Source organism: Cricetulus griseus, chromosome 3, assembly GCF_003668045.3.
Source record: "Cricetulus griseus strain 17A/GY chromosome 3, alternate assembly CriGri-PICRH-1.0, whole genome shotgun sequence".
In the NCBI taxonomy this organism is placed as follows: Eukaryota; Metazoa; Chordata; class Mammalia; order Rodentia; family Cricetidae; genus Cricetulus; species Cricetulus griseus.
In genome coordinates, this window is record NC_048596.1 from 214,194,207 (window position 1) to 214,338,385 (window position 144,179).

The following is a 144,179-nucleotide window of genomic DNA, read 5'->3' on the forward strand; positions in this document are numbered from 1 at the left end:
TTTCTTTAAAGAAAGGACAATGGTAGAAATGCACCCGGGAAAGTTATCTGTGTACCCTGACTCCAGAACATGAGGAGTCATGTGTACTCAGTCCTTCTGTCACCATACCCTTCCTAATCAGTTGTCTATGCCCAAACTCTGGGGGAAATGTGCATATTAGGTAGGGCATTAATTTTTTTAGTGGTCAAATGAAAAAACTGGGGAAAAATTCATCAAAAAAAAAAAAAAAAGTAAAGGAAAAAACACTGCTGGATGTGATGGAACACACCCATAATCCCAGCACCTGAGAAACTGAAGCAGGAGGATTATCACAAGTTCAAGGGCAGGTTAGTTTGTATACTGAGATCTTATCTTAAAAAAAATTTAAAAAAACAAAAAGAGAGACACAGTGACAGAGACATACATAAACAAACACACAAAAGTAATTTTTTGAAAACGCTAATCATCACATATCACAGATGGTCCCTCCTGAACCCAAGTCTGTCTCAGGTCTGTCTCTAGTACTTTTTATGTCTTTTCCTGGGGTGGAGGGGGGTGGGGTTGGATAAGGAGAGGATAGCTGGGACCAAGCCTAGGGCCTTGTATACACTCAATGAGTTTATGCTAAACTAAAATTACATCTCTTCTAATCCCTCTTGATTTTTATTATTACTTTATTTGACAGGACAAAATAATGGCCACAGGAAGCAAACCATCTCATGTCTTTGAGTGGTTAACCTTTGCATCCCTTCCTGCTCCTCGATGGAAGCATCCACACTCAGCTCTCTGTTCCCTAAGCATCTAAGGGACCAGGTTCCTTATTTCTCCATCTCTCTCTCTCTCTCTGTCTCTCTCTCTGTCTCTCTCTGTCTGTCTGTCTGTCTCTCTCTCTCTCCTACAATAATAAAACGAGACTTAACAAAAAAATACATTTTCTGGCTAGCTAAATAAATGAAGTCACAGGGCTAGAAAATCATGTATGCAGACGATGACTATCATCAATGAGTGAGCAGATGAGTGGCTTGATAATGCCAATATAAATGCATTTGCCTGGGCTCTTTGGAGTTTTTCTGACAGTAAAGACCAGAATCAAAAGGGAAGATAGACATCGGCTCCGAGTCTTCAGAGAAAGGATATATAAATAAACTAATTGGTCTATCGCTCGATCTGTGTGCAGGGTACATAAGTGTGGAGAGAGAGAGAGCCCTGCTCGCTTCAGCTGCTTTCAGCGTGATTAGTGTGATTCTTAGTGCTTGATTCCATTCGTGCACCAGCTGTTCTCGTGAAAAACAAATGGGGGCTTTCTCGAGATAATCATAGCCTGGCTGTCTGCAGGGCTTCGGGGCTCTACTTCTGGACTGTGTCATGCTGTGGATCTGAAGTTGCCCCAAAGGCCCATGTGTGAGGCTTGGTCTCCAGCCTGTGGTCCACTGGTGGAACCTTAAGCAGTAAGGCTAGTGGAAGGCCGGTCACTGGGGGTTTGGATGGGGTGCCTTTGATGTGGCTATTGGGGATCAGGAGCACGTCCTTTCTCTCTTTGCTTCTGGGACACCATGAGCTGGGCAGCTTTGCACTGTCACAGGCTTCCTATGGCACCACAGGCCCATATCAGTAGAACCAACCAACTATAGATCAAGATTTCCAATCTTGAAGTTAATTGAACATTTATTGCACTTTGAGCTAAAGACACATCATCATCACAGCCTCTGAATATTTATTTAAATTTAAAAAAATCCAGTACTTCTAATGTTAAAAGAATCCAAATGGTAAACCCAAATACACTTCTTCCTTAAGAGTTGATCATGGGTGTTTTTGCCCCAGCAACAAAAGGTTGGCAAGCACATGCTAGAAAAGCAAAGGATGAGACTGAGCTCATCGTTCTGAGGTGAGACCCAGACACTGCCCCCCTGCTATACACTGATTACTGGGGATCAGGAAGCGTGTTCCTTGCCTAACCAACATGGAGTCTTACACACTGTTGAATAACACAAGCCCAGGTTACCTTAAGCTCCAGAATAGTACTTAAAAGGTAGATGTGCAGGGTGAGTCATTCAAATCAAGACACACTGTCCAGGAGCAAAACTAAACCTATAACAATTTGAAACAATCCTTCCTTCCTCACCCCTGCCCTTTCTTCCTCAGCTAGAGACTGAACTCAAGGCCTTGAACATGCTAAGTACAAACTATACCACTGATGTGCATGTCTGACCTCCAATCTTTCCCCCTCTTCCTCTATTCCCTCCTCCTCCCCTTTTCTTTCTTGACAAGGTCTACATGTGCTAATACTGGCTTTGAACTCGTAGTCCTCTAGCCTCAGCTCCTAACACTGGGATTACAAATGTGCACACCCATGCCTAGCTTCCAAAATCTTAAAGCAACCACAGGTCAGATGTGGGAAGTAGTGATATTGATCGTGTAAGGATGAGCACTGAAGAATGGAGAATAATATACAGAGTTCCCCAAACACTAGGACATTTTTGCGTTTTTACACTGGCTAACACGAGCTCAAAAGTGGGTTCTGCCCTCATCATGCCTTCCATACTGAACAGCCCAAGGAAACAGCGCCCAGCTGAGATGATTTTCTTTCCCACCCAAGTACTTCCAATGGCATCCAATGAAAATGAAACTGCTTAAAAATCCCATTATAATTCTTGGGTTATTTTGTTTTTGGTTTTATTTTATTTTATTTTTGGTTTTTCGAGACAGGGTTTCTCTGTGTAGCTTTGGAGCCTATCCTGGCACTCCCTCTGGAGACCAGGCTGGCCTCGAACTCACAGAGATCCACCAGCCTCTGCCTCCCGAGTGCTGGGATTAAAGGCGTGCGCCACCAACGCCAGGCTCCCATTGTAATTCTTAAGGTCCAGCTGTGTAAGGCATACAGTCAACAGAGACCGTCCATGTTTCTCTGTGCTGGTAACTGACAATCTGGTTACTGTGTGAACTTTCCTGGGGGGATGTAGATAAATGTCTTTTCTCCTAACCTCAGCTAAAATACCAAGGGCACACCAAAGAAGTCATTCCGCTCACGTCTAGCTTGGTGAACCAATGAGTTTGTGGGTGAGGGGTCTTTTATAAGAGCATGGCTTGCTTATAGGCAGCTACACCACAGAAGAAGAGGCCCCTCCAGCAATCCACCCCTAGCTACCTACCCTCTGGGAGTCGTGGGACCCAGTGAAGCCCCTTGTGAGGCTGCTTCCGAGTTGTGTCCTGTGCCACCTTGGGAACCCCTTGCATACTGCTTTGTCAGCCCTCCTGGCCTCCTGGAGTGAATGTGAATAAGCCTAATCCTGTGCTGTTCTCATGCTGGTTAGTCACAGCTCTTGTGATTTCATGACTTCGATGCAGTGTCAAGCACAGTGGACAGAGTCCCATCACCAGACTGGAAATGCTTCCCATCTCACTGGGGGAGACTAAAGCATAGTATCTATCAGTCACCAAATGCTGACCAAGAAAATCAAAATGGGGGCCACAGTGGAAATTACACAGAGTCCAACTGCCCATCGACAGTCAGCTACAGAAAGCTGAAGTCATGCCAACTTCCTAAAAACAGGAACCCTAACCATAAACACAGCACAAGCACCGTTATCCTCAGTGCCGCTGTTAGAGAGAGTTGATTGACACGGTGAAGCACTGCCAGGAAGGCTTGACTCTGGAGCTTTGGGATGAGTTTTTGCTGCTTAGGGAGGGTGTGCAGCGGGGAAGGAGAAGGGCAGCACCAGTCACAGGTGCACTCGGGCAGGTTGTAGCTCAACAGGAGGTTGAGGGCAGCTGATGGAAAGTTGGTGAGGTAGGGATGCTAGAGCACAGGGACCCTGATCACTTCCCGAGGATGTCAGATACTGAGGATGGCGGGGGTGGGGGTGGGGGATGAGGAGTGGGGCAGGGTGTGGGGGTGTCTTGTCAAAGTGACTTAGTAGGCGCTTTGTTGAATGTGAAATGTCCCTGAAGTCCCAAGTTTGAATACTGGGTCCCAGCTGGTGGTGCTGGTTTAGAAAGCTGGGGGCTGTTTGGGACTTTAGTAAGTGGGGCACTGTGGGGTGAGCCTTGAAGTATCACAGCTTGGCCCTGCTTCCTGTCTGTTTTCTGTGTCCTGGCTATGGTTGAAATATGACCAGCAACCTCATACCCTTGACACCACGCCTTGCTCAGCTCACACCCCTGACACTATGCCTTCCTCAGCTCACACCCCTGACACCATGCCTTCCTCAGCTCACACCCCTGACACCATGCCTTCCTCAGCTCACACCCGTGATACCATGCCTTATTCCCCATGATGGAGTGAACCCTTTTAAAACTCTGAACCAAGCTCTCCCTTCCTTGAGTTACCATCAAGTATTTTGTCACAGCAATGAAAACAAGTAAGTAGGACAGCAGGGTCCTTTGCAGAAACTGGATTTGTACAAGAAAGAACACAGATGACCCTGGCGGGAGGGCTCAGGAGGCTGACTAAAGTCTGGCTAAGCTGACATGCATTGGTGACACAATTTAATGAAGTTAAACCAATCAGCTACCAGGTAAATAAGCTTGTGACAGATGTTTGCTTAAAAAAAAAAAAGAATGTAAAACAGCCAATCATGAGAAAGATAAAAATACTTCCTCTATAAACCACAGTGTGCCAGCTGTGAAACTGAGACTGTGGCCTCCCCATTTGGAACTCAGGCTTGAGCATGCTAAGTCACACCCTGCCACTGAGCTGCACCCCAACCCTTGAGCTGTTCTTTTTTAGATACGACAAATTCTACTCATCTGTTTATTATTTGTTTCTGAATACTTTTTTCTTTTTGTTGACAATAGGTTTTTTTTCCTCATGTAATATATCCTGATTATGGCTTTACTACTCAGTCTCCTCCACATCCCCCTCATCCAGGGGCATCACCTTTCTTCCTCTTATTAGAAAACAAATAGGCTTCTAAGGGATAATAATAACATAGTAAGATAACAAAAACTAACACTTTAGAGTTGGACAAAACAAACAAAGAGAAGGAAAAGAGCTCAGGAAAAGGCACAAGAAATAGTGAAACACTTGTTCGCATACTCAGGAATCCTAGAAAACAATAACTGGAAGCCATAATGTATATGAAAAGGACCTAAGGGTAAAAAGAGAGAAGGAAAGAGAAGAAGAAGAGAAGGAAGAACAAGGTAAAATATGAAAAGAGGAGAAGCCCTGACATGATATTATAAGACAAAGACTCTAAAGGCAGGAGCCCTTTGAGTTCATTTCCTGTTGGCCATCTACTGCTAGGCACGCTGCCTACCGGAGAGTAGTTTGTTTCCTCAGTGAGATAAGCGTGGAGGGAACTAAGTTTCCCTTTAAAAGTGGTATGTGCACTTGAATTTATTTATGTGCACCATATGCATGTGTGCCCAAGGAGGCCAGAAGAAGGCATCGTAACTCTGGAACTTGAGTTACAGGTGTTTGGGAGCTGCCTCATGCCAGTGTTGGGAGTCAAACCTGGACCTTTGCAAAAATAGCAAGTTCTCCTAACCACTTATCCATCTTTCCAGCTCCCAATAAACTCTTTTAAAATTCTAAGTGGACCTGAATTTTATTTGGGGTTCTGCATTTAGCCATAGACATGCACTGTCTCGTTTACTCCCAATAATATGCCCCAGAGTGACTTCTGTTATTATATCCCTACTGTTCAAGTTTGATTGGGAAATGTCCTTACACCTTGGGCATTTGAACACTTGACCTCCAGTATGTCTTAGGGATTAGAGCCCAGCCATGCTTCCTGTTCTCCATCCTCCACCCCGGCCTCCACAAACTCAGCTACACCTTCCCTGCCATGACAGACTGGATCCTCTCAAGCCAGGACCCAAAAGAAACCTTTCTTCTCTTAAGTTTCTTCTTACTAGGCATGTGGTTACACTGATGAGAAAAATAAAACAACCCTATTTTAGAGATGAAGAAACCAAAGCACTCATGTATATAAATATTAAATTTAAGGCTAGCATGCACTCATGTAACCATGCATCACCCAGGTCTGGTGTGTAGATGAGAAATTTCTCAAAGCTTGCCCATTGTCAGAGCTGACAGCTGCAGACAGCTCTCTGAGGCTATCCATTATTTCTTGGTTGCAAACTTTAATTTCCAATCTCGTTAGTAATTAGTCTCAGAAAATGGAGATAGCATCACCTTTGCTGTCTGTTACGAATCCTTTTGAATTTAGGCACAGGCTGCTCTCTTCTAGACCTCCACCTGGGCCCTAGAGCAACAGGGAGCAAAGAATTGGGACAAAACGGGGGACTCTGACCCCAACACCAGAGGGAGAAGACAGAGGAGGCCTTGAAGAGGGAGGCTTCCTTTGTGCTCGTTTCTGCAGAGGGTGCCATCCAGGATTATTTGGTACTGTGTTTGGATGCGACATCATGGCAGAGGAGATTGCCAACACCTGGTGGACAGAAGGGAAAGGGAGAGAGGCCAAGAACAAGAAAGCCTAAAGACCTGTCTTCAGTAACCTACTTCCTCCAGTCAGGTCCACATCCTAAAGTTTCTACAGCCCCTCCAAATGGTGGCTGTAGTTGGGGACATAGGCTCCAACACTTGGCCTGTGAGACATTTCTTACTGAAGCCTAATTCAATAGCTTGGTTTTGCCATTATGGAGTCCTCTGTTTCAGACTCAGGTATACTGTGTCTTTGAGTAGCAGCTGTGAACTGTGACAGCTTGTTTGTAAGTTCTGCAAGTATGCCCCTCAGCCTCTGGCAGGACCAGCAGACACAGCAGTCCCAAATGTCCTCAATCTTTGTGACAGGTAGGGGGTTGCCAGGCACATCCACTGAGTGGGTCCAGCTTACAGCCCAGAGACACCAGGGATGTCCCTGATGCTTAGCTATAGTTTCACTATGGTTAATTTTGCTCTGCAAAGCCTGAAACCCTAAGTTACTATCTGGCCCCATACAGGAGTCAAAAGGAAAATAACACACAGAAAACAAAATCCCCATAAACAGGTTAATTGCACAGGTGTGCGCACATGCGCAAACACACACACACACACACACACACACACACACACACACACAAAAAAAAAAAATACTTATTAGACTCATGTGTGTGTGTTTTGCAACCCAGGGCCCACCTCATGTTATTTCTATGCTCCATTGTGCCTTGTCCTCCAGCAGCATAATGACACATACGGTTCAGAGCATTACCTCTGAAGCCAAATGATGTCCAAGTCTAAAGCTCTGCCTGTTACTAACAGAGCAACCATGGTCAATTACTTAACATCTCTGTGTCATTTTATATTGAGCTAACTGAATTACAGCTTAGGTATTTAAGTTTCATAGGATAATAGCTTCTGGCATGTTCATGTACAATATGCAAATTTTTCTATTGTCATTTGTAATTTTGTCATAATTGTTGTTGTTTGTTATTTCTCAGAAGCCAAAGCAGGGACTAAGTAATTTTTCCACTGTAACATGGCTCAGGAATGAAATGTCTGTTCTGGCTCCAGTGTCATCACATACAAGCAGTGTCTCCGTGTTACCTCTCATTAGAAATGGCCCATTCAGCCGGGTGTTGGTGGCGCACACCTTTAATCCCAGCACTCGGGAGGCAGAGGCAAGCGGATCTCTGTGAGTTCGAGACCAGCCTGGTCTACAAGAGCTAGTTCCAGGACAGCCTCCAAAAGCCACAGAGAAACCCTGTCTCAGAAAATAAAAAGAAAAAAAGAAAAAAAAAAAACAAAAACGGCCCATTCCATTTATTAACAAAGTCACTAGAACAGAACATTCTTGCTTCCTCTGATGGTGCATTTATTGTTAGAAGTGTGATTCGTGGTGTGCTTTTGGTGTTTCTCTGTACTGTATTAGCCCCGGGGGAGTTTAATTAGCATCTACTTTATTAAGAGTATCTCACCTGACACTTTGGTGACTGTCCTCAAAAGTCAAGTTCACAAGATGACAAGCCCATTATAGCCCAGCTTTGAGAAGTAAAAGCTTAAGAAAAGGTTTTGGTAGTGATCTGTACAACACTCAAGAGATTTTAAATGAAGAACTCTGCCTTTAAATAAACCCTGATTCTGGCATCATAGTGCACAGTATTCAAGAGGTGAAGAAGGGTTTTGAATTTGAGGCTAGCCTGGGCTCCAAAAATCAAGTAATCAATCAATCAATCAAAGAAACAAACAGGTCAATCCATCTAAACCCTAGACAGGTGACTGAACAGTATCCTACTGCTGCTGTCAGAATATACCTCAAATAGCAACCATTTTCACAGAGTCCGTGGTCAGGTTTCCACTGAAGTTAAAAATCAATCAGTGTGTAGATTGCTCTTTCTCTGAGTGGCTCTGAGTGCATTGTCTCTGAAGCCCCATGACTCATCTCCAGTTGGCTGGCTTAGGCAGAGGAATACTGTATGATGTCATGCTGAGAAGCAAGTGATGATTTTTAAGGGTTCTGCCTCAATAACAAGAAAAGGTCAACATCCATTTGACTTTCTATACCACTCTGTGTCACAAGAAAAGCATTTCTTATAGATGACAACATGCCCTCCCCTTACCAAGGAAATTACACACCTGAAAATGATGTGTTATTAGAAAGCAGTATCTGCTCTGAGCCTCCTATGGCACCTGTTCAGGGGTGGGAAGCCCATGCAGAGGATTCTGTTAACTCTCCCTCCCTCCCCACTGCCCTCTCCCTCCCTCCTTCCCTCTCTTCCTCTCTCCCTCCCTTCCTTGCCCTTCTCTCTCCCCAACTTCCCTCAGTTCTTTTAAATGTATTTTTATTTTATGTGTAGGTGTGTTTGGCCTATGTGTATATGTTTTGTACCATATGCACGCAGTGCCCTCAGAGACCAGAAGATGGTGCCATATCCCCTGCAACTGATGTTACAAAGGATTGTGAGCCACTGTGTAGGTACTGGGAATTGAACTCAGGTCCTCTGCAAGACCAGAACCACCAAGCCAGCCATCTCTCTAGCCCCGTTTTCTACTAGTTTTGCGACAAGGTATCCCTTTGTAGTCCCAGATGGCCTTGAATCCTGGCAAGGCTCCAGAGTAGTGCTAGGGTTCTAGCCTTTTAACTGTACATCTCTCCTCTTCATGAAGATGTTTCTAAAGGTAGATGTGAATTTTAATGGGATGTTTTGAACCCTAAAAGTTTAACTCTAATTTTGAAATAACAACTACACGTCACAATGCATGGAGTGTTTCAGAGTCTTCCAGTCTCACCAATTGCTTGATTTGGGTCTGTAAGGCACTAACCAGAAATCCCACAGAAAGTAAATCAAGAAAAGAAGTATGCCTTAACTCTCTTAACACCAAGGACCCCATCCAGGTGTGCAGCTCAAACTGAGCCACAGGCTGTGTCCAACCAAAGCAGTAACTCAGCAAAGCTTTCCTCTCCCACTGCAGTGATGGGGAGAGCCTGTGTCCTGGGAGGCGTAGCTGCACAGTGGGAGCTTTGCAGCAGTTCACTCGTCAGAAATACATGATACCAGGTAATGTTTATATGGGGTGATGGAAGGAGGTTCTTGCTGCTCATGGTTTCGGTGGCAGGAAAGTCTAAGAGAGACAGGATATGTCAGGACACAGTAGATGGCATCACATGGCCAAAGCATGAGTGTGAGGGGAGGTGGGAGACACACTTGGTTCTTTTACAGCAACCTCGTCTTGATGAAGCTGACACTCCTGGAAGCCTTAACCCACTGCATTAGTATCGATCCCTTTCTGATTTCACAACCCAATCAGCTCCCTCTAGTCCCCACATCTCAAAGAGCCCACTACTTCTTAGTACCAGAGAATTGGAGGACGAGCTTCCAGCACATGAATATTTTGGAGTTCAGCCACATCCAGCAGGCATCTATCAGCATGGGGCTTTGCACAGGTGTGCAGGAAACCCCTATCTGTTGATTCGTGTTTGACCTGCACACCACAATTTTTAAATAAGTGATTGAGATTAGGTTACTTGTTGCTGTGGTAGAAACATGTGCTTGTTTTTGTCTGTTTTCCAAATGGACTATTTTTTCCTTAGTGATTTATAGAAAACTTTTGCTTATTAAGGATATTAACATTTTTGTCTGTTACATATGCTACATTTTCCCCTCCTTGTCTGTAATTTTCAGTGTATTTTATTTACAAGTTTGGTGTAGCATGTAGAATTTATATATGTTCTTCAGTGGCTCCTTCCTTCTTCTGTTACATACAGTGGAGGTCTTCCATGCTAAGGCTACAATACTGTTTATTGAATAGGCTGCCACTTTCCTGATGAACAAATGAACTACTTTTGTAATAACAAATTCGAGGGGCTGGAGAGATGGCTCAGAGGTTAAGAGCACTGGCTGCCCTTCCAGAGGTTCTGAGTTCAATTCTTAGCAACCCCATGGTGGGTCATAACCATCTATAGTAATAAATTCAAGCTACTACCTAGTTGTTTTCACCTGTTCATTCTTCTGTTTTTATATTTATGCCATACCAGTTTAATATGTGATGGAAGCCAATCCCTCGGTATTACTCCATTTTAAAGTAGTGTGGATATTCATGCATTCTTCTAGATGGATTTTGCTACCAAGTTCAGAGAGGGTACATTGGGATTCTAATGGAAATAAAACTGCTCGAGTGTTAATGTGGGAAGTGCTGATAACATATTGCAGAGTCTCCCAGAAGAAACCACAGTCTGTCTTGTCATGTAGTCATGGAAATTTTATTTCTATCTCATATTGCCTCTGAAGTTCATTTACAGGCATTCCATAACCTTTATTGCCATTGCAAATTATTTCATGGACTTGGCTGGTTCTTAAACTGCATGGTTCTTGAACTTCAAAAACCTGCCTGAAACAAGAATTAAAACTATGTCTGTTCAATAAATACCTAGAACCTAAGAGGGGCATTGCATGGAATTGCTTCAAAGATGCAAGAAACAAACCAACAAAATATGTTTTGGTCAGCAGCAGATTAAGAGCCCATATCCACCACTGTTAGCTCATTCTGCTCTGATATCTGGCCACTGGCCTAGGAAATTATTTTTAGAATGTAGGGCACTGCTTTCTTCCTGTTATGTTTGCTCATCTCAGTGAAGCTTCAGAAGGGGAAACCCCATCTCTGTTCCTCTGAGAAGGTTCCCTGTGCTGGTAGCTGGTGGACCCCAATCTCATGACCTAACGGACAGCATTACCCCTTCAGCAGCTGCCTGGAATGGAGTCAGGTTCTCTATCAGTGTCTCCATGGATGCATTTCCCATGCTCAGCTCGTTCCTGGCTTTTCATGGGCTCTCCTGTGCATCTGACCTTCATTCATTTTCATCTTGTTACACTTTGTCAGTCTTCACGATCCACCTTAGGTGTTTGTTGAATCAAAACAGGCTTGAAAAATGCTGAGAAGGGCTCATGCCCTGTAATCCATACTCTAATTCATTAAGTCATGTGATAAATATAATTTACCATGCTAGTGGAAAAAAATACAGGCGCTTATTCTGACATAAAGAATTATATGCTTTAAAATTACAGATTTGTGTCTCTGTATGTGTGTGTACTCAGGCACGCGCTATGATGTGTGTGCACAAGTGCGCAGGTGCATACATGCCCGTGTGTGTCCATTCAGAAGCCAGAGAAGGATATTTGGTGTCATCCTTTGTCACTGGCAGGGTCTCTCACTGAACCCAAGGCTGACTGTTTTGGGTAGGCTGCCTGGCCAGTGAGTTCTAAGCTTGTCTCCAGCCTCCCTGCTTCTTCCCTGAGTACCGGAGATTCAAACTCAGGTCCTCATGCTAGCAAAGCAAGGACACTTACTCACTGAGCTGTGTCCTCATCCCTTTTGAAAAACAAGCTTACCCATAGTTTCTAAAGTCAATCCCATTTTAAAACACATAGGGAAAATGGTTATACAGATAAACTTCAGGCTTAAATCACTCACTAGAAAATATATACCTCATGAGAGTCATTGTGTTAATAATTCTCATCTGTATTACCAGATGAGAGTGGTAAGGAACAGGCTGATGTGAATGGCCTGTTTGCCACCTGAGACCAAAGTGATCTGGGCCTGGGCTATTGCTAAGAGCCAGGTCTTGGTCCAAGACCCTGAAGAAGCCACTAAGGGCTGTGCAAAAGCCTGTAGTCCCAGCTGCCACCTGGGGCCATGCTATCAAAGGATCATGTTGCAATGGGGGCCATACCAATCTGAGTAACCTGTGCTGCCACCTGGGGCCATGTGACATCCTGGCCCAGGCTGCTGCCGAGGACCATGTTTGGGACCATGGTCCTATCACAGCTGTGGTCTATGTTGATGTTCCTGGCCCATGTTGCCACCAAAGGCCACACAGATGCCCAGGATGTAGAATGCAACCCGTGGCCATGAGGGTGTCGGAGGACCATGCCACCACCAGGGTCATGCTGACCAAGTGGCCTGCACTGTCACCTGAGGCCATGGAGTCACCTGATCCAGGGCTGCCAAGGGGTTATGTCTAGGTCCATGGTCCTACAGCAGCCAGGGTCTAAGTTGATGTCCTTGGCTCCTTGTTAACCCAAGGGCTGTGTGGATGTGCCGGTTCTGGTCAGCCACCTGAGATCATGTTGGTGTCTGAGGGCCATGCTGCTGCTGAGGCCATACTCCATCTGGGTAGCCTGTGCTGCCACCAGAGTCCTGGTGATGTCAGAGCTGGAGTTGGTTTTATGGTCCTGCTGCAGCTGCGATCTGTGATGATGTCCCTGACCAGTGTTAGCATAGTGGTCATTGGAACCATGCTGTGCTGAGACAGCTCTGCCTTTCACTAGACCTGGGATAGATGGCCCTCTGCCTTGCTGGAGACTGCAGCAGGAGAACTGGTCCTTCCCCTCAGCAGCTACAGCACATAGGAGAGCAGGCCCTGCACCCCTCTTGGGAAGCACACTAGAGCTGACCCTGATGTTGGGGACATTGGTGAGCCAGCCCTGAAGGGGTGGGAGCAGGAGAGTTGACCCTGTCTGCTCCACCCTCTATGTACCCCCTACAGCAACTGGGAGAGAGGGCCCTGAGCCTCACCTGGGTAAAACAGTAGAGCTGGCCTGGTGACGTGAGTGTGATTGTTGTTAGGGGTTTTACTCTTTTTGGGAGGCTGCCACCTGAAAGACCCCCGCCCTTAGCTTTCTCTTTTAAGTTTTCCCGCATGCAGCTGGCGAATACATCCTCCCCTGCATCCCCACAGCTGCCGGCACTTCCCCGCCNCCGCGCAAGCGGCCCCCGCCGGACCGCTCCGTCCCAAGGTCTCCGCCCCCAAGGTCAGCCACCTGGGCGCGGAGGGAGGAATCAAGTCTGTTGTACCAGACACCAGACCTTGAGAATATGCTGATCTGGAATGGCTCTGTGCCTCATTTGAACCATCAAATAGAATCCCTGCTCCTAGCTTGCGCCTTTTTCCCTATATAAGGACGCCTTTCCCTTGGGGCGGGCGCGCTTGGCCTCAGAAAAGCTAAGTCGCCCCGGGTACCTGCGTCTCCAATAAAGCCTCTTGTTTTTTTACATCCAGTTCGTGGCCTCGCTGGTTCCTGGGTGTGTGGGTCTCCCTCTACGAAAGTGCCTCTTCGGGGTCTTTCACACCAGCTCCCAAACAAATCACATGGAGGCTTATTGTGTCTTATGAATGCTAAGCCTTAGCTTGGCTTCTTTCTAGCCAGCTTTTCTTAACTTAAAATTATTTCATCTATCTTTTGCCTCTGGGCTTTTATCTTTCTCTATTCTACATACCTTTCTTTACTTCTTACTCCGTGGCTGGCTGTGTAGCTGGGTGACTGGCCCCTGACGTTCTCCTCTCCTTCTCTTCTTGCTCCTTCTTCTTGATTTCTCCTCCTATTTGTTCTGTCTGCCTGCCAGCCCTGCCTACTTCTCTCTCCTGTCCAGCTATTGGCTGTTCAGTTCTTTATTAGACCAATCAGGTGTTCTAGACAGGCAAAGCAACACAGCTTTATAAAGTCAAACAAATGCAACATAAAAGAATGCAACACATCTTTGCACCATTAAAACAAATGTAACACATCTTAAAATAATATTCCACAACAGTGGGTGACCCAGGTAGGAATCCTAGAGCAGGAGAACTGGTCCCACTGCATTGGGTGAGCTAGCCATGGCAGTGCTGGAGAGCTCACCTGGGCGGTGACAATGAGGGAGGACTGGTGGGCTGAGCAACCCAGGTACTACCCAGGCCCAGCACCAGGGATGTGGGTTGACCCACCATAACATCCAACTCGTCTGTGAACATGTTGGACATGTGAAGGAGACAAACCTGCAGATCCAGAACAGCAGAATCTCCATGACACAGAATAACAACAGGAGGTCCAGGAAGAGCCCCATTAAGAGCCGGTTATTGGTAGCACAGAAGAAGCCAGGGGCCTCAAGCTAGACCAATCACTCATAGCAATGAACACTTGCAAATAAAGATGAATGGATTAAAGGGTAAACTATGTAACTCAACGGGCCACACTCCAGCTTTCAAGACAAGATTCTTCTTTTTTGTGTGTTGGGTTTGGTTTGGTTTTGTTCCTTTGTTTAGTTTAGTTTTTTTGGTTTTTCTTTAGAATTTGGTTTTGTTTTGGAAGGGAGGTTGCAGGGGAGAGGGTGAAGGCAAGGGGATAGGAAGATGGGTGGGATGGGAATTCGTGATGTGAAATCACAAAGAATCAATGGAAGTCAAATGACAAATAAACAAACATGAACAATGAAGCTAAGTACTTTGAAATACTAGAGTCTCAAATCTTAAAGACGGACATGTGACTGAGACAGTACAAATCGACTGAGTTTATTTAAAGTATTACCTGACCCATTCTGGATACCAAGGGGTCAGTGACAAGCCTACTCCATCACAGGAAGCAATTGCTGAGCGCCTTCATTGATGATTCCTAACAGGGCTGACCCGTTTTACCCAAAGTAGCCTTGTGTGAGGATGGGAAGCATCTGAGGCTCTGACTGAACCCGAACTCCACAGCCTGGAATCCGGAAAAACGCACAGTCACACCCACAGCTTATTTCGACACACAAACCATTTCTAATACCTTTATTTGAACTTATCAAATCATCTAGCGCCCTTCTAAGAAAGCATGTGGAGACAGTTTCCGGTTTGAGTGCTCCTAAAGAAAGCGGTAGAGGTCGGCCTCTTTGCTGCGGAGCTTCAGCAGGGCCCCTGGGTGGAACATGAGGTCCACGATGTACTCTTCGGGTGGGGGCAGGCGCCCGATGATGCCCTTCCGAGCCTCATTCAGCAGCTTCACTTCGTTCCACGCTCGGCTGTATTCACCACGCACCAGGCAGCTGCCCACACCGATTTTATCAGCCAGTACCTGAGAGAGGAACAAGACATCTGAGGCTCAGGGCCATAATAAAGCAAGTGGGAAGAGATCCTTAGTGGGAGACCTACTTGGGAGAGAGTTAAACACAGGCATGCAAAGAAACTGTTGGACTGGAAGCTGGAAAATGGAGAATGGTGTGGTAGGAGCCAAGCATTGCCTGCCCCTGATGGCTTGCCATCTGTAGACTCAATGCGTGTCAGAGTGTTCTGGGAAAGGGCACTTTTCTGGCAGTTAATGCAGTGGAGTACAAGATGGATAGGGTGCTTGGAGGTGAGCTATCCCAGGGCTCCAGCCCATGTACCCATCAGTCTGTTCACAGCCCAGGCTGCTCTTTGGCTGTAATAGGCAGTGAGATTGAAGTAAGTCCCATTTCCAGCCAGTCTGCTGTGTGATGCGGAATGCACCATGGGAAGGAGACCCCAATTGCACCTGTCTCTCTGGCTTTCTGCAGCTACCTCAATGCCGGTATCTCTCTGGAGTCCCCTGATTGCCCCTGACTTTCAGGGTTTTTTCCGTTTTGTTTCTCTTTTAAGTATCTTAAAAATAATTTACAATTTTTTTCAGCCATACTATAATTAATAGTAGACCTTGGTTAGAGTGCCTTGCTTTGCATTTCAATTTAACCCAGAGTCTTACCAACTAGTGACTATAAGACAAGGGGTTTGCAAGTCCAGGTTTCCATTTATTCCTTTGTGAGTTGGGAAGAATCATGGTATCTTTATGGTTGTGTGATGAATTAATGGGTGCCAAGTCCCAAGAGTAAGTACTCAACAAAAGCTAAATAGCCCTAGGGGTACAGAATTGTTTTTTATAGTGGATATATTCATATTTTAATTAAATGTATTTGTCACAAGTACTGACTACACCAAACTGCATAGTTTGGAATAAGCCAAAATGATGATGACTTGGTGGTCATTTCCAGGACTTTTAGGTTTTGATCTTGATACTCTTTGTCCTGTAGCTGGAGATGGCTTAGAAAGCAGTGACTACACAACAAACGACATCAAAATCTATTACCCTTGGAGTCCAGTGGGATGCAAAGATTGTGTGTGTGATGTTTTCCAAGGAAATATTTGCTGGTATGTCTCTTATTTCCAGTTAAAGCACTTTAAATCACTTTAACAGATTACTATCCCCCATTTTCTAGAGTGAAGCTGAGGTTAGGTGTTTTGGAATATTGTTTACAGTATGTGAAGATGTATCACAGTAATTGGTTTAAAAAAGAAAGAGCTGATGGCCAATAGCTAGGCAGAATAGATAAGAGGGATTTGGGGGGGGGAGGAATAGGAATCTAGACCCGAAGATTATGCCAAGACGCTGGTAAGACTCAGAGGGAGTTGGACATACAGACTGAAAGGTAAAAAGCCACATGACAAAACAAAGGTTAATAGAAGAAGGTTAATTTAAGTTATAAGAGCTAGTGGGACGCTGGGCATTGGTGGCACACGCCTTTAATCCCAGCACTCGGGAGGCAGAGGCAGGAGGATCTCTGTGAGTTTGAGGCCAGCCTGGTCTCCAGAGCGAGTGTCAGGATAGGCTCCAAAGCTACACAGAGAAACCCTGTCTCAAAAAACAAAAAAAAAAAAAAAAAAAAAAAAAAGCTAGTGGAACAAGCCTAAGCTAAGGCCAAACTTTCATAATTAATATCTCCATGTCCTTATTTGTGGGCTGTCAGTCAGGATGAAAAAGTGCTATTACAGTCAGGTGCTTTCCCAAGGTCACTGCCAATAGTGACCTAAAGGAAGAACCAAGTATCTTCCTCCAGTGTGCAGTGAACTTGTGAGCTAGAGTGAGTGAACACAGCCTTGTGAGTTAGTGAGTGAGTGAACACAGCCTTGTGAGTTAGTGAGTGAGTGAACACAGCCTTGTGAGTTAGTGAGTGAGTGAACACAGCCTTGTGGGTTAGTGAGTGAGTGAACACAGCCTTGTGAGTTAGTGAGTTAGTGAGTGAGTGAGTGCACCCTATGAATGCTGAGTAATGAACCTGAATTCATTGCCCTCAAATGTTACCTGGGTCATTCAATGAATTCAGGTCAGCATGAGGTGTTATGGACTGAATATTTGTGTGCCCTCCCAAAGCTGTATGCTGAAGCCCTAAGTTCTAATGTATTTGGAGGTGAATCTTTGGGGAGGTGACTAGGTTTAGAGACACTCATAGGGTCAGGCCTCCCTCCACCGAAATTACTGCCCTTATAAAAACAGGAACTGATAGGTGTGTGTGATGGCACACACCTTTAATCCCAGCTCTTGGGAGGCAGAGGCAGGCAGATCTCCTGAGTTTAAAGCCATCTTAGTCTACAGAGTGAGTTCCAGGACAGACAGAGCTATGTATAGAGACCCTGTCTCAAACAAACAAACAAACAAACAAACAGGAAGAAATAAAATCTCTTGCCTTGTGAGGAAGCAAAGCAGCTGACTGCAAACAGGAAGAAGGAATTTGTAATATTGTGAATCTTAGGCATTTAGGCACTATGTAAAGGCAAGTGAAGATCCTACCCTGGGAAGTTCATGAAGCAAAAACAGAAGAGACTTGGACAATGTGTTGGCAGTTTTATTCTAAAATCATCTGAGAAGAGGGAGCTTCAATTGAGGAAATGCATCCATAAGACCAGGCTGTAGGCAAGCCTGGAGAGCATTTTCTTAATTAGTGATTGACAGGGGGAGGACCCAGCTCATTGTAGGTGGAGCCAACCCTGGGTTGGTGGTCCTGGGTTCTATAAGAAAGCAGGTTGAGCAAGCCATGTTGAACAAGCCAGTAAACAACACTTCTCCATGGCCTCTGCATCAGCTCCTGCCTCCAGATCCCTGCCCTGTTTGAGTTCTTTATTTCCTTTAATGAGATTATATACATCAATTTTTGTTTGTTTCATTTTCTTTTTAAGATTTATTTATTTATTCTGTATACAGTGTTCTGTCTGCATATATGCCTGCACACCAGAAGAGGGCATCAAATCTCATTATGGATGGTTGAGAGCCACCATGTGGTTTCTGGGAATTGAACTCAGGACCTCTGGAGCCATCTCTCCAGCCCCCTGCTTGAGTTCTTGTCCTGGCTTCCTTCAGTGGACTATGATGTGGAAGTGTAAACCAAATAAATCCTTTCTTCCCCAACTTGCTTTTTGTCATGGTGTTTCATCTAACTAGGACAGATGACCACTGGAAGATCCAATTTTTAGTAGCAAGAGAGGACAAAGGTAACCAGAGAGTGGTTTCCAGAAAAATGGTTGGTCAGTAACAAATAAAATTCTTTGTTGTTTTAAGCAAGACAATGAGGTGGTCACTGTAGTCCTTACTGAGAGACTAGTGGACAGGGAGTTAGGGAAAATAAGGTATGTGCTAAAAAAATGTCACGATCAATATGACTCAGAATTTTAATCAGAAGTGAGATTACATTTGGGTAGAATCAATGTGGGAGGTTTATAAAAGTCCATATTAAAACATGTTTAGATCTAGTTCCACTTCTGGTTGATCTTGGGTAAACTCTTTTTTTCCCAAGTATTAAGCTTTGTTTTAATCTTTTAAATTATATGAGCAAGTATCTGGCAAATAACACAAAATGATAAGTGTCCTGAGGGTGGGAAATCATAACTATGGTTGTAGACATTGTGAGAACAAATTTAGATTTTCTCTGTATATAATGCTGACTTCAGCATGTCTAGATTCTAAATGGAGGAACAGTTAATAAACAGGAAGGGCTCTAAGACAGGAAAGAAAAAAGAGCTCACAGAGCAAGAATTCCAAGGATATAAGAAAGGCATTTAGATGATGGAGAGGATTGCTGTGAAATAGGAGTGAGATATGAATGGATGTGATGAGATTTTGGTGGCTGTGCTAGCTAGTTATATTTCAACTTGACACAAGCTAGAGTCATCAGAGAGGAGGGAGCTTCAATTGAGAAAATGCCTCCATAAGATTGGGCAATAGGGAAGCCAATAGGGCATCTTCCTAATTAGTGATTCTCGATGTCGCTACCCCAGGTCCTAAGTTCTATAAGGAAACAGGCTGAGCAAACCATGAGGAGCAAGCCAATAAGTAGAACCCTTCCATGGTCTCTTCATCATTTCCTGATTCCAGGTTCCTGCCCTGTTTGAGTTCCTGTCGTGAGTTGCTTCAGTGATGAACTACAACAAGCCAAATAAACCCTTCCTCCCCAGTTATCTTTTGGTTGTAGTGTTTCATAATAGTAATAGTAACCCTAGCTAAGACAATGGACAACAGTATTTGTTTACTTGTGACACACCCTTGGCATATCTCTGAGGACATTTCCAGACAGGTTTAACTGAAGAAGGAAGACTCGTTGAATCATGCCATGTGGGAAGCTGTAAAGATGAACCCTGAGCTACAGTGGTGTCTTAGTTAGGGTTTTATTACTGTGAAGAGATACCACGACCATGGAAACTCTTATAAGGAAACAATTAACTGTGACTGGCTTATAGTTCAGAGGTTTAGTCCATTATCATGTCAGAAAGTATGGCGGCGGCATGCAGGCAGACATGGTGCAGGAGAGGTAGCTGAGAGTTCTACACCCAGATTCTTAAGCAACAGAAAGAGAGAGAGACCTCGGGCACGGCTTGAGCATCTGAGTCCTCAAAGTCCACCCCCTGTGACACACTTTCTCTAACAAAGCCATATCTACTCCAACTAGATGACACCTCCTAATAGTGCCACTTTCTATGGTCCTATGGGGGACATTTTCATTCAAGCCAACACAAGTGGAGACCCTAGGATTTTGGAAATGTTAAGACCATGGGTCATTGGCCAAAGAAAGGTGCAGATATAGAACACAGCTTGTCCAAGGGAGTGGGTCAGTCATGTGCTATAGTTGACAGAGATGGAGGAGCAGGGCTTCAGAAGCCTAGTTGGTTCTATTACAAGCCCTGGATGCTGAACATGGTGATGTAGGATTGTGGTTTTCCCTGTTGAGGTTTTTGCTTTTGTTTTTCAAGACAAGGTTTCTCTGCATAGTCCTACCTGTCACTCTGTAGACCCAACTTGCCTTGAATTCAGATATTTGCCTGCCTGGGCCTCCCAAGTGCTGAGAGCCACAACACTCAGCTCCCTGCTGAGATTTGGTCTTACTTTGACCAAATCTTCTCTTTCTATGTTCCTGTTCCTCCCTCTTGGGATAGCAATGATTATTCTATGACATTATATGGTAGAATTATGTAACTTGAAAAAATGTTTTTACAGACATCGCAGTTAAGAAATTGTTTTAACTCTTAGAATAGACTTTGGACTTTGGGCTTTTGAACAATGATAGGACTGTTAAGATTTGGGAGACTTTTACAGATAACTAAGTACAGTTTGCATCATGAGATGCCCATGAGGCTTTCAGAATGAGACATGGATTATTTTCACTTAAAATGATGCATTTAGTTGTCAAATTGATAAATGGTAGATTGGTAGTAGTTCATTGTCAGCTAGATTGGCTTTAGAATCCTCTAGTGGATATGCCTCAGGGTATTTTGTAAGGAAATTTCCAAAGCGGTTTAACTGAAGAAGGACAAGAGAAGACCCACTCTGAATGTGGGCAGCATCATCCCATGAGCTGGGGATCCCAGACACCATAACAGGGAGAGAAGAACAAAGAGAGCTTCACATCAGCATTTTTCTCTGCTCCCTGACTGTGGGTGCCAGGGTACCAGCTGCTGCTGCCATACCTCCCATGCCCTGATGAACCCTCTCAAGCCCTTCTTCCCTTAAATTGCTTCTTGTCCAGTAGTTGTCCATACAAAGGAGAAAAGTAACTAAGACAGAAGTATATATGTGCTTGGGAGATGGACAGAATTTAATCATTCAGTCTAGAGGTTCAGGAAGTGTTTTCTCAGTTCCTACACAGTGGATCAAAGACCATACTCTCTTAAGCCTCACCTTCCCAGGACCTGGAGTCATTCTGCTCACCAGGCATTCTTCCCCACCATGTTCAGTCAACTACCAAGTCCTTCTTGTTGTTACATCCAAAGTCTCCTCAGCTTTATTCTCCTTCCACACTGAGTAATGCATCCATAGTATGAATCACTTATACTTGTTGTCCAGACATCTTTTAATAGGTCATCCTGTCTCTAGTTTGTGTCTGTTCTAATTCATTACTCCCTCCATTTACAGCCTAAATGGTCTTTCAAAATCACATTCTTTTTACCCCCGTGCTTGACAATTTGTAGTGGTTACTAAAATTTCTGGATAAAGGGCCAACTTATCTGATGCTTCATATCAGGCCTTCAACTTTATACACCCCCTTCCTCTCCCTCTATCTAGATGATATCCTCTGCATTCCCTAAAAGGACCACCGATTTGCTTGCCAGTATTTAATGTGTAGATAGTTACATAATTTAGAAAGTTGTTGTTTTTCAACCTAATGTAAATTTTATATTATTTATCCTCCATGTATTATACATATGTACATAGATAATCACAAATATTTAAAGCTAAATAGGTATAAATGCAAAGATTAACATTATCCAGTTAAATGCTAGCAACTGACTCGGTCTGATGACATAAGGACAAAACTTTTTAACCTAATAGAAACGAGACAAAAATACTTTAAATACCTTGAAAAGCAAAGCTCGATGATAAAAGATTCCTTTCTTGATATGTCCAATGGGTATAACATTGGATTTCAGTTGAAATTTCAGCTCACTTATGTGAAGTTCCCAGCTGAAATCAGACATCTTCTCTTTTGGAATTTTACCGCCCATTTTATCTGCCACAAACCTGTGCCCATTACATTGAGATGAAAAACTGTCAGTTTTAATCACTTACTTTGGATGTTTTATGTATGATTATATATACAATTACACATTAAAAACTACATTTCCTCTGGTTATTTGCTTTACTTTAAAGAATGTAAAGGAAGGAAAAACCACCATGATTACTGTACTGAGACCATCACAAATTCATATATAAACTGAAATCATGCCGATTTACTTCAGTGCAAAGAAGAGAATGATGCTAACATCCCAATGGGTATAACACAAGCCAAATGATTATCACACTAAATATAAATGTAACTTTAAGAACAGTGTGAAAGCCAGGCATTGGTTAGTGGCACACTCCTTTAATCCCAGCACTCAGAAGGCAGAGGCAGGCAGATCTCTGTGAGTTCGAGGCCAGCCTGCTCTACAGAGCGAGTGCCAGGATAGGCTCCATAGCTACACAGAGAAACCCTGTCTGGAAAAACAAACAAACAAAAAGAACAGTGTGAAGTGTTCTGGTCTGAAAGTGAAGGCATTTACTAACTGGTGGGCTTTCTTCTTTCAAGCCATTTAAACTCAAAAGCAAGAGGAACTCAGTCAAATTTCCCACTGGACTCATAGACATTTTCAAGTAGGGAGTGGGGGTGGGGGGCACCGCCTCTTTTGAGACAAGGTCTCAGCATGTGGCTCAGGCTGGCCTTGCCCTGCTGAGGCTCCTCCTGCCTCTGCCTACTAAAGACTGGGCTTATAAGCAGTAAATTTCGTATTTTTTAATTTAAAATTTTGTCATTTAAGATGTATCTTTTTAATGAAGAAAGATGAGGTATTATGTAATCCTGCTATCAAAGGAGAGAGTAAGAAGAGGAGGAAGAAAAGATATATTGGACGTGTTATCAGATGTGTGGGAGATGGTGAAACTGGGATACTTTGTTTCAGAGGGTTTTTACCACATAGTAGGATCTCATGGGATAATGTTAACAAATACATGTCTAAAAATTCTCTGTAACTAAGGGCACATTCAGGGGAAAAATTGAAAATTTAAAGGAAAGATTGGCCTTTGGCTCTACTAGGAGAAATAATGTCTAAAAACCTCAAAACACAGCAAGACAAAACAAAACAAACCAGAGCAACTAAACCAAAACAAAGGAAAACCCCAAAGCTAAACAAAACTTAAGTAAGCAATGGGGCAGTGAGGTGGAGCAGAGCTGTCAATCCACCTCCTGACAGCCTATCATGTGGTGGAACAGAAGTCTGCCCCGTCCTGCTTGTTATCATACTAACGTTTGAAAACCTGGTGAGGAGAGCCTCTGCTAGGAATATGGTGCTGGGAAGTACTGGACAAATGTTCACCGGACTCGAGTCAGAGTTCCGCCCGAGTCACCACGTCTCAAGGACACAGAAATCCTTCCATAGCCAAATGCCCTCATTCTCCCTGAGTCTTGGCTGACAGAAGTCAGTGATCTGGCAGCTGTGCGGTTTGCAGTTGTCACTTCCAGGTTTGAGGACTGCTACTTGACTCCCACCTGGAGTGGACAGAGCTCCCACAGAGACTGCAGCTGTTGCTGGAGCCAGAAGCCCCCCCACCCCCGCTGGTTGTGTCAATCATGGAGCCCATCCCCCATTTCTAGTCTTTCCTGCTCCCTCAGTCCTGCTACAGGCCTCAGCCTCTTTTATGGAATGAGCCCAAAACACAGCACAAATGAGGAGGGCAACTTGGTCTGCCCTGCAGCAAGCTCTCAGAATGCCCACAGCCCACACGAGAGAAATAGCAAACAAACTAGCAGACAGCCATCAGAAAAACAGGCGCTTACTTGTGTTTAAAGAAAAAAAAAAACAAAAAACAAAAAACAAAAAAACAATGAGTGAGTTTATAGAGAATACCCAACAGGATGCCTTGATTTAATTTTTAAACACAAATTCACTCACAACCTCTCTACGAGCATACCAAAAACGCTATTTAACAGCTAAGCTAGGAAAAACAAAACAAACAAAACAAAACAAAACAAAACAAAAAAAAAAAAAAAACCAGGCATTTGTCTCTAAGCAACTTGAGCTCTGATTCTTCACAGAAATGCAGCCTAATAGAAATGAAGAGCACCTTTACTTCATTCATTTCTGCTTCGAAGTTGGCGCTCAGGCGGTTTATTTTGTTGGTTTTATTCTAACTTAAAAAAAAAAAAAAGGAAACCACTGAAGCTTTTCAAAACTCAGAAATAAGTATACATGGAGAGAGAAGAGAGAAGGGGGGGGAGACTCACTTGGCAAGCGCCTCAATCTGATCCTTAATGTTGACGATGGGCAGTATGGACTTGGTCACCTCGTACACATACACACATAACTCGGGGTCAGGAGGAGGGTACCATTCTTTTTCGGAGCTGCCTTCTGTCAGTTTGGGCACTGCCAGGATTTCTTCTTCCTCTTTTACTTTCTCTTCTTCTTTTTTCCCCCTCCCTTTCCTTTGAGAGTAAACAATAATAAAATCCCATAGCTAGTCAATCAAATAACCAAACACTAACTGTGCTCTGAATTAACCCCAAAAGCATAAAGGAATATGGAGAGGCCAGTGGGGAGGGAAATGAATTAGAACAAAATGCAGTGACACATATGTATGAAAATGCCATGACAAAGCTTATTGTTTTGTATGCTATATTAAAAGTTAATTAAAAATTAAAAAAAAAAAAACTAGAGACAATTCAAATGTCCTTTGATAAAAGATGAGTATATAGTAGTAAGTCCTTACAATGAAATACTGGTCAAGAATAAAAAGGAATAAACTACTAACACACAACATAATTTGGAACCATTTCAAAGACATGCTGGGTGGAAAACATCAGTATCAGATGTAACATACCAGTGATCCCATAAAAGTCATCCTTGCCTGGACCTGGTGGTGCACACCTTATTGGCAGAACGCAAGAGGCAGAGATAGGCAGATTGCTGTGGGTTCAAGGCCCGTCTGGTCTACATAAGTGAGTTCCGGGTAAACCAGGTCTATATGGTGAGAGATTAGAAAGAGAAAAACCACAGGAAAACACCACCACTGAGTCCTGTCAACTTCAAAGACTCAGGGACTAGATGGAGAATGTCAGGGTTAGGATTCTGGGATGTTTGAACTGTTATCTAGTCTGTGGTGACGGTTATACAAATTCCCTCTCTAAAATTCCATTAAGGTCTTAAACAAGAGGCAATTGTGTGTCATGTTAATTAAAAGCTGTAGTTGTTTGGGGTATAGTACTCTACTTACATCCATGTGAGGGTTATGACTCACTTTTACACCAGTTATTCCTAGCATGCTAGATTGAAAGGGTTGCTCTTCATACATTCCAAGTGGTTACACTAGGCACTGAAGGTGTAACTCTTGAATCCGTTTCCATCTCGGCATCTTTCCTCCCAACAGCTTGTCCTAATCCTGCAGCCCCACCCCATATGCTACCATTGCTTTATCGATATCTCCAGCTAGTATGCAATGTCTTTTCTGTCATTTGTACCCCAGGGTATTACTTTGCCAGCCTTTTACGATGGATAGCACCAGCTGAGAGGAACTGACGGAGAGCAAGTGACCCTCCGTCCTACTTAGTGGTTTTCATTTCTGTAAGAAACATCAGGACCAAAAGCAACTTTTGGTTGGGGAGGAGAGGGTTTATTTCAGCTTACATCTCTCAGGTCATACTTCACCATGGAGGGAAAAAGTCAGGGCAGGAACTGGAGGCAGGAACTGAAGCAGAGGCCGTGGAGGAATGCTGCTGACTGGCTTGCTCCTCATGGCTTGCTCAGCCTGCTTTATTATACACCCCAGGACTACCTACCCAGGAATGGCACTACCCACAGTAGGCTGGGTCCTTCAGCATCAACCACTAATAATAATAATAATAATAATAATAATAATAATAATAATAACAATACCCACAGACTTGCTTACAGGCGAACCTGCTTGGGGCATTTTCTCAGCTGAGGTCCCTTCTTCCCAGGTGATTCAAGCTGACAGATAACCAACTAGTGCATCCCCTAAGAGGAAGGGGAAGATCTCCCTAGATGGTCACCACAGCCCCTTTGCAAGGAATTCACAGAAACATAAGTGTGCAAGAGTCTCACCTAAGACTCAACCTTCCCACTTCAAAGATGACCCAGACTCCAACAGTCACTCTTTTTACTTTTCAGCTTTAGTAATTTTCCCCCCTTAACAAATGCCAAGGACAAATTCAATAAATGACACTCTTTTTTCTTTCTTTTCTTTTGTTTTTTGATTTTTTTCGAGACAGAGTTTCTCTGAGTAACAGCCCTGGCTGTCCTGGAACTCACACTGTAGACCAGGCTGGCCTCAAACTCACAATGATCGGCCTCTGCCTCCCAAGTGCTGGGGTTAAAGGTGTGTAACACCATGCCCAACTCTTAAGGCAGGCAAGTCTTTAGTGAACCCATACTCATGTGGGGGCAGATCAAGGTGTCTGTCCAAACGTGCTTGGATGGGGGTGGGTGGGGTGTCTCAGAAAGAATGCAAAGACCAAGTCCCAGGGTCCAGGCAGGTCAGAGCAGGCAGTGTGGGCTGACTAGTATCACTCAATCCAACCACATACCTGCTTCCTAACTGTGGACTTCCTAAGCACTGAGATTTCAGGTGTGAACCACCATGCCATATTTACTTCCTACTGGGGATTAAACCCAGGTATTTGTGCAAACTAGTCAAATACTATCCCCATATGGAGCCATATCCCCAGGCCCTAGTAGGAGTTTTGAATACATAAACTACAGAAGCACAAAGTATGCTGCAATTGTTCCAATTGAAAGGGCTAGCTCTTCCTCCCTGTCTTTGAACTGCTTCTGTCCTGAAGGGTAAGGGATGAAGCCAGGAAATGATGGAGAGAGTGTCATTAGGAAAGGACACAGGTATGTGGCCTACTGGTAGCAGATAACCCCCCTCCCATCCTCGATGCTGCAGAGTGGGGGGCATCAGTAGCTGAGGACAACTGCTACTTCCACTGTCCTTTTTAAATGGAAGCCACTGTAGTACTTGATGGTGGTGGTTACCAAGATAGCCTGACTTCTCCAGAGACAAGAGAAATTCTGGGCACCTCTTTCAAAGACAGCACAGAACAAAAGAGACACAAGTTACATCTCAGGGTTTTTACCTCATTCAATGCATAGGTTTCAAAAGTCAAACTCCTTTTGTGGTGCTGGGGCCCAAACCAGGTTATGACACTTGCAGGCAAACTCTGGCACTAAGCTGCTGAAGACCTGAGGAGTGGCTACTAAACAGGAACTTTTAGGTGCTAGGTTGTGGCTCAGTGTGAGCCCTTGCCCAACTTGGGGATGCAGGGGTTCCATGCCCAACACAGAATAAACAAGACCTACAGCTCCCTTTCTGACCCTTGCTGCATAATTACTAGTTGTCATGATTGAAACTGGGAGAAGAAAACAACGAATTTCCTACCTTGATCCTTTCTCTTTGGCAGCACCTCTGCTAAGGGCAGTGTTCCGTCCTGATGTGGGCTCTGATTTTTCTTCTGTGGGTGATCCAAATCCAGCGCTAAAATGAAAACTTTTTTCTTTTGTGTCATTTGAAAAGGATATATCGTATTCCGGTCGAGCTAACTATGGCAAAAGGTTACATTAACAAGGTAATTTAACTATTAGAATATCGTTTCTCTTCCATTGCGACTGGGTTTGATCACCATTGCAACAGTTAGGGTCTATTCCACCCACAGTTCAGTGCAACTCAACCTCAATTACAGGTCCCCCACACCTAATTCCCCTCCCAAAGGTCTTTACCACAGCAGTTTACAACAATTATGCAGCTATATCACCATAAGAAGCAAAAGAACTGAGTTGCCAAAAATCTAAAAATCTAATTTAAAACAAAACAAAACAAAAACCCTCAATCTTTCACCTCTGGTGAGGGAGGTTAGTTGAGTGTTAATAAGTTATGTCCTTACGTGGCTTTCTCTCTGCTTGCCCTTCTTAAGGAAGATGAAGAAGAAATGCTTCGTCCGTAGCCAACATCTGACGATTTATCCTCCATAGATGGCGGTGGAGAACTAAAATGTCATACATTTCAAGTTAGCTACAAACTAAAATGTGTCAGCACTAACTTTGTCCTATAAGACAGATTTCTTGGGAAAGCCATATTTGCAGAAGACTCTCAATGGCACCATACTATTTTTAAAAGCATAAAAGAGAGGTTAAGGCAAATATAAAGTCAAAACTTTTCACAAGCCAAAGCAGGAAATACTTGTATGAAATATATGTCATGTTGGTAATATATAGATATACAGGCTCACAGGGTCTTTTTTTTTAATATTTAGCTGGGACTGGGGCTGGGGCTGGGGCTGGGGCTGGGCTGGGGCTGGGGCTGGGGCTGGGGCTGGGGCTGGAGCCCAGCTGGCAGAATGCTTGTCCAGCATGCACACAGTCTTGGGTTTGATCTTCTTCACCACATACACCAAGCCTGGTGGTGCACTCCTATAAACCACTTGGGGATGGAGGCAGAAGCTCAAGGCCATTCTCAGCTACAAGAGGATTTTGAAGCCAACTTGTGCTATGAGCAACCCAGTTTTAAAAGTCAACAGTTGGTAAGCCAGGTGTGGTGATACACACCTTCAATCCCAGCACTTTGGAGGTAGAGGCAGGTAGATCTCTGTGACTTCAAGGCCAGCTTGGACTACATAGGGAGACCCTGTATTTTTTTTTTTTTTATGATGCTTTAGTTTTTAGCTCTACCATTTATTTATTTTAAAGAAAAACAATGGGTGGTAATTACATATTTCTGGAGACTTATCAATATTTTCTACATCTTATATTCTTGTGGTTGTTTTCCCAAATCCACTGGAAATTGCTAACATGGAATCAGTGGAAAATACAAGTTATTCCATGTCAGGCTGAGTTCACGGACCAGCCCTTGTTTTCACAGTGTTAGATACAGCTGGGAAGATACCATACTGGGAACTTTCACATACTTGTATACTGACAAACAGAAACTGTGTGCTTCTCTCCCTAAAACACCCCTGCCCTCAAAGACTCACATGTCGGATTTACAGTTGACTAATAGAATAGCACGTTGATCGTTCACCTCCTGTAAGCTGAGTTCCTTCAGCGGCAAAAGTTTGGTGCCAGGATTTATCTGTAAGATAGTGTGAACACCAAAGTGGGTTCTGCACGTGCTATGGTTTAAACATGAGTGCTGATAGAAAGGGTTCTTGACATTTGAAGAGTCTAATTTATTCATGTGCACACACAGAGATAACCGAAAGACAGACCAGATGATAGAAGATAGATAGATAGATGATAGATAGATAGATGATAGATAGATAGATAGATAGATAGATAGATAGATAGATAGATAGATAGATAGGCTGGCAGATAGATGATAGATAGATGATAATCTCTATGCATAATCAGAGCTGGAAGCCAGAAGCTTGCAGACACACTCTCGTTTGCACCCACATTCTTTGCTGTTTTGCCCTCAGTTATTCCATACTATAGCTGTTATCATAGTCCCTGAAAGTATTTGTGTCCAAAATTTATCTGCACACTCCAGGGAGGACTTTACCAGTAAAAGTAACAATGAACTGAAACTGATTCCTCAAAAATTGTGGGTTTATCTAAAGAGAAACTGGAGCTGGAGCTCTTTTCTCTTGAAGAGGATCCAGGTACAGTTCCCAGAACCTTCGTGGCAGTTTACAAGTGTCCACAACTCCAGTCTTGGGAGATCTGATGCTCTCTGTTGGCCTCCTCAGGCACCAGGTGCACAACACACGTGGTATACATACATACATGCAGGCAAAACACTCATGGACACATTAACACAGTGGGGAGAATATTTCATGGAGTCCTACCTCTAGACAAAGAACCACAGGCAATTAATGACTGCTGGGAGAAGGGGAACTAACCTCTCCTAAGAATGAGACCCCTAAGTGTTTATCCAATGCGGAGTGGTCAGCACTGAAGCCATGTACACGCAAGCAATAAAAATGGACTCAGCAGGTTCTCTCTGTCCATCCATCCATCCATCCATCCAGCCAGCCAGCCAGCCAGCCACACACACTATATCATAATAATAATCAAAGAAAAGGGGGTTGCTTGAGAGTGGGAGGGCATAGAAGTGATTCCAGGATAATTTTGTCATCCTGAGAAAAGAGGTCAGACTAGATAAACTTCTGGATCTTCTTGATCAAGCAATAGTTTTCATTCCCATCTAAGATAGTTCTCATAATCTTCAAAACAATGCAAAGCAATCCTCTAAAACTAAAACAGATCCTATTGTTCTACAGGGGGGATCCTGCCCTATTTCCCATTTCTGATTGAGGTCCTGCTCTTGTAGAGGTCTTTGAGAATCGTGTGATCTGGGTTCCTTTATCCATCTGAAGTAATCTCTATTCTCCCACTTTATCAGCTCTGTTCCTTCACTGTCTCCCATCATGATATTCCTTAGACATTCCAGGCACATTTGCCCCTATTCCTCTACCCAGAAAGTTCTTTCCCTAGATAGCTGCCAAGCTAACTTTCCTACTGTCTCCAAGTTTTTATTCAGATATCACACTCAATGAGGACTGCCTCACCACCATTTTGAAATGACAACTATCTGCTTTATTACCTCATAGTTTGTAGATGCCCTCATCCTGACTCTGCTTTACTCTCCCTTACCTCCCACCCAACTCTAGCCCATTTGCTGTTTTCTGTGTCCTCCTATGGGTCCCATGGGAGCAGAGGTCTTTTATCTATTTTGTTCTGTTGGCATAGTGAGAGCCCGCAATATCAAGAACACAGTACTTTCAGAAGTCTCTTTCATATAGGACAGTTTTATTGAATGTTTCAAAGACTCATGCACTCCTCTCTGCCAGCATTTCCCTGTGTGTCAGTGTTCTGTGTTGGATTTCCAACTCTTGTCCTCTGCTCTCCTGAAGCATCTTTGTATTGTTGTTATAGTAGTTCTTTCAAAACTACTTATGGTTGAATAAAATGAGTGTTTGTGGAGCAATTTCTCGGTGTTCTGTATGTGTCCTGGGTGTTACCGGACTTGAATTAATAAGCTGACTCAAATTACTAGTAAAACAGAACCTGGTTAAAACTGTATGAGAAGGCAAAATCTTATAGCCAGAAGCAGTCCAGGCTAAAGTGCTGATTTTCGCATTTCTATCTGTAAAATTATAAAGTATGTTTGGAGCTTATAAAATAGCAATGTAAGGGCATCATGATTAAAGGGAAAATCGTAGTAAAAATGAAAATAAGTGCTATCACTTACCCGACCGCAATCATAGAATCCATCACTAATCAAGTTGCTTGATGACAAATAGCCAGTCTGGCTATATTTCAGGGAAAGATTGTTGTTAAGCAATTTGTTATAGGCTGCCTCACTGAATTTATTTTTCCGACTTACGGATAGATTAATTTCTCCAAGGATATCTAGAGCCCTGTCAACAAAATTTTAAAAAAAGTAAACAACAAAAATACCTCATGTTTGTTTTCTACAAGCCAGCCGACATTAAGTTCCCATTTATAATCTTTAAACTCCTGAGTGAAGAATTGAGACGGAAAGGTTAGTGCCTCCCTGACTTTTTAAACGAAGTAAAAATGACAGAATTATGAAGACAAATCAGTGCTTTCTGAGAATACAAATGCCATGCAATAACTCAAACAGTTGTTGGGACATAGCCTGGATAAATGTCTACATGAAAAGCTTGGTTGAATGCCCGTGACACAGTTGGGATGTGATGGAAACATTGAGGCGGGGGCTAGTAGGAGGGAGATAAGTCATTGGTATGTGTCCTTAAAAGGGTTATTAGGAACTATCTCCTCCCCTCTTTATTTCCTAGTGCCATAGGTAAGCTGCCCTATTGGCTCTATGCTTTCACTGTGATTTGCTGCCTCACCACAGGTCCAGACACAATGAGACTAAGCAACCACAGACTAAAACCTCTGAAACCATGAGCCAAAATAAATCCTTCCTCTTCCTAAGTTTTTTCCTCAGGCATTGTCACATCCACAGAAAACAGAAGAATGGGTATTTTTAAGGAAAAAATTGTTTGTTTGTTTTTTTTTGTCATTTCTTAGATTTTTTTTAGCTTGTCATATAAACTAATGAGTTCTATTATTTCCATACATATGTGCCACTGTACTTCATTCTAATTTGCACACTCACTGGCCTTCCTCGTCCTCCTTGCCCCTCTATTGCTGGCTCCCTTCCACCTTTAGAGAGTCCCTACTTTCTGTAATAGAACATATGTCACATGTCACATGTGTTCTAGTATCCTCTCTATCCCCCTCCATCACTCCTTTGAGGTTTCTTCCTCCCCTTCTCAGGGCCTCTTTAAACACACACATGTAGGTACACATATCCATATAATTTAAATCTAGGTTCTACATAGGAGAAAATTGTGCATGTCTTTCTGAGACTAGATTGAATTTCACTCAGTGATCTCCAGTTCTAGCCACCTTTCTTCAGATGTCACAACTGAAGCTTTCTTATTGGTTGGATAAAATTCCACATTTTCTTTATTAGTTTGTTAATGGACATCTAGGCAGGTTCTGTTTCTCAACCATTTTGGATGAGCATTTGGATGGTCTCTGTGGTATGTTTACCTTCAGTCCTTTGGATGCAGTTTGCATTCCTTCTAGCTATGTATAAGGGTTCATCAATCCTTACAGCCTCATCATCATTTATTGTCATTTGTTTCCTTAGTATCAACTTCTCTGACTGGCTAAAACAGTATTAAAATTTACATTTCTCTGATGGCTAAGGATGCTGAGCAGTTTTTCGGATATGTGTTAGTCATTTGTATTTCTTTTTTTTTTTGAGGATTATCTATTCAGTTCATTAGCCTATTTATTGACTGGATGATTCTTCTGATGTATAATCTTTACAGTTTTTATATGTTCTAGTTATTAATCCTTATAATCTGTTAAGTAGTTATTGAAGATGATGTTTTCCCCTAAAGGCTGTCTGCCCGTGCCTGTAAGCACATTCTGCTGTGCATAAATGAGAATTTCTATCTCATTTGTGAATTCCTGAGACCTTGGAGTCCCTTTCAGAAAGTCCTTGCCTGGGCCTATACTTAGAAGTATTTCAGTTTTGTTTTCTTCTATCAGTCTCAGGGCTTCAGGTCTTACATTAAGGTCTTCAACCTCTGAATCGTTTTTTCTGCAGCATAAGAAATGTGAATCTATTTATTCTTCTACATGTGGGTAGCCATTTTCCCCTGTGTCATTTGTCAAATATGCTATATTTTCTCCAATGTGTATTTTCGGCATCTTTGTCAAAAAATCATGGGACTATGGCTATGAATGTTAATATTTGGAACCTCTATTGCATTCCATTGGTCTGTTTGGGTGCCATGCAGGTTTTGTTACTATGGCTCTATATTATAATTTAAGATCAACTATTGTGGTATCTCCAGAATTGCTCTTTTTGATTAGTGCTGCTTTGGCTCTTATGAGTTTTTTATGTTTTCATATGAATTTCAGGATTTTTTTTTCTAGTTCTGCGAAGAACGTCCTTGGAGCTTTGATGGATGTTGTACTCAATATGCAAATTGCTTTTGAAGTACAGATGTTTTCACATTTTTATGCCAAACCAAGCGCATAGAATGTCTTCCCATCTTATAGTGTCTTCTTCAACTTCATTCTTCAGTGTCCTAAATTTTCATTTTAGAGGTCTTTTACTTCACTGGCTATGTGAATTTTTTTATGATTGCAAATAGGATTTGTTTCACTCCTATTTCTTTCTTAGCAAGTTTAATGTTGGCACATAGAAAAGCTACTAATTTCTGGAGGTTGATTTTAGATCCTACTACTTGATGGAAGTATTTGTCAGTTCTAAGAGTTTTTCTGTGAAGTTTTAGCATCTTTTAAATAAAAGATTAAGCTGTCCACAAACAGGGAGAATTTGACTTTTCCTATATGTGCCTTGTTCCTTCCTTTCTCTTGTTGCACTAGCTAAGACTCTGCACTGTGGAATCTCAGCAGTCCCTGTAGCTGCCTGTGTCTTATTCCTGATTACAGAGACACTGATTTTAGTTTTTCTCCACTTAGAGATGTTGGCTGTAGGTTTGTTATGTGTTCCCTTAATTCTGTTGAGGCACTGTTGTAGAATATTATTTTAATGGTGTAAATGTGTGTTACATTTGTTTGTGCTGCATTTGTGTAAGCATGGGTGCTTAAATATGTAAAGATATGTTGCATCTCTTTCAACTTGTCTGCCTAAGGCACCCGATTGGTCTAATAAAGTGCTGAATGGCCAATAGTGAGGCAGAGAAGGGATAGGCAGGGCTGTCAGGCAGAGAGAATAAATAGGAGGAGAAATCTAGGTTCAAAAAAGAAGAAAGGAGGAACACGAGGAAGGAGGAGGAGGAGAGAACAAGGGAGACACCCAGGCCAAAAAGCCAGGCAGACACCAGTCAGCCATACATAGAGAAGCAGTGAAAATAAGATATTCAGAGGTAAGAAAGGCAAGGAACTCCAAGGCAAAAGGTAGATAAAGAGAAACAGGTTAATTTAAGTTAAAAGGGCTAGCTAGAAATGTGCCTAAATTAGGCTAAGCATTCAAAACTAATAAGAAGTCTCCATGTCATGACTGGATAACTGGTTGTCAAAAAGAAAAAGCCTGGTACAAGGTATGGTCCTCCCTCCCCCGTAATTTCTTCAGAACTTTAACCATGAAGGGATGTTAAGCTTTGCCAGATGCCTTTTCTCCAATGACTGAAATGGTCATGCGACTTCTGGTTTTGGTCCACTTATTTACTCTGTGTCTATTATTCTATTGTCATGAAGAAACATCATGACAACAACAACTCTTACAAAGGAAAATATTTAAATGGCGCTGGCTCAGAGTTCAGAAGTTTAGTTCATTATCATCATGGTGGGAAGCATGGTGCTGGCCAGGTAGCTGAGAGTTCTACATCTGTACTTGCAGGCAGCAGGAAATGAATGCCACACTGACTTGGGCCTGACTTGAGCACCTGAGACCTCAAAGCTCATTCCAGTGACACACTTTCTCCAACAAAGCCTATCCCAGCAAGGCCATACCTCCTAGTAGTGCCACTCCCTGTGAGCCTATGGGGCCATTTTCATTCAAACTACCACACTCCATTACACTGCAACCCCACCCGGTGTCTAATCTTCTTGTGCTGTCGAAATCGGGTCAGAAGAACTTTTGTGTCTGTTTATCAGGGAGATTGGTCTACTGTTTTCATTTATGGTTACATCCTTATCCAGTTTTGAGTTGGGATGATTCTGGCTTCATAGAGTGAATTTGGTAGTGTTCTTTCTGTTTCACAGAACAGTTTGAGGAGCATTGGTATTAGCTGTTCTCTAAAGAGTCAGTAGAATTCATGGGTGAGCCTGTCTGGCCCTGGCTTTTCCTTTCATTGTTCATGTAATGCAAAAAAGAGTATGAGAGCCTAGATTTTATTACCAAAGTTATGTATTAAGAACAAATGCTTGAGAATCTGCAGAACCCTTCCAACCTCTTTTGCTGCTATGATAAAGACTTATCTGCAGCTTGTGGAAAGAGCGAACTGGGAGGAGGATGCTAATTAAATACAGATGTCGGGAGAAAGAGTTTGGTGTTGTGTGTGTGTGTGGGAGGGTTAGATAGAGATGATAGTAGTGGCCCACCCAGTTTATTTCAGTCTTGAGTCTGAGAGATAAACAGGATTGTGTTTGGCAAAGGTGACAGAGAACCATTTGTGAGGATGCAGTAGAAAAGGAAACATAGAAAACGAATGTGGAACTCTAGAGGAGGGCACTATCAGGGGGACAGGAAAGCAAAGATGTCTTGCCCCCAGGTGATTCCTCCTGAGTGCTAGGCTAAATGACAGTGCAGCCTCTCCTTGATGTTTCTCGGGCCTGATGGCCTGCTTCTTTCTTTCGTGTTCTGCACCTGGGCTGGAGGAAAGGGACATCCACTCACCCGAGCTTGCATAGCTCAACGGCCGTCACCTCATCACTGGCACAGACCATCACAGCCCAGCTCGCGTGCCTTCGTACTTCATCATTTTTAGAGTGCAGGAGCTCAACCAGGGGCTCCAGACCACCACAGTTCCTCAGCTACAATCAGAAACCGAAATTTACGTGTTAAGGGTATAGAAATGGGCCTGGCAGTCCACGCCTATAATCTCAGTACTCAGAGGTTAGGGTAGGAGGCTTCTGATTTCAAAGCCAGCCTGTATTACAGAGCAAGACCCTATCCCCAAATCCCAGGGCTGTCCTGTCAATGTGGGTCATGGGTAGAGCACTGCCTGCCCTGACTAGATCCCTGGGTTCCATCCTCAACAGGCTATGAGGAATAGAAATCAACATTCATACTTTAGAAAAATCTCATTATTTGACTATGCAAAGGTTTCCACTGTGCAAAGGCAATTTTAGAATGTATCAATTTAGAGTTATTAAATTCAAGAGGAAGTCTGCCAGTCTTTACAAGAATCCATATTTCTATCCTAAGAAGCCCAAGGAAAGTCATTCCAGAATTCTTCAGAATTTCCCTGGGATGGTGGGGGGAGCCCATCTCTTCCCTGCAGTATGGGGGGATACTCTGCTTACTTACCATGCACCTTAATACTGAGGGTTCATTTGGTCCCAACAGACATAAACGTGTCCCTTTACCCCTGAAAATGACTTTGTACATGTGATAAAGATGGTGAGACTGGGAGATGACACTGTACTCTCAAGTAGTCTCAGTGCCATTGCCAAGATCAACAAGAGGAAGATAGGAGTGCCAGAAGCAGGAAGAATATGGCGGGATACGATGCTGGTGTGATAATCTCTGAAGGTGGAAGAAGGGACCATAAGCCAAAGAATGCAGGTATCTTTAGAACAGTGGTTCTCAACTTTCCTGATGCTGCAACCCTTTAATACAGTTCCTCATGTTGTGCTGACCCCAACCATAAAATTATTTTGGTTGCTACTTCATAACTGTAATTTTGATATTGTTTTGAATCATAATGTAAATGTCTGATATGCAGGCTATCTGATGTGTGATCCCCGTGAAAGGGTTGTTCAGTCCCCCAAATGGTCATGAACCACTGATTGAGAACCACTGCTCTAGAAGCTGGAATGGTCAATGGAACTGAGTATCCCCTCCCCCTTCAAAAAAAAAAAAAGAAAAGAAAAGAAAAGAAAGCCTTCAGAGAGAGCAAGGCACTTGAGACTTCTTGGTTTTAGCTTCTAAGACCCATTTGGTGGTATCTGACCTCTGTTTCTATAACGTAATAGATTTTCTTTTTTTAACCTGTGCAACACTTGTGATTCATTATAGCAGCACTAGGAAAGTAACACACACACACACACACACACACACACACACACACACACACACACACACACAGACACATGCAGGTACACATGCACAAACATACACACATGCAGGTACACATGCACAAACACATAAACACACACAGACACACAAAAACACACAGATATATGCAGGTACACATGCACAAGCACACACATAGACACACAGACACACAGACACACACAGACACACACACACACACACACACACAGAGGCACACATGGACACAAACTCATACAGACACACACACACAGCCAGAGCTCACTGTTTCTCTCAGCAAGCAACCACTACCCACAACACAACACACCCCAAGTCAGCAGCATTGCCAATGCTTCGCTGGAACAGTTCTGTAGAAACAGCTCATGTTTTGTTATTTTTAACATAGAAATGTTGTCTCTTTGGAGTAGAGAAGGAAAAGAGAGTAAGAAAGAAGCTGGATGGAGCTATGTTATTTATGTCATTAAATAACTTCTAGGTATGAAATCCCAAGTAGGAACTGTAAGAAGTAAATGTGTGCTTTATTGTGGAGTATTATTTTAAGATGTGTTACATTTATTTGTGCTGTGGAATATTTATTTTAGTGATACAAAGATGTGTTGTATTCTTTAATGTTGCATTTAACTGTGAAGTTGTGTTACTTTGCCTGTCTAAAATGCCTTATTGGTCTAATAAAGAGTTAAATGGCCAACAGCAAGGCAGGAGAAAGGATAGGTGGGGCTGACAGGCAGAGAGAGTAAAAAGGAGGAGAAATCTAGGAAGAGAAATTCAAGGAGGTAGAGGAGGAGAAGGAGAGGAGGATGTCAGGGGCCAGTCACCCAGCTACACAGCAAGCCATGGAGTAAGAAGTAAAAAAGGGTATAGAGAATAGAGAAAGATAAAAGCCTGGAGGTGAAAGGTAGATGGGATAATTAAATTAAGAAAAGCTGACTAGAAACAAGCCAAACTAAGGCCAGGTGTTCATAGGTAAGAATAAGGCTCTGTGTATTTATTTGGGAGCTGGGTGGCGGGGCCCCCAAAGAGTCAAGAGTTAAAACTAACAACAGTACTTGTCTTGTGTCTGTGATGCAATACTACACTCTCTCAGTCTAGAGAATGAAAAGAACATTCCAGAAAATAGTGTCAAAGGCAGTGTTTAAAGTCAAGAGCCCATGTGAGCAATGATCCACTTTCAAGCATTCTCAAGTCAAACAAACACAGGGACATCCATGCATCATCATCACAGAAAACCACTGGTTCATCTGAAGCATGGGATGCTTAGGAAGCCAGTTTTCTGGCCACAGTTATTTCTGGGTATAAAACAAGATAGAAATCTAATGACTTGTGTTCTTTTGGCAGAGAGCTAACTTATTAATTCTGCTATCCATTCATTTTCTCATTCATTTAGCAGCTATTCATCAAATAGGCATTATGAAAGTCAGGTGTGGATGCCCACATCTGTAATCCCAGCTCTCAGAGCAGAGGGAGAAGGATGGTGAGACCCAGGCCAGAGGCTAGCCGTGAATGCAGTGAGACCTTGTAGGTAAATAATGCATAAGCGAACATTATGGACCAGATATATAGTTAATAATAGACATTGGGCAGGATTTTCCATTCCTTTCCCCAAAGCTTGAAATAGTTTATAATTTTTCCTTCAAGAACCATAAAATGTGGAAAGGAAGACAAGGAAAGACATGGGGAGTAACAGGAGCGGACAAGGGTTGGTCCAGCCAAGCTGGAGGGCCGGAGAAAGGCCAGTGGAGGAGGTGGTAGAGTTGGCTTTGAATGGGAAAAGGAATTTACCAGGTGGATAAAAGAGGAGACTACCTTTCCATTCAGAGAAACGGAGGAGGTAAAATAAGAGGGCACATTGACATGGACAGCGGGTGTTTCTGTGTTGTGGTGTTCTAGGAAATCCTGTAGCTTGGGCTGTTGGGCAGCAGGTGCAGGTCATGCAGGAATTTTGTATATAAAGCCTACCAGCTTCCCTCTTAACCCAAAAGGACCTTGCAATGATGTAAGGAGGGTCACAAGCTAAAGGGTTAGTATGGGGAGGAGGGAAGGCAGGAAAGAATCTTTGGCAGTGCCCCAGGCTAGGCAGACCCCTCTGCAAGCACACGATAGCATGGTTACAGCACTGTCTCTGCTTATCACATTTCCAACTTCCCGCACAGCATAATAGTAGGTTAAAAAAAAAATACCCAGTGGCTAGCTGGACGCCTCGTAGACGGGTAGGAAGAAACCGTGCCCACAGGAATGAGGACAGGTAGAGAAGATTGGGATATCTATCTGAGCAGACGGAATGACTATAAATCGTGTAACAGTCCAGCCTCACCTGGTTGCGGGCCTCCACGTCGCAGGCGGTGGAAGCCACGGTGAGTGCTGCGGTGCTCTGCACCACTGTGTTGGTGGAGTGCAGCGGGGCCAGTAGCGCCTGCATCACGTCGTGACCCTGGATGATGGAGCGAAGAGGCTCCTGTATGGCCATGTTGGTCAGCACAGTGGCAGCGTTGGCGATGGCTCCATCCCGCTTGCTCGACAGGATGTTGATCAGTGGATCAATAGCGTCAGCTTCTGCAGCTGCACTGTGCACAGCAGGGAGAAAGGAATGCTATTCTCTCAGTTCAAGGCAGTACCGGAGGAGTGTGTAACTGAGTTCACTCTAATGAGCACAGAGACAACGATTTTAGAAACAGGTTGGTTTGTCGTGCAATGGACTCAGAATGGGATGCTAGTGACCTAAGTGCCATCAGGGGGAAATGAATGAAATCCAAGCGATCCTTTTTCGGGGTTACAGAAAAATACATGACCAAAACCTTTTAGGTCTCTTAAGTCCTGAGTGTTTATTTGGTTAATTTCCTCAGTGAGGATGGGTGCTAATTGTCAACTTGACACACCTGGAGTCACCTGGGAAGAGTCCAGTAAGGAGTTATCCCGATTTGGTTGCATGTCTTTGGGGGGTTGATTCTGCTAACTGATCACACCGTGGGTGGCACCATTCCCTGGGCATGACTGTATGAGTCGGGTAAGCCACCGAGCACTAACATTCATGTCTAAATTCATAGCTGTCTGCTCTTGACTGGTTCTTGCTGCCTTAGCTCCCTCACAGTTGATGAACTGCAACCCTCAGTATTTGAAAAAGGAGTTGTGTATTTTGGACAATGCATGCTTGTGATGGTTAAAGATTTAAATCATCGGATGGGAGGGGATACATGTGTTAAGTGCCTGAAAAATAACACTATGTAATAAGATATGTGGAGCACATTGGTCCTAAAGGACCCACAGGGGTCGGACCTGCCAGGGCTGTCATCTCAGTTGTGGGGACAGCAAAGGTGTTCAAGGCCTGTCTGGACTGTGAAGTGAGTTCAAGTTTAGCCCTGGCTATTTGGTGAGACAGTCTCAAAAAGCAAAACAGACAATGGGCCCAGGAAATGTAGCTTCATAGTAGAACACTTACTTAGCACATATGTGGCTCTAGGTTCAATCCCCAGTGATACAAAATTCCATTAATAATACTAACAACAACAACAACAACTATTTACCTAAATCATATTAATAGAAGTGATTAAGACAATAAACATTTTTGAGGCTTCAATAACACAAACACCTCAAATTTGAACATCTCAAATTTATATTGGGTGTATTCTTTTTCATTTAGGATAGTATCATAAAAACAGGAAAAAAGAAGAAGGAGATGAGGAGGAGGAGAGGAGAAGAAGAAGAGGAGGAGGAGGAGGAAGAGAAGGAGGAGAAGGAGAAGGAGGAAGAAGAAGAAGAAAAAGAAGAAGAAGAAGAAGAAGAAGAAGAAGAAGAAGAAGAAGAAGAAGAAGAAGAAGAAGAAGAAGGCGGTAGTAAATCTGTCTGGTTTAGCTGCCGGAGGCTGCCAGAGTCCCAGTGCATTTAATTTGGTAACATCATCTAAATCTGTTTACTATGAGGGCTGACCTGTGTCCTCAAAGACAAAAGTTAGGACAATTGTCCTGTCCATCACAGAGCAGAGGACAAGTGAAATCTGGGTAGGGAGAGTCATGGTCCTCAGGGATAGTGGGCTGTGATGATCATATAAAGGGGCCAGAGGGAAAGAGAACAAAGCCCAGGGTTAATGACAGCCTGGCAGGTTTGACCCACAGGCCCACCTGCCTGCATCCTTGGCTTATTAGGCCAGTCCTTTCAATATACTTGCTTCCTTCAAGGTGAACATTTCATTTCCATGCTTCTTCTTATTCTTAGGATACAATTAACCCTTCCTGTGACATCTTTCTTTCTTTAGGAAAATGGAACCAAAATTGACTTGTATAAACATGTTGGAAGTCCCTACATCTGAGTATAGTAGCTGGGGGTCAGTGTCAGCTTCCTCTCCTTGGGATAAAATACTCTTAAGTGGTCATTTGGTTTTATAAATAAGGAAGATTTTACATTTAATTTTAGTCAAAGAGCTGAACAACAATGAATAAGAATAACCTAGAGCGTATGGTTTTATTAGGAACTTCTCATATTTTACTTATGTAATTTAAAGTTCAAATACTGAATTAAAAAAATTCTATAGCATCTATACATGTGTGCGCATGCTTGTGTGTTCAAGCATGTGTGTGTGTGTGTGTGTGTGTGTGTGTGTTTGTATGCATGCACACACACATGCTCACGTGCATGCACTTATGCTCATGTATACACGCCAGGAATAGAACCCAGGGCTTTCTTTATACATGCTTTCCCATGAAACTGCCTGCCAACCCCCAGAAATTCAAGTTCAATGTATTTTTCTAGTTTACACACACTGAAATCTTTTGACTAATTTTTTTTTTGGGTACAATGCAGCCCAGCTCCTCGTGTCACATGCTTCGAATCTTTAACCACTACAAGCATACCTTGCCCATGATACACTATTCCTTTGTCAAGTATTTGGTATTTTTATTCTTGGAAAATTGAAAGTGCACACCTCATTTTATTTTTTCAGTTTCTCATGAAAACAAATTTAAGAATCGGGGGGAGGTGGTGGAGAGATAGCTTAGCACTTAATTAGGAACACTTATTACTCTACAAAGGACTTGGTTCAATGGCTCAAAGCCACCTGTACCTCCAGTCCCAGGAGACTGAATGTCCTCTTCTAGTATCCCTGAGAACCAGGCATTCAAGGGGTACACAGATACACATGCAGGCAAAACATCATACACAAAAATAAAATGAAATAAAAACAATAAAAGACTCAGCTTACATTTAAAAAAGAAAACGGAGGAGAACGAGGAAGAGGAGGCAGAACAGCAGCAGCAGCAGCAGCAGCAGCAGCAATGACTTCTAAGAAACAATGGCTCAAGACTAGGTATTTCCACAAAGAATTCCTGAGTTCTGGGCCCTTGTGCTCAGCATTGGCACTGTATGGTAAAGACATGCCTTGCCTTGGTCTATGGATGGCTCCTTTCATTGCTCTTTATAATGGCCATAAAAGAAAGTACGAACAAACTAGCTGCTTAAAAAGCCCAAGTTCAGACATACATGGTCCCCCTGAAAGGGACAAGATCTCCTGAGCAAATTGGGAGCAAGGGGGAGGGGAGAGGGAGCTAGGATAATGAGAAGGGAAGAAGAGGAGGGGTGAGGAGGACAGGAGGGAGCAGGAAGGTTGAGTTGGGGGAAGAATAGAGGAGAGCAAGATAAGAGACACCATAATAGAGGGAGACGTTATAGGTTTAAAGAGAAATCAGGCACTAGGGAAATGTCTGGAGATCTACAAAGATGACACCAACTAACAATCTAAGCAACAGAGGGGCTACCTTAAATGCCCTTTCCTGATAATGAGATTGATGATTGACTTATATGCCATCCGATAGCCCTCATCCAGCAGCTGGTAGAAGTAGAAGCAGACACCCACAATTAAACACTGAACTGAACTGGAATCCAGTTGCAGAGGAGGAGGAGTGATGAGCAGAGGGGTCAAGACCAGGCTGGTGAAACCCACAGAAACAGCTGACCTGAACAAGGGAGAGCTCTTGGTCCCCAGACTGATAGCTGGGAAACCAGCATGGAACTGATCCAGACCCCATGAATGTGGGTGTCAGGGAGGAGACCTTCAAAATCTATGGAGCCCCTTGTTGTAGAACAGTACTTATCCCTAGCATAGGAATGGACTTTGGGAGCCCATCCCACATAGGGGGACTAGGTCCTATCCCAAAGGATATGACAGACTCTGAAGACCCCCTACGGAAGGCGTCACCCTCTCTGGGGAGCAGAAAGGGGATGGGATAGGTAGGGTTTTAGTTGAGGGGGGGTGGTAGGAGAGGATGGGAGGGAGAGGGAACTGGGATTGACATGTAAAACAATCTTGTTTCTAATTCAAATAATAATAAAAAAAAAGTCCCAAGTTCCCGGTGCACAGTGGAAGATAACTGTTACTGCCCTGAGCAGAATAGCCTCCCAGAGATAAACCAAGCTTTCAGGTCTGGTTAGAAAGGCATTCATTGGACCTCCACTCTCTGCCTCTAGTTTACATTCTAAAACCAATTACCAAAATGAACTTGTGGCAGGAAACCAAACTCTTGTTGCCTAAAAACAAACTACAGTGATAGAAATAGAATATAAAATTTGTATATTAAAAATTTGCATTCATAATGTTTCTTTCAAACCCATGATAATTTTGCTTTACTTTTTCCTGTTTCTAATGTGGACATCCAGAAACCAAAGGCTGTGACATTTTAAAAACATGTTTCAGTTTCCTTAACAGTACAGCCTTATCCAAGCAAGTGAGACAGAAGTCAAACTGCTGTACTATGAAATCCAGAATTATGGGGCCATATGTCACCACAATAGTTGGAAAATATTTTCTGATATTTACTATACTTGTTGCCATCCAGTTGGAGTTTACTTAAATGAGCTTAAGTGTAAATTTTAAAAAAACAAGTTAACAACAAATATGGGGTTGAATAAAAACATCTGAGTGTACGTGTGAAGAGCAGAGGTGCAGTCTAGCAGTTCAGTGTATCCAGCCTCATCATCAGGTCCTGCCTATACCTCCCTCTACCACTATTTCTCCTCTCTCTCTCTCTCTCTCTCTCTCTCTCTCTCTCTCTCTCTCTCATCCTCCAACTGAATCCAAACTGACTCCCTCTCATGTGGATTAGCATCAGTATAGAAGATCACACATACAAATGGCCCTTGACTTAGAGTTTGAGTTGGTATTTTTCAAAAGTGACAGCCGTTCAACAGAAATCATACTACAGATTTTGTTGGCAATATCTCAATATATGCCACAATCCATTCCTTCTCACTCCCTGTGCTCTTTGCTTCCTGCTTCCACCTCTCCCCTCCCTGCTACCCTACAGGGTGCTGGGTCATAAGGCTGTGATGTCGGGTAGGTTAGATGTAGTAACTGCATTTGGATTCAATTTCAGTTTTCAATGGATCTGTGGGAGTATAAGCCCATCATGAAGTAAGGAGCATAACCAGGAAGTCCTAATATGTCCCATGCTCCTTCAACCCCCTACCTCTCTTACTGATAATGCAAAAATTTTAAATTATAATCGCATTGCTTACTCCAAACTTTCACAGTTTCCCATTGTCGGGGTAAAGTCGGGACCACCCACACAGCTTCCAAAGTCCTGCATGCCTGCCTCCCTCTGTCACCCCACACTAACTCCTCTCCTGTCCCTGCTTCCATGTCCCGCCTCCGGACATCCATACATATTCTTCTGGACAATCTCTTTCCAGTTTGGTAAAATAGCTTTTCCTCAAGAAAAGGTTTCTAGATCCCCAAACTCAAGTTTTTGTTTGTTTGTTTGTTTTGTTTTTTGTTTCTTTTTAAACCTGCACTTAAACCTTTATTAAATATACACATTTCTTTTTGTTTTGGCACAAACATTCACAACCAAACATAGCAAAATATAATTATTTCACAGCATTTGTCATAGAGTTCAGCACTTTTACACTGGAGTTCGAAAAGCCTACAATCAATTAAACAAACAAACAAAAAAATCAAAACAAAAACAGCAAACCAAAAAATGGATACCAGATTTCACTAAGGAAAAAAATTCCATGACGCTCATAGCATAAACTGATAGCTATTTCACATGTATGTATTTGTACTGATGTTCCCTTTGCCCTAAACACCCTTCCCCATGCCTCCTGTATTTCTTCCTGAAGAACTACATCCCATTCAACAGCTGTTCAACTGCTCTGGGCTGCCTTGGTGTGACCCCCTTGTCAATCACCCTCACCTCTGCTGTGCCTACTGCTCACTACAGGCTTCGTAGAAACATTGTTTGCCCCTTATTTGGTTTGTGTCTCCAGTTTTGAGGAGACCAAAATATTTTTAATGCCTTGGATTAACTCAAGGTAGTGAAGAAAACTTTTGGGTGGGTTGAGAAGGGACAAGGAGGGAGCTGACACACTGGGATGTCCATTTTCTTTGTCTAGGCTGACCTCGATTGCATTTAGACCATCCAATCCTCACCACGGTGCTCTAGTTACATTGAGACAGCTTTTAGATGAGGTTAAGTAAAGAAATTTTACACTTTAAACAAAAAATATCTTAGGAACCTGCTCATGTCTTATACTGGGGGAGTTGCTGCCTTTGCAAACAGTGGTTCTGAGTGTGTCACAAATTGGATCTTCCTCCTGGTTTGAGAGTCATGTTCAACAGATCTGTAATGGCTGATTACATGAATCAAGGGTGACCTTGGGCACTCTGGAAATCTGTTTAACAGAGCCCACATACAGGGTAATATGTGGAACCCGGTGGAACAGATGGTAGTGTTGGCAGTAAGAACCTTGTTTGTTAACAGTGATTACAACCATTTCCACCAGCGTGACTTTTCATATGTCTCCGAGTTTTGTCACACCAAGGAAGACATATTGGCACAGCCAGGCTTCAGTGGTTGAGAGAGGCACACAGCAAGGCTGATGATGGCACCTGTAGCCGTGCCAGCTGACAGGAGGCCTGTGCAGGTAAAGCGCTGCACCCACTGACAGGCAGGCCATGGGACATCTCCTGGTTACCACAGCCAGAGCTAGAATGCAGAGAGCAGGAGTTCTGACTCTCTTCCTGTTCCTGCCAGTTTTTAATGATCCAAAAAAGTGTGGTGTTGGGCTGGAGAGATGGCTCAGCCGTTAAAGGTGAGGCTCGCAACCCAAAAGACAAAACGTGTGGTACTCCGGAGTTGAAAACAGGGATCACCTTGCATCCACTCTTAGCTTCAGAATGGTGGTACATTCCTCCTCTCCTGCCCCCCAGAATACAGCAGCACACCAGGACTGACAAAACTAGCCAAGAAGACATCTTCCCTTAAATAGTGTTTAAAGAACCTTTGCCTCTAAAGAGGGGAAACTGCAATTGCAGGAATATGCTTTAAATGAAAGATATTAAATAGAAGATAGTTATTATGAAGTAAACATTAGCCAAAGACACAGAAAAAAAATAAAGATGCAATAAAATACTCAGAGATATGTAAAAGCAGATTGTATCATAATTATTTGTCTTGGGTGTTGCTCTGGGGCGTCAAGAATGTTCTTTTCTTACAGCATCTCTGACATTGTGGTTTCCGTGCAATCTATGAAGAACTATGTTCACCTGTTCTTTGCATAATTCCATGAAGAATTACGAAATCATAGGTTCAAGCGTGCTAGCCCAGCACTTCCACAGACAGCCCAAGTTGTTTTTGTTACATATTTGGAGGCAGTCAATCAAAGTCCAAGGGAATCAGATGTAATTTTCTTACTCAGAATGACGAGGGGTCTTTATTGACTTATCTATTCCATCACCCTTCTTCACTTCCCTACGTGTTCACCAGCCTTGGTTTCAAAAGCCAGGCTGCTCTGCCAGTAATTAACTACCTGCCATGGGGAGAGAACAACTCTCTTCATTTTACATGGTTGCCTTGTCTCCTAATAAAATAGGAATGATGGCCAAGGTGCTTGGCTGCTCAGAATAAATGGCTTTTGCAGTTATCAAATGTCTCTGTTTCCCCTGGAAATTAGTCTGTGATATCTGTAAACGACACAGAACAGCATACCATGGTAATTAAAGATATCATTTTATTTTCTTAATAAGGACACTGAATGCTCTAGTGTGACTGAAAAAAAATGTAAATCTCCAGCACTGAGCTATGTTCCTCTTCCTCTATTAGCTCCATACAAGTCCCCGGGGCCCATCTTAAGACCCCAGGAGGGTTTGTCTCTTTATGACATTGTGATATTTTGTTTCACCCACACCTCTGTCACTTTTGAAATTAATATTTAAAGATGACTGGTGTGCTGATGCTTGCTTGTAATCCTGGCACTTGGGAAGCTATCACAGGAGCATTGGGATGACCTGGGCTACTATCCATGTGCTGTTTCAAAATGATAGTTGTGAGTTGATATCAAGCTGGAGGAGTGCAGGTCCCCAGGGCCTTTTTCTCTGTCACCACTGCTTCTCTACAGCTAGAGCAGCACCCTACACAGAAAGTACTGGGAGAAAGTGGTGATGTTATTAGAGTAGGATCCTAAGCCCAAAGATGCATTTTTGGATAAAGGACAAAATGTCAGAGACAGGCAGGCCCCTCAAGCCCCTATTGGAATTAATTTCTGAAGAGAAGGAGATGACTGGAAGAACCAAGACACCTGCCAAACTACAAGTGGCTCAGAGGTCCAAGCCAGTGGGCAATCTACAGTCCGGCTATTATTTCCTGGCTGAGAAACAATTCAGGCAGACAGAAAGTGTTTGTGAAGGGGTTAACAATATGCACAGGATTAAAATCCCAACAGTGTGGCTTTTAACCTGTTCTTTCTTCACATTTATCATTAAAGTATTTGTTTTATCTGTTTGTTTTCTGGAAGCCTTGTTTCCTATAGCCTAGGCAAGCCTCCAACTCACTACATAGTCAAAGATGACCTCACACTCCTGATAACCCTGTCCCCACCTCCCAGGTGCTGGGATTACAGCCATGCACCATCATGTCCAGATATCATTATTTCATGCGTTACCATATTTTCAGAAAACAATATTTTCTGGGACTGCCCTCCCTCTCCAAGAAAAGCAAATGTAGGGTCTGTTTGCTTCACTTTGTTGTTCAAGGAATGAGAGATGAGGAGAGGCAGAGAAGATGGATGGGAAGAAGAGAGGAGTTGGGGGGGGAGGGGAGATGGAGGGGAGAAGCAAAGAAAAAGGAAAGGAAGGGGTTAGAGTTACAGACTAAGTTCTGCATGGAGAACAAGAGCCTCCCACATTTGCTGAGCAACAGATGTGTGGGAGACAAGCTGCAAGGGTGGGGGAGAAGAGCTCCAGATCCACAGAGATGCAGGCCAGGGACAGGATGTTGTGTCAGTGTGAGTGTCCTGCCTACCTCTGATAACCTGGGGAAGGACCATGCCTCTGTTTGCTCATGAACAATTGCCCATGACAATGACAAGGACAGTCCTTCACACAGAAGACGGGGGTGGAATCCAAAGATATAATCCACTGGGGTGCTTAGCTAAACCCCTGCCCATTACAGCTGGTTACCAACAGCAACAGAATCTCCCATCTATTAGACACGAGCAGGAGGATTTTTGTGGGTCACAGGAAAATAAGACCATATTTCACCATTTGCATGTGAGGTTGACCCCTTCACTTTCAGACAACTTTTCAGCCAGATAGCCAAAATGAACCTGTGGGACTACAATAGAAACCGCTTCTCCACAATGGGGTCTGAGCCTTTTTCATGGAGGTACAATTAATCGGCAGTAGGGGCCTATTCCCAAGTGAAGAAAAACCTCGGGGAATGATTAATATGAAAAGTCAAGGGTGAATACAAACTAACGTATAGGTTTAAATAGACTTCAAATTAAAAGAGAAATAATCCAAGGATATCCAATCTGTTTGATAATTTCCTGTGGAAATCAGTAATGCCGGAAACCAGAGAGTACCAGCAACTTTAAAATGTTATGCAAATATCAGCCCTGCTCTGTAGGTAATAAAAGCCACGCAGATAATTTTCTAATTGAACATTTTATGAGATTCACTGAGCCTCACAAAACTCGTAGCTAATCAAATTCAAACTGTTTGTCAAGGTCTGGCAAGCATCCGATGACACAAAGTAGGCCCAGGGAATCAAGCAGTTTTATTGAAAACTCAGGTTTTCATTCAAGGTGCCTTTTAACTACTGTATGATTTTTTCTTTCCCAGCCAATATAAACGAAGTGATGACAAGATTCTACCACCAACGTGGACAGGAATAGAGGAGCTAAGGGTGGACGCAAGAAACAGCCACTCAGTAAATTTGGAAGGAAGGAATACAGGAATAATTCATAAACCTATCATGAAGATACTTACTATTTTATCACTTAAATACAAAGAAATTTTCTTACTTACTTATTGCAAACCTGTGTCTGCACCATGGTATGCATGTACAGGTCAGAGGGAAACCCCTGAAAGTCATATCTCTCCTACTGCTAGGTAGGACCTGGGCATCCAGCTCAGGACATCGGGCTTACTGACATGTGCCTGTACCTACTGAACAATCTCAGGGCCTCTTAGAGGACTTCTAAAGTACCAAGCTCTTTGAAATATCATCCTTAGTTTTTAAAAAAGGATCATTTCTTCAAACAAAACCAGCCCTACTAACCAGCTCAATTTATGTTGCCTGTCACTTCTATTGGGAGACTGCCAAGCTTCTAGAATTTTACAACAAATTTACACAAAAATTTTAAAATAATCTTTTCTATTACAATGGGATTCATTAGTGTCTATTGCTCAAACGTGCTGCGTTTGTCCCTGTGATAACACAGCACGGCAGATATTCAGCCACTGCTAGGAAAAAAAAAAAAAAAGGTGTCAAAACATTTTGAAATGACTACACCTCAGAAAAGGACAAAGACAGACACAAACATCTGCTAGTCGTGCACTTAGCAGTAAAATACTATCACAATGAAATGCATTCCAGATCACAATCTTTTAATAATGTTCCAAAAATATTATTTTAGGCTCACCAGAGTGTTTCAAATTAAATTAGTGTGTGTTTCATTAAAACAGAGCATGCCGTCCATTTTTGCCCCTCCCCCAACTCTCTCCTGAGCCGCCACTAGGGGGCAGTGGGAAGACGTGGTTCCTGCCGCCCTGGGTGAAGGGAAATCACTCGGAAAACCAATTTCTTAAGAAAAACCCTACCCGACAAAGACAATAACGGCGAAGCTTGGGCTTTAGGTCCGACCCATACATCAAACCTATGCGCTGAGTTTGCATCTTTCGTGGGTCATTTCGATGGCCAATGTTTCTTTAAGTGTTTTGAGTCCCGAGATTATTTATCCTAAGTGAATCAGAGTGTTGCTGAGAAGTGGGTCTGGCCGTAATTCTCAAAGGACCATAGCACACAACTGCAGCCATCTCGGAAGGGTGTGTGGCGTCCCTCCCTGAAAGAGATGCCGAGGGAGAAGGGAAGGCGTGGCGTATGGCCACTTTTAACAGACGTGTTTTGTTGTATTCTTGTCTTCAAAATAACCAGTCATCCCTTACTCTGTTACAGCCATTATTCTACAATAAAATATCGGCGACTCTAGGGATAATCAGTCCCACATCTGCAAGTTAAGACATACAAAGAAATGATAAAACAAATAAACACACCATATTATATTATCAGCCCCATCCCCAGCTTTATTTAATTGGGTGGTGATATTTTTTAACCTTAAACACATTCTCTCTCTCTCTCTCTCTCTCTCTCTCTCTCTCTCTCTCTCTCTCTCTCTCTCTCTCTCTCTCTCTCTCTCTGCACGGGCCAGAGATAATCCCCACTTCAGCTCCGACCATCCCTGACTATGTATGTAACAGGACTGTCACATAGCACGGTCACTAAGTGAGTCCTTGGCTTGTTCTTGAGTGAGACATGCCTGTGGTACAGATTTTTGCAATAGTACATAAAAATCTACACTGGGAATGCATTTAAAAATTTTCTCCACAAATTTTATGGTTTTCTTAGACATGATACTTTTATTTTCATGGACATTAAGGTATGACCTGCCTTTGCCCAGCTTTATTTAATGGGTAAGGATTATTTTCTTTGTTTCTATATTAGTCAAGAGAAATTTTACCAATACTACAAAATGACCTGTCATTCATATTGACACAGATATACAGTTGGAGCTATTTGAAAATTAACAAAGCACTCAGGCACACATGTAACCTGGGGCACGCTCTCTCTGTGTGGAGCCCCGTGGGTCTGCCTCTTACTCATCTTCAGCTCTTGTGGTCTTGGCCAGAGGTCACAAAAGTAGAGCAGTCCCTAGAGACCTGTCTCTACTATTGTGAAGGCCTGAGGTGGCCCAACAATTAATCAATTTATTATTATTTTTAAGTGACCAATTTATATGCTACAATTCAAAATTTTCTTAGGTTGCTGCTCTTGTGGGTAATGGAGAAGCCATACAGAAAGCTGAAAATTTCACAGGGAGGAAGGGGTCTTTAAAACCCTAGGGTCTTTAGAACTATCTTCAAGGAGGAAAGGTGGGGTGGCTACCAGGAATCAAGGTCAGCATGGTTGAACACACTGTTATCTGTGAAGAGTTGAGCCTTAGTTACCAGTTTTCACTTTCCTTTAGGTACTAAAGTCTATATTTATTCACTGCTATTTGCTAAACTTGTATCTTTTTTTAAAAAGTGTATTGTTTTTAAAATGCCCAACCAATATTTATACTTACTTTCAAATCTTGCCATGGTTTATCAATATGTACATTTAGTTAGCAGTGTGAATGGAAATAAAGGATGCTGAATCCTTTCTCGGGGACAATTTCAAAAACTAATTCTGATCAGATCCAACAGATGGCAGTGACGTTATAAATTGTTTAAAATATTCTTATCACATATAGGACCAGCTACTAAGAAGGACATCAACCGCAAATCATTCTCTCTGCAATGGCATACATTATTTAATAATTTGAAATGATTAATTGGGTAGAAAAGTACAGAGTAAATAAAACATGAAATTCAACTGAAGTTATTTCCTACGTCCAAAAATTAATAGCTTCTCATTTCCAAAAATCATTACACACAGAGGACTGTCAACTTGATTAGCAGCATACCGAGAAAGGGGAGCTGTGCCAAGTTAACCAGGGGCTACCTATTCACATGCCTTCTCTACTGCTTCTTCATCTCCGTTTTCATCCACTCTTCTAACTGGGCTTGTTTTCACCTCTCCCATTTTATTTCTGCATTTAAAGCAACTTCTTTCTCCTTTCACTTCTAACAGGTGACCCTGGCACTCCTTGCCTTCACCACCCTCCAAATAAGTACTCTGATTCCTGTCCTTTGCTTCTTATTCCTTAACCTTTATTCTGCAGAAAAGAAAGGATGGAAAGTAAGGAGAGAAGGCTTTTAGAGGGAGCCACCATTGACTTCAAGGTGGCTCTGTGATCCAAGTGATGTTACATTTGGAGGCAGCTTTTTCAGTTTTCTCAGCGGTAAAGAGCTCTTTAAACAGGCAATAACTTTCACAGAAGCACATATATCCACAGACACAAAGCTAGCATGCACAAGAGAGTGAGTGGTTGGTCATACACTTAAGTAAAACAATGGAAATGTAGGTAGCATAACTAGTTTCTATGTGATTTTATTGTATCAAGATACACAGACAACTTAACATTTACACGTAGGCAAACTATGGGCATTTTGCTGTTTATTAAGATAACCACTACATCTTCTTTACTTGGTCCAAAAGAGTTATTAACCAGAACTCAATATAGGAAGAGTTAAATGTCTTTACTAAAATACCCATGAACTTTGTCAAACTGAAATTTTAAAAAAAAGTCCATCAAACCAATGCCCGTCATATCATTTTTATGTCTATGACTATGTTTTTAAACATGCACTTAACTGTCATACTTTTAAAAATCACCCCTATACAACACAAAATTACTAAACAAGATTTACAATAAATAAATCTATAGACCATATGTAGCAAGAGACTAGAAAAACATGTGCTTGCTTTCCTTCTATTTACGTAATTAAAGTATGCTTTTGATGCCACTAGTCATTGCTTGTATGTTTAAAATAAGCTGTGAAATTGCACTGGTGAGAAATCTTGCTGTGAGTCCAGCTCAAGTTGGATCTAACAAGTTAGTAACAACAGTTCCAGTGAAGCCTCAGAAAGTGCCTCTTCTCAGTTTTTGTCTTTATACAATGCTATATTCTCATTTGGCTCCCCCCACCTCTCTCTCTCTGTTTTAACTCAAACCTTTGGTTTGTTTTTTTTGTTTGCTATTTTTCCATACAGGTTTTCTCTGTGTAGCTTTGTAGACCAAGCTGGCATTGAACCTACAGAGATCGCCCTGCCTCTGCCTCCCCAGTGCTGGGATGAAAGGCGTGTGCCACCACCACCACCACCCGTTTAAGGCAAACCTTAAAAAAAAAAAGCTAACAGAACACTTAAAACCATATGCATATTTAGATTTTAGGTGGTAGGTTATATTTTAAATCACCTTCCTTAGGATTTGCCTCAAGTTCTGGTGGAATCATGGGAACTAGGAACAAAAACCAGGAGAAGTGAGTTCAAAATGCTGGCTTCCTTTGATAGCGAATTGTGTTCTCTGAAAACTCGGGAAGGCAGCAAAGTCCATTCAAGCCAAGTGGGCTAGTTCAAATACTCGATAGTGCACATAACATTTGGAGGGGAAGTGTGTGTGTGTGTGTGTGTGTGTGTGTGTGTGTGTGTGTGTGTGTGTGTGTGTGTGTAAGACCCAAGTCTGTATTCTCTTTTGGCAATGCAATACCAGGTATAGGATGTTCATAAGGAAAAGGAGGGGAGCTAGTATAATTTCATTTAAATTTACTATTGGTCAATAGTCTAGTAATGTTTTCTTTTCAGTACAATACCCACTTTCTCTAGAAGAATGTTCCTGGGAGTCTGATTGGTTAAAGACTAGGGAATGAAGTTAGGAGAATAACTGTTCAGAGTTTTGAAGAGACTGTAACTTTGTCCCTTTTAATGTGCTAACAGTTGTGCCTAAAAAATCATGATTCTTTAAAAAATATCAGTAACGATTTCTTTATCATGTTACCTTTGTAAACGAACCACATGAAACACTGCAAAACAAGCAAATGTCTTGAAATTTGTATATAAAACAAAGATTACTTCTAGTTTCAGACTCAAATTTATTAGTAGTTTTCCACTTAATCTTTACAAAAAGAAAAGACAAAAAGGAGTTCAAATATCATCTGAAATTTTTCATTTTTTTCTTTTTTAAGTGTTTTTTTTTTCTATACACCTACCCACATCCCAGTTTCAAAGTGAGTCCCTGACTGGTATTGGTCATGTACATTTCCATGGTGACATCTTGTATTTCATGTCCACATATTCTGGTTGTAGAAATCCCAGGCTTCTCTGTTAAAGGAGCTGGCTGCTCCTTTCGATATTCTCCAGTAATCCTCTGCAGTCATTTCTTCTAGTTTGCCGTCTTCCTCTTCCTTAGGAGCCACTGCTACTCCAAGCTGGATGTTCCCTTAGGCTTACCTGACCCAAGTCTGTTGGAGGCAGCACATGTTTTCCCCAGTGTCCAACTGCCATGGCAAATCCAAACTTGGAGATCTTGGTAGGATTTTCTAGAGATAGGGAAATTGCTCCTCAATCCCCCGTCTAGAACTTCCTCTCCATTAGTGAAAGAAATACTTTTCAGTGGGGTTTTCTCTTCTTCGGGTCCTCCAGCAGCCCTGGTTTACTGAGGCTTCCAGACTGCTCCTCTCCAGATTTCCCATTTCCCACACATCACACTAAGCTTTCCCATATTCCCTTTGGGTTCATTCTCTCTCTCTCTCTCCCTCCTCTCTCTCTCTCTCTCTCTCTCTCTCTCTCTCTCTCTCTCTCTCTCTCTCTCTCTCTCTCTCTCTCTCTCTCTCTCTCTCTCTCTCTCTCTCTCTCATCTCTCATCTCCTCTCCTCTCCCACCCCTATTTATCTGTGGGACAGTGTTGTTCTAGATAAACATATAAAGAGAAAATCTGCTCCCTCCACAGACCTGGTGGTAGTGGGAGACAGACTATAAATAGCAATGTAGCTAAGAGTTTAGCCACACAAGATGGGAGACAGTAAGCTAATTCGGGCAGGCAACACTGTGGCAATAGCAGATAGACTGCTTTCCCAAGGTGATCTGAACGGTGACTTGGCTTTCTAGAAAAACATTCTAGTCAAGAGGACTGTCAGTTCAAGATGCTCCTGGCAAAATACTTCTGGAACTGGAAAGGACTTCCAGAACATATTTTATGGCCTATTTTACGCCTGGTTGTCTTCTGCGACAATGTTAATTTGTAAGCCAGTTAGTGAAGTAAGCTACAGTCTCATATAGCTCTTGGCAGGTAGGCTAGAAAGGACCACTGAGAAGTTGGAGCACATACTCGAGAAGCACAACCTCCTTTAGGGCTTTCATATAAAATTGGAGAAGGTTAGTTACCTGGCACCCAGGCTTCTGATTCACAGAATGGCAGGGACCTCAAGGGGATTTTGGCAGGGAGGAAGTTATGGAGTCAGTCCATGCAGAGACTGAAGGTGAATGAATGCAGTCTTCAACAAAAGGTCCAGAGAAACCTTGGAACCCCCCCCCCCCAGAGACCATTGCCCCACAATATGCACTCAGTGAAGGCTCTCACCTTCCCCGCCCTCCCTCTAGCCCCTCCCCCACATGGCCTCAGTAGCAGGGTATACAGTCAAAAGGGGAGTAAGGAAGCAGTTTAGAGTCTTCATTCAAACTTGTTACAAACTGAAGACATGAAAGCATGAAAGGTCCAGTTTAAGTGTCCATGAAGCCACATTCATAGAGACCACTTAACAGATAGCACCCCGGTGCTGATTAAAACACTAACCCTGAAAACCTTCCACAAAAGGGCCTGGATGGGCTTGGTATTTCTTTGCTAATGCTGCTGAGAAAGTCTCCCATCTACACATCGTTGTTACTGGTGAATGTGTTTTCATGTGAGAAACAAGAAACACGGTAGCCTGACATCTGGTATATTAGATGAGAAATTGATTTTTAGATAGGTTGTAAAATTCCATTTTTAGGTCATAAAAATTTGAATGAAAATGCATTTGTCACTTTTGCAAAAAATGGTCACCTCAAAGTATAGTTTTCCTGGCTATCTTTTCCTCCTCCTCCTCCTCCTCCTCCTCCTCCTCCTCCTCCTCCTCCTCCTCCTCTCTTCTCTTCTTCTTTTTCTTTTCTTCTTCTTCTCCTCCTCCCCCTCTTCCTCCTCCTCCTCTTCCTCTTTCTCCTTCTCCATCCTCTTCTCCTTCTTCTCCCTCTTTTCCTTTTCTGGTTTGGCTTGGTTTAGTTTAGTTGATACTTTTGTTTTACCCATATATCACTCAGGTTGCATAATAAGCTCCTAACTCCAGAAGATGCCCCACATATGAGAGCAAATAACTGTGAGTGCTCAGCCCTAGATGAGATAGCTACCCCACCCAAGACTCAAGGAACATCTCATAAGAAGGCACAGAAAGTATATAAGAGCTGGAGAATGGGAAAGGGGGTATGAAATACTATCCTCTGGATATGATATGTGCAGACATGTGAACCCACAGTGGGTGTGGTTATCTGACCAAAGTCATGCTGATTAGGAATTCTAGCACGAGGAAGAAGGGGCTTCTGAGGCACTAGCTGAGGAACAGTGCGTGGCTGATAGGGAAGGGAGAATAAGTCACTTTTCCATGGGGAGGGTGGTCTTTGGTAGGTTGCCCATGCCCCAGTGGGTAACCCCACACACATCCTCTTATGGGCAGCACTAATGTGACTCAGTGAATAGACAGTGGAAACTGGGAAGGAGATGTGGGTGAGGGTGCTGTCCTGGAAGGAAGTGGATACAGTGGGGGTGGATATGGTCAGGGTACATTTTAAGTAGGGTGTGAAAAATTTAAGAATAAGTAAAAACTATTATTTTAAAAAAGAATTAGAAATTCATTTTAGGCACACCAGGATGTGACTATAGGAGACAGGACAACTCAAGACATACCCACAGAATCTGTGGTGATTACAGTGCCTTGTTACAAATTAGGTTAGAAATGTGTAGGTGTTCCTACAGCTCTCAAATGCACCTGGAGTCAGCTCTGGCTTTGCCTCTTTCCTTCTCGGTGAGCTCCAGAAAGCAATCAAAAAAACACAAATGCAGCCACCCCAGCTGTAGATGGCTCATGCTGGGAGAGTCTTGGTGATATAGCTTGCTTCCAAAAGGAAATTCTGTGGACCCCAGAAAAGCCAGGTTTGTGCTAACTGGTGTTTAAATACAGTCAAAGGAGAAAACATTTTCTATTAAAAATAATCAATCACATTTGCTGTCACTTCTGCTGGATTTGACTTTATAATTGTTGAGTTATTAGCATTCTAGAAGGATCTCCACTTTGGCCAGGCTGGCTCCTCTGCTTTTAGTTGACTATGGGATCTTTTCTGACTCCAGTTTTCAACATCTGGCATAAATATACCAATACTGACACACCCTAAAAAAATATTGACTTTAGGGCTGGGGAGTTGGTCAGCAGTTAAAACACTAGTTACTCTTGCAGAGGACCATGGTATGGTTCCCAGCACCCACACAGTATCTCACAGCCACCAACAACTCCAATCTTAGGGGTCCAAAGCCCTCTTTTGAGGGTACCAGTCATGAATGTGGCTATGCACACATATGTGCAGGCAAAACACTCATAGACTTATAATGGTAAATAAATCAATTTTAAAAAATGTTTGCTTTCAAAAATATTTTTAGCTTAATTAAACAACAAAAACAAACGTAAAACTATACAGATATCTCTCAAAGAACACCAATAACCCCTTACCAAATACAAGTGAGAAAAGGTTGAAGGAATGGAGGGCACTCCTGAGAAAATCTGGCCTTAGCTTAAATTACACAGAGGAAGAGGGTTGTAGTAGACAAGCCCTTTAGTGCACTAGCTGCCTTGTAACTGCTTCAGGTTTATACAGAGCTGTGAAATCATAGAGATCAGACTCATATCAAGGCATGCATATGTACTCTCCAAAGGCCTGTTAAGAGTATATTAAATAATATGCAAATCCAAGTGGACAACAGAGAGATTTTAATGTTGTTGATAAAACTTTCTGAGATGGTAGGGCTGCTGTCTTCAAATCAGTGCTCACCATGTGAGAGGCATCCAAAAGAGCCAGCACTTTGGTGGGGATGGTGATGACCCTGGCTTGGGAAGCAATTCCTACTGCCTCTGACAGAGGAACATCCTTTGTTTTGTTGGGCTTTCGAAGGGCATAGTTAGGTTTTAGTCATTCAGCTAACAACTTCTAAAATGCTTGCATGGGAGTAGAGAAAGGGGAAGAAAGGCCAAGAAGTCTATGCAAGGGGAAGAGGGGCATATGCTTCAAGTTAGAAAGGGGGATCTTAGCCAGAATCTCTCTCTCTCTCTCTCTCTCTCTCTCTCTCTCTCTCTCTCTCTCACACACACACACACACACACACACACACATACGGATAAGAAATGATGGTCAGTTTGCATACGAAGTAAGATACATGGAGGGAAAGGATTATCTTATTTATGAAAGCAGAGTTCAGGAAATTTCCATCTTGCAAGGCTGTGTTACCTTCTATGGAGGAAGGTGCCTGGCCTTTGGAGTCAGACAGAGTGGGTTCAGTTTCCGACTTAGCTATTTACACATGGGTGAGCCCTGGAAATTCAGCTAAGACCCCAGAGCCTTCATTTCATTAGTGAAGGACTACTTAGAAAATGAGTTTTTAAAAATGATTACAAAACACATTCCATGGTGTTCCTAAATCACCATACACACACACACACACACACACACACACACACACCCTGCCTTCTTTCATGTTCATAGCCTTTAGTTCACTTTTAAAATGCTCCTGTTGTCTCATGTTTACATCCTTTCAAAATGGATCTTTAAACTCTTTAAAATTTATCATTTTAAGTAATGTTGTCAAGAATGTCTCTATCATGGCTTACTTTCATTTGCATAGGAAGTAAAAATTGTATGAGTTATCCAGAGGGGCTACAGTACTTACTGAAGGAGTATGAGGTTCTGAGTCTGAATCCTATCGCCTATGGAAAGTGCCAGGCATGGCTGCACACACCTGTAATCCCAGTGATGGGGAAAAGGAACAAGGATGACCTGGAGCTCACTGGCTTGCTAGGCTTGCCGAATTGGTGAGCTTCAGGCTCAGTGGGAGACTGTCTAAAAGGAGGGGGGGGCACTGGGACTTGAGAGATGGCACAGTGGTTAAGAACACTGGCTGTTCTTTCAAAGGATCCAGGCTTGATTTTCAGCACCTACATGGCTGTTCACAAGTATCTATAACTCCAGTTCCAGGGGATCTGATTTCCTCTTCTGGCCTCTGTGTGCACTGGGTATTCACATGGTGCACAGATATACAAACAGACAAGATACCAGTACACATAAAATAGTACAAATTGAGTAAAACAAAGTGAATGTGATAATGATACCTGGACTCTATGCATCTGTATACACGAGCATGTACACACACACACACACACACACACACACACACACACACACACACACACACACCACAGAGGAACAGGTACACACACACAAAGTCTTAGTTGCCAACTGGGTATAATGGTTTGAAGTTTCTCAACAAAATCCAATAGTCTCAAATTTTGGGGGGAAATAGGGCAATCAGGTAACTACTTTCACAAGAGACCCTGAAGAATAACAAAAGACAGATTACCTAAAAAACTATGAATCAACTTAAAAGCCAAATGTCATAGTCAGGGTGCCCTGGACCAGTGACATCCCTGCACTTACTTGGCATTTGCAGAGCTGCTGGTGGTCAGGTTGGCCAGGGCCAGGGCAGCTGCCTCCCTCACCTCCTCATTGTCACTTCTGAGCAACTGAACTATCTGTGGAATCCCTGTGGAGAAACGAGTGTAAACCCTGAGTCCAAACCCTTCCACACAGCCCGGAGAGCAGTAGCTTTCAAAAATGGTGCTCGGCTCCCTGATTTACTCACCCTGGGTGTTGAAAAAGTCTTTGCTGCTGGAGTTCTCACTCATGGCTGAAATAGCTTGGGAAGCAGCAATCTTGGTTCCATCACTATCAGACCCCAGGAGGGCCACCAGGCATTTTTCAACCTCTTGTTCATGAAAAATTTTTCTATTTTCAGCTTTCATAAACCAAGGAAAAGCAAGTCAGAATTTTTCTTGTAAAAACTGTATTGCTACTTACCACTTAACAGAAATATAAGCACATTTGCTAACTTTAAATGTTCAAGCCTAAACTAAACAGAATGTGCACCTAGTTCATCTGCAGAGCACAGCCGGGACACAAGGGGAATTCTGGGTGCCACATTTATTCCATATTCCCCCATCTGCTGTGTCGTGGCACTGTGGTAGGGAGCATTGTGTGGTAAGATGCACACATTCAGAACTAGTGGTTCAGGACTTGGTACTCACCACGAGTCGATTCAGCTCTCGGTGTTAAAACAGCCTCTCCCCGAACTAAACACGGAGGCCCAAGTACCTGATATTCTTTTAAATATCAAACCCAATATAAAGATTGCCTACAATGTACAGATCAGAGAACTGGATACTCAAGACTCCAGGAGAAGGGCAGAGGGGCGGAGGAAAGAGAAATGAGTAGTGATGTATGATCTTGCCTCTCCTCAGCATCCTTCAAAACCTTCAAGTGTCTTTTCCTCAAATAATTGGACATGCTCAAATAGCAAAGGCTACAGAAATCACTGGAATCATCACAGACATAATACAGAACAATGCTAGAATAATTTTGTTTTTGAAAATACTTCTTTATGTGTACATCATGGTATTCACCCCTTGTAAAATACTAAATTCCAAATCAATATTTGAGTGTGTGTGTGTGTGTGTGTGTGAGAGAGAGAGAGAGAGAGAGAGAGAGAGAGAGAGAGAGAGAGAGAGAGAGAGAGGAGAGAGATATGCTCAGGCAGAACCTTAGGAACCTTGACCACTAAGCAACCTCTCTGCCATGGAGACTTCTCCAGCCAGAAACCCAAAGTGATTTTTGTTTGTCTCTATCATTTAAACATTTTTCTCTTGTCCTAGCTTCTTTTTCTTTTTTAATAAATGCCAATCTCATAATATCCTGAAGGAAATATCTTGCCAAACTAAATTGGAACATCATACCAGAGCATTAAATTTAGCATAGTAAGGTTATTTTTGTGTTCTCTTCATTCTAAAATTTAAAAAATTTCATGGTCTATCTAATTCTAAATTTTACTACTAGTTAAGAGTCTGAAAAACTGGCATCAACAGCTCCAGAGACTGGGGACGGGGGAGGCAGCTGAGAAATAATTCCCTGCTAAGTTACATTTTATTTCCTTAAAAACTTTGGCTGCAGATTTGATTCTCCATCCATTATCATTGTAAAGCCTGAAAAACATACTCTTGATAAAGTCAGTTCTTACGGCCAGTGTACAAAACTGTATGGCCCTGCAGTCTGAGAACATGAACGACCGGGAAGGATCTGCTACCCCAAACACTGACAGTACTTTAGATTACAGTCTGTACATGCAACTAATTAATTACTTAGACGTGTTTGAATTATTTTTCCCTCAGAAATATAATCAGAAACAAACACTAATGGGGATCTCCATTGATAAGTTAAGCTCTGCTTTCTTTTCCTCTCTGACAATGATTTCCTCACATATTCTCCATCCCCAGATGTGGTCCCAAGCAACTGGCCAGGCAGGTAAGGTAACCAGTCAGGAGCCTGGTCCTGGGAGCCCCTCAATCCTGTGCTTCTGTCCTCCCACAGGCGTTCAGGCTCGTGAGAACGGTGGTGTTTCATTAAAAAGCTTTAGTTAATAACATCCAAAGCATGTGGCTTCTAAGATACTTTTAAATATACAAAGTCCTTATTAGTTTAAAAGCATGCTGGAGATTTTTTTCCAGATACTGACCACATAAAAAAAAAAAGATTTCATTGTATCATTAAGCTTTCCTTGACTGCGCTGAATCAAATCCTAAACAGAACACCCAGCATGGAATCTATCAGGAAAATCTGACAAGATACAGTAGTAATTAATGTGAAAAGATCAACTTCCAAGCTCAAAATTGTTGCTTGAAAAAAAAAAACACTCAGTATATATGTAAAAACTGGGAAGTTACAAAAATAATTTAAGTAAATACTTTGGGCAATTATATTTTTACAAAATAATTTAAATAAACAGTGTGGGCAATTAGTTTCTCAGCCCTGCTGGGAATGTTCTCAAAATCCAGCTGTGTTCACCAAACCTCAAAAGTGCTGACTGTGGTGTGGCTATAATAGATTTAAAAGATGAATTAACATATTAACCAAGTACTTCCACTGAATCACAATGCCAAGAAGTATTTGTGCTTTAATTATGCAGCTAATAGAGATGCTAGACAGCTATGTTAGTAACAGAGCAATGCCCTTTGAAAATAGCACTCAGTGTGCTAACAAAGAAGGGTGAGGCTCAGAGCTAAAAACAAACTTTCCTGGAATACTTGTCCTTGCCCATTCTCTGGAGTGGCCATTGTCCCACTTTTGCTCCCAGCTAAGATACTAGCACCAGCCCATAAACTCTTGGCAATTAACACCTTCCCACCTTCTGACTGGTGCCAGGTCAAAGGCATGCTGACCCTGCCTCCCACAGTGGGAAATGCAAGTCAAAGTGTCTGTTTGTTTACATGTCTCAACTGCTTTGGAAAAACAATGAAAACACACACACTCATCTAAAAAAGTTATTGTAATGTTAGAAAGTAAAACCACATTACAAATTAATACTGATAGTAGCTTTGTTCTTTCTAACAGAATAAGGACTAACATCTGTCCAAACTTACTACTTTCTAACTGGGGAAAACTTTAAATTTCTACCTAATTATTTATTTTCAATACAGGAATACTCGGAGATAACTTAGTCCTTGCTATGTTTGAGGGTTCAGCAGTGTAGCTGATATGTCTAATGAATCTGGCAGATAGAGGTCAAGACCGTCCACAAATTAATTCGAAAAACAGACAAGAAATACAGGCTGTGGAAACAGAGTGGTCTACCATTAGGCACACAGGGAGAGGTGACTTGGGGTTGTGGACAAGTAGACAAAATTAATAACCCAACAAGTAGGAAGTAACCCAGCAAGGGACAAAGGCACCACCTGGTCCTCTAGCAGAGGACCAAGAAGGTTGGCCCTACTGCTTAGATTGAACAGTTCTGTTAACAAATGTGGCTAAAAATTAGAAGCAGAGATTGCAATGGCCTGTGCATTCCATCAGAAGTGGGTCCACTCTTGTGGATTTATTAAGACAGTAAGCATGGATGTTTATGAAATTGTCTCTTTCTCTAGATATCTCCTAGTCTGAGAAAATTTAACCACCTAGGTGCCCACTGGATTTGAAAAACTACTAGACAAAGGTTTCCAGTGTCCCTTTAGTCACAAAAGGCAGAATCGACTCAGGGAGAATATGCCAGAAAGGACAAAGGAAAGTTACCAGCCACATAAGTAGGATTGTAAATATATCATAGAGCTGTGAGTATAGTTCAGTTGTGGAGCACTGACCTATCATGTTCAAGAGACTGGTTTGGTCCCCAGAACTGACACACACACACACACACACACACACACACACACACACACACACACACACAGAGAGAGAGAGAGAGAGAGAGAGCTCAATTTTTTAAAACAAACAATTTTAAGAGTTGAGACCAGAGAGGTGGATGCTGATGGAATTTTAATGTACAGGAGAACTCCACTGAGTGATGTTAGAGCAGATGGAAACCCTACCCATCCAGAAATGGACATTCTGATAGTCAGTGAAGGTTGATTCTCCTTCTAATGCTTGCCTAGTATTTCATAATAGCAGGTCAGATTATTTGAGTTTATGCATAGGTTTTAAAATTTATCATAAGAAAGTCTATTAAGGTCTCGTACAGGAAACTGGAAATATGTTTAAAGCAGAATGGGCTTTACCAGCTTAAATCACATTTGTCAATAGTCTGAGGGTTAGGACAATAGCTCTTTGGGTAAAGTGCTTGCCACACAAGCCTGATGACCTGAGTTCAAATCCCCAGAGCACCCAGAAAGGCCCGATGCTAGACAGTTATGTTACTAATAGTGTAATGCCCTTTGAAAATAACACTTAGTGTGCTGACATAAAGAAGGGTGAGGCTGAGAGCTAGAACAAACTCGCATGGAATACTTGTCCTTGACAATTCTCTGAAGTGGCCATTGTCCCACACAGGTCTCTATAATCCCAGCACACCCCTTTAAAGAGGTGGGAAGAGAAAGTAAGGGAATCTTTAGAAGCTCTTAGACCAGCTAGCCTGGTGCACATAGCATCAAACAGCAGCAGGGACCTATTCTTAAACAAGGGAGAAGGTGAGGACCAACACCGCAGCCTGTGCATTTACCTCCACAATGCTGTGTGAAACATGGGAAGCTGTAGCCACGTCTACTTAGGGGCTGGCTACAGCTTCCCCTACACACATGTGCTTTCACACATATGTGCACACATATATACATGCTTACACATGCATATTCACATGTACACAGACACATACACACAGATACACACCCATGCATACATACACATGCATTTGCGCATGTGTACCCACACAGGCACACACACACACACACACACACACACACACACACACACACACACACACTTAATCTTATAGGCCCAGAAAGAGAAACCAGTTATTTCATTGACACCTTGAAAAAGAGTAGAAATAAGCATTTTGATTTTCTTTTTGAATCTAACCATTTGAAGAGCATGGACAGCAATAGGTTGAAATGAGATTTCCCCAAATCCAAAGACTTAGGACCAAAACCAGAGCAAATGAATACAAAACCTTAGCCTAGCATAAATCATGTTCTGCAGAATACAGCACACCAGAGAGAGACAGGGCAAGTTCAAATCTAACCAAAGGGGGTGTGACTCCATCAGATGAACACTAATGGTGAGTGAGGGTGTGCCAACTTGATCCTGCTTGTCCTTGCTTTCCTCATTTGGAGGCTATAATCTGGGAGACAAAGATAGCTTCAGACAGTCCACATATCTCTGAGATTGAACGAAGAATAATGTCCATATTTAAATGCTGGCAAGCTTACTCTGATCAGATTCTCAAAGAGATTCGAGACTCCCCTAAAGCTTGATTGGGTGCAGTATTTGCATGTGCTTGGAAGCCATAAGCTTGGAAGCCATGCATGGAGCCATAAGAAGCAGCAGGCAGAGATTCAGCAGGCATGTCGGAATTAGAGACAGATTTGAGACTTTCAAGCAGAGAAGGAAGTGGTGCAGACATTAGTCATAAGTGAGAGTTCTCTGGGAGATTTTAGAAGGAACAAGACATGAGACCGGAAGACAAGTTTAGGATCGAAATGATGGATGAAATGCAAAGGGTTTTGGCTTGACAACTGGGAGAAGAGCTAAGTGAGAGACATGTTCTAGAAATGGCAAGGAAGACAAGTGTAAGGAGGAGGTGACCATCAACAGTGGGTGTCCCGCACAGTTAGAGCTTAAAACGAAGGAAGATATTTGTCTCAAGGATACGGTTAATACTTTATGTCATGTTCATGTCACATTCTACAAGGCTGCTTTGTGATTGGTGGGTTCAGCAATGGAGAGAAACTGAGGAGGTAGAGCTACTTAAAAGTTAGCTTGTCTGTCAGAGAGGTTGACTAAAAAAGAGAGAGAAGAGGATTGTAGGGCAAGAGTAGAAGAACTTCTACAAATTACTCCCAGTCAAAATTATGACCTCTTAGTATATGGTCCACTCCTATTAACCTCCACCTGGCTAGAACTGATACCAGCAGAATACAGAACAGTGATGATGTGGTTCTACAGAACAAGAACACCCCAGCCCCCATCCAAACCTGGACCAAATGATTCCCCTGACATCTCAGCTGTGGGGAACACAGTCAAAGACTCTGTGGGAGCCTTATCGGCTAGTTGCACTCAGGCCAAGGCAGAGCAGTCTGCAATCCACAGTAACAGTGCAGCTCTACCATTGAAGGGCAGGAATGGAAGGAAAAGGACAGAGGACCTTTAAAGACAGGAAGTACTTCACAGGGAATAGAGATTAAGCAAAGCAAAGACAAGAACACAAAAACAGTAGAATAAATATTTATCGCTTTTCGGGGGGAATACAAGCACAGAGAGTGTGGGGAAGGAGACGAAGACACATTTGAGTAACTTGTCAAATGTATTATTTTTTGCTAATTAAGTAAGTATTTGTACTTTAGGAGTGTATGTGTTCTGACTGCATGAATATCTATACACATGTTATTCCTGGTGCCTTTGGAGGCCAGAAGGCATAGGATCTCTGGGACTGGAGTTATAGACTCTTGTGAGCATTGCATGTGTTTTGGGAATTGATCCTGGGTCCTCTGCAAGAGCAGCGAGTGCTCTTAACTGCTGAGTCACCTCTCTAGTCCCAGACCTTTTGAATTTAATTAAAAAAAGATTTTACCCAAATAAAAGATAGAAACACACATAAAATAGGAAAAGTTAATCAGGGTGCAGGCTGAGACTCTACAAAAAGCAAGATTCAAAGAGAGTTAAGGAGAAATGTTATCCAGTATTTCTAGAACCAAGTGAATTGTCAAACACATCCAAAGACAGCAAGCACATTCATAGGTAAGGACTCAAAAACATACAACTAGGCTCCTGAGACTGCCTGGTCCCCAGGTCCCACACACACAGAGAGAATTGCCTCTAACAAGTTGTGCTTTGAACTCATACACATCCACTCACTCCCCAATAAATATAAATTTAATAGATTTTAAATAGTAAATTTAAATAACTATTCTGTAATAAATTTAAAAATAGAACTCTTGGGTATCTGCAAAATAAAATTTTAACTGAAAAATATACCTTAATTTGAGAAACAAATAAAAAACAAAATACAAAAGGAAGCCAGCATTAGCATGGCAAATTGATCATGTATACTGAGATAGACTCTATTTGCCTGGAAATCTAGATTAGAACTGTAGATAAAATGGAATGTCATAGTAAAGAGATTCCTTAAAAAGAGAGACTCGTAGCTATTTGGTAAAGGGACTCTTACATAGCTATTCCTTTACATAGATACACAGACTTACCTGTAGTTATATTACTATAACTTTAACTCTACAAATTTTTAAAGATCTATGTTTTAAAAAGTACTGAAAATAAAGAAGTCAGAAGTAAGTTCAAATATAGAAGTTGCATAAACAAATCTAACCCTACATCTTCACACTGTCCTTAATGGCTGTCAATGGTAGGTAGCGCAGCTTCCTAGCACTGCTTAGCTGAGGGCTGCTCAGGCTTCTTGTTTGCACCCTCTACCCAGCTACACTATAGCACTGCTCAGCTGAGGGCTGCTCAGGGTTCTTGTTTGCTCCCTCTACCCAGCTACACTATATCTAAGCTGTCTCATGCTTAAGGAATGTTTTGTTTTGTTGTTTCCCCAAACTACCTTTGATGATATTGTATTGACCTTAGTATCAAATTAGAACTTAAAGTTAGAGTCCATGATTGAGATTTTTTTTAACGAATGTGATTAGAAGTGAATGTAAGACAGTATTAAGCAAGTCAAAGTTACTAAGCATTCATTCCTCTAGAAAAGCAACCGAAACAATATAGTAAGAGGCATCTAACATACACTTCGTCTGTGATGGGTCAACTAGAGAAACTAGAACATGACAATATAAACACCCAATCTGACATCCTACAGGAAACGCATCCACTGTCCACCCAACAACAGTCATTTACTCCTTGCTCCCAGTGTTCATGCTTATCTTCTGGACTGGCACCTCCCATGAAGCAGCCAAATGGTAAGTACTTGTTCATTCACAAGCAGAGTAGCCTTGTTAGGATGGTCTAGACCACTTGTATACATTGACTGCATTCTAGAAAATGCCATGCTAATCTCAAAGCAAAACTTGAATTTTAGAAAGTGCAAATCAAAAAAAATTATTTAAAAAAATCCTACAAATAAAAACAAACATTACAATCTAATTTGGAAAACTTTGAACTCTTGTCCTCACTCAAAAAGGGGCCTGGAAATCACTGTCCGTCAGTCTCTCCGGGTCTGACCCACTAGCCAATGTGGTGAAGACTGACTAAAAACACTGCTTCCTGAGACTGAAATTTAAAACCATCCTTAGCCAGACTGTCTTTGTATTATAGAAAGTGTCAGTGCCTGTTTGTTCTAAATGATCTTCATGATGTTCGTGTACATACTTGGGGAGGGGGCATCTCACAGTCACAAGGAAGTCCTGAAGAGATGAGAATCATCACAGGATGCTCAACCTAAGGACGGGATGCAGAGGGAAGAGTCTGAAAGAAGGGATCTTGAGTCTAAGAAAGTCCTGGCTAAAGGGAATGACACAGTGACAAAGGCAGAGGCGAAGTCAATACAGATTTAGTCATTAGATCCTAAAATTAAGACAGAGGAGACACGACTTGAAGCTGAAAGGTAGTTATTTTAGGACCAACATAAGGAAGTAGAATCAGAAGACATTAAGTGCCACAATGAGCTCAGAAACTATATGCTAGAATTACTTGGTGTTACAGAGGAAAAAAATGGATTCCAACCAATGATGCTAGAAAAATTGGCTATATGCATACACAAGTGAGAAGTTGGATATGTCCTTAAATTACATGCAAAAAATAGCTCACAGTAGGCCAGGAACCAAATGTAAGAGCTGGAAGCATGAAACCTAACCTTCGAATAGGAGAAAGTCTTCACAACAATGAATTTAGCAGAACGCACTTGGACATGATGCTGCAAATAGATAAACTGAACTATATCAAAATGAAAACCACATATGCATAAAAAAGCCACAATCAGAAGAGCACAAAGGCAGCCATACAAAGGGAAAAATATTGGATAACCATAGTTAAGGGGTTGGTATCCATGATACATGAATAATCTCTACAACTCTGTCCAAACAAAACAAAGGTGGGCCTGAAAACCCAGATACTTGGGAGGCTGAGGAAAAGGGGCCACAAGTGTAAGGCCTGATTGGTCTACAGGGTAAGTTCAAGTTCAGTCTGGGTGCTTAGTGAGACCTCGTCTCAAAATGAAAGTTAAAAAAAATGGTTCTCAGAAGATAGTTCAGTCACAAGGACCTGAGTTTGATCCTCAGAACTCACATTAAAAATAAGCCAAGCAGTGTTGACTCATGCTTGTAATCCCAGCACAGGGAAAATGAAGGCATGTGGGTCCCTTGAGCAGACTAGTCAGTCAACCTAGGTTCCTTGGTAGGTTCTGACCAGTGAGAGATCTTGCCTTGCATAAAGAACAACAAAAGGTGGACAGTGCCTGAGGGAACACCCAAGATTGCTCCCTGGCCTCCATGTACGCACATAAACAACTAAGATATTTCTCTGAAAATTATAAATGTGGATTAATAAGAGGATGAAGAAGTTAGTTAACATTTCTAATTATTAGGGAAGTATTAATAAAAACAATGACAAGATGTCATTGTGTACCTAGTAGGACAGTTACTATCAAAAAACAAAGTAATGAGTTTTGGCCAGCAGGTGGAGAAATTGAACCCTGGGCATTGTCCCTGGGAATGGAAAAAAAACAAAACAAAATAAAACAAAACAAAAAACAGTGCAGCTGTTAAAGAAAATGTGGAAGTTCCTCAAAGGATTAAAAAATAGAATTAGCATGTGAGTTAGCAAGCCTTCCTGGTACATACCACAAGAAGGGAAAGCAGAGTCAAAGAAGTATTTGTTTACCCACGTTCATAGCAGCTGCATTCACAATAGCCAAAAGGGAAAAAGCAACCCAACTGTCCATCAGTGGATGAATGGGAAATCAAAATGTGGCATAAACAAAGACGTATTATTCAGCCTTAAAAACAAGGAAATCTTGATAATGCTACGATATGGATGGGTATTTTGAGGACAGCATGCTAAGTGCCATACAACCACAAAGGGACAAATTCTGTATGATCCTAAGAACATGAAGTGACTACAGCAGCCAGATGTGTAGGGACAGAGCAGGATAGCTGGCAGAGAGAAGCAAGCAGAGTTACCATCTGAGACACTCTGGGTGATGCTCTGCATATGGGAAGGGGCCCTGGAAGTGGAATGCAATTAATGCCACTGAACTATGCACATAACAGTGGGTATGGAGGTGAGTTTTATGCTACTAGTATTACATCAGAATATTAAAGAAGGCACTAGTTTCCTTTTCTTCAAACTTGCACTTCTTTTGTGTTCCCATTTCAGGAGTTGCATTATATTGTTCTTAGTTGCCCAAGTCAGATAACCGGTCTCATCCTAGGTCTCACTTCTTGCCTACTTCAGCCCATGTAACCATTCTATAAATGCTTACAGAGCCTCTCTGTGGGCCAAGAACAGGGCTGGTGGCTCTACTCACACAGTGCCTTGAGTCTGTCTGGGCTTACCACATTTGTGTCATGGCACCAGTGTGTATATATATTTGTATTATATTCCTCTGTATGTCTGTCTGTCTGTCTACCTTCTCTATAACCAACTTCAAATCATGTTAAAAATCATACGCAAGACTTGTGTGAGTGTGCACTTGTGGTATATGAATGTGTGTGCATGTACAGGGAATGTACATGCCTATACCTATATGTATAGAAACCAGAGGTCAAGAGTGGATATCTTCCTCTATTGTTCTCCACTGAACCTGGAGTTCAACAATTTGGCTACACTGGCTGGCTAGCAAGTTCCAGGATTCTACTGTCTCTGCCTTCCAGTGTTGGGATTGCAGGTGTAATATATATGTGGGTGTTGAGGACCAAAGTCTGGTCCTCAAACATGTATAACAACCTTGCTAATTCACTGATCCTTCCCAAGCCCTAAGACTTTTGATGATTTTATGTTATGCACACACATTTGTCAAAGTCAAAGAATGGTATATACTTTTTAATGTATATTTTATTTTTAATTGGTGTACAGTAATTATATAGTAATTATACACCATCCCATGTGGTGTTCCATACATGTATACAATGTGTAATAAATTAGTCAGGGTAACTGGAATCCACCATCTCAGATACCATCATTTTTTTTTAGTTAGGAACACTAAAAATGTTCTCTATTGACTGTTTTGAAATGATCATTGTCTAGCATTTTATCCTGCTGTGCTGTAGGACATCAGAAGGGCTGTCTCCATTAACTTTCCCCTCTCCACACCCCTCTCCCAGACTTAATGCAGACTCTTGTAACACTGTTCCAGTTTCTATTCCTGTGAGATCAATCCTGCAGCTTCTACATGTGAGAAAGCATGCAATTTGTATTTCTGTCAGGATACTTTCCGGATGTGTGTACGTGTGTGTGTGTGTGTGTGTGTGTGTGTGTGTGTGTGTGTGTGTGTGTGTGTGCTGGCTCTCGTGCATGCTAAGACAGTATTTTACCTCTCAGCTACACCTCCAAATCCTCCCAGGTAATCATCTTACCTCACCTAGATCACCATAGCAACCTCCTCCTGGTTCTCTGAGTTGAGTTACATGTTTCCAATCTCTTATTAATGTTATAGCAAGAGTGCTCATCTTTTTTTTTTTTTTTTTTGGTTTTGCAAGACAGGGTTTCTCTGTGTAGCTTGGAGCCTATCCTGGCACTTGCTCTGGAGACTAGGCTGGTCTCGAACTCACAGAGATCTGCCTGCCTCTGCCTCCCGAGTGTTGGGATTAAAGGCGTGCGCCACCAACGCCCGGCTAAGAGTGCTCATCTTTACAGTCTGAAGAGTGCAATGTTGTCTCTTCACTCTGTCTCTTCAGTGGTTTTTCCTCGATGTTAAATATCTTGGGTTACAACTATTCCTCATTGCTTCCCTAGCCTCAACCAACATTCTCAGTGCTCTGCTGCATTCCATTCACTAGGCATCCTGCAAATCTTCAGATCTGGAACCTTTCCTTTCAGGGAACACCCCACCCAGTTCTTCTTTGCCCAGGAAATTTCCACTATTGATTCCACGTCTGGACTTGTAAGCTCTGCTTGAAACCTAAGACTTCTCTTCCCTGAGTTGTCATACATGGTTGGCACAACTTTGTGAGTGCTTGCTTGTTTGCCTGTCTCAGTTTGTGTAAACAAAATCATGAATGGATAGATGAAAGGACAGGTTTGTAGGTGCTGCTCTTCCCTCACGGCCAGGCAAGCAGGTCAGTGCAGTAGTAGTATCTGGTCTAGTACTGAGCCTGGTACTCCAGGAATACTGCCTGTTGCCCCACCCATGCTTTGTCACACGATTGTCAGGTCCAAAAGAAACTCAAGACAAACCAGCTACCCCTGGTGCCTGTGAATATACCAAATCACATGCTGGCCTAACAGGCCTAACTCTCACCATCACAGTTACTTGTCACTGAGTCCATGCTGACATCCTGGTTCTTCTCAGCTCTTCTCACCCTGCCCCCTAGTCTAATCTTCAACACATGGGCTTCACTTCCTGCAGCTTCTCATTCCCCTGCTATTTTGGCCATGCACTCACTGTCTCTCTCTTTTGCCTTCCCCTCTTGCTTTCCCCATCTCACTATCCTCTTATGGCCAAGTCCACTCTGCTGGTTATGTTCAGTACACTGCTTTCTTTCCCTGCTTCCAGATGCCTCTGACTACACACTTCCTCATATCTATAATAAAAAAACGTTCCTTCAACCATACCTCCAAGCAGTCATGTCCTCACTTTATACAACCACCATGAAACTACCTTGCAACAAATCTAGAAAGATTCAGCCACACCAGTTCTCAGAGAAGATGGGCAAAGCACGTTGGGTGTGACACTGTTTGGTTATCATTACAGCACTCTTTGGGCCTCACTTCATCAAGAATCCTGGAATAGAATGAAAACAAAACTGGCCCAGTGTGACAACATTTAAGTTCCTTTGGGTAGACCTGGGGGAAGCCAACATTTGCCTGTTAGGTCTCAGGCAGTCCGTGTATCTAGACTATACAGGATTCTTGGCAGTTAGATAAAAGCCAGCATCCTTCAGGAACTTGTGAAACAGGTTTTTCTTCCCCCAAAAGAGCCATTTCCCCTACCTCTGGCAGAAGGGACAGATGGCTCCACTAATACGGACCTGTTGTTGCAAATCAAAGCCATGCTGATCTCCAGGCTCCTACAGTCCCTACTCGCAAATACATGTTATACATTTCAAAGCCTCCACGATCGCATCCTTACTCTTCTCATTTATCCCCAGCCCACCCCCAGCTAAGCTCACTATTCTTAGTATTCTTTCTTGTTGTGTCTCTTGCAGACAGCCCTGGCCATGTCCAGTATGCTTTCTTTTCCCTCTGCCCTGGGCTTTTCCAGATCCCTCTGAATGTTCCGACTCACAATAAAAAACCTTCCCAATAATGGAGAGGTCATTTCAGGAGTTTCTTTACTGCACCCCCTCATATACATTTCCAATATTTTTTAAAAAATCTTAATTTTACAGCCTGCATGTAGATTTGGTGGTGACAGGGTAACCCATGAAGCCCTAGTATGCTGATTATACTTCACAGTGAGCTTGTATGTGCTGCATTAAAAAAGCCTTTAGGAAATCTAGTATGGGCTAAAAAAATGTTCTCCATGATGTATACAGAGACATATATACAGATGTGAGTATGTATTTTAGAATGTAAATCATAGAAACAGTCAAAGCTGCCATCATTTCTAAGAGTAGTGATGCAGAAGGGGTAAAATAAGTTCCCATCTTTTATTTACAAAATCCCCTATATATTCATAAATTAGAGCTATCATTGCATCTTCAGTGCTTGGGATGTAATTCATCACTTCTATTATACAGGCTTATGACAACACATCTTGTCGAAGAAATGAAAACTGTATTATGTACATTGCACAAGCATATTGTTTTCTGTGGCTGTATGACATGGCACGACTAGCTTCCAGCTGAAACTTGACAGTCCTTTGATGCCATTCCGAGTGTGGATCTTGCAAAACAATGTTTTCAAATCACAAACACCCTGTGTGTCCTCTATCATTTCAATTTCAGGAGAAATAAAGGCTTCAAGCTTAAATAAACTCGTAATAAACTCCTTTTTAGAAATGAGATGGTAATTAAGTGGTATTAAGTTTGTAAACCCTCTGACAAAGCAATCTGCACTTTACCTTGTTGGCTGAGAGATGTTTGGGTTCTAACTATTACATATCCTGCTCTTCTCAGAGGGGGTATTTAAAGCAGGCTGATGCTCTAGTGTATATAAGTATTCATCAAAATTAAGAATGCAAGAGTAAAATGTGTGTTGAGATTATGTTAAGAAGACACATACCATCATAAGCCGCTTTAGTAATGGCCTTGGCTGAATTCTTCTGGATGTCAGGAACTGTCGAGTTCTCTGCGAATGAAAGTAGTTTTCTGAGGATCCCTGTCTGCTGCATCAGCACCACTGTGTCCATATCCTCCAGACAATTGGCTATCACTGCAAGTGCTTCAACATGAAGATCATTCCATTCCTAACAGTAAAAACAAACACAACTTGCAAGTTGTCTTCTTGATTGTGTCACAAGTTGCTACAACAAAATACTTGACCAAGGCAACTCAGAAGGAGAAATGCTTTATTCCAGCATACAGTTCCAAGGGGAAACAGTTCATCACTGCCACAAAGATAAGGCTGGCCACTCACATTGCCTGGGCAGTCAGGAATCATAGTGAGAACAGGAAGTGAGAACAAGGCTGCAAGCCCTCAAAGCCTGCCCGCAGTGATGTACTTCCTCTTGCAAGGTTCTACCCCTAAAGGTTCTATGACCTTCCCAAACAGCATGACTGTCTGGGGACCAAGTGTTTAAACACATGCGCCTATGGTGGACATTTCGCATTCCAACTACCATGTTGTGTTAAAGAAAATTACTCTTCAGATTTTACTATTACAAGGAGAGTGGGACTCATCAGAACATTGTGTGATCAATTCTGTGTTGATAGAAGCCCAGGGAAGCAGAAATTCTTAGTAACTCATCTCCCACCACCACTTGCCTCACCTTTTCTCATTTCTCTTACTTGAAGATGTTTTATGGATAAAATAATGAAGGAAACATTCAGTAATTACAGTGAACTGAAATTGTTCCTATTATCTTCCACCAAATACAAATCTAAAATCTCCAGGGGAAAAAAAGTAGAGATTTTTTTTTGGCAGTATTAGGTATAGAACCAGCTTTGTCCATGCTAGGCACACTCTCTACCACTGAGCTGTAACCTCCAAATCAATAGGCAAAGAAGAGTTTCTATGCAAGGGGAAATTAGGTTGCCAATCAAAGGAAAGGTAGCCTAGAAAATATGAGATCTATTAGTGTGTCTCTTGGTATTACCACACTGTAATTAAAGCCAGTGGAAAAAACAATGTCATAGTCTGTTGAAAACTTACAACGAACAAGTAGATATGGTGGTGCATGCTATAGTCACAACAATTAGAAGGCAGAGGCAAGATGATGGATGCAAATTCCAGGTCAGCTGGGATACACAGTGAGATGCTGTCTACACACACACACACACACACACACACACACACACACACACACACACACACACCAAAACCAAACAGGCAAATAAACCTACCCAATCCATTCTAGTGTTTAGTAATTAAGATGAGTCATCTTGCAAGTTAAGAGCTCTGATCCATTGAAGCTTTTGCTGAGGGCAAAAGAAACCTAGACTAATGAAAGTAGTAGTGATAGCTGTCAGTCATGACCATGTTATGACTATGTTACGACTATGAAAGCTGCAATTGCCCGAGTGTTTCTTCTTCATTTTGGTAGGGTTACTTGTTCGTGTATGCTTGTATTTGTGTGTTCTAAATATATGACTTTGTTTTCACTCTCTTGTCTTCTTATCATACAATTTAGGATTTGGTTTTTATTACCTTTACATCATAGGATGTAAGTTCCTGAATGTTAAGAAGAATAAATGTCACACATGGACTTTGCACTCATTCTGATGGGCACAGGATGGTTGCTTTGTATTAGATGGAATCAGAGGTACATGGACGCGGTGGGGGAACAGAATTGTACCAGAACAGCTTTTGACACTGTACTTCATTTCCTCCATTCTGTAACAAACACTGAGGTCTGGAGTTTTTTGCTGTTGTTGTTGTTTTGGAGAAAGATCTAATAATTAATTAGTTTTATTTTTAAAAAGATTTTATTTATTTATTATGTATACAACATTCTGCTTCCATGTATATCTGCACACCAGAAGAGAGCACCAGATCTCATAATGGATGGTTGTGAGCCACCATGTGGTTGCTGGGAATTGAACTCAGGACCTTTGGAAGAGCAGTGGTCAGTGCTCTTAACCTCCGAGCCATCTCTCCAGCCCCCAGTTGGTTAGTTTTAAACTTAATAAATTATTACTCAAGGAGCCTTTGGCTTACTAAATTGTGCCTCTCTCCTTATTTTCTAAAAGATACTAAATAGAGTTTTTATGACATAATACTTTGAAGCAGAGAGGGTGGATCTGAAATTTACATATAGGCACTTGGCTCTGGAATTAAGCCTGTGGAGTCTTTCAGCATGGATTTGAGCCATGAGTATACAGCTAAATGGCCTGCAGCAAACTTCTAGATTGGCTTTTGTAACTGGCAGATGTGAGACACACACACTCTTAAAGTGGGCCATGTATTCCTTGGGATCTGTGTGCAACTTCAGCTCCGATGTTTCTCATTGTATTTAGAAGGTAAATTGCTCTTCTTGCCTCATCCCACAATCATGATGGATAGTGAGATTAAAAGGTTAATTCTAGGTGTTTCAGAAAAATCTTAAACCTTCAAAGCCAGAAGGCTTACTTTCTATTAGTTCTCGATGGCCTCTACAACTAGCCTGCTTTAATCAGCCTAATAAAGTTTACACAACCATTAATTAATTATGCCTGAAACTTGGCTTAATAAAATTAAAAACACCCAGACTTTAGGACAACATTTCAGAAAGCCTCGTGAAAGGCAATACTGCAAATACCTTGGTCTCCAGGATCTTGGAGAGTTGGTCCAGCCCTTGATTCTCTTTCAGCATCGCCCGAGACTCCTTATCACACGTAATAACACCTAGGGTTTTGAGAGCCAGCAGCTGGATAATGGGATACTCGGACTTCAGGAGCTCTAATATCGGAGGGATTGGGTTTAGTTCATGGAGTGTAGTCCGACACTGAAAATCCTGCCATGAAATGCAAATGAGCACATTAATAATTTCTGCAACAAATGCTCTCAAGGATGAAGAGTGTCTCTGTTCTGGCAGAGAACATTATTATGTTATAATTTCTCCATCTTTGACTCCAGATTCCAAAATAACTCATAGACAAAAAAAAAAAAAAAAAAAAAAAAACCTCTTAACTGACAGCAAAAAAAAAAAAAGTTATCAATGCAGACAGAGTGAACAGGAAGCCAATGTTACCTATCACTTGCAGGATTTATGTCACTGCAAACTTCTATAAACAATTCTTTTTACACAGATATGCTGTTTCAAATAGTGTTTGATTAAATAACAGTATAGATTCTTATCTTTGAGGGGTTGTTTGTGAAATAGCTTCATGTGTTTGGTGCTGTAGATAACCCTCTGTGTGCAAATTTATAGCAGGTGTTTTTTGTTTTCTGTTTTTTTTTTTTTCAAATACATGACCTTTACTTAAGACACTTAAGATCTCATTTAAAAAAAAAAAACCCTCAGATATGATTAAATAGCATTGAAGGTAGGAAGGGGGGAAGTAGCTCAATCAACTGAGTATTGCCATTTAGCCTGGGGAGATGAGTCTGGACAGCCAGAACCAATGTAAAGAAACCAGAGTGGCAGTGTGCTTGTATTCTATCTAGCTTCTCGAACTCATTGGCTAGCCAGCCTACTTTAATCATTGAGTTCCAGTTAGTGAGAAACCCTGCCTCAAAGAACTAAGGTAGAGAGTATTTGAAGAAAACCAGATGATGATCTCTGGCCTCCACACTCACAAATGTGCACACTCTTGAATAAACATGTATGTACAACACACACACACACACACACACACACACACACACACAATGCCCCCATATTCAGCTTAGCCTTCCTTCCTTCCTTCCTTCCTTGCTTTCTTCTTTCCTTCCTTCTCTTTCACCTAACCATGAATATTCAACTTCCTTTGAGCATAAAAGTTATAGGTGACCTTTAAAATTGTGTCCCACTGCAGTGCTGATGTAATTAAACAAGACAGAGTCACCCTGGAGTATGGTCCTTAATGGTGTCCTTATAAGGTAAAATTGATGTCCTCATGAGAATGGAGATGACAAAGGCAGAGACTGGTGTGCTGGCTGCTAGCAAAAGCTGGGCAATCAAGGAATGGTTCTGCCCAGTCTCTGAAGCATAAGTCATATTAACACTGCAACTTTGAACCTTTAGCCTCAGAACTGGCTTTCTGCTGTTTGAGCCACCCAGCTTGTGGTATTTAGCTACAGCAGCCCAAATACCTTTTTAGTCCCCAGTGCTTCTTCTGTTATAAGAACTGTGAAGGTAATGCTTCTTGTTTTCACTTGAAAGAACAAGGAGAAAAATGCACCCAGGAGGAGTCCTGAGATTAAAACTCCAGATCCATGGATGGGAAGTTTTAAGTTGCTGAGTGAGTTGGACAGACAGTGTTAACTGACAACTACAAAAAATACAAAATCCACCCCCCCCCAGACAAGCCTGTGAGCACACCTGTGAGAGGCTTTTGGGATTATCTTAATTCCATTCGCTGATGTGGGAAGACCCATCTTGTGTGTGGGACCATTCCCTGGGCAGCAGATCCTGGACTCTATGAAATGGAGGATGTTAGCGAAGCATGGGAATCCATTGCTCTCTGCTTCCAGACTGTGATGTCACATGACCTGCTGCTGCATGCTACCACCATCTTGACTTCCCTGCCAGGGTGAACTACACACTCTTGAATTATGACCCAGAATCAACTCTTTCTCCTTTAACCTGCTTTTTGTGAGGATGTTTTATCACAACAACAGCAAAGTAAGCTGAAATGGTGAGGGAAAGCCCATTGATTCTATTACTTTACAAGCTTCTACCAACCCAAAGCTACAATGTCACCAGATACCATGTGAGACCTACAGGATGCCCCTTTCTTGCTGTAACTGCATCTCTGATGTGCCCACCAATGTGTTTGAAACTTGCCTTTGTTTGTGACTTTCTTTATTCTGCTTACTATAAAATCTCATGCACCTGCTTCCACGTGGAAACATGGGACCTGGGGTGACATAACTCTGTTCTGCAGGCCAAGGTCACTCAAGTTTGCATTTAGAATGAGCTGTATTTCCTTTTAGATGAGAGCTGTGCTTTTGTGTTTACACTTCCCAGATTTGACAGGAGTTGTACATTTCCCATTTTTAAAAGAAACACAGTGGATTCATATGAATCCCACCTTCATTTGTATGCGATTGTCCTCTTTTAAAACAAAAATATATTTCTTTCCATGTGGTAGACACTTACTTATAAAACGGGAAAATTGAAGGGCATCTATATGGGATTTCCATTATCTTTTTCTGAGTGATAAGTGCTAAATGTGCTGAGAGCAGCTATGCAAAACTAGTGAGTTTTAAAATTCTTTTTAAATAGAAAGATAAATTCCATAATGGGCTTCAAAAAGTATTTTATGTATATGGTTGTTTTGCCTACATGCCTGTGTATCATGAGCACACAATGCCCACAGAGACCAAAAGAGGGCATCAGATCCCCCTGTACCAGAGCCACCATGTGGCTGCTAGGAGCTGATCCTGGGTCCACTGGAAGGGCAGCAAGTGCTCTTAACCTCTGAGCCATCTCTCCAGCCCCACCCCTACAATGGGCTTTTGCTCAAAGAGTCTTTTTTAATGGTGTTGAGACTAAAACTCAGAGCCTCCTTCATGTTAGGCAACTTTAGCTCTAAGTTGTATCCCCTGCCACCAAAACACTGTTTACAAACTAACCTTACCTGTACCAAGTTGTAGATGCATTCAATAGAATTCTTCTTCACATCCGGGTCTGGGCTACTCAGCAGTCTGATGAGTGGCTCCAGTCCACCGTGCTCATATATCTGTACTTTCCCTGTGTACTCTACCGACAAGTTTGCGAGACAAAGACTTGCAAATTCATGGATTACCACTTCTTCTATATATCATAAATAAGCAAGACAAAGAGTTAGCTATTTACAGAAGCTCTACTTTACAATAGGCTTTGAGGAGGGGTGTAATGATCTCACAGACTTGTGATCCTAGCTGCCTGGTAGGCTGGGACAGGAAGTGCTGGGGTGTCAGCGTTTTGGGATATATTACAGTGGTGGAGTACCTATGCAAAGCCCTGGACTACACACACACACACACACACACACACACACACACACACACACACACACACACACCATACAACCACACAGAGGCTTTAGAATCCAAAGCTCCATAAATCTTGCTCATATCACACTTCCTGAAAAGTTCAAATTGAGTCGTGGCTTGAAAGATCGTAATGACAATTCACAGTGGATGGTTTATAAGCTCTTTGCATTGTGTAGTTTAATAAAATGTAAAAAGAAATCAGTTCCATTTTGGAAATAAATGTAGGACACAAAGTTACCTTCTGGAGCAAGCTGAGCAATAACAGAATTCATGACCTCTAACTCCCTCAATAACTTTTTAACATCACCTACAAAGGAAGAGACAAAATATGGATGTTTGTTAAAATAATAGTGTCGAATTTAGCTAAGCATTTGCTGTGGAGATAAGTGCTTCTATCTGATTTCATGGCTAAGGATATTGATACCGAGATCTAAGCAGCAACAAGAAAGAGGAAGGTTGCATGCCCAGGTCAGATGACTCCACTTGGACACCATCTAGCATCTGCCTTTTGATCAACACTGAAAAGGATGACAGCAGCCATGCTAGACACACCTAGAACATATCAGAAAAGCTAACTCACACTGTCCTGTATTTAATGTATTAATTTTCGTTTTAAAATTTTGATACATGTGTTCTAATACATCATTTCCACCTTTCCTTCACACTCAACCTCTCTCATATCCCCACTCCTTCTCAAATTCATGATCCTTTCTTCTTTAATCATTGTTTCATGCTCTAGCAGGCCTGAGCATGGCAAACATGACTCTGGCAGGCCTTGCCCTTTCCCCATTCCCTCTTCCTTGCTAAAAATCATTAGATTTCATTCCTAAAGCTAGTCATGAAAGCTTATTCCCTTATTTGGCCACTTCCTTCTCCTGAGGCCTATTGCCAATACCCAGCTATCAAATAATTGAAGTCCAGCAACCAAAAGCCCCCTTTTGGCTACCCTAATTAACACGCCCAACCAAATGTCACTTCTCCCTCTCCCTTGATCCTTTCCCCTTCTCCCTCAGCCTCTATCTCCTCTCTTTGTCTCTTATTCCCTGCCCTTTTTCCTTCTGGGGTAAATAAACCTCCTTGTGCTGAGAACTTGGTCTTGGGGTGTCTTGTGCTGGCACTTTCTATTATTATTATTCTCTCTCTCTCTCTCTCTCTCTCTCTCTCTCTCTCTGTGTGTGTGTGTGTGTGGTGTATATGTATACTCACATGTACATATGACAGTATACGTTGTCAAGCTTGTCTGTGAGAAAACAGATTCATGCCTTCTCAGTGGCTCCTCATCTAGGGGTAAAGTTTTGTGACATTCCTCCCATCCACGCTGTCATGTTGACTCTCATTACTATTACACAAGGTCTTGTTTAGGAAACCATATTGTTGAGATTTCAAAGGTACCACTTCCCTGTCATGTCTAGAAGACTCCATTTTGCAGAAGGTGTCCTCATCTTCTGGCTCATACAATATTTCTGACCCCTCTTCCTCAGTTTCCCCAGAGCCTTTGCTAACATTGCAGGTGCATCGGATAGAATTGGGCATCTATGGTCACTTATTCTCTCCATTTTGAGATTATTTTTAAGTTAGATTTTCATAAACTTGTGTATAATACAAACAATTAACATATTTTGACTGATACATCCTTATTGCTTACACTCAATTTGATTATTGGAGATGACAAAAGTGCTAGAGAGAGAGAGAGAGAAATGCATTGGCCTTTGAAGTTCACTTGTCTGTGTTTTCTGTTAGGCTGAGGCTAGCCAGGTATGCCTCTACATCTTGTTGACTTAACTCCAGTTTTTTGAAGAAAAAAAGACACCTCTTTTCCTTTAGTTTTCAAACTTCTGGTCCATTTCCTTTATCAGTAAGAAAAGATTAACCCCACTAGAATTGGAGGAAAGGTCACTGAAGCCAACTGTCTAGGATGAATCTGTCCTTATTCATTGTTGAATAGGGTTGGCATTCACTGAACACCCTTCCCTGAGGAATTCAGAGCTGTGGCTTTTCTTCAATGTATCAAAACTTCTGGTGGCAAAGGTGGAGCAATTAGGCAGTAGCTTTTGTAGGTTCCAGGACATGCCATGTCCCAAGGTGCCATGTTGTGGGAAACAAAGGCTGTCTTGAAAATATACATGTTATTGAGAAGGACCCCAATGCCTCAGACCCATAAGAACTGACAAAGCCTCTCCTGGGTCAGGCTCAGGGTATTGACAGAGCCTTTCTCTAGCCCAGGTGTGAATGATGACAGAGTTTACAGAAAGCTTTGGCTACAGTTTCCTAAAGCCTGCTTCCCTGCAAAGGCCTCCTTCTGAAACCAGATAAGCCCTTCTCTCTGTCTGTACATAATAAACTCACTGAGGTTCTGGGTTCCTTGGGTAAAAGTTGCTGCCCTCTGTCATAGTGAGTGCAGCCCACCTGATCCCAGACTTTCTGCATGCATGTCTGTCATTTCTTCATTCCTATATCAACTCAGTCAGGTTTCTAGCCCAAGCTGTGCTGGACACAGCAGGGGGTAGTATTTATGATCCAATACTGAGTTTTAAAAAGCATTTTCTCCACTGATTGACAGGTAACAGTCTTGGCATAATACTTAGATCCTTGCAAGATACTGGTAACCAAATTCCATACACCTGCTTTCAGTAAGTTTTGTCCTGATGCCAGTCCATGATTCAGAACAATTTTTCTGGCAACTGTACCAAAATTCCTTATCTTAAATGCTTGAAAAAAGGCCTACTATTTCTGGAATTTTAGATCCGTATGTATGTATGTATGTATGTATGTATGTATGTATGTATGTATGTATATTTGTTTTTTGTTTTTTTTTGTTTTTGTTTTTACTAGACAGGGTTTCTCTGTGTAGCTTTGGAGCCTATCCTGGCACTCGCTCTGGAGACCAGGCTGGCCTCGAACTCACAGAGATTGTATGCATATTTGTAAGTATGTTTGTATGTCATCCTCAGGCGCTTCAAAACTTCTTGATGTGACCTTAATGCAGACCATGAGGGTGCCTGTACACTCTCAATTGCTTTCTTTCTGTGTGATTGGCAACCACATGGAAAGCCCAGAGCTGCATGTTTCTTTTGGTCTCGGGTGGACATCACACCGTTTTGCCAAAACATGCAAGAAGTCTTCATCAGAGAGTCTCATGTCGTGCAATTTAAACCAAATGACCAGAGATGCACAAGAACCACTCCAGGAGAATATACATCTGCCAAGTCATTCCTCCCTGCTTGACGGATGGTTCTAGTTCACTGCAGCTCTGTGAACTGGTGACCCAGTTGATGGACTTACTATTCTGATTTTGACACTAGATTGTTCAAAGAATCTAATCCTTTTTTTTAAATGTTAAATCGGCAAAAGCATACCAGGCAAGCTGCTCTTTCAAGCACTGTAAACACAATATTAGCCTTGGTTCCTTCTTTTTCCACAGTGAAGTTCCTCAACTGTGGCAACTGGATGGAAATTCTGACCCATCCTGGACCCAGGTGAACAGTGTCAGGCTAAGTAGGGTGCCACCTATGACTCCCGGTCAAGGCAGATCTGCTAGTGAGTTAATTCCTGCTCTAACTTCATCAGATCTGTTTTGATTGCATTTTACCTTTTAGACAGAGCCTCACTATGTAGTTCCAACAGGGCTAAAATTCATTATGGTGGCCAGGTCAAACTCATTGCAATTCCCTTGTTTCAGCCTCCCCCATTGTAGGTGGGCCCCACTATATCAGGCTTGATTGCTTTCCCAATATCTTGGTTTTGCCATCTAATTTATTCTCGACCTTCCACCAGTTTACAGCACCTTCTTTCTCCAGTGGCTTTGTGTGGTCCAAAGTGCTGGTTTCTGAGGTTGCCTGACACAGGGTTTCTCGTGGACTCTATAGCTGACTACAACCACTGCATCTGTGACTGACTACAGTCACTGCATCTGTGACTGACTGTAGTCACTGCATCTGTTGTGTGCTCTGGATTCTGGATGAATTAAACACAAACTGGCAGGAGACAGAAGACAGTGGTAGTTGTGTTTCGACAAAAAAAAAAAAAAACAAAAATTCAGTAAAGTAACTTCAATGTCTTTTTAAATCATTCCAGCTTGGCACAGACACATAGCTCAGTGACTTCCAGAAGAGGAAGAGAGGGAAGAGGAAGAGGAAGAGGAAGAGGAAGAGGAAGGGAAGGAAGAAGAGGAAGAAAATGGAGAGAGGAAAAGAAAGAGAGAGGGGAGGAGTAAGCAGAAATGAAGGAGGAGGAAGAGGAAGGGAAGGAGGAGGACAAACAGAAAAGGAGGTAGAGGAGGAGGTTGTGAAAGGAGAGCTGTTTCTCATGTGAAGTTCCAGCACCAGCATCCAGCACCAGCATCCAGCACCAGCATCCTCTGCCATGAACACAGTTGTTCACGGAATATGAAAGCCACAGGAAGGCACATGTTTCTAAGAAGCATCCATCATAGTTGTTGTTATTAGACATGCCAACAATGCGTCACTGAGCCGTGTGGAGGTGCCTTCATTTATAGATTAGCCTGGAGGCATGACTCTCTTAGGCTCCAATGGCTACTTGCTCATCTTCTATCCAAGTTTTCTAGGACATGTGTGACAAGTGGAGATGCGTATAGCTGTGAACATGTTGATTCTTCCAAGAAAAGGAGACCTTCCCAAGCAACTTGGTTTACCATGGGTTAGCCACATCATCAAATACAAAATCAATCAAGTCATATAATGGTTTTAAAAAATCTAATTCATGAGATCAGAAGAAAGCCTTTCATTACCATAATTGTTCATTGCACCAGATATGTGTTCATAAACTGTCATACTTAGTCAGACCAGAGAGCTAGGTATTTATTGGGACCCTGAGGGCAACAGTTCTCTCCCCACTGGATGAACAGATGTGGTGTGCCCTCCTAGTACTGATCAAAACAAACTTATAGGGTTGGGTCTGGGCCCTGGGAGGTCCCAGAGAACCCCTTAGTTAACACCCAAATGTGGAAATATTTCTGTTGGGAGCCATACACCTTGGCATGAACCTTTAGGCCAAACTTGGCAAGCCACACAGTTATAGAACTGTCTTTTGATTATAAATGGCTTCTAGAAGCATGAGCACCCAGAAGGAACAACATGACCGAGACATCAATCCTTTGTTCCAACCACAGGCCCACTTACCTCGGCAACCCTCCCATACCCCACAACTTACCTAGGTAACCTTCCTTCACCCCACCACCCATGAACTTTTTACCCTGCCAACATCCTCCTCCTATAATTTTCTGACATCCTGCTTAAACTAACACCTGGCTCTTGGCCTCTTCTCTCCCTCCCCTTTACCCCACTCTACTGACTATATAAGCTAGCCTGGAAAAAATTAAATTTGCTACTTGATCAGAATCCTGACTTTTAGTCATTCTCTCAGCATCTCTTGTCCCCATTCCCCTCCCTGGATATCTTGCCCTAGGTTGCCATCACGTGGGGCGGGACAACTACATATTTCTTTAAAAAATTAATTGTGTGTGTGTGTGTGTGTGTGTGTGTGTGTGTGTGTGTGTGCAGATGCAAGAGGATGCCAGAGGCCATGGATTCCCCCTTTATATGAAGTCATAGGCAGTTATGAACCACCTAGTATGGGTGCTGGGAACCAAACTCTGGTCCTCTGCAAGAGCAGTATGCACTCTTTACTGTTGAGACATCACCCCATCCCCTAATTCTTTGTAATTTAGGGTCACAAAATCCTCAAGATATTCATAAAATACAATTTATATATATCCTGAACTGAGAATTTTCACCAACAATTTGGAGAGTTTCTCAAGAAACAAATACTTTCTATATTAGATAATAGATGAATGAATGAACATGTAAGAGAAATGATAGAAATTAAGAACAAAAACAAATAGGAAAAATCATTGAAGATGTAAATATCTGTGTATATCACATGTTGTCTAGAAAAACTGCCATTTGGGGACAGAAAGGGAAGAATCCATGATGTACCCTGTGGAGGGCATGGCAAGGGATAAAATGATGCTTAGCCATATACTGTAACTAGAGACTTAAGTCTATTTCTGTCTACTCTTGTTTCATGGTTGAATTAATTCTCTGTTAAGAGTATCATTGAATATTTTTGTAGTTACAAAGATGTTGGCTCAAAATACTTTTTGAAACTTTTGTACGTTACAAAATTTGTGACTTATAAACTACTCTAAAACACAGAGAAGTGACGTATGCCTGGACAAATACATCCTGCACACAAGTAGAGACTACTGTTGTTGGTATGACTCTGTCAAACTGCTGTTCTAAAACTGGAAGATCATGTTTTAGCTAATACTATAATGCCACACTTCTAAGTAAATGAGAATATTTGAATCAAATCATAATATGATTCAAGAGTATTCAACTTACACAATTTGAATTCAGCATATACAACTAAATTTTTATACAAGCAATTGTTAGCAATTTTAGAAAGTCACTTTATGAAAACCTACTGTGGGCTTCATATACTAGGAAATTTATATGAAGCGTAACTGACATGTGTGCAGGCAAATTGCACTGGACTAACTGGCATGGGGGGTGGTGAAATCATTTTAAGGGATAATTTTTTCCCTAACCTGTTAGACTAGAACATCATTACTAACTTTGAAGTGATTTTATACTTATCTCCACATCTGTTAAAAATCTATTAAAATAGCAAATCTGGGCTGGATAAATGGTTCAGTGCTCAAGAGTTCTTGCTGTTCTTCCAGAGAACCTGAGTTTGGTTTCCAGCACCCACATAACCACCTGCAATTCCAGCTCCAGGAGATCCAATGCCCTCTTCTGGCCGCTACAGGTATCTGTACTCACAAGCAGATACACACAAGGTAAGCAAACAGTACAACCATTTGTTACATTACACTGCCTTCTTTTGCTGATGTTAAAGTTGGCTTAAATAAGATTTAGACGAATTCCTTAACAGAGGTGTCTCACACCTTTAATCCCAGCACTCGGGAGGCAAAGGCAGGTGGATCTCTGTGAGTTCCAGGCCAGCCTGGTCTCCAGAGTGAGTGCCAGGATAGGCTCCAAAGCTACACAGAGAAACCCTGTCTCGGAAAAAAAAAAAAAAAAGTTAACTTTGAAAGAAGGAGAATGTGTTCATTTCAAAACATTGTTACTCACTGTTGGAAGCCAAGATGCCAAAGATCATTGTAGCGTTTCTTCTTACTATTTTGTCTTCGTGGGTAAGCAGTTTGGTCAAAGGCTCCACAGCTCCAAGTTCAAGGAGAGTTGCTTTATTCTCCTCACCTGGCACCACAGGTAAAACAAGACCACTCATGAATGCCTTCCATCTCCCTGGGGTTCTGACCCTCATTTGCCCTTAGCCTTTTCATCCCTCCCTGCTTTTTCACAGATCAAATCTGAGGCCTCCAGAGCCAATCACAGAAGATATAATAACTTGGCTAAAATCTTGGGGTCTTCACCTGAAATTCAGTTGTTGGATTTGATTTGATAGTGTTTTCTTTACAAATTCTTCACCCATGCTCAAAAGACACACTGAACTGAAGATTGCCTCATTTTCTTTTTTCCAGCTCTCGGTTTCTGCTCACTTTTTATTAATGTTTTCTGTTCCATTAATTTCTTTTCAGATACCCATTATATTTATTACTGACTTTGAGTTTAATTTCTCCTTTACCATTGCTTTCTTTAAAAAAGAAGCTGAAGCTATTAGTATGAAACTTTAAAAAATGTATCTGTGTGTCTGTGTGTGTTTATGTGTGTGTGTGTGTGTGCATGTGTATTTTGCATGTGAGGGCATGCAGATGGATAGAAGTCAGTTGGCTTTTACATGAGCTCTAGGGATCCAAATTTAGGGCAGCACTTTTACCTACTGAGCCACCTCCCAACCCTAAAACTTGTTCTATAACACAGTGCAATAAAATTTTATCTAAACACTCAATTAACAGCATTCTACAAATTTTTATAGATTACTTCAATTTTCACTTTCATCCCCCTTTTCTTTCACACATAAGTTACATAGGAGTGTGTTTCTTACCTTCTGAGTATTTAATTGTGATTAAATACATGATTACCCAGAATACCTGGCATGATAGATTTCTAATGTGATTCCTCTGTGGTATGGAGACACAATTTTTAATAGTTTAGAATCCCTCAAAACTTGCTTCATCTTGTTTTATACCCCACAATGCAGTTTATTGAGGTGTCTGTAAGATTCTCTTGAGAAATAACATTCACTCCATAGTTCTTAGAGAGCTCTGTCGATACTAGGTTAAATTCATTAGTATCGATGGTCAAATCTTCCATATTCTTACACTTGTGGTCTATTTATTCTTTCATTTATTGATAAACAGGTCTTGCATACTCTCTCTGGGGAGTGTCTGTGGATGCTTATCTCTCCTCATAATACCAGCTTTTCTCATTTGGAAGGTCCTATTAGGTCCATATCTACGGAAGATTTTCTGCAGCCTTCAGATTATTTGACCTCTTTATCATAATGAAATGGCCTCTGGCTCCTTTACTGTTTATTTTTCTTAAGTTACTATAACCACTCCAGGCTTATTTTGATTAGTCTTTTCATGAGCTATCTCTTTTCATTTTTTATTTGAGCCTTTATATTCTAAGCATATTTCTTGAAGGCAGCATGTAGTTTGGTTTTGATTTTTTTTAATTCAATACAACAGTCTCTCCTTGTTATTAAATTTTATTTTAATGGAATTTTATTCAGCCATAAATAAAGATGAAACTATAAAATGAACATGAAAAATGGACAAAACTAGAAAACCTCAAGAAAAATACTGTGCTCCCCACCCCCCACCCCCGTCCCTCTCTCTATCTCTCTGTCTTGTAGCCTCTAACTGTTAAAGTGCACATCCAAGTGGGAGGAAATATGGGGTAAAAGCAAGGAAACTAGAAAGGGGTCAATGAGACTGGGAAATGGAGTCTCTAAGGGAGGGGGTGTGGAAGACAATGGAACAAAGTGGAAATGGAGAATACTGGGGGTGGAAGGGTACTGTGTGGTAGGGATCATGGAGCCGGGGTGGTGGCAGCCTTGAGTTTAACTCTTTATATCAATACTGTTTGTACACAGGGTATTTATTTTATACTTTGGGTTATGATCCAATGCAAGTTTATGTTATTGCTCAAACGATGGCTCCTTTTGCTTCTGGCATTTATTGGTTGACTGACTGAGTGAGTGAGCCAGGGAATAAGTGATGGGAAAGACAAGGGTATTTGTTACATAGCCCAGGCTAGCCTTGCATTTATAACCCTCCTGCCTCCACCCCCAAACTCTGAGATGGCAGGCATATGCCTGAATTCTATGCTTTTACCGACTACAATGTGACCCCAGCTGTGAGCAACCTTTGGAAATGGAGTAAAGCACGCAGGAAGGGGCACTGCCTTCAAGTTGGGCATTAATGTTGCTCACACAGGGAGTAAGTTACATACTAGTGAAGAAAGTGCCTGGTATGTAGTAAATAGAAATGAGATAGAAAGATAAACTGAAAAAATGCAAACCTTTCAAAGCAAACTTATAAATGGCTTCGCAAGCTTTGGCTAAGATCTCCTCCTCTGGAGAGTTGAGCATTAGCACCACAGTGGCTGCTTTTTTGCTTTCAATTGTGAGTGGGTCGAACTGAAATGCAAAATGAAGGGTAATCAGGGTCACATGTAATTTTTAAATGTCACATTAAAAATCAACAGTGGCTTAAAAAAATGTTGGTGATTCATGAAAACTAGGTAAAAATGTCAGTCACATTTGGCCATATCCTGGGAAGAAGGTGGTGATGGAGCTCAGGTGACAGAGTGCTTGTGGGTCCAATTCCAACACTTCATGAGCTATGCATGGTGATGCATGCTGGTAATCCCAGAATTGGGGATGTGATAGTATGGAGATCAGAAATGCAAGGTCATCTACAGTTACCCAGAAAGTTCAACACCAACTTGAAATACATGAGACTCTGATCTCAAACTAAAACAATGGCCACATATTGTTTGAGTCATCTTTATTTGGTGTCCGGAATAGGTAACACTGCAAAGATTGTAAGGTTAATAACTATCTGGAGATTTGGGGGTAAGGAGAGTGAAAATGAGAAGAGGGTTCCTTTATGAAATTATAAAAGCATTCTCAAATTGTGTTAAGTTCATGTAACTCCGTGACTATAATAGAATAAATGGATGATGAACTTTAAAAAAAAAATAAAATAAAATTTCAAGAGGCCACAATCCTGCAAAAGATTATGGTTGCCTCCCAGTAGGTGAAATAGAAAGTTCCTATTTCAAAAAGAAATCCCTGGGGCTGGAGAGATAGCTCAGTGGTTAAGAGCAGTGGCTGCTCTTCCAGAGGACCCAGGCTCAGTTTCCAGTACCCACATAGTGGCTCATAACCTCTGTAGTTCCTGTTTCCAGTTCCTGGTGTTTTCTTCTGGCCTCTATGGGCACTGCATGTATGTGGTGTACAGACATCCATGTAAGTGAAACACCTGTATGCAGAGCATAAAATTAAACAAAAAGTCGTAAAGACTACTGACAGCTCTCTGATTCCCAGAGAACAGTGGGAAGGGAGAAAGGGTTTAGAGTTACAGATGCAGTTTCTCAACTTGTCTCAGACAAGTTGCTGAAGCTTCCTTTTTTCTGTGTTCTAGGGATAATAGTACATGTCTGGAATAATCAAGGGAGGTTATAGAGGTTAGGATGAAGCACTTAGTACATTTTCTATCACATCACAGATGCTCACTAAAATAAATATATATTACTATTCTTCTAAGCCCTCACGAAAGAATCCTTGACTACATTTGGTGCGCCATCTCAATATGTTCATTGCAACTACTGGACTCTTCCTGGAAAAGCAAGAATAACATAAGTGAAACATGAACAATGATGAAAATGGGGGGAATGTATATAATAAGATATAAACTTTAGTACGTTCCAGGAAAGAGTAATGGTGGCATAGCACAGAGGAAATCTGTAGGATTCTGAGACCTGTGTCATGCTGAGTCTGGACAATTCTTGTATAGCCAAAACAAGCAAGACCAAACTCATAGCATTGGTGTTTACTGTGGGCAACGAGAAAACAAATTATGACAATGTTTTCTTCCATTTCCAGAGACAGATGGAAGAAGTTCTGTTTATGATACAGGCAAATGGACTTCCAAGTGTTAGTTGGTTCTTTGGGCTGACCCTTCTTATTTGAACATATCGGTATGTTTGGGAGTGTAAGGTGACCTCATTGTGAGAAACTAGAAAGTTAAAAAGAGAAGGGAGATGGATGATGGATGTAACCTAGAAGGGATGAAAAAATCACACAGAGGAGAAAAACCTGTTGGATTTTTGAAAACGTATTACATTCTTATAACATTATTACATTCTGTCTCTGCCCCCCACCCTGTGTGTGTGTGTGTGTGTGTGTGTGTGTGTGTGTGTGTGTATGTGTGTGACACACACACACACACATACACACACACACAAAGGGAGAGGGAGAGGGAGAGGGAGAGGCAGAGGGAGAGGGAGAGGAAGAGAGAGAGAGAATACATAGGAGGTCAAAGGACAACTCAGAGGAATGGGATCTCTCCTTCAATCATGTGGACCTTGGGGATTGAACTGAGGTCATCAGTAGTCTTGGTGGCATGCACCTTTATGTAAATGCTTCTGCCAGGTTTTAGGACAGTACTGTCTCAACATTGATAAACAGTTTCTATGTCTTAACACCCATGTAAAAATGATGAGTGACTGCCTGTAATCCCAGTGCTGGGGAGGCAGATACAGGAGGGCCCCTGGGACTTTTTGGCCAAATCAATGTGCTTCAGGTCCATAGACAGACCTATCTCAAAACATAAATGTGAAAAGTGATTGGACAAAATATCTGATGTTGACCTCTAGTTTCCAAATTCATTAACACATGAACATGCATCTGGACACAGAGAGGGGGAGGGAGGGAAGGGAGAGGGTATGGAGAGAGAGAGAGAGAGAGAGAGAGAGAGAGAGAGAGAGAGAGAGAGAGAGAGACTTTTCTGGCTTCATGGCAAGTGTGTAGTTAACTTCACAAGAAAGTACCATGGTTTTCCTAAGTAGCTCGAAAATTTTGCAATCCCACCATCAATGTACCTGTATCCAGCACAGAGTGTCTGCTTCATTGGGCCTTCTTTGTCTCAGCATTGCTTTGTAGGATATGGATATTAATTTTTGGTAAACATATTGTGTTTACATATTTTATCTTTATGCAATGGAATAGCCCATTTTCTTTGTATTTTAAAAATTTGTGTTATTAAGAACATTTTCTCCTTAAAACTGAAATTTTTTGTCATTTTAAAATGTCCACTCTTTTCTTTGATAAGTGTTTGTTCTGTAATTATATTTTGTTCCATACATAGGCACTTTCTTATGGTTAGTGTTCACATGCTATGTATATCTTTCTGTTTTCACTTTTAACCTATATGTATCCATGTATCCTTAAGAGTTTCTTTTTTTTCTCTTTTCTCCTGCTGAGCTCTCCTTAAAAGTTTCTTGAATCTTGTATTTTCATTAAATTTGATAATATCTCACCTTAAAAAATATTTCAGCATTTATATATAGTATGATTATTGATAGTTTTATTGACCATCTTGCTATCTGCCTCCACTTTCCCTAATCTGTTCTTTTTCCTGTCTTCTTTTTTGGTAACTGAATTTTTTTAGCTTCCTACTTTATTTCCTTTAATGGCTTATTGATTGTTTTCCTGATATGATTCACATTTTCCTTTTTTCATCCTTAATTATTTTTAATGGCTACTTAATGTTGTGAAAACTATGTAGTTGAGTGTATAGATCTTTTTCTTTGGTAATGGGGATGAAGGGAACTTAAAGGATTTTGCTATGGTAAGCACTTATCCTACATCTGGGTCAATGATGTCTACTTCAAGCCCATTTTTAAACCTTCCTGTGGAAAATCCAGGAAAGCATTTACCATGTGGCAAGGCTAGCCATACTGTAAAGGCATGGCACTTCTGGAGACTGCCTAATAATGCCCTAGAAATTCAACAAGACTCTCTTACCCAAACAATATGACTCCCAGACTCATGTGAGCTCTAAAAATCATTCAGTTCATAGCTTTTTAGTAGTTCATGCATGTTATTGCTCAAGTATAGTTCCACCCGGACAGCTTAGAACTTTACCAGACTTTTCTGCTGTTGGCCCTTCCTAGTTGGATGCCTGAACTCTAGACTCCAGGTAACACTTTCTAGTCAAATCTCTCTTATTTTGAAACAGAGACTGAATTTCTTTAGGTATTATTCTTCCCCTGCCCTTCCTTCCTTTTCATGGTAAAGAACATGAGGAAATGATTCTTTTCTCTGTTTCTACTGGCTGCACAAGCCAAGTTGAACTTCACTTTCATCAGACTCCACAGGGATCACTTCTAAGGCTACCACCAGTAGTCACCATGTCACCCGACACTGACCATTTCTTGATCATTTCATTTCCTTCCTTAATGAGAGTTGGAGCTATGGTCCCCATGTTATGTTGAGCACCCTGAATTCAGTTTGTAGAGGTAAGATGACTTATCTGAGAACTGCTGTCTCATATCAAGAAACCTCAACCACCAACTGGTTCAAAAGGTGCATTCTATCACTGAAATCTCAGGCAAAAGTGTTCAGAGTGTCTGTGTCACCTTCACTAGGCTCCCTGACTGCCTGCCGTTCACATCTGAGATATCTGAGACTTCAAGCAGTTTCCCAGCATTCCAACTGCCTAAGCTCCCCACCCACTCACACTCAGAACAGACTTACCCCATTTCAGATCGCTAATTTTCTAATATATCTCTTCATCTTTTCTTCTCTCTCCCTCTCCCTCCCCTCCTTTCCCCTCTCTTTCTCCCTCCTTCCCTCCCTCTCTTCCTTTCTCTGTATGTGTGGTGTGTACATGTTAGTAGGGGTGCATCTGGAGGCCAGGGTTTGATATAAGTTTCTTTCATTAATCAGTTTTCACCGGACTGTTCCTGTTTTGGAAACAGGGTGTCTTACATGATACCCGAACTTCACTCATTTGACCAGACTGGCTAGCCATGGAGCTTCAGGATCTACCTGTCTCCCCCTCCTCTAGTGTCCCCCTGCCCAGTAACCAGGATTCTGTGTGTGAGAGTCACCATGTAACTCCTTTGTGGGTTCTGGAGATCTGAATTCAAGTCCTCAAGTTTGTGTGCCATCTCCAACTGAGACTTCTCTCAAGCGCCTTTTACTTCCTGCCACCTCTTTTTTTTTTTTTCTTTTGACATTAGCTTCCACTACATTACCCAGATTGGCCTTGAACTCCCAAACTCAAGCAACCCTTCTGCCTCAACCTCCAGAGTAGCTGAGACTACAGTCATAGCACAGAGCACTAACTCTCAATTAACATTTGGATATTTTAAAACTCGTTTTAGAAACACATGGCTAACTTTTCAATGACTTCGTGTGAGAATGTTATGATAACTGCAGTCCTTAAAGAGGTGGAGTACATAAAAATCCATGGAAACAAGAGCCATAAACAAACTCCATTTAACCTCTCCTAGAGGTTTAGTCAACATACTGACATGCTGCTGTGCCTTCCAGTCATCATCAGGAACAAGGCAATATAGATTATGAGATGCATAAAGGAAGATGGAGGCCATAAGAGCTATACTCTAAAGATCCTGCCCTGTGGTAGAAATGGCAGTGCTTGGCAGACAGCGGAGGCACTTGGCGTGGTATTTGTTTCTCCTGCAGGGCCTACAGCATGATAGTAATTTTTTATTTAAAAAGGTGCTGAGAATAAATGATGGCTGTAACAGAATGCCGCATGACTAAATAAATAATACTGAGCTGTAATCACATAGCCCATCTGCTTCCCCATGAGGTAGTCAGTCACCAGCAAGCTTGTTGTGAAATTACAATGTCACGCTCTGTATAGAATGAGTGGTGAGCCAAAATTACCACAGAAAGAATGCAAGTAAAGAAGAAGCACCTGGCTAGCTCTGCTTTTTAAGGCCAGTCTGCTGAGAGACCAGAGGTGTACAGAGATAGTCTGCCAGCTCTGTAAAGGAAATACAGACATGAGAAACCGCCATCCAACAGAACTTCAGAGACAGTGATGTTCCTCATTTTGCCTTTCCAATATGGTGCTCACAGGCTACACTTGTTTGCCTTTGTTTTTTTCTTTTTTTCTTTTTTTCTTTTTGAGACAGAGTCTCACTATATAGTCGAGGTTGGCCTTAAAGTACTGAGCCTCCTTCCTCAGCCTCTGGAGTCAGATGTTGTAGGCGCACACCACTACATCCCACCCACAAGTGGCTCTGGGGCACTTGGAGTGGAGGCTAGTACTTACCACTATTCTCAGCACCTGATTGCTGCCTAGTGCTCACAGTTGGGAATGGGTATTCATTCCTCTGAAGTGGCTATTGTCACATCCTCCCTCAACCATGTAGAGGTCTGGAAATGTACCCAATGCACAAATGGGCGCAAGTGGTTGGTAGAGTAACTTTCACCTTAACTCCATTTTAAAGTTTCATCTATCTCTGTGATCATCAGTGTATGTGTGAGAGAGACAAAGACAGAGATAGGGAGGGGGGAAGAGAAGGGGAGAGAGAGCTAGCAGAGTCCTGGGGATTCGGACAATAACAAATATTATTTACTGCATTATAAGTAAAGCATTGAGAACTTCATATAATTTATTTTGAACTAATAATATAGCAATCCAAGTGAGTTAGATAGTGCAGTTACCCTTTCAAAGATAAAGAAAACTGAAATAGTTTGGCCAAATTTGGCAGCTTGGTCAAAGTGGTTAATGCAGTTTGTAAGGAGCCATGCCAAGACAAAGCTTCCAGCCTTGACGCAATGTCCCAACTTGGAGGGCAACTTTCTGCAGTACCTTCCAATTCTTGCAAACTTGGGAATTCCTCATTTCTATTTGTATTTTGTCTGATGACAAACACACCAAACATACGTTTTGAAAAAAGACTCCAAAGGTAGTATCATCCAAGGTCGTTTTCCCCCGTAACATAGGCTTTTGGTGACTGATTAAAGTGAGCAGATAAACCATGCATTTAGGAGGCAAAAGGGCTTTCTGTAAGGGCCATGTTTATGCTTAACATGTGGAAGAGAGGGAGTTGATGACCCCAGACTACTTTCCAACTGGACAATATGGGACATATCATGTCCAAGACCATCAGCAGATGCCATACACAAGTTGTAAGCATTGTAGTATAACTTCTCTTTATTTTTTGAAAATTCTCTGGGATGATTCATATTAATGAGAGACTAGTGACTATAAACTTGAATTATTTAAAAGGATACAATGAAACTATTCATCCATTAACTAAACTGCAAACATGCTATCTACATACTAGAAAAAAGCTAGTAATGGCTGTTTAATTGTGTTAATTATATAATGACAACATTGTAAATGTTTGTTTATATTCTGGTTAGGTTTCTCTGACTAATATTATCATTAGTCAGAGTTTGGACTTCTGCCACCATGTATTCATGTATACCGTGGGACATGCCAAACTGTCGGAACGATTTATTTTTAAAACTGGTGGTTAAAGTGTTGCTGGTATTTGCCCCAGAAACTTACCACATCCTTAGGGGGAGGTTCAACTTCCTTCTTTATCTTTTTACCCATCCTAGAAAAAAAGATGCAAAAACCCCATGATTTTCACATCATAAGTGTGTACATCCTCCAACTCTCAGTTTTATTTCTTCATCACATCTTTACACTTTAACGTGTGCAATTCACGTAGGAATTACTGCAAGTGCACAAACTGTTGCACACGCCCCTGTTGGAAGCCTCAGCTTTCAAGGAACTTATTGATAAGATTGTTGAACATCGGTGTCTTGTTCAGTTTAGAAAGGTAACTGACTGTATTTGTGACCTAACTTCTGACTAAATGAGCAATAGCACAGCACATTTACACACCACCTATGGTGGGCTTGAGATTAAGTCTCTGAGATCCACATGACATGCCACAAAGCAGGCATTATGAAAATCATTGGCTCTATTTTTCCTGTGAGTAATGCTTTCGTGAAAAAGAGGAGGAACTTACCAATCTTGAGAGCAATCTCAGGATTCATGAAATCCCCGGAAAGGGCCTTCAATGCCAGGATTAGTTCAAACTGTTTGTCAGAATTCAAAAGCTGCTCCTGGTCTTAGAGACACCGGGCAGAATGCATTGAATGCATTAAAAGGCCACATGAACACAGTAACTCAGAGGCTTTTGAAGGACATCAATTCCATATGACTAACTTGAGTTATAGGGCCTGTGAGAACTGGGTAGGCTTATCCTGTTCTGGGTACCTTATGCCTTATCCAGTATACTAAAATGTTAAAAGATACCACGTTCTCCATTAAATATAATTTTGTAATAAATATATTTTAGATTTATTTATTTTATGTGTGTGAGTGTTTTGCCTTTATGTATGTGCATTATGTGCATGCCGGGTGTCTGAGGAAGCCAGAAAAGGGTACTGGTTCCCTGAAACTGGAGTTAGAGACTTGTGAGCCACAATGTAGGTGATGAGAACAAAACATGGTCCTCTGCAAGAACAATAAATGTTCTTAACCACTGCGCCATCTGTCTCTCTGGCCCCCAAATTTTCATCAGGATTTGCTTTTGAAATTACTTAGTAATTAGCATGGAAACCATTTTCAAATGTATGGGCATGTAATAGAAGCAAAACACTAAAATACTAGTTTTCTTCGTTTCATGTATTAGAGCAAATATTTTTCTCAAATCTCAGATATTCATACATGCTTGAGGGCCTGTGGCCCCTTGACTTTGAGCCTGTTTCATCCAGAAAGACACACAGACATCATTCCAGAACACTGAGAAGCTGTCATAGAGTCAAGCTCTTAGTTGTGGGGGTAAGTTCATAGGTCAAGTTAAGTTCATAAGCAATTCTAAGATGTAGCAGCAACTGCTATAGATAGAACTATAATAATTCCTTCTGAAGAACATTCAGGAAACAAGTTACACCCACACAAAGTTGTTTGAAGTATTCTCAGTTGGCCTCATACTCTTGTCTCCTATTCCAGGGTGGTGTCTTGAAGAACAGAATAATCAATGAAGATTACAGAAGATAAAGACATACAGCATTGCAGGCATGGAAAGCGCGCTGGGCAACACCATACAGTCAGAGGTGGCTGAAATTTATCACTATATTGGGATAGCTCTTTGAGGAGACAGGAATAAATCACTGGTATAAGTGGGAGCAATTAGCCTCACACAACTAATTTTTTTCCTCATGAAAACTAGGCATTTCACTGTAGAGAATTTAGAAAACAAAGAAGAGCACAGTTAACTGCAGAAAATTCACCCAAAGATAAGCTCAGGCAGATTTGTGTTATTTTGATATAGTTCCTTTGTGTGTGTATGTTTTCTACTGTGCTTTTTTTTCCCCCATCTTTCCTGAATTCTACTGCCTATTGTCAATTTCCTTCCCTGGGACCATTTTCCTAAGAACTTCTTAAAGGGCAAGTTCAACACATTTCCATCTTCATTTATCTTCCTAGAGTCTTCAGTGGATCAGCATATAATTTAAATAATGATTTCAAATCCATTACTCATCTACCCTCCCATTTCCAATTTTCTGGAATTATCGTTCAAGGCTGCAATGAACGTCTTTTGACATAAAAATATTCACCCACCTCTGTTTCTTTAGGAATATAAATATAGCTGGAAGATAATGGGATGCATAGGTACTAAGTTCATTAAACTGATTATGACAAAGGGTGTGGCTTAAAATTGTACTTTTCATAGCCACGATATCTCCCTATTTGTCATTTGTATTTCCCACTTGCTGCCCCCTCAGTCTCTGAGTTTCAGGTATTCACTGAGGCAGAAACTGGCTTTGAGCAGAGTTAAAGCAGCAGAGAAGGGCTGGAGCAGGTAGGGTCACTTACAGTCAAGTGACAGGATCTCAGACCCTCAGGTCCCTCTTGGAGCCTCAGGTTCGCCCCCTGTCAAGTCCAGGGTACCGCTGCTAACTGCAGGTGCTGACTGGGACAGCTCTTCAGGTGTCTCCTGCCTTTGTTCCAGAGGTTCCCACTGGCGCACTGAATGCCACAGTTGGTTCAGTCCTCTGGTCCTGGGTCTCTCCAACCCTCAGGGCCGGTAAACAGCCGTGCCTGCCTTTACCTGCATGAAGTCCTAAGAGCAGTGGCTTGCTACAACTAACAAACGGCACTGGTCTCCGCGGGTCAGAGTTGTTCCTGGTTGCTAGGCAACACGGGGCTGCGCCTGCGTGCTCTGCCCAGAATTGGCTCTTAAGCTCCAAGGCACCTATTGTCCAGCACCCGGGCCATCAATCCCGCAGGGACCTTAATCGTGTCGTGGCAAGAAAAACAAGGCTCAAAATCTTCTCCTTTCCATCCTTTCCTCATCTTCAGATATCTGTAATGGTCCAAATAAAGAAGATCCTGTTTGCTCTCTCACCCTCTGCATCCCCCACCCCCGCGGCTGCACTGAGCAAAGAAGCCATGAGTTAATTGGAGCCTTCTCTTCCTTTTCTGGTTCTGGTTCCTTCCCATGTTTCCTGCCACCACAGTCCAAGCCATTGCGTTTGACCTTGCAGGTAGTGACTCTAGTTTTCCCTCCCTGTTTTTCTTCTACATAGATGTACTGGCCCTCCAGAAATCAGGGTTCTGGTCTTGTCCCTCCACTGCTCAAATGTCTGCAGTTCTCTTCGAAAAACACAAGAAAACCCTGAAGACTGGCTACCCATTCTATCCCATTTCCTCTGTCAACCCAGTTTCCCCAAACTTCCTCCAATAGCTTCTTCCCATTCTAAACCATTTCCTTTCCCAGCAATGCTTTTCTAAGCACCTTTTATCTGCCAGGTTGTATGCAACTCGCAGAATATTCTTTCATTTCTACCAAACTCAGTCTGGCCCAGTGCAACCACCAGAAAGGATCCTTCAGTTGCTCTTAGGAGACACTCTCCCTACCCCCTTATATTTGTAGACTCCATCTCCCGCCGTCCTCCTTGTTACCTCAGCGCTAACAGTGTTGGAGGCTTCTTACAGTTTACAGAAGAAAACTTACAGAACTTACAGAAATAAAGTTCTACTTTATTTCTATACTCTCTTCCCACCATTTTAGTCACTTAACAACCAGATTTTTATGTATTTAACAACTATTTTTATCAGAGTATTTATGGTCTAATATCTCATGTGATTTCTATATGATGGTTGGACCTTGACTAGTATCTTACTAAAGTAATTCATTAGCTTCTTTTTTCAGTCCTCCCATATGTATATGAATATAATAATCTCTTCTGTCCCTCACAATAAAATAAAAACAAAATCACAATTTCCTTCAAGGTCTAGCAAAATGACTCAACAGGTAAAGGCCCTTGTAATGCAAGCATGGAGACCTGAGCTTGCTCCCTGGAATGCACATAAATTTAGAAGGAGAGAACCAATTCCATAAAGTTTTCATCTGACCTCCATATATGTGCTATGGTACCTGCATTGCCCTGCCAAATACACACACACACACACACACACACACACACACACGGAGGGAAGGAAGGAAAGAGAATAAGTAATAGAAAATTTAAAACTTCATTCATCTTCATTCCTGAGCTTTCTATTATTACTATAGCAAAATAACCCTAAACAATAAATATAAAAAGGCAGACTTGTTTTGACTCATGGTTCTGGAGGTGCCATCCTTTGGCTAGGGCAGTATATCATAGAGGAGCACATGAAGAACAAAACACTCATCTCACAAGCTAGAAGCCAAAAGCCAGGCAGAAGAGGGCTGGGGTCCTGTTGCAGGACATTTGATCACACTGTGATCTCTGTGATTTTCCATTATTCACTGGAAAAACCTGCTTGTACATGTTGTGTAGCTCAGCCCTAGCACACCTTTAATCTAAGAACTTTCTGTTTGAATATTGTAAACAGAATTTAATAAAATCAACTATAGGTCAAGAGGTGGAGCAAGCAACTAGTTGAAAGGAAAAAAAAACATAGAGTGTAAGAGGAAGTCAGGAGGACAGATAGAGGGATGGACAGGAAGCAGAAGGAAGAGACTATCCAGTTGGAGGAGTTTTTGTTTGAGATGTAGGAGAAAGCTCTCTTTCTGAGATGGGGGCTGAGAAGGAAGCAGCTGGGTGCTTTCTCTGTCTCTCTGAGCTAACACGTTTTCACCCCAGCATCTGGCTTTTGAGCCTTTATCAATAAAATAGAATGATAGAGACTTAGTTAAAAACAACAGGGTCCCACTAGCACCCACCTCTAAAAAAGGTCTGTGGGACCCTCCAATAACATGCCATCCTAGGAACCAAGTTTTGAAACCATGGGCCTTTGAGGAACACTTATAAAAACCATAACAACCTGTACCTCTTGCAATTTAATTTGCTCCTGCTCAGGAATGTAGCCTGCATCACATTTTTAACTTTTCATTTAAGTCTGCTTCCCCCCACCCAGTACCAACACTCCTTAGATCCATAGGATGTTTATTGTTCTTTGTGTTTTCTGATATTGCTGTGCACATGACATTCTCAGCAGCTCCTTCTGGAAACTTCAGGCTTTTTGTGCTATCCCTTGATCCTTCTAGTTTTAGAACTATTGTTTAAGGTCTTTTCTGTACTCTTATGCATGTTGCTATTTCTCAGCATTATGTTCCTGACTCTCTCCCATACTATATGATGGGGGAGGGCATGATCTTGCTTCTATTTATGACTTCAATCATTGTCCCTTTCCACAGCTCCCCATCTAACTTTGATAATGGGCTCTAGGCTCAAAAGTCCTCTCACTTGCTGTATACTACCACCTGATATTCACAGGCACCTTAGACATCAACAAGATTCACCTAAATGCCTAGTTTCCCTGATTCTTCTATCTGTCTAAGGCAGAGACCTAGGGTCTCAAACCCTTTGGAGTTTGAACAACACTTTCACAGGGGTGGCATATCATATATCCTGCATATCAAACATTTACATTATGATTCATAACAGTAGCAAAATTACAGTTATGAAGTAGCGATAAGAATAACTTTATGGTTGGGGGTCACTGCAACATAAGGAACTATATTAAAGGGTCTCAGCATTAGGAAGGTTGAGAACCACTGGTCTAAGGTCACTAGTTTCCACCCTAGCTGCTCATACATGAAGCCTGACACTCATTCTCCCTCATGCTCTGAGATCAGATTCTCAGCTTCTCAGATTTACCTTTTCACTCCCACAACCAATGGTCAGAATATGTCCATCTTTGCATGTCTCTAGTCCTGGAGCCTGGTCCTTGTTTCAGCTGCTCTTTTCCAGGATGATCAAAGTCACCCCTGTAAGATGCTAGTCTAATTAGCTTTTCTTTCTCTTTGCCATCTCCCTCCACCTCGGGATGGCATGCAGCATGAATGGCATTGAAAATTCTCAAATACAAAGTGATATTTTCTGCCCTTGGCTCCCTTAATTGGCCTGAACATCACTCACTCATTTTTCACATCTATCGTAATGATTTCCTCCAGAAAGTCTTCATCAGCTTCTCCAGGCACCAGAAAATATTCCTCACCTTACACCATTGCTCTACATTATGAATGTGCTAGTTCTGTTATTTTCATATGACATTATAAGCAGTGTGTGCATGTGTGCATGTCATTTCTAAATGATCTTCAAAATGGACATTTGGTGAATATTTATCCTGATCCAGAGAGTTACAAGTGGTTAATGTGACTCATTAAGTCCCACCCTAATCTTAAGAGGTATGAGTGAAATAATTGGTATAAGGTCATTTTTCTAATAAGTGGTAAAGAAAGACTTGAAATGAGGTTGGCTTGATGTTTTTATTGCCAGGTCCTGAAGTAATACATCATACACATAGGTTCTGAAAACATAGTATGAAGAGATTTTATGAAATAATTTAAACTGCTGTCTTGATCTTTTTGTAGACTTTCTCTTGACTCAATATGCTTTTATTTTCATCTTTTGGTCATGGCATGCAGCTGCATATTTAAAAACATGCAGTTAATGAGCTTTGACAAGGGCTTACAGTTGTGTAAGTAAGTGCCACCATGAACACAGAACATTTCTGTCATCTCAAGTATCCTTCGTGCTTCTTTGGCATCAAACCTCTCTCTCCACCCTACTTCCCTGGAAGTGCTGCTCTCTCTCTCTCTCTCTCTCTCTCTCTCTCTCTCTCTCTGCCTCTCTCTCTCTCTCTCCTTGTCTCTCTCATATATATTATAAAATTATATATTATATATATTATTTATATAATTTATGTAAATTTTGCTCTTATATAAAAATTGTGTAAATTTATATATAATTTTGCTCTTTCTGGCATGTCTTGTAAATGAAACTATACAGCATGTAACTTTTTCTGTGTGGATCACTTTAATCTACCACCATGTTTTTTAGGATTGTCCTTGGTGTCTCTTCATTGTTGACTAGTGCTATTGAACTGAATAGATGGCTGCTGAATGTTGATCCTATTATTTTCTAATCTGGGGCTGGTATTAATCCACCTTCTCTGAGCTATTATACAAAGGTTTGGGGAGAACATGTTTCCTTCTCCTTGGAAAGATATCAGGAGTGGAATTTCATTTCTTGGTCATAAGGCAAGTCTGTGTTTAATGTCATGAAAACCTGCTAAATTGCTTTCCCAACACCTACATTGTATCTGCAAATAGGTGAGAACTCCAGTTGGATGGTGTGCTCTACAGGACTTGGTATTGTCAGTCCTTCCAATTGTAGTCATTCCAGTGGGTGGAAAGGGTATTATCTCTTCTGTTATTTCTTTATTTGGTAAGGAGCTCCTGTCAAGGTCAAAGGACGATATATAGGAGTCAGTTCTGTCCACTATACTGTAGGTTCTGGGGTTTGAACTCAGGTCTCCAAGTTTGTACAGCAAACTCTTTTACCAGCTGAGCCATATTGCTGGTCCTCTTCTGATTCTTAGTGTATGTTTCTCTCATGTGAAATGATGACTACCTCCTATGTTCTTGTAGTGTTTATCTTCTCCAGTGATCTGTTAAGATATGTAAGAATTCTTTTGTATTTAAGTTATGTCAGAAATGTAATTTAGAAATACTTCTCACTAATATATGGTCTTCTTTATTTCCTTTTTTAATTTTTAAATTTTATGTGTATAGGCATTTTGCCTGCTTGTGTGCCTGTGCGCCATGCTGTACAATTCCTGGAGAAGCCAGAAGAGAGCATCAGATCCTCTGGAACTGAAGTTACAGCCAACTAAAAGCTGCCATGAAAGTGTTGGGAATTGAATCTGGGTCCTCTGGAAGAGCAGTTAACACTCTTATCCATTGAGTCATCTCCAGGTCCTTATCTTTCATCTCTTGAATATCTCTTTCAAAGGCCAGAAGCTTTCAAGTTAGATGGAGTTCTATTCTTTCATTTTAGATTACTTTCATTGATGATTTTTGTTGTTGTTGTTGTTTTGCTTTTTATCTAAGAAGTTCTTACCTACCCTGAGATAAATTCTTTTTCTTTGTTACTTAAGAAAAAATGATAGTGGATTTCCTAGAACTGGAGTTACAGATATTTGAGATTTGAATCACCAGGTAGATGCTAGGAACTGAACCCAGGCCCTCTTCAAGATGAGCAAGTATTCTTAACCACTGAGACACCTCTCCAACCACTCTTGTTATGTTTTGTTTTATTGTTTTGGTTTTCATTTGCCTTTGTTTAGAAGACGCACAGTTTTGATCTTATGTTTAGCTTCATGTCCTGTTAACTTTTGTAGATGTTGTGGGTAGTTTAAGCACCATGATTAGCATACAAATGTCCAAATATTACCAGGATCACTTGAAGAAAATTTTCTGCTTTATGTATTCAATTACTTTGGCACCTTTCTCAAAAATAAATCCATCTTTTGTAAGAAGGTCTGTTTCTGGGCTTTATTCTGTTTTTTGATCAATATTTCTATCCACTTACTAATAACTACAGTGTCTTCATTGTTTTAGCTTTCCAGTAAGTCTGAGAAACCCTTTCAAGTGGTTTGGGCCACCCTACGTCTTTTTACATTTCCTACACATTTTGAAAATAGCTTGTCAGTTTCTATAAGAAACCTGCTGGGATATTGATTAGGAATTCATGAAGTTCAACGATAAATTCAGAAAGACCTGGTGACTTAATAATACTGAGTTCTCCAATTCACAAACACAATATCTCTCTCCATTTTAGCATTTTAAGACTTCTCTCTGCATCTGCAGGTCCCATACTTGTATTTAAAAGCTCCCATCTGAAAATTCTGTCGAATTTTTATGCCATTACAAAGAACGTTATTTGCAATGTCAAAATTTTCTAGTAGAAAAATAAATCTGGATTTCATATACTGATCTTATAAGATACGACCTTGTTAATCTCACTCCTTAGTTCTGGTAAATTGTGGGTAGATTTATTAGAATGTGTTTATCTACAAATAGTCTTACTTCCCCTGCTCCAATAAAGATTTATATATCTGTTTATATCCTTTATTCTTTCCTTTTCCTTTTCTATTTCTGAATTTGTTAGCTACAATTCTGAACAGTAATCCTGTGAAATACACCTCAGACAGGCAATGCTATGAGACACACCTCATACAGGAGGTATGGAATATACCTCAGACAAGAAATATAGCAGAATACAGGAAATAGTATAGAGTACACCTCAAAAAGGCAAGTTTTTCAGAATAAGTCATTGTCCTTTCACCTCCAAATGAATGCTTTCTGGCTATTTCCTTTTTTAAATGTCCGTATAAAAACATGGGCTTCCAACATGTTACACAGAGCTAATTCTATTGCCATTACTATTCTTTTTTACTTGCAATTGTCCTGTTTGGCCAATGGGAGCCCCTTTAAGTTGGGTACTATGTCCTCTGTTCTCCTGGGGTCACATGCATATGTGTAGAGGCCAGAGGTAAACCTCACGTGTCATTCCTCAGGACTTCTTTACCTTTCTTTGAGACATGTCTTAGTTTTCCCTCTTTGCCATGTGTGTAAAGTGTGCACTTACATGTGGAGGCCCAGGGTTATTGTCAGGTTTCTTCTCCACATTATTCACTGAGGCAAGGTCTCTCAATGGAGCCCATAACTCACCTAGACAGGTAATCTAGCTGGCCAGCTGGCTCTGAGGAGCCCCTTTGTTGCCCTCTTAGGCCAGAGTTACCAGGAGGGTCCCACACCCACCTGGCATTTATGCAGGTGCTGGAGAGCTGAACTCCACCGTCACATTTTCGTGGCAAGATCCTTGCAGACTGAGCCTTCTTCCCAATCCCTCTGTGTTTAATTTTTGTTAAGTTTTCTATTTTTAAGTGATAAGTAATAACCAGGTTTATTTATGGGGTACGATGTGATGTTTGGACTTGTGTGTGCATTGTAGAATAATCAAGTCAGGCTAATTAGTTTTCATTGCAAATACTTACCATTTCTTTGCTTGGAGAGCATTTACAATGAATCTTTTGCTCATGCTAAAATCTCAGTCACTGTTTGCAGCAGATCACCTGAACTTACTTGCCCCCACTTCCTCTCTCCACATCCACACTCCTCCCCTATGGTACCCACTGTTCTCAGCTTTACTTCTATGAATTCTATTCATGTAGTCCACATGCACATGAAGTTATGTGATGTTCATCTGAGGATGCTATTTTTAATTGTAATATTTCCTCTTCTCTCTTCTTAGTCTAGCAATGAGTTTGCCATTTTTTCTTCATTTTTGGGGGCTGGGGCAATGGCTCAGTGGTTAAGAATATTAGCTATTCTTCCAGAAGACCAGCTTCAATCCCCAGCATCTATGTGGCAGCTCACAACTCCCCTGACCCAGGGAAACTGACACTAACCATCCTTTAGCCTTCATGGGTATTGCATGCATGTGATACACAGACGTACATGCAAGCAAAAACACTCACACAGAGAGAATAAGGTGTTACAGGATTTCCCACCTGTTTCCGCAGCCACCTTGCCCCAAATGAACACATGGATGCTATAATTATGAAACAGTTGGCTGATGGCTAGGGCTTCTTATTGGCTAGCTCTGTCTTAATTATTATTATTATTTTGGTTTTTGGAGACAGGGTTTCTCTGTATTGCTTTGGAGCCTGTCCTGGTACTCACTCTGTATACCAGGCTGGCCTTGAAATCACAGAGATCTACCTGCCTCTGCCTCCCAAGCGCTGGGATTAAAGGCATGCACCACCAATGCCCAGCTTTCTGTCTGCCTTAATTATTAACCCATTACTATTAATCTATGTATTTCCACATGGTCTTGGCTTACTGGAGAACGTCAGATGCATCCTCTCTTCCTGGCTCACATTGAGACTCCTGTCTGCCTACACTTCCCAGAATTCTCCTCCTCTGGTAGCCCTGCCTATCCTTCCTACCTGGCCACTAACCTCACAGAGTTTTTTTCATCAACCAGTAAGAGAAACATACACAGAAGGACAAATAAGAAAATGATTTTTTAACACCATCTTTCAGTTTTACACATCTTTTCCACTGAATCCAAATCTATTTTATCTGTTTATGATCTGGTCTTTATTTCCTTCCTTTGACTCACCTTGGATTTGCTTTGATCTGTTTCTAGTTCCATGAGGTGATGGAAGATTGTTTACCTGAGATGCCTTTGGATTTAGGAATTTCATTTGTAAACAGTTCTATGTAATTGTTGATAGGTAAGAACTTTCTAATGCTATTTTACTAATTGTTTTTGTTTGTTTTGTAGATCAGTTGTTCCTTTCTTCCGGTCTAGCTTTTTCCCTTCCTGATTTGAGGCTTCTGCAATTGGCTTGTTTCTTGTGGTTACTCCAAGCCTCACCTTAAATACCTGATACTGGCTATTTGAAGCTAAGAATAATTTTGATTGTCTCACACATTCTACACTTCTAATCACCTTCCCTTTGTATTTATATTCTTGCTGGAGTAACTTGCAGATTTTCATAATTTATTTCCATGACCATATCATTATAGCTTTAGATTCTTCCAATAATCTCAGTATTAAACCTTGATACCAGAGATTGAACCCAAATCCCCACCAATGTGAAAGTATTTTGTGATGATATGTTATTTGTGATTTATTAAAGCTTGCCTGATGATTCAGAAAGCAAAGCCAGACTCAAAATATAGAGATCAGGCTCTTACTCTTATACTCTCTTACCTTCCTCTCTCTTCCTCTTTGCTCTATGCTCCTCACTCTTACCCTCTCTTTGTCTCTCACTCTCCCACTCTCCCTCTCCCACCCTGTAAAAAACTGGTTAATGTGCTTTCAAAAAAAAAAAAAAGATATAGGGATCAGGCAGTGGTAATACACACCTTTAATTCCAGCAGCCAGAAGCTAGGAGGTGGTAGCACACATCTTTAATCCTAAAACTCAGAATTAAGAGATAGACAGATCTCTGTGAGTTCAAGGCCATCTAGATCCACACAAAACTGGTCCAGTGCTAAAGAGAAACAGCTCACACAAAGATGATCTCAGCACTTGGGATCAAATGCCTTTAATCCTGGGACTCATGAAAGGTACATAAAACAGGAGCAAGGTCTCAGATCAAGCATTCATTCTCCAGCCACACTGAGGGTAGGAGTCATTCATTCTATAGCCACATTGATGATAGGAAGACATTGAAGTGTGAGGATTCTCCAGACATGCTGAGGAAAGGTTACAGTCTGAGGTTTGGTGGTGCCAGGGTTGCCTTTCATTCTGAGGTAGAGGAAGAGCTAGTGGCCAGCTGCTTTTGAAGCTTGGACCCCAATATTAGTCACTAGGCCTTTTATTTTTTCATGTTATGGTATTTAAGTATGTGGGGTTTTCAAATGGTTTTAATCTCACCAGTGAGTTCTATATTTTTTTTTATGCTTCAATATTGCTAATTAGCATCCACTTCCTTCAGCTTGGAGACAACCTTTGTGGTGTCTTTGGTAAGCTTAGTTTAATACTGATAAACCCTCTCCAATTCTGATTGTCTGAGGAAGTCTTTATCTCTTCCAGAAATAGAATTGTTGAATATAATATTCTTAACTAAGGTTTTTCTTCTTTCAGGATTGTGAATATATTATCCTTCCCCCCTTTGTCCTGTACAGCTTCTGCTGTAAAAATAAATTCTCGTACAGGAAATGCTAATTTTTATTTTCCTTATTATAAACATGTAACTTAAAAATATTTAATCGGAAGAAGGGAACTTGGATTGTCATGTGATTCAATCATATTTGTAACTCAAATAAAACAAAAAAGAAAAAATATTTAATCATTATTTTACACCAAGGCACCTGTTGACTCCAGCATATTCCTTTCAGGTCACTGAATGTGACTATAAGACCCCAAACCTGTCAAAAAAAACCAAACCAAAACAAAACAAAACAAAAAAACTGACCTTGAACATCATACTCCAAGACTGTGAAAAATTAATGTTTGTTTAGTGCATTCAGTCTGTGTTATTTGTTAGACAAAATTTAATTAAGAAAATCTTCAGTAAAGAAAGAAATGGTCTACTCTATTCTATTGATGTACCAACATCTGATTCAAAACAAGAGTACATTTGTATTTTAGTTAATTTAATCAGAGCATGTTCTTTTTAATGTACTGAATAAAAGTCCATTCAAACTAAACTAGCCACATAGTTGATTGCTGTACAACAGTTGAAATTGGTCGAAGATCAGTAACAAAAATCAAAGATTTGCATTTTCTGTACCATGCCAGGTAGGGAAAGGCATAAACTCAGGAACAGCCTTTCACTCTTGCCAGAGCTTAAGCTCACAGTTTGCCAACATGTTCTGTAAGAAGCTCCTCCATCCTGCAACAGTAGTTATGCCACAGGCATTTTTTTTGCTACCACGTTGTGTTATTTAAAAGTTATCTGCCTTTTTGGCAGCCATTCAAGAGAGTTCTTTGCTTGTAAATCCTCTTTATCTCATGCTATGGTCGAAGCAAAATCTTGGCACAATTTCAGTTCATTTGTCTTCTTGTACCAGGGAAGAAAAAAAAAAATAAAGACTCTAGAGACTAAGACTGTGTGCAGGTCATGAACCAGTGGGGAGCCCTGTTGGCTATTCAAAAGGGTCATGCTACTAAGTAAGCATCCATGGAGTAAAATACAATCTCATCACAGGAGAGGCAGCCACCCCAGAGAAAAGATTATTTGAAAGCCTGAATGGTAGAACTTCAACGTAAATAATGTTCATTGTGTACTTGACTCCAAGCTTTCACAATCAGCTTAACTTAGTAGACCAAGCCAGAAGGATCAATCCTGGGGTGCCTAGGCTGGGTTTTCTATTCTTTTGGCTTTGAATTTGGCTTCTGTAATTGCACCATGAGCCTATCAGTTTGTTTACTTGAGTTTCTGAAGTTTAAAAGGAAATAGGAGGTCATCCCAGTCCAAGAAAAGGAGCGATAACACATGTCTGTGCCAACACATGTCTTGGAGATGACATCTCATTCTGTGGAAAATGACAGAGAATGATTTCTCTGCCCACATGCTCTCTGCATGGAATGTGGAACCCATGCTGCTAGATAAACAATAGGAAGAGTCCCTCTATGGGAACCAATTTCTCTAGTTTGTCTCTGCACATTGAAAACATATTTAAACAGAAGCTGAACACTGTGCCTTGTAAGGAAGGAACCTTTGCACCTAGGCAGTCCAGATCAGAATTACCTGAATGACTTGTGATAAGCATGTGATCCTGTGGCTGCACCAAGGTAGACAGAGGGTTGGCAGTAAGTGAAGAGTTCCCTTTAGCCTGTTTTGCTCTACAAAGAAGAAGTCCAAAAGCACATGGACTGAATGAAGCTGGATTCTGAATCTCTCAGGCTTTCTTATCCAAACTGGAACAGAAGTCATCTGTAACACAACTGGCAAATGATCATCATTTGCAATGGTTTGAATGAGAATGTCCCCCATAGGCTCATGTATTTAGATCCTTGGCCGCCAGTTGGTGATGCTTATTTTGGAGGCATTGTGAGGCTTAGGAGGTGTGGCCTTATTGGAGGAATTGTGTTACTTAGGTCAGGCTTTGGGAATGCAAGCACTGGCCCTACTCCCAGTTTGCTCCCTCTGCTTGTGTTTGCAGTTCAAAATGTGAGCTCTCAGCACTCTACCTCAGCAGCCATGCCTGCTGATTTCTGCCATGTCTCCCTCTGTCATCATGGACTCCTATCCCACTACAGCCATAAACCAACATAAACTCTTTATAATTTGATTGCTCCAAGATGATCCTTGAAGTATCATCAGTTAAGACAAAACTCTACTTAAAGTCTAAAGTCAAGAAAATTGTCCATGTCTGCTAAAAGTATTTAGAGATCATTTACTGATTTGACTTTAAAAGCATGGCTGTGGTAATCAATTTTTGTGATCAGGGTGAATGTGAACTATTCAAAACTGCTGGAAAATTGTTTGATGGCTGAAACTACTGAAAGGGGAAAATTAATAAAAGTCTAAAACCCGGACTCCAAAGCCCAAATAGAAAATTCTGAGTTCCCAAAAGGCAGCCCAGCAGTCAAGGTTAAAAAAAAGATCCACAGAACTCAAGGCCTTGGACTAGATATCACACTCTTGAGCGGTATCCACATTCCTCTGGTCCAAAGAAGATCAGATAGTTATGAATTGTAGGTCCCCAGCTCATTATTAGCAAACTCATTTCCTCTACAGCATCCTGCTTAATTGCACCTTGCCTGAAGCATACAACCATTGCCCTGTCTTATGTAACCATGGAAGTTCTGTAATCTTGGGGTTTCCAGCCCTACAATTTTGCCTTATAAAAGCACCCCTCAGTCAAAAGTGGGTACTTCATTTGTTCCTGAACGAATGGGGTCCTTGCTGCAGCTCGTATCCTCGAGTCAATAAAGAAACCTTTGTCCTTGCATTTGGTGAGTTCTCTCCTTGGTGGCAGGTTCTTTTGGGGTTCTGAAATCTAGGAATAACACTACTTGGTGGAACTCTGTTGTGTTGTGCTATAATGTCAATTGAAAATCAAAAATTTAAATTCAATAAAACATTTATATTTTAATTTTATAGACATTCCTATACCTCAAGAAAAGCAACAGAAATTTTGTTTTTTGGATTTGAATTTTCTTAATGTACATAAGAAAACAGCCAGATCAAGTATTTCTGGCTGACAAATAAGCCATTGAAATAAAAGTTTAAGTGACTGAGTGAAAATAGACTCTACTAGCCTTTGGATTATTAGAATTGCTGGTAGGAATGAATGTGGAGAATAAACTTGTTGAGCATGTCAAAGTAAAGGCTATGTGTCTCCACAGTATATAAAGAATTTGGGGTCAACAAGTGGATCACTGTTGAATGGTACAATTTCAGATGATTGAAACATAGTACTGAGAATACATAGGCTAAATTTTTTCTGAGTAAGAATTTCATGTCCCTATTAGTTTCCCCAGTTTATTGGATGTAATTCAAGAAATATGGGTTACTGGCCTCCTCATCTATCCCAGAATACTGATATTACTGGAACTGTAAAAAAGAAGTAACTTAAGACCACAGGGAGAAAAGCAATAAAAACACCATATCATATCTCCAATCCTTTCTCTTTATCCACAAACATCTTTGTCATAAAATCAGATAACCTACTTGTTTTCTTTGCTGGGAGCCTCAATCTTTCATTTGAAGATTCTACATTCTGTTTCTGTTATCTATATTTTGAACAGGAACATCTTGGTTTCTGCCTTTATTGTTGTTTTAATGAAGGCTGCAGTCACAGTTCTTTTGTGGGGGCAAGGATTAGATTTACTTATTTAATAAGTTGAGTATGTCATTTTTTTCAAAAAAAGAATTGTTTTTGTAGATGAAGAAGGAGAACAGATATTAAAGTCATTATTTACCTCTATTTTAAAATCACATTCAATATATTCCTTGTGCTTGCTTAGAAAATAGCAGCTCTAAAGAAGAGACATTTTGTATGTGAAGCATTTGCATTTCTGGGGAACCCAATTCAGGCAAAAACCTATATCTCAAGACGATTAGTCAGGAAGTAGGGATTTTCCAAATAGGAAATATTTTTTGTAGAAGCAAATATTTATTAAAAAGAGAGGGTATTAGGGTATTATCCAGAGTGTCCTGTTTATTTATTCACCCTTTGAAAAGAAAGGTTGCAAATGTAGAGGAGATGCCATAGCCTTCATGCCTAAAAATTTGAATGCTAATATCTGGGAGACTACAGCATTTAAAAATTTTTTTTATTCATTTTACATACCAAACACAGTTCCCCTGTCCCTTCCCTCCTCCCACTACCCCTTTCCTCCCCTTATTCACTCCTTAGAAAAGGTAAGACCACCCATGGGGAGTCAACAAAGCCTGGTAGATCAAACAGAAGCAGGACCAAACTCTTCCCCTCTGCACCGAGGCGATTATGACCTTTGTTGCTAATGATTAAGGCCTAGGGTTTAACTGAATCTCAGGGGCCATTGGGTGGGTGGGTGGGGGAGCTAAAGGGACAGACTGAGCATGAAGAGAACAGCAGAGGCTATAAAACAATTCAAGCTGAGCATGGGCTCCTCCTAGACTACATAAGATTGTTGTTGCTGGTTGTTCTCTTGTCCTGCCAGGTCAGGCAGCTTCAGCCCTAAATGAACACACAAAGACTTATATTAGTTATTAAGCTGTTGGCCGAAAGCTAGGGCTTCTTATTGTCTAGCTCTGTCTTAATTATTAACCCATTTCTATTAACCCATTTCTATTTCTACATGGTCTTATCTTACTGGAGAATATCTGGTGCGTCCTTTCTTCCCTTACATCATACCTATTTCGAGGTCTTCCTCTGCCTACCTTTCCCAGAATTAGCCTCCTCTTCTTGTCCCGCCTATCTTCCTGCCTCATTGGCCAAACAGTGTTTTATTCATCAACCAATACGAGAAACATGTATACAGAAGAACATTCCCCCATCAGATCCCCTTCAAATGGGGAGAAGATGTGGAATTATTGACCTTGGGTTATTAGAATTGCAGTGGTTTAGATGAGAAATATTCTCCATAGTCTCAATCTTTTGAACACTTAGTCCCCAGTTGGTGGCACTTTTTGGTAGGTTTAGATGCTGCAGGCTTCCTGGAGGATGTATGTCACTAGGGCCATTTATTCAAGTTGCAGAAATAGGCCAACCACTCATGGTATTCTATGTGACAATAAATACAAGCCCTTGGAATATGTTGATTGAAAAAGATACACAAAAGACTTTTTGGTGCCGATATTGTCCTTTGTCTTTATCTGGCTGGTTTCTAGGATTATATAGACATATACTCTCAGCAAACTTGCAAAATACAAAATCAATATATAAAACCCAGTATATTTTCTATAAACTAATTGGGAATATATGGTAAAAAATTACAAAATAAGCCCATTTGCAGTAGCTTTAAAAGTATCCCTATAAGCAAATCTAACCAAGGAGGTAAAAGGCTACAATGAAAACTGTAAAACATTAAAGAAATTAACTGAAGAAGACATTGCAAGATAGAAAAACCACTGCCACGTTCATATATTAACAGAATTAATATTGTGAAAATGATCTCATTACCCAAAGCAATTTACAGATTCCAGGCCATCTTCCTCATATATAAGAGAAAAAGAATGACTGCTTTTGAGGGGAGGGTGACCAGTGGAGGAAGGATGAAAGGGTATTTGGGAATGAAAATTAGCAAAGTATAATAGTGAGCATATAGGAAGGGGTGAACATAAATGTGATTACTGATTTATGACAAAAGAAAAATTCTAGTTCAGACTAACTCTACAATATATATTATATGATATATGACAATCATCTCAAACATAAAAACCCAGAAAATAAAAATAAAAAGCCAACAATGTGTGGGAGAAAAAAAGACAAGATTATTAACGGAAAAAGAGTTGTATGAGGCTCAGTCTTATGGAGTTGAAGTTAACAAAGCTTCAGTCTAACACAGAGCAGGGTCACCACAGTTAGCTGCGCCAATTTGGCATCACAGAGTTCAAGGGAGCATTGTTTACATCAAACTGAATGTGAGGTGCTCCTGAATTCATTCCTTGCACAACTTGCACAGTAATATAGAAGTCATGCATGTAAGAAAAATGTGATACATTATCATAGTATGGTATGTTTTGTTAGAATGTCAAAATCAAGTTTGATTACACCCTCTGTTAAAAAGAGTCAGAAGAAGCAGATATTCCTTAAGTTGATGGGGTTTAAAATAAATAAAACTCTATAAAATAGCTATTAGCAAACATCAAATTTTCCTACTTACACATGTAAGAATGACACATGTTCAAGAATACTTCAGTTTTATCTGTAATTTTGAGGGAATGAAATCAAAATAAGTGTTCATCAGAAAGGGACTAATTCAATAAAGAATGGTTTACTCACTTATGCCATAATGTTTTGATGTATAACAAATGACACATATGTATTGATTTTGGATATTCTATAATTGATATCAAGTGAGAAGAGTAAGGTGAGCACGCAGTGGAGTATTATGCTGCTGTTTGTGAAGACCAACCTCTAAAAGATGCAGAAGTTGGTATACTAGTTATCTCATCCAGGAAGAGGCTTTGTATGGCTAATAAGCAAGGGCAGGAAGGACCTTGTGTCTTCAAGGTCATCAGCATGACAAAGAATTCTCCTCCTTGAATTAGAAATGTCGTTTGCCACTCTTTTGGGAGAGTGAGCCTAAAGAAAACTCAACTTTGAGGTTGACCTTTCTGTCATGGAAAAGCTCAGGGAGTAACTGGCAATCAGGAACAGAGATGGCCTCTATCTTGATGTTGCCACATGGTTTTCCTGCCAGATGAATCTACACTGAACTGGGACAGAGGTAAAACAATATTTATGAAAAAATAGCTGTTTCTACTTGAATAATCTAGTAACCACTTTTAAAAAACCCCATAACAGAAAATTTCCACAAGGATTTTGTTGTTTTCACCTCTTCACCAGAGTCACTTGAGGGAACCTTGCTTATTTCTCAACATTAAAGAGTGTCAGCTCTCTGTCCTACCAGGTCTTTCAAAGTCTGCCAACCCAGACCCTGTTGGGGTGGTGATGGGTTCTTCCTCTACCCAGTTTTGACCTGACTCTGAGAGACTGCAAGGAGGCTCTTATTCTTGGGGTGTTCAGCAAGGCTGTTGAACTTTGGATGTTAAATGTATCCAACAGGTTCATGAGTAAAGACTTGGTCTCAAGTTGATGGTGTTATTCAAAGAAGGTAGAAAGTAGGGATCTTATGGGAACAAGTATATCACTGAGGAAATGCCCTGGAAAGATAGAGCATGTCTCCGCCCCCTCTTCTCTCTCTCTCTCTCTCTCTCTCTCTCTCTCTCTCTCTCTCTGTTTTCCAAGGACCATGGTATGAACCGCCTCCTCTTCTACCACATATCCAGCAGCTATAAGGGCCTGTTTCACTTCAACTCAAGGGAAATGGGTCCTTCCAGCCTTGTACTGAAACCTCTGAAATCTATAGACAAAAGAATATTTCCTCCTTTAAGTTGCTTCTCTCAGATTTTCATCATCATGAAAATACCTGGTTAGCACAAAGACCAGTAGAAGTCTGTCTCCTCAGAAATAGGTTATGGTGCATGTCTCTGGAAAGAAAGAAAGCATTCCTGTTCCCCTGAAGGCCACAGACACTGAATTGCTCCTATTATTATGATTTATGCCATGCACCTAACAAAATTATAATTGTTTCTGTGTAATGAACACTGGCCTTCACCTAGGCTTGTCTACATCAAAACATATTCTCAGTCCAAATGACAGCTTTCTCAGTTTGTTTCACCTTGGTTTTTAATTCTTTTTGTGATGTGAGAATAGAAAAGTCAAAGGTTGGATTCTGCAGGAAGCAGTTGAGGTGACAAAATTAAGAACATATTTTTTTTATTGTGAGCCTTATGGAATTGGCCTAGGTGTCCACCAAAAAAAAATGAGTGAATTTTCAAAAAAGCAGTAAATAGACACAATGGATTTTTATTCTGTCATAAAGAATAAAATTATATTTGTATAAGAAAATGGGTGCAAGTGGAGATCATTACTCTAAGTAAAATGATTTAGAATCAGAAAGATGAACATAGAAAGTTTTCTCTCATACATGGAATCCGACTTTGAAAGTAGAAGGAGACAGGGAATAGGAGAATGGAAATAGTTATGTTCCAAGATCCATACTTGTGAAAGGTGCCATTATTTTGTAAGTTAACAATATACACTGAAGAAATAAACTAATTTTTTATTGTGGAATAAATGTTATAAAATGAAAAGGGAAAAAAATCAGGACTGGCAGGGCAGCCAGCAGACCAATCAAAGCAGGGCCGTGTCTGCCATGAAGACAGGGCTCTGGAGTAAAGACAGCATATGTGAAGTGTTTTTTACTGAAGCCACACTGAAGTTGGGGGTGAGGAACACACTGGCTTGCAAACCAATGTAGATCCTGTTGATAAGATGGCAACTGTTCTAGAGGTTACCCATAGTTGCAATGGGCTTGGTATGCATGAAGAATACATCTTATCGTTTAAAAAAAAAACCTGGAACTCTTTTTTGGGGGGCTGGGGTGGGGGTTGAGACAGGGCTTCTCTGTGGCTTTGGAGGCTGTCGTGGAACTAGCTCTTGTAGACCAGGCTGGTCTGGAACTCACAGAGATCTGCCTGCCTCTGCCTCCCAAGTGCTGGGATTAAAAGTGTGTGCCACTGCCTGCCTAAAACATGGAACTCTTAAAATGCATAATCTTTTGTTCAATTTTGGAAAATTCGTGGCTATATTTCTTCAAATCTTTTGCGGCTGTTCTCCCTCTGTGGCTTTCCCTGAGTGGTACGAAGTAACTAGATTAGTATCTGGAGAGAGGGTTCTCCACTTGGTTTCAATAGATGCTCCACAACCTAGAGAAGCTCCATGAGCTCCCTTGGGCTACTCTTTCACTGTGTACTTCCTCTGTTGTTGTGTATTCATTTTGTAAGGCTGCCAGAATGAAATGAATAGACTGACTTGCTAAAGACAAGCACATCCTTTCATAGTTTTGAGAGCTAGAAGCCTAAACTTGCTACATGAATAATAAAAACACAGAGACTGATATTGGGGTTTAAGCTTCAAGATGAAGATCAGAAAAGCAAAGCAGCCAGCCACTACCTCCTCCTACTCTACCTCAGGCTGAAAGGGCTGACCTCTCCTCAACGTGATTGGAGAATAAATCTGCCCTCAAAACTTCAGATTGCAATCCTGTCTCTCCCAAGCCTCTGACTGCAATCCCAGACTACTGCCTCTTCCTTTAATACCTCTCAAATCCTGGGATTAAAAGTGAATGATCCCAAGTGCTGAGATCACCCTTGTATGAACTGTTTCTCTTTAAGACTGGATCATTTCATGTAGCTCAGTGTGGCCTTGAACTAACAGATATCCATCTGCTTGTCTCTTGAGTCCTGGGACTAAAGGTGTGTGCCACCACTGCCTGGCTCTATGGCTTGCTGGTATGGCTGCTGGGATTGTGGCTAGCTTTGCTTCCCATACACTCAGACAAGCTTTAATAAATAATAAATAATATATCATCACACAAACTCAAATTGAGTATTCTACCCTCTTGAAGATTCTAAAGGGAAATCCTTTCTCTGCTATCTTCCAGTGGTTGCTAATAGTCTGTGACACCCCCTATTTATGAATGCATTACTACAATTTCTACCAGTGTTCCAGAGCCACCTCTCTGTTCTACTGGCTCTGCCTTCATATGGAATTCTTCACATGGCTTGTGTTCATAATTTCCTCTTCATCCAGGGGTACCAGCCATTGGATTGGCGCTCACCCTAATATGGCATGGCTTTATCTTAACTTTATTTTCTCTACAAAAACTCTATTTCCAAATACCTCCACGGGTATCAGAAGTGAGACCTTAATCCTATCTTTGAAGAGAACATAATTCAACATACAATCAACTGTATTGGCCTCCTTTGTAGGTAAAATTTCCCTTAGTAAACAATTAGTTCCCTGAGAGAAGGAATTTTACTCATACCCTCTTGTCAGGGACAACATCTGAATCATATGTAGGTGCCCACTGTGAGTAGAGAACACCGATCTGATTAATGCAATGCTTCTGTTGCTGAGATAAACTTGAAGATAAAGAGCTCACATTTTTTATTTAATTTTTTATTTAATTTTTACAAATTATATAACTTCACATGTCAATCCCTTCTCCCTCTCCCTCCTCCGCCCCAACCCCCACCATCCCCTTCCCCCCTCTACTCCCCATAGAGGGTAGAGCCCTCCACGGGGGCTCCCCAAATTCCACAACATCATCCTGGGCCAGGCCTAGGCCCTCGCCCATGTGTCCAGGATGACAACATCCCTTCACGTGGGATGGGCTCTCAAAGTCCCTTCTTTTTTTTTTCATTCATTTATTTAGCTCATAAATAAAGTCATGCACAATTATGATACACAATACAATATATTCACAATGGCATGGCTAAATTAAACCAATTAACATGTTATATCACACATATTCATCATTTTTGTTTTGAGAACACTTAAAGTATACTATAGCATATTGTTATCAACCATATTTATCATGCTCTCAGTAGACCTCAAGACTTCACAGAGTCCATTGATTTCATCTTTAGTAAGTAGTAAAGTTATATGCTTGCCAAAAAAAAAATAAGTGACACACTGGAAGACAGATGTCACAAAATTTCAATTTTATGTGTAACCTAGAAATGATGAACTTATGGGAACAGAGAGCAGAATTGTGGCTATTAGGCTTCAATGTGGGTTTTTAACAATGGGGAAACGATTGGTTTAAGGATATAAAACTGCAGTTGGACAAGAGGCATGGACTCTGTAAAGAGCTCACATTTTCACTTTGAGCCATGGAGCTGGTCTTTTTATGGTGTGTTACTTAGGGTATGCATTTTGTTGAACAGGAGCAGGAAAATCCAACTTATACAGTCTTAAAATGGCTCATGTATCCAAGTCCTCAGATTATTTGTTTTTCATTTCATGATTCAATGACTCAACAATGCAATAAAAAGAAAGATAGATATCTTCTTACAGCCATGTTAAACACCTAGAACTGACATAGCCATAAATAACTGGAAGACTGGACAATATTAGAGACAAGTTTTTTGTTTTTGTTTTTTGACATTGGGAAACAGTAAGGACTGTGATATTGGAGAGAAGTAAAAAAACAATAAATGAGATGAAACTGACGGACACTGCTGTTTCTGCCTGAAATAAGGATATAACCTCTGGGATCTACCTGAGCTCAGTAAACAAGTATTGGAATTTGGAAATGACAATGTAAGTGGGACTTGAAGGTCAGAGTACTGAGGAGGTAGAAACTTCACAGACCTAGGGGGGTCTTGTATGTGTTTATTACAAAATACCAAGTTAGTCACTTATAAAGAATTAAGTTTATTTAGTTTATAGTTTCAGAGACTCAGAAGTCCCAGAGCAAGATACCAGCATTGTGTGTGTGTGTAGGGGGAAATCCTGAGTGACATGGGAAATGTTTAAGTAGTCTAGGGGTGGGCACAGGGCCCCTTCTCTCGCTCCCTGCTGCCCGGCGAAGTGGACTTGCATGAGTACTATTTCTTAATAAACTGTCTGTTATCAATCTAGATCTGGCTCCACATTAAGATCAGCTATAGTGTGATCCTTGGTCCTCAACACAATGTGGCAATAGACAGAACAAGCATGTGGTAGCCCAGGTCTTTCTTCCTGTCATAAAGTGGCTAATCCATTACGGGGAGCCTCACTCTAATGACCTTATCAAAATCCCCATTACCTGCCCAAACACAAAACCCCAAATGTCTTAGCATTAGAAGATTGACTGCCCATATGTGATTCTGAGTGAACATTTGAACCATGACAGCTCTGTCAAGTATTTTACTGTATGCTGAATACTGTCTAGAGCCAAACTCTATGTGGCTATGTATAGGAGATGCAAACAAAACAAAAAAAGATCAACAAACATCATCCAGGGCGAGGATATGCTTGATTTTTTAAAACTAGCTAGTGTGGAGGGACCATACTAAAACCCTGCAACACTCAGTAAAGATCCAAACTCCCCCAATTTAGGAACAGTGCTGAAGTAGCACAGACCATAGGAAGCTAGAGACCTCCCTCACACTTGTAAGTAGGCATCAGAAGGGTGAAAGGTCACCCTAGTCCACAAAGACCTTGCCTATTAGTCATAACTAAACTCACACTCATTGAAAAGAAGTTTTAGGAAAGATTAAGTTACCTGTTATGACTCAGGAAAAAAAAAGATACCCCAAAGACTAAGGATAAATTTCTGGGCTAGAGTACTTACTTACCATGTATGAGGCTGTGGATTCTATCCTCAAGAACAAGATTTTTTAAAAAAAGAAAGGAAGGAAGGAAGGAAGGAAGGAAGGAAGGAAGGAAGGAAGGAAGGGCATATTCATCATTATGTCATAAAACAGGGAAGCCTACCTCACAGACAAAATGACCAAAATTAACATCCTAGCCAGAAAACAAATGAACTCTGTCTTTCCTATAGGCCCATTCATCACTTCCTCCCCAAATAATTTACTCTTCCTCTTAAAAATAATTACATCTCTACTTCATCTCCTCTCTTGAAAGGATCTAGAAGAGTCTAAACATTGTTGAATCATTGGGTACTCACTTTCTCTCATATTCTGGTACATATAATGACTCTGTGTGCTTTTTCTTCCTACTTATCTACTGTCAGTTTATTGCAGCAGATTCAACTACCAAAGCTTTCAGAGGCCAAGAGAGAAGTTCCTTTACTCTCTGAAGACTCAATAACATAATGTTGATAGCATTCATTACCCAATAAAAGGTACTAGGTGTGCAAAAAAGTGCATAAAATAAATGAAGAAAAACTTCAGTTAATCTAAAACAGGCTCAAAATGAGAGCAATAATTAAGCTGGCAAAAAAGGACTATCAAAATTCCTTGTTAAAATCAAGAAAAAAACTTCAAGTAATACGTTAGCACAATGAGGAAAGAAACAAAACTATAGATAAGAAATTTCTCATCCCAAAATAATACAAAATCTGAAATTAAAAAATTGTTAGGTGGAATTAATAGCCATTTTGATTCTGTTGAAGAAAAGATCAGAGAACTTAAAGCCTAGGAAATAGGAACTATGATATGAAACAAGGAGAGAAAGAAGGCTTGATAAACAGTGGATGATCTTAGTCAATGAGGCACTTATGAATGTAATTGGAACTCCCCAGGGGACAGGGAGAACAGAACAATATTTGGAGATACAATAACTTCAAATATTTTAAATCTCATGAAAACTACAAATCTGTAGAATTACGAATTTTAACAAACCAGTGAGTATTGGAAACAAAGAAAAATGTACCACGATACACTGTGATTAAACCAAAAGTTAAAGAGAAGAATTATAATGGAAACAGAAGGAAAAAGCAATTCATATATAAGAACAAACATAAGCCACATAGAACATATGTGGGAAAATTAGCATATATGTAGGTCAGAAGACAACTTATAGGAGTCAGTTCTTTGCTTCCACTGTGTGGGTTTAGGGATTAAACTTAGGTCATCAGGCTTAAAGAAAGCACTCTTAATATCTTAGCCACTTCACTGGACTCTACTTATGTAGTAAAAAGGCTTAATAGGCCCATGGTTTTGGAGGCTCAGTATCCAAGCAGTACAGCACATGGCGTGTGAAAACCCTGTGGCAGACAGTCATAATACAAGCAACACAGAAACCGTATCTTAATCCAGGAAGCCCAGAGAAAAATAGGTACAGTCTGTTCCTTTTATAACTGTCTTCTCTTGAGTATTACCAAGGGCTTGTTTGGCATTCTGACTAAGAAGCCCCTGTATGTTTGAATATTTGGTCCCCAGTTGATGGAATTGTTTGGGAAAGATTAGGAGGTGTTGCTTTGTTGAATTATGTCACTTGGGGCAAGCATTGAGGTTTCAAAAGACTCACACTATTCCGTTTCCTGCCTCCTACTTCTTGTTTGAGATGCCAGTTCTCACCTGTTCCTGCCCCCATGCCTTCACTCTGCCATCATGGACTCTAACCCTCTGAAGCCATAAGTGAAATTAAATGCTTTCTTCTATAAGTTTTCTTGATCATGGTGTTTAATCACAGCAATAGAAAAGTAACCAACACAGCTTGCCTGGGAAAATGCATTCATCCTTTCCTGTGTCAGGAATTCCAATGATCTCAGGGCTTTCAGCTACGCCCTATCTCTTCAGGGTCTCATAGCATTACCACTGTGGGGACCAACCTTACAGCACATGGAGCATTGGCAATGCCCAAACCACAGTGATGGATTAATGTTATGTTTACATAGAAAACAGCATCCTTCTGATAGGACAAAATTCTTCACCTTAATTTTCCATGCCATACTTGCTGCCTTTTTTAAAGTGGAAAAATTGACAAAAATATACTGTTTATTCAGTTATGAACTTTCAAATTCAGAAAATATCATGAAGTTTATTAGCAAAGTATATCACAGAAGATTTCCAAGATTAATCTTAATTAGCATATCAATTTTATGTAAATCAAGCTTCTACTGTGCTGAAAAAATGAATTCTAAGATAATTTAATTCTTAAGTAAAACCAGTTGAATAATCTTTGTCTCTGTTAATTGCCACTCAGGTTTTTAATTATTTATACTTTTTTAGTACTATGACTTAATTCAAGGAGTTGGGCATTAAAACACTTTGGGAACTCTAAATCTTTAGGAACAGGTAAGGCAAGATTATTGTGTTCTTTGCCTGAATTAAATTCTGCTGCATTGCTTATTGCAGCATTGCCTTCTATTTTCATAATCAGTAATATTAACTCTTGCCCCTCTCTCTGCCTTTTATATTATTGGTAGGAAATTATACCATGAGGTTTACAGTAAGCAAAACAACAAAATAGTTACGTTGATAATGCCCACCTAATCAGTCTATTTTTCCTTAATTTTTGGATTTTGTGTACTTAGGGAAGTATAGGACCAAAAGGGCATTCATGCACCCCAGAAGCAATATGGAGTCTTCTTAGGTCTTAGGTCAACAACACACAGCTTCGTGTGTGTGTGTGTGTGTGTGTGTGTGTGAGAGAGAGAGAGAGAGAGAGAGAGAGAGAGAGAAGAGAGAGAGAGAGAGAGAGAGAGAGTTTGTGTGTGTGTGTGTGTCCACACATCATCACATCATCATGGAGCAGGGGAGATGCCATCTCCCTAAAGCCATGGATCCTTGGTTATAAGACCTTCCCAGCCTCAGGTTTTGCCTTATGAGATTTTTCCATTTACTGGTTCTGACCTGTGTCTGTGGTCACAATAGACCTATAATTATAATTATAGTGACATTATGAGTTCCCTATTTGTCCCTCTGGCAAATACCAACTCTAAAAGAGTTTGTGGAAACCCTTACACTTATTTGTAGCCAGCTTCTCTGAAGTAAAGGTAGCCCTAGCGCCCCCTACACACACACACACACACACACACACACACACACACACACACACACACACACACAAACCTGTATTTAGTGTCAGGGGTCTTAAGCAGAGGTAGAATTTTGCATATCTGTGTCTCCAATCACAAGTTTTACTAAGCCTGGGTTGATGCCTGAGTCCCTATTATTCATTATGACTTTGCTTAGGGACTTCCTTCTAGTTCTTCTGGGATGACTGGCTAGTTTTTCAAACATTATTACATTCATTCATTCATTCATTCATTCATTCATTCATTCTTCAGCAAACTTTCACCTATTGGGTATCTATTTTATCCCCAGCTATATACTGTAGAGCAAGAAGGTTATGATCCCTTTCTCAACTATCATGAAGATGCTCTGTACTGGTGTGATGGCTCTTGTCTAGGGGATTTCTGAGTTCATTCCCTGGCATAAACAAAGAATAATAAGGTTTAGGAAAATCTTAGACCAAGCCAGAGGAGAGTAAGAGTAACAATGCTATTCCTTTCTAATGGGAGAGGTGCTAAGTATGCAGTCAGCTGCACAGAGTCTGGCTTGGGTATTTTACAGGGCTGCATCCTCCCCATCTGTGCCTTCCAGCTGTTTCCCCTCGCATTGTCTTCTGGCAATAAGAAGACACCATTTCAGGAACTTCTCTTTCCTTTCTCTACCTACCTCTATCACTCTGATGCCCATCCAAGTCAATATGTATAAATATGTGATTGAATAAAAGGCATACCAATTCAGATTCTCCCTGGCCTGACAGTGCAGCAACGTTTCCTCTTCCATATTGAACCTCTCTGAAATGAAATAAGAGTCGTCAGAGGAGAAGGGAGATTGTGACCCTTCTAGGTTACACCCTCTGCTCCGGAGGAAGAGCAGTTATAGCTGCTATGACCCACTGTGAGGAAGAAAGAGAGACAGATAAACTGGAGTGATTCGGAGAAAGTCTGAGGGTCTTCACTTGAAGGCTTCTAAGGCCCTGCTGGCTTCAAATGTTTAGCACAAAGTGCTGTAACCTGGGAAACCCTTATTCCCATGATTCCTAGCAATCAGTGGAGAAGATTTGAACAGTGATACCCATACTGGTGGCCCCTACCCTAGATCTAGGAGTAAGAGATATCTCCCAAGGAGAGCCATCTAGGCAGATGGGTCAGTACACACAAAGGCTTGTGGCATGAAAAGAGATTAAAGGGGCTACAATGGCCGGGCCGAAAAATGTAGAATTCATGGTGTACACGCACGGGGGGGTGAAGGCCGTGTAGAATCGGCAGCTTACACGCAGCCTGGTGCAGGCTGCCTGGTGTGTTGGAGTTGATTTTAGAGAAACAGAAAGCCTTTGAAGGGTTTTAAGCTGTGACAGATTGTGTTTTTCATAGTTACTTGATGTGTTAGTAGCTTTCCCATCACTGTTACAGAATGGCTGACATAAACAACTTAAGAGGAAGAAGCTATTTGGGGTCACGGTTACAGAAGCTTCAGTTCACAGTGCTTGGCCCTGTTGATTCCAGACCCACAGTGAGGCAGAACATCGTGGCAATCACAGCCTGGTGCAGACACTGTTCACATTGTAGTGAATGGGTAGAGAGGAGAGGAAGGAGACGGGGGGGGGGGGGGAATGATTCTGGGAAGGGCCTAACCCCAGGAATCTACTTCCTTTAGCTATGTTCCCCACTGCTAAAGTTTCTCCAACCTTTCCAAACAGTATCACCAGCTGGAGACCAAGCATTCAAGTGACTTGAGCTTGTGAGGGACATTTCCTGTTCACACTGTAACAGCTGGTGTACATGAGGAAGCCCGAAGTCCAGTGCAGAGATACGGCTGGTGTAAAAGAAATCCTGGTTTGAGATAATATTACCAGAGTCAAGAGGAGCAGAGGGAAGTAGATGGGTGTAGAGACACAGGCTCTAGAACCACCAAGATTGGTGGATGACAGAAACCAGACCACTGACATGAGAGATGCAGGGATAACTAAGGTGTCACGCTTGGGTAACCAGAGACAAGATCGTGTTATTTCCTGAAATAAAGGTCATTGGAAGAGAACAAGGTTCTCAGGGAAATATGCCTGGAATTGAAACTGATTTTTGTGTATCTGGAAACCATATGGGTGAATGCTTAGCCCACAACTGCTCGTACCTGTGAGTCTGACTTTATATGTAGCTATGAGAGTGGCTGATTGGTAGAAGGTATGGGATTCACAGTGATGAGCTCGCCTAGAGGAGAGTGCACACAAACCATGGTTCTGATGTTTCAGCTGTGTCCTCTGCCTGCTCTCCGGGATTTTACAGAGAAGAAGAGCCTCCTTTTGGATTCTTTTGTGTTTGCATGTAGTCACCATCTCTCTCTTCCTCCTCTGTCTCGTGTTTGCAGTATAGGTTGCTGGGTTTCATAGGGTTATCCCAGGCCCAAACTCCTCCTACAATTGGACACCCTTCACAGAGATAGCTGTCTCTTCTTGCTAAATGCAAATAAGTTAACACTCTCCTTCTGTTTGCCCTACTGGAGCTCACACAGCTCTCAGTGCAGCCCAGTATTATATGCTTTTATTAGTCAGCAGTTTTTGTTGTTGCTAAAGTAAATTCAGTTCTTCCTTGTCTTTCAATCTCCTTTGCTTATAAATATCATGATTATATTGACTCACTTCATTCCTGGATGTTCTGGTGTCCTTATTCAACTCAGAATTTTCTAGAGGAGGTCTGTTGTCAAGCAATAACCCCCCCCCCATGAGTTTTGTGTAGAATTGGAAAGATTCAATACCCTGGATTCACTCCAGGTCATTGATAATAAGGCATGCCATCACATACAGACATGCAGACATGTAGACATGGCAGGGGTTAAATCACACTCTATGAAAAAGGACAGAGAATTTGCAGCCTCATTCTCTCCTCGCTAATATTGTAGAATCATTTCACTTTTCCAGAACTGGATGTGGCAAAAATGTCACAAGGCTATGGAAAGATTGGGCTTCAGCCATTCTATCTTTAACAGCTTAAATAGCTATGTGGCAGACCAGCCCTCATTATGTCTTTCATTCTTCAGGTACTTGAAAATAGCGGGGACACATTTAGCTCTGAAGAAAGTCACTCCAGTAGAAGGCTGAGCCAGAAAGAGATAGGGAGGGTGCCACACCCTTCACAGCAGGGGTGAAGGTGTCTATTCTGTTGAAGTATGTGCCCACAGAGAGACCACTCTCAGAGGAAGGTTCTGACACCCCCACAGAAGGCTCCTGAAGGAAACAGCGGAGTGTGTATAATTTGATCTCTAGCTTAGCAGTATTTGACTCCCTGCTTTCATGCTTACTCATTCAAACCCTTCCTGCACCCTCTTCTAAAGTAAAACATGTCATCTATCACATCCAGAAAGACATTGCATCCATAAACCTTAGGCCTAGCCAGTACTTCAGACTTACACAAATACTTGGATGCTTGCTCTGCCTCTTACCCTCCCACCTATGAAAAAATGTTTATTGGACATAAAGAGTATATCCAGTTCTTATTACAAGAGGAAACCCATCTGACTAAAAACATTTATAGTCTTCACAGCATCCCATGAAAGTTGATATAACTGAGAACTTTCTCATCCATAGATTAACAACTGTAAAGAAAGAAAGCAGATTAAGAAGCTATTTGAGTACACATTATCATATGCTTAAAACTGAGTGAGAACCACGAAAAAAATGTAGATACCGTGTGTGTGTGTGTGTGTGTGTGTGTGTGTGTGTGTGTGTGTGTGTGTGTGTGTTCTCTCAGTGTATGTGTGTGGATACAAGCATACTTATAAATGTGTGTCTTGATATGTATTCTGTGTGTATGTGTGTGTGTGTGTGTGTGTGTGTGTGTGTGAGAGAGAGAGAGAGAGAGAGAGAGAGAGAGAGAGAGAGAGAGAATGTGATATGTTTGTGTGTGTGTAGGGTCTCATGCATATCAAATTTTTAAGTAGTCATTGATGTCACTCCTTAACCTTCCTTTTCTGGCTTGGTAACATGAGGAGTTTTTTATATTTCTAAAGTTCCATTATCCAAGTTCATGGCCAGAGATAAAACTGCACCACAGAAAAGGACTGGCTTTCAACATTCTGGGAATATCTTCTTTCTGGTTATGTAAGTGGGTGTAGCTTGGAAGTGGGTGCAAGGAAGAAAACATCTCAATGTATGTGGTTTTATTAAAAAATCTAAGGGAGCAGGAGCAGCACTGGGTTTCTCTTAATGATCTATGTTTTTTAAAAAAAATCATTTCTTTAAACATTTATTTATTTATTTATTTATTTATTTAATCTACTTTGTCTTCAGTTTTTTTTTTAAGAAGCAGGTGGTCCAGTCTTTGGGAAGTCCACCTGGAGCAGAGATCCCCAAATATGTTATTCACTATCCACATGGGTTTTGAGTACTAGAAATGTGGCTAGATATTAAGGTGTGCTAAAGGCATAATATACACATTGGATTTTAAAGACACAGAACAGCTGGGATACTTTTAGCCCCAAGGAAAGCCAGCTAAGTCATAATGCAAAATACATTGTTGATAACTTTATGTTTACACATGTTTAAATAACGAACATTAGGTATATTGGGTTAAGTGAAATACATCATTAACAATTATCTCCATTGTTTCTTTTATCTTCTTGAGCATGGTAACTATGAAATTAAAAATCACATGGGTGTCATTCACTGCCAACCTTTGAAGAGAATAGCCCTAGAGGCTAGAGGCTGGGTATCAGGTCAGTTACTGTAGATCCTGCCCCATTGCTCACATCTATTAATACTTCCTATTACCACTGAGATTGCACAAAATACTTTATATTCTGGATCTGACTTAAATTATAACTCCACATATATACATACATATGTTGTTTGACCTTTTTTGATTAGACGTCCTGCCACTCTGACAAATGAAATAATTTGCCTGGCCCAGGATGATGTGGTAGACTTTGAGGAGCCCCTTTTGAGGCTGGGGAGTGGAGGGGGGATGGCTAGGGGCAGGTGGGATGTTGGGGGGGGGAGGGAGAGGGAGAAGGGATTGACATCTGAAGCAAGCTAATTTGAACTAATAAAAGAAAAGAAAAGAAAAAAAGAGAAAGGCTTAGTTTATTTCATGGGTTTAGAGTTTTGGTTCATGCTGTCTCAGCCCTGTTGTGTTGTATCTCTGGCAGCACAAGCCACCATGGTGGGAGTTCACAGTAGAGGGATATTATTCGTTTATGATTTCTGGGGGAAAAAAAGACAAGAAGGTTCCATTATGTCCTTAAAGTGCACATGCCAAATGACCTATCTTCCTAAATGTTTCACTACCTGCCAATAGTATCACAGTCTATGGACAAAGCCTGTAGCATGTGGATCCTTGAAGGACCTTTAACATCCAAACTATAGCTAACAATGCAGTGAATTGCAAATTAATAACAATATTGCAAATGGTTTTCAGGTTAAAAATGCAAAGGAGCAGTGGCCAAATAGGCATATTTGAAAAGTTCTGATTCAATTATAATCTATCCTTTCTTGTGTTTATAGTCTTCCCCTTCATCTAATATTTCTGCTTTCAGTTGGATCTCTTTTCAAGATGGAGAGCCAGGCTATGGCTAACACTCTTCTACCGGCAGAGTCTGGCATGGCAGCCTGCTCTGTGTGCTGCAAGCTGGCACTGCTCAAATTCACCCTGGATTTGGTAAGTGCTCTGCAGCTGAGGAGCGACAAGCACTGACTTCCCACCAAATGCATTTGGAAAACACTCACAGGCGAGCATTTCCTTGCAAATTACAATATTCTATGGGTCATATAATTAGTACATTATAAAATATATGCTCTCTTGTATATTATAGTAATTTAAAATGTGATAATCATATAATAGCACACTACACAAACATAATTACAGAAAATCACTATTTGATGTACATTCCAGTTATTGGCAAACCCAGAAACTGGTTATAAATTATTTCTGGAAAAATAAAAATGTGTCCCCAAAGTGTTCAGCTCAGTCAAGGCTAGAAGTGCTTAAGTAGGCTTAGGAAAATTACAATTTCCTTCTATGACGGTCACCGGGGAAACATCTATCACTGGAAACTTGAGAAAATAGTATTCAAGAATGAGGTAGGAATCCAAGCAATTTACAGGCCTCTGATCCCTTTTCTCTCAAACAGTATCTCTCAGACAGCAGACTTCCAGTAAGTATTCAAAACACTAACTGCCTTTACATTGAACTTTGTGTGTGTGTGTGTGTGTGTGTGTGTGTGTGTGTGTGTGTTCATGTAGGCATGCCTATAGGTGCCAGGGGTTGATATTGAGTGATTTCCTCAATTGCTTTCCACCTTATTTAGTGAAACAGTCTTTCCAGCAAACATGGTGCTTACTAATTCTTCTGATTCACTGACAAGTAAGCCCTAGGGTTACAGGCATGTGACACCACACGTGCTTTTTACCTGAGTACTGGGAATCTGAACTTAGGCTCTCATGTTTGCACAGTAAGCACTTTATCAACTAAGGCTCATTCCCAGCCTCAAGCATGTGTATTTTGGGTTTTTTGTTTATTTGCTTGTTTTGTTTTTTGTTTTAATTCTTCTTTCATACATTGTATCCCTACTGATGTTTCCCCTCCCCAAGTCTCTTCCTCCAAACTCCCTGTACCCCAGATCAACAGCCCCACCTCCCGTCTCCCCTCAGAAAAGAGCAGGCCTCCCAGGGATACCAGTCAAACATGACATATTATGCTACAATAAGACCAGGCACATACCATTATATCAAGGCTGGGCAAGGTGACCCAATAGGAGGAAAAGGATCCTACAAGCAGGCAAAAGAGTCAGCAACACCCCCCCACACACACACACACAGAAGTCCCACAAGAACACCAGGCTGCTCAGCCATTACACATATATAGAGGATCTAGATCAGACCACCACAGGCTCCCTGCCTTCTGTGAGCCCCCATTGAGTCTCAGTCAGTTGATTCTGTGCATCATGTTCTCATGGTGCTTCTGTCTCCTCTGGTTCCTCTGATCCTTCCTCCCTGTCCTCCATTGGACTCCCCAAGTTCCATAGATGCTGAAAAAACCTTTAGCAAAATCCAACACCCCTTTATGATCTCTAATGCTCATAGATTAGTAGGATTGACATAGTAAAAAATGGCCATCCTACCAAAAGCAATCTACAGGTTCAACACAATCCCTGTCAAAATTCCAACACAATTCTTTACAAACCTTGAAAGAACCTATTTCATATGGAACAACAACAAAAAACAAACAAAAACAAAAAACAGGATAGATAAAACAATCCTATACAATAAAAGACCTTCTGGAGGCATCACCATCCCTGATTTCAAGCTGTACTACAGAGGTGTAGTATAAAAACCACATGGTATTGGCATAGAAACAGACACATTGATCAATGGAATCGAATTGAAGATCTATACCTAAATCCACACACTTATGAATGCCTGATTTTTTATAAAAAGCTAGAAAAATACAATGGAAAAAAGAAAGCATCTTCAACAGATGGTGCTGGTTCAACTGAATGTCAGTTTGTAGAAGAATGCAAATAGATCCATATCTATCACCCTGCACAAGACTCAAGTAGATCAAAGACCTCAACATAAACCCAGATATACTGAACCTGACAAAAGAGAAAATGGGGAATACACTTGAATGTTTTCCCAGGAGACAATTTCCTAAATAGGACACCAGTAGCACAGACACTGAGATGGACGATTAATAAATGGGACCTTATGAAACTGAAAAGCTTCTAAAAGGCAAAGGACACCATAAATAGGACAAAATGGCAGCCAACAGAATGGGAAAAGATTTTCACCAACTCCACATATGACAGAGAGGTAATATCCAAAATTTATAAATAAAAAATCAAGAAACTAGACAGCAACAAACTAAATAATTGAATTTAAAAAATGGGGTACAGATCTAAACAGAGAATTCTCAACAAAGGACACAAAATGACTGAGAAACACTTAAAGAAATGTTCAACATCTTTAGCTATCAGGAAAACGCAAATCAAACTGACTCTGATATACCATCTTACACCTGTCAGAATGGCTAGGATAAAAAACACAAGAGGTAGCTCATGCTGGTGAGGATGTGGAGCAAGGGGAACACTCTTCCACTGCTGTTAAAAATGATGACATCATTAAATTTGCAGGCAAATGGATGGAATTTGAAAAAAGTCATTCTAAGTGCGGTAACTCAAGTCCAGAAAGACAAACATGGTATGTACTCATTTGTAAGTGGGTATTAGTTGTAAAGTAAAAGATAATCATGCTACGGCCCACAAACTCATAAAGGCTAAGTTACAAGGAGGGCTTAAGTGGGGGAGGGGGGAATCTCCCAAGGGTAGTTGGAGTTGGGAACAGGAGGGATCAAGTGAGGGGAAGAAAATACTTTAAGAAATGGCTGGAATTGGTAGGGGGACAAGGTGGAAATCTGGTGCAATAGAAGCTCCATGGAATTTGCTAGAATAACCCTAGCAAAGGAGTCTTGGGAGACACAAAACCTGAACAGCCATCTTCTATAACCAGGCAAGGCCTCAAGTGGAGGGATTGGGTTACTAACTCAGCCAGGAAACCTTCTACCTACAGTTTGTGCTGCCTGCAGTGTATTCTGGGACCAAGCCTAGCAGAATCATCATCCAAGAGACCAGAGAGACTTCATCCAGCAACTGATGGGAGTAGATGCAGAGTTCCACAGCCAAACATTAGGTGGAACTTGGGAAGTCCTATATTTTCGTTTTGACATCATTTTTCATATCATTTCATACAAATGATTATGTACTGACTTTATTATCACAGCAAGTGATGACAAATTCCATATAGAACCTCCAAGTTGAAATCATTTTTTCATAGACAAATCTAAAGATGAGGTTAATGAACCAAGAGAGCATTTTCAGGGTTTTTTTTTTTTTTATTTTGCCTAACATGTGTGTAATCTCACCTAGAGGGTGAGCTACCTTGAGCTTGAGATTTTCCAATGTGACTTGCAGAAGCCTCCTTTCTCACACTGTTTTCCAGCATCATTCTCTAATAAACATTCTGCTAGTGACAGCTTGTAGCAAGCCCTGTCGTAGTATGCTTGTGTTACAGGAAACTAGAGATGGGATCCTTAATTACCCCATTTTTCTTTTACTTCCTCTCATTCAATGGCACACTAATCTTTCCAGATCTGATTCTTCTTCGGACTATTAGTTAGAGAGGTTTTTCTCTATGTATCTTTCTGTCTTTATCTTTGTAAGCCATGGTGGTTTGTCTGTAAAAAAAAAAAAAATCTGTTGCCTCACTATTAAACTTTAGAAACCAAGAACCCATCTCTAATATACATCACATGTTTTCAAGGCTGCTTTTTTTCTTGAAGACACATTCACACACACAAGATAGCTAGCCTACTCTTGTTAGCTACAAACCCTTAAATGATTTGTCTTTTTTTAATTTAAGGAGAAGTGATTTATCTGAAAGGAATTGTCAACAAATAAATGATCACAGGCCACATGCAATCAGGTTCACAGAGGATCGGTAATGTGCTGGTGAAGTGCACAGAACAGAGGGTAGAAAGAGCTAGTGTGGGACCCTGCCTCTTAAACTTAATGGATGTTCCATTCTGGCATGACATCAGTCTCTTTGACGCAATTTGTCATCTGTGCAAGGCAAGGTTAACATCTAACACATGTTTGTAAGGAGCAGGTGGCATGAGATTTGCATGTGCCTGGTATTCATCTGCTCATTCATTTTTTTTTTCACTTTTGTGGTTATCTGTTTTTGTTTATCACTTCAAAGATACTACTTTAAAGAGCAGCCTTACATACATTCTTGCAATGATTAATTTTCTTCCTTTTGAGAAATGGAGTTGATGAAAAAATTGAAATAAAAGTGTTCAATATAAAATTTAAAACTAACTTTACCATTCATGTTGAAGTAAATAATCTATATTGGCCAGATAGATCCTAATAAAATACTCATTACCTGAATAAACTTATGAGTTTTGAATAAGACTTTTTTGTTTTTATTTTTTTGCTTTTTGTTTGTTTGTTTTGTTTTTTGTTTTTCCGAGACAGGGTTTCTCTGTGTAGCTTTGTAGACCAGGCTGGCCTGGAACTCACAGAGATCTGCCTGCTTCTGCCTCCCAAGTGCTGGGATTAAAGGCATGTGCCACCACTACCACCCAGCTTGACTAAGTTTTATTGCAAATTTTTGTTGTTCATAATATGATAAATAAACATGAAAAAAGTTTCCTCCTTCACAAATGTTTGTCTAAGAACCACAATATTTAGAACAACAATAATAAAAGGCTTCATCACCTTTGTGTAACATCTTTAGCCTTGACTTCAATTTTAATATTCAGAAAACAGCTCATATCCATTCTTTAATTCTGTTTTAGACACACTCTAACTGAAGTTCATGGTACCTTGTGTTTTAGATTGATTGAGAGTAAATCTCTATCAATAGTAGAGCAGTTGAAATAGAAACTACTACATACACATTCCAATGCCTGAATCTGAACAAGGACTCCTGTGTGCTAACACAGGAGATTTTTACCTCTTTGGTGTTAAATGAAAAGCAAAGTGTAGACCCTTGTGTTAGATGGAGCCCTTTGTGTGCAACAGGGATGTTGGAAATGATGTGAATCTGTATTTGCTCCATTTACATAATTATTTTGGAGAGTACATGAGGAAAGTCCCTGTTTTTATTATGGAAGAGAATTTTGTGAACAGACACAAAAATGGAGTAAGTTTTTAACATACACATTTTTATATCATCTTTGCTTTTAGACCACAGTAGAGTAACTAAAAATATAGACTTAAAGGGTCATGAGAATGCCACATAAAACATATTATCTGGTGGAAAAGCAGGTTGTTGAATAGTATATACAGAAAGATGTTAGGTTCTTTTCTTTCTTTCTTTTCTAAATTCCAAGTTTGTGACTCTAGTACCTGGTATGGTTTTTACTAAAATTGGAGTGGTAAAATGTTAGGGCAGTTTTGCTTTCTTATTTGTACTATCCTGAATTTTTTGAACATCTGTGTTCAGAAAAACAAAGCACTTAAGAATACTGATGACAGCCGGGCGTTGGTAGCGCACGCCTTTAATTTCAGCACTCGAGAGGCAGAGGCAGGCAGATCTCTGTGAGTTTGAGGCCAGCCTGGTCTCCAGAGAAGTGCCAGGACAGCCTCCAAAGCTACACAGAGAAACCCTGTCTCGAAAAACCAAAAAAAAAAATAAATAAATAAATACTGATGACAAAAAGTAAGGGGCATGGGACTAAAGAAGTGGCTCAAAGAGCAGCACTGGCTGCTTTTCCAGAGGACCCTGGTTTGATTCCCAGCACCAACAAGATGGCTCACAACCATCTGTAACTATAGCTCCAGGGATCCAATGCCCTCTTCTGGCCTCCAGGGACAGCAGGCACACATTTGGTAGACAAATATATGTGCATACCTATACACATAAAATAAAATAAACTTTTTTTTTAAAAAAGTCGGCAGCATGTGAAAAGAAGAAAAGAGAGCGGGAGAGAGAGGAAATAAAGGAAGGAAGAAAAAGAAGGAGGAAGGGAGGAGAACAATATAGCCGACGAAGGAGATAAGAAAGTTGTAGCTATTAAAATAGCCAACATTTAATAACTATACTTCAAGATTTGTCTCATTCCACTTACTCTGATGTCACCACTTTAACAGTATAAATTGTGCTCTCCTGAGGTCATGCCTAACAGGGTTATTCCTTTTGTTTGTTTGTTTTGAATGATCGAGATGGAAATTGTTTAATTGAATCTCATGTAAGCAAAAATGGAAAGAAAACATTATTTGATTAACTGGAAAGCCTTCAGACTATATCGGGGTGTAGAAACAGTTAGATCCAGGGTTGAGCCATGATGTCACACCCTTTTCTGCTTCCTCCCCTTTCAGATTCACTCTTTCTTCTCAACCGCTGCCTTCAGTTTAGCATCTCTCAAGGAGAGCAATCATCCTCATCAATTGATGAGGAAAGGTACTGGGAGGACTGTGCCTGGTTTAGCCAGGCTCACACCCTTTCCTCAGTCAATTAATGACTGAGGCAAGGAGAGCAAAACACTTTAATTGGTCAAATACCTTCCTCCAGTGTTTTCCCACGTCCATTGGCTGAATCTGAATTCATGCCCCTGCTTTTAACAGGTGTATTCTTAGCGGTATTTCTCCACAGCACTATCACCTTTGAGTGCTCTATGTTTTTAATCAATTATTAGAAAATAATTCCTGCAGTGAACAGGTGCTCAATATATATTGGCTGAAGGAATAAATGAGCTAATAATTGTCTGCACAGAAAATCAATACAGCACAAAACTATATGACAGAACTTGCTTTATTGACTAGCTACACTCTCATGGTCAAATGCAGTTTTTCTCAGTTTGAGTTTCAGTGTTTTGCACAAAATCATGCTTAACTCTTTTGGAGTGGTTCAGTGGTAGAGGAAATTGTGAATGCATTCTGGAAGCTGTCCTGTCACTGAGGAAATAGTTGTAAGGGCTCTGAACCTCTTGTTTCCCCTTCATTCTATTTTCCTCTGCTCCCACCACCTTCCTCTCATTTCCTGGCTTATTGTGACACTTGTACTTGTTGTAGCTTCCATGTAAGTTGTATGAAACTTACTCTTTTTAAATTTGGACATCAGCGATGTTAATCAAAGGGCAGGAAAGAATGTGGAACCAGATATATTTGGAGCTAGAAACGGAAGCTTTTGGCTTCAAAGAGGCAGAGCAAAGTCCAACTTGATTCAAGCAATGTGATGCCCAGAGAGACAGCAGGGTGTGTTCTACAGAATCCAAATCCCAAGGGCTGTTAGTGTAATAGCATAAAGTAGAATCAAGCTGCTGCTCAGGCCACAGCACATGCAACAGCATTTTCCTTGTCACAGATACCCCCAGGCACCTACTGAGACACTGAGTTCCTAGATAACAGATATCCAGGGACCCAGGAAAGTGAGTTTACATTAAAGGGGATATTGGTAGCCATACCATCAGCTCCCCATTCACTCAGGGCTAGAATTAGAGAGCCCGACTCTAGGTTTATGCTCCACTAGAAAGATGTGGGCCTCTTTTCACAGCCCCCACTCTATTCTCTCTGACTAGTGCTGATGTCTGAACTCTCCTCAGAATCCCCAATATGTCATTGTCTGTCTGTCTGTTCATGGCGTTAATAACTCTTCCAATAAACTCACTCCCTAGCAACCTGTCTTAGTGTCCCCTTGAACCCCGACCCAGATCTTCAGTTAATAGATTTAATGGAACAGAAAGACCTTCACACTAACCAGTGCAGGAACACCAGAGTGGATGCTATTTCCCTACTGCCAGGCTCTTCTGAGTTGCTGGGATTCTACTGTAAAGTCTAAGTCTTTAGGGGTGATTTATCACTGCAGCAGCTTCTAGTTGGTCTGCCCCTAGAACCTATTTCTCTAAGGAATATTTGCAGGATCATTCTTCCATCAAGTATATCTTGGGTAAAGATAAATATGGATGGTTAGAAATGATTAGGGTTTCTGGGTGATGGTGGCACATGCCTGTAATTCCAACACTTGGGAGGCAGAGGCAGGCAGATCTCAGAGAGTTTGAAGCCAGCAACAGAGTGAGTTCCAGGACAGCCAGGACTGTTACACAGAGAAACCCTGTCTCTAAAAACAAAAAGTAAAACAAACAAACAAACAAAAAACCAAACAAACAAAAAAGAAATGAGTAGGGCCTCAAATTTGACAACCATTTAAAACTCAAGTCCATATTCCAATGACCCAAGGCCCAAGGTAGCAGCCTGTCTTGCATGTAAGACACTGGTCCAGGGCTTAAGGATCAGGTTTGTCTAGCCTAGTTAAAACTCTATCATTTTCTGATCAGGTGAGTTTTAGGCAAGTTATTTAATCCTTCACAATCTGGGGTTTCTCCATTCTTAAAATGAGGGCAATAATAAACCCCAGAGTGTGGTGGTGCAGAATGAAAAGAAATCTTACATTGTTGTAGCATTAAGTATAATGTCTAACATAGAGAATAGTGTTAATAAGTGATGGTCACTGTGTTTAGTACTTAGAAAGGATTTATATTGGGTAAGTAATGATGCTGTTTAGCCTGGTCCAACCCTCCAAGGGATACAGATGAACCCAGTTGTAGGGGAAAAGGGCCAGCCAAAGAAACACACTTTGGCCCTGCAACCAGAACCAAAGAAATGCACCCTGACCCTGAAACCAGTGCCAAAGAAACACACTCTGTCCCTGGAATCAGAGCCAGTGAAAGAAATATACCCTGGCCCTAAAATTAGAGCCAAAAGGCTAAAAAGGACCAGTGAAAGAAACACACTTTGGCCCTGCAACCAGAGCCAAATCTGACCCTAAACCTGAGCGGGGAAAACTAACCAGTCTGTGAGCAGGAGACCTAGCAAATCTGAGCTCAGGGATTGGAATCTGACCAATCACCACCCTGGAAATCTCCCTGGAAAAACTCTGCCCCCCACCTAAGCATTCCTATATAAGCCCTGTTTCTGTTCAGATTCTGGCTGTCCGGCTGCCCACTGTTCCACTGCCCGGCTGTCGTCTGCCATCCTGGCAGAGAATAGCCACTATCCTGGATTCCTCCCGCCCCCAATAAATCTCTTGAATGAGACCTTTCCAAGGAGCAGAGATGACCCGGGGCAGGGTGGAGAGGTTTTCACTGGGGAAACCTTCCGCTGGCAAAGCTGAGTTGTTGCACTACTCTCCAGGGGATCGGATTCAAACTGTAACAACTTTGCTAGGAAGCCTTCTCCTGCTTGAGTAGAGTTGTTACACTGGGGAAGCCTTTCCATGGAGCAGGGCTGTAAGCAGCTGTGCTTACTATGACCTGTGGTATTCCTTGGCTCCCAGTTGCCAGAATACCTTTCCATATGAGCTGTAACACTTAGTATTCTGTGGCTCCCAAGTGCCAGAATCCCTGTCCAATCCAAGCTGCCACAATGCTTACACCAGTTCTGTAACCACCTACCTTCAAAACTCTAGAGTTGTTGTATCTGTAATTGAAGAAATCATGTCAGACCCAACCAGGTAATGGGCTCAAGCTATTGCTGTCTCCTTCGGTTGAGTGGAGAAGCCCAGCATCTAGATGGACCAATCCCGGTGAGTTACTATGTAGAAGGCCATGGTGAAGAGGAGCTGCAGGAGGCTGTGACTCTCCAAGTCTTTATTCTTCCTCTGTTCTGTTGCATTTCATGCAGTATGGACAATATCAAGAAGATGCTGTCTTTCAGATTAGGTAGTTAATGCACTGTGCTTTTAACTAAGAAGTTATATAAATTCTGAACAGAAAATGGCCAAGATGTATATGAAGAATCCTAAATTCTGTTAACCTTTTAGGGCTCAGTGTACTAGACCAACTGGCCCTCCAAAGATTACTGATTATGGGAACAAATGGTGCAGAAGCTGTTCAAGATGGTAACAGTTTTCCTAGCCGGCTCTAGATAACGGAGTGTAGTGACAGCATACAAAATATCAACTATGAATGGTGAATCAATACAACTTTTCCTGAGTAGTCTTATTTATTTTTAATATGTGCTTAAGTACTGGCTTGCATGTTTTGTTGCTTTTCTGCACATCTTAAGACTGATTAGAAGTCCTGAAAAAGAGGCAGGCATCCAAGCATGTGATCCTCTCTGCCCTGCTTTCAGCACATGAGTACTTACTGCCTAGCAATCATTTCTGCATTTTGTCCAGATTTGAGACAGGAAGGGAGATGCATGACTCCCAGACTATCCTGTTACTTTAAAGGAAATATGCTAGGGTTCCCTTACTACCAGATCTTCTTAATTTCTACTTACCAAATGATTTTTATTTTTAAAAAATTTAAAGTTATTACTTATAAAGGAATGCAGGTTCGATTAGCACCAAATTATTTTACCCAACAGAAATTCAGCTTGGTGCTGGACTTCCCTCTGTTGTAAGTGCCTCTCCATTGTCTGTTCAGTCTACAAATATCTATTGAGCAAATGTTTATTTGCAAATAAATATTGAGCAGATATTATTTTGTAAGATATATAAGATACTATGGGTGAACTAAAGATAAGTTGGTCAGCATCCCTTCCTTCAGTGGCGCTATGGTTTCATATAGGAAAGAGGATTTACATGGGAATGGCTGTCACAGCATTTAAAAGTGACTCACAGGGGAGTGCAGCATTCAAGAAGAAGCAGCAGCTTTTGGGTCTTGGAAGACTTTGCCTGCCAAGGTATATCCTTTCCATCATTCTCAACTATGCCTACAGGTTTTCTTTTACTATTTAATTACACCAACACCTCACAGGCTCCTAGATGGTCAGTTAGAGCCTGTGTATTAATTGCTTTCCCATTGAGATCAAAGACCTGACAACTCAAAGGCAGAAAGTTTCATTTGGTTCATAGTTTCAGAAATGTCAGTCCATTGTGTGGGGAGGCATGATTGAACAGAGGGGCTCAATTCATATCATGACAGCCTGGAAATAAGGACAAACAGGAAAAAGGGGTAAACAGGAAGAAGCCAGGAAGGCAAGAGATAGGCCCTAAGGACACACCCTTAAGTGGCATGCTTCTTCCAACTAGCCCTCATGTCCTATCTTTAGTCAACACCTGACAACACCCTCATATTCTAAGTCCAAGAAGGGTTAGCCCACTTATCAGACACAGCCCTTATGACCTAACAGTCTCTGGAAATGGCGTCACAGAGACACTTGGGTGTGCTTTGTTAATCTCCCAGGAACTTTTCCAGATCATCAAACTGACAATCATGCTTATCTAGCACACCCCAAGACATCAATTTATACAAATCAAGAAGATAGAACTGGTTCTGCAAAATTAAATCTTTATTGTTTATACATATTAAGTTGAAGTTGTCTCCCTTGAGTGGAAATATCTACAAGTCCGAAATAAGATCTGAAGCAAAATTGGTTATCTAAATCCTGGCAAAGGCCAGAATAAAGATGATCTAAACCCAGTTGCCATTGCAGTGTCCTCAAACAACAGCCAGCCTGGCAGGCAACCAGTGAGGCTGGGAACGTCTGCAGAGATGTGTGTCCTCAAGCACAACACTGGCATAAAGGGAACTCAGGGCACACTGGCCACTATGCTGGTGGAGAGGAAGGCCACCTCCAGGCTGCTGACACAGAGAGCTTTAAAATAACCACTACTAAAAAAGAAGGTTAGCCAGGACACTTTCTCAAGATAAATGCAGGGTGGTGGTATATTTAGGATCTAGAAATGAGCTATGCAAATAGATGGTGAGAGGCAACTGGCTGTAGCATGTTAAAAGAGAAGGCCACACAAAATGGGTGGAATGGGTCCGTCCTGACACCTTTTAAAAACTTTCATTAATTATGTTGGGTGCATAAACAAATCTAGAGGAAAGGGGAGTCATCCGGTCATGATACTTGGAAGTCATCAAATGTTTCCTGGAGTTCACTTCTGAATTCCATACTTAGAGGGACACAGAGAACTTGGACAGGCCTTTGCTCCCATCTTCCTATATGATGTTTAAGGCATTTCCCCTGCAGTCTGTGGGCTTCTTTCTCCTGTCTGTGTTTATAACAGTAATGTCCTGGGCTTCTGGGTTTGTTTCTCAGGTCACCCCTCAGCCTTCTCCATTTCCCTGAGTTTCATCTATGCCTCAAAGGTAACCACCTCCTCTCTATGATCCTTCTTGCTGTTGCCTTTGAGTTTTGCGCCCTCCCATCTGTGTCTCTGTACCAAGGACCAGAACTCCTGTCCTTGCTCTTGATTTCTGCTCCTGCCTAAGACTGCTGTTCTTTCCTGTAATCCCACTTCTTCAGCTCTACCACTGCTTGTCATTGTCATTTATGTGATTCCTGGTCATCCAGTCATTCATCAGCCTTAGCATCTGGCCTCTGAGCACTGCCGTCACCCCCAGGACATCCTTGCACACATGGCAGTGCACATGGCAGTAGCCTCGGGTTGTTCTGGTTCTTGCCTGATTGGCCCCTCCTCCTCCTCCTCCAGCCATCCATGAGACAGCATGCACTGAATCTGATTCTCACCTCCATCTCCACATTCAGGGGTACTGATGCTGGTCTTTCACTCAGCCCTGCTTCTTCCTCTTGACTGCCTGACTCAGATCCTCCTGCCTGAGGTCAATCTTCAGTCCTGTCAAAACATGAGGGTCATGGTGTCCTGACCTTGTCTTGACTCCTTTTTCCCTGCCTCCGGGCAGAGCTCAGAGTTCAGCAACATTGCATATACCCTTTGACAATATTTGTGGTTCCCTTGCCCTTCATGCTTCTTTGTTTCTCTTTTCTGGAAAAAATCTTACCCATGATGGATTCAACTGTATTCATCCCAACTGTCTCCGTTACCCAAAGAAAGGCACATAGCTGCTCAGACTGGCTTCACCATTCGATCATAAATTAAATATAGTTCAGACAACATATATGGTTATATCACATTTCAGCTAATGTAATGGTTCTCTTAGCCCATGGAATTATATTCCTGAAGGTGTATTTGACAAAAGCCTTGCCTGAAGAAAGGCACTGCTGGGAGGTGCCAGTGGAGATGGAGTCCTCAAGAGGTGGGGTATAAGGGAAGGGCTTTCTGTCAATGGGGCTGTACCCTTAATGGGGATTGTGCAGCCACAGTCATTTCTGTCTCCTTTTCTCCCCCGAGCCACAAAGTGAATGGTTTTTGTTTTGACACATCTCCTGTCTCAGTGCACAGGCTCACCACAGCCCCTGAAATGGTTGGGGCCAATGGGTTATGGACTGGGTAAAACTTACAAAACTGAGTAAGCTAGTCTTTTCATCCTTATGTGTTGATCAGCTCAGGTGTTCGTTATAGTAACAGAAGGGTGACTTATACAGTGATGAAACTGCCTAGAGACAACTTCTCTGAACCCCCCCCCCCCGTCACTAAGTGATGTGAGACCACATTATTTGTGTAGCAATTTGTTTCTGAATTCTCTAATATTACATCTTATTACTCCACTGCTCTACGATTTAAAATTAAAGGGATGTGTGGGTTTTTCATTTGTACCATTTGGTTTCTCTTAATTTTTCCACTCTTGTTGATTTGCATTTAAACTTCATTCTCCCAAATTTCCAGACTTTGATGCAAAAGCCACTGGTGGTTGGAACCCAGCCAGGTCAGTGTCACACCATCACAGTGGCCGCATTGTCTAGCGCTGCTCTTGTTGCTGTCAGAACCCTGCTGTCCCCTGTCCCAGCTTGGGTACAGAGTGTCCCCGTTGCTGTTTGTCTGATTTGTTGTTACTCTGATTCTAAATTTGGCTTTTTAGTCTGAGTCCTTTTCTAGTTTAAGCTTACACCTGTCCAAACAGTCTAAGAAGGTTTGTCACCACTGTGCAAGCAAGCTGACTTATGCTTTCCTCCCCGCATGTGGACCACACCCTCCAATCTCAGTACTCCAAGACAGAAAGATGCTCTTGGGGCATCTTCAGGCACAAATCTAAGCAAGCTTGCAGACTGGATTGACCTTACTATCCCTCCTCATGGTGTGCTCACACTGACTTCCTTCTCTTCCTCCTGCTGTCTCCTCCCTGGACTCTAACCTTTCAGCAACAGCAGAAGCGGCTCCCCTCCAGTGGTTTCTGTGGGGAGCATCTCTGAGGTCTCCTTCTCTGCATAGTAACAAGTGAATC

General features: G+C 41.4%; 1 protein-coding gene across 3 annotated transcripts; it reads right to left on the reverse strand.

The window, feature by feature from the left end:
- Positions 1-15,009: 15,009 nt before the first annotated feature.
- Armc3 (armadillo repeat containing 3) lies at positions 15,010-96,918 on the reverse strand. Of its 3 annotated transcripts, none has more exons than XM_035441477.1 (18): positions 96,871-96,918; positions 89,828-89,945; positions 87,473-87,598; positions 80,596-80,664; positions 79,961-80,136; positions 76,996-77,190; positions 74,322-74,505; positions 60,097-60,249; positions 59,892-59,997; positions 39,512-39,761; positions 35,821-35,957; positions 31,156-31,324; positions 28,937-29,034; positions 27,856-27,952; positions 27,349-27,470; positions 24,179-24,376; positions 21,777-21,939; positions 15,010-15,219 (listed from the first exon to the last, which is right to left on the reverse strand). In XM_035441477.1, exons 1-18 carry the CDS (start codon positions 96,916-96,918, stop codon positions 15,010-15,012), a joined length of 2,619 nt encoding a protein of 872 aa, XP_035297368.1. The 3 variants fall into 3 exon arrangements, with proteins under 3 accessions (XP_035297368.1, XP_035297370.1, XP_035297369.1); XM_035441479.1 differs by having other exon boundaries at positions 27,349-27,444; positions 27,851-27,952; XM_035441478.1 differs by having other exon boundaries at positions 27,349-27,456; positions 27,851-27,952.
- Between the last annotated feature and the right edge of the window lie 47,261 nt (positions 96,919-144,179).

Coding starts and splice junctions, on each gene's coding strand:
- Armc3 (XM_035441477.1), bottom strand. CDS start 96,918: ATGGGTAAAAAGATAAAGAAGGAAGTTGAACCTCCCCCTAAGGATGTG. Junction 21,940..24,178: donor CAGATTGAGGCGCTTGCCAA/GTGAGTCTCCCC, acceptor TAATGGGCACAG/GTTTGTGGCAGATAAAATGG. Junction 15,220..21,776: donor ATCGAGCTTTGCTTTTCAAG/GTATTTAAAGTA, acceptor TTCCTCTCTCAG/GTACTGGCTGATAAAATCGG.